At 39.1% G+C, this 103156-nt stretch overlaps 4 protein-coding genes across 5 annotated transcripts in view; 3 read left to right on the top strand and 1 right to left on the bottom strand.

Annotated features, from left to right (window-relative positions):
* SMURF2 (SMAD specific E3 ubiquitin protein ligase 2) overlaps positions 1-32317 on the top strand; it is a gene marked incomplete at its 5' end in the record, with an annotated part of 112589 nt that extends 80272 nt beyond the window's left edge. Inside the window, 13 exons of the mRNA XM_044921844.1 lie at positions 2238-2321; positions 4355-4557; positions 7256-7340; positions 11732-11890; positions 16349-16544; positions 17966-18069; positions 20706-20820; positions 22541-22719; positions 23459-23596; positions 27107-27227; positions 29962-30163; positions 31317-31392; positions 31714-32317. Of these exons, the coding sequence (XP_044777779.1) occupies positions 2238-2321; positions 4355-4557; positions 7256-7340; positions 11732-11890; positions 16349-16544; positions 17966-18069; positions 20706-20820; positions 22541-22719; positions 23459-23596; positions 27107-27227; positions 29962-30163; positions 31317-31392; positions 31714-31813 (1762 nt within the window). The remainder of the gene's footprint in view (positions 1-2237; positions 2322-4354; positions 4558-7255; positions 7341-11731; positions 11891-16348; positions 16545-17965; positions 18070-20705; positions 20821-22540; positions 22720-23458; positions 23597-27106; positions 27228-29961; positions 30164-31316; positions 31393-31713) is intronic.
* A 7362-nt stretch (positions 32318-39679) lies between these two features.
* On the bottom strand, positions 39680-76870 carry CEP95 (centrosomal protein 95). 2 transcript variants are annotated; one of them, XM_021678515.2, is made up of 20 exons: positions 76257-76870; positions 74685-74813; positions 73282-73389; positions 69437-69547; positions 66240-66345; positions 64708-64823; positions 59023-59142; positions 58284-58477; positions 55090-55202; positions 54799-54928; positions 54066-54219; positions 46978-47117; positions 46086-46175; positions 45108-45237; positions 44118-44287; positions 43928-44002; positions 42699-42851; positions 40637-40783; positions 40276-40347; positions 39680-40015 (listed from the first exon to the last, which is right to left on the bottom strand). In XM_021678515.2, the coding sequence occupies exons 1-20, from the start codon at positions 76273-76275 to the stop codon at positions 39839-39841; spliced, it is 2454 nt and encodes an 817-aa protein (XP_021534190.1). In that variant the 5' UTR covers positions 76276-76870; the 3' UTR covers positions 39680-39838. The 2 variants fall into 2 exon arrangements, with proteins under 2 accessions (XP_021534190.1, XP_044777421.1); XM_044921486.1 differs by lacking the exons at positions 64708-64823; positions 73282-73389; positions 74685-74813; positions 76257-76870 and having other exon boundaries at positions 69437-69514.
* Positions 76871-77099: 229 nt separating this feature from the next.
* Positions 77100-83730, top strand: DDX5 (DEAD-box helicase 5; the record flags this gene model as incomplete). The annotated part of the gene is made up of 13 exons (XM_044921843.1): positions 77100-77339; positions 78589-78678; positions 79027-79123; positions 79213-79346; positions 79469-79534; positions 79802-79943; positions 80025-80185; positions 80275-80447; positions 80815-80925; positions 81145-81206; positions 81281-81340; positions 82589-82813; positions 83024-83730. Coding segments are annotated over 13 exons (1965 nt in total), but the record flags the coding sequence as incomplete, so codon positions are not given.
* Positions 83731-86207: 2477 nt separating this feature from the next.
* On the top strand, positions 86208-102939 carry POLG2 (DNA polymerase gamma 2, accessory subunit). Its single transcript, XM_021678415.1, has 8 exons — positions 86208-86828; positions 90737-90857; positions 90977-91082; positions 92118-92291; positions 95515-95655; positions 97688-97768; positions 100452-100552; positions 102750-102939. The coding sequence occupies exons 1-8, from the start codon at positions 86267-86269 to the stop codon at positions 102913-102915; spliced, it is 1452 nt and encodes a 483-aa protein (XP_021534090.1). The 5' UTR covers positions 86208-86266; the 3' UTR covers positions 102916-102939.
* The last annotated feature ends 217 nt before the right edge of the window (positions 102940-103156 follow it).

Genomic DNA, 103156 nt, shown 5'->3' with positions numbered 1-103156 from the left:
ATGTTAAAAAAAAAAAAAAAAAGATAGCAGGAGGGGAAGAATGAAGGGGGGGAATTGGAGGGGGAGACGAACCATGAGAGACGATGGACTCTGAAAAACAAACTGAGGGTTCTAGAGGGGAAGGGGGTGGGGGTATGGGTTGGCCTGGTGGTGGGTATTAAGGAGGGCACGTTCTGCATGGAGCACTGGGTGTTATGCGCAAACAATGAATCATGGAACACTACATCAAAAACTAATGATGTAATGTATGGTGATCAACACAACATAATAATAAAAAAAAGAAAATAAATAAAAATAGTTGATCTCCAAAAAAAAAAAACCACCAACTTTTTTGTTTGATTAAGTTATTCAAAACCAGGCATATAAGTGCTGAATCTTGAGACATTACTCCATTTAGAGGGATGGGATAGAGATTTGTGGAGTAAAAATTTTAACAACATAGAAACATTTATTGAGCATGTGTGTGTCAGGTACTGTTATAAGCACTTTTTGTGATACATTAACTCATTTAATTCACGTGTGTGTGATTCTGGAATTACACCGTCTGGGTTCTAATCCTTACTCTTTATAAGCTTTATGAATTAGTTTAACTTCTGTAAGCATTGGTTTAATTTACTTACAGAAGAGGATTGTGATAATAGTATATATGCCATAAATTGTGAGAATTAAATGAAATCATTCATGTAAAGCACTTAGCACAATGTTTTGCACATACTAAGTGCTTAATAAATAATTAGCTACTATTATTACTCCTGCTGCTACTGTTGTCACCCTCATTCATTTCATAGATTAAAAACAGTGGGACTCAGAGGAGTTAAGTAAACTTGCCTTGAAGGCCGCATAGTGAATGGTAGAGCTGGAACGTAGACTTAAGCCTGGATTCCAAAGCTCATACTTTTGATCACTGCTCTGTCTTTGTTTGATACTAGCGCTGACACTTTTCTGACTTTATTTTTAACTTTCAAAATATGTTTAATTAACACCAGTGAGGTATAGTTTATATACAGTAAGTTATTTAAAGTGTATAATTGGTTGAGTTTTGACTTAAATTATTTTTGATACGAAATTTTACATCCAAGCCAGGGTATTTGCTCATTTTGTTTAAAGTCTTAAAAATCGCCATAATTTAAGTCTTCACTTTAGCTCCTTGATATATATGTTCACTTTTATGGATGTGAGGTAGATTACGGTAATTTTGAATGGGACATTTAGTATGAAATAACTAATCAGTATTAAGAGATTACAACAGTGTGAGGCTTATTCTAAGCTTGCTCTACTTTAGAGTACTTTTTCTTCCCCATTTGTTTTTATATCACATCATTTAAAAATTCCAATTTGGGGGGCGCCTGGGTGGCTCAGTTGGTTAAGCAACTGCCTTCGGCTCCGATCATGGTCCTGGAGTCCCGGGATTGAGTCCCGCATCAGTCCCGCATCATCGGGCTCCCTGCTCAGCAGGGAGTCTGCGTCTCTCTGTGACCCTCCCCCCTCTCATGTGCTCTCTCTGTCTCTCTTTCTCTCATTCTCTCTCTCAAATAAAGTCTTTTAAAAAAATAAATAAAAATTCCAATTTGGTCTACATTTTATAATACAGTTGTACATGCATATAATTTATAAATTAATTGATAAACACTACATTTTGTGCTTTAATTGTTATCACAGGGCAAAAGACCTCTTAAGCATCTCTTTATTTCCTATTTTTTATGGTTTCTAAATCTCTGCCAGGGTTTTGGTGGAAATATTAACATGACTACATTTCTGTGGTCATTTACCTATATTTTTTTGTTGTTATTACATTAAAAAGTTACTGAGGAGGAAGTACCATTCTTTTAAAAAAAATAATTTGGGTAGGCTAAATGCTTTAAAAATTCTTTTATATACTTTTATGTTAATTTTAAAAATTAGGTGTGATTTTTATTTTTAGTATGGCTTTTTTTCCCTACTAAATTCTGGAGAAGTTAGTATGATTTAATTGAGTGTTGATGTTATTGAAGAATTCAGAGTTTGGCTGATGGAAAATATTAGTCACACCTCAGTGTAAATATCTTAGAAGGTTCAAAATTCCAGAAGATACATTGTACAGTTTTAAAATAAGCTGACAAAAATTCTGGTATTCTATTGGTTTTTCAGTTGTCATTCCTGATTTATAATAGCAGATGTCTTCCTGGCTCATTTATTGTACTAAAAACATTCTGTATCCACCTTCCTATTGATGCCTTATCTCTTAATTTTTATTTAAGCTGGGAAGAAAGGCGAACTGCCTCTGGAAGAATTCAGTATCTAAACCATATAACAAGAACTACGCAGTGGGAACGCCCAACACGGTAAGAACACATAAATGTCTTCCCGTGGTCTGTGCTTTTTGCCTTCTTGAATTCGTTACTTTCTGTTTATCTGTCAGCTTTACCAGATTTCCTTTCTTGGTTTATACTGCTCAAGATCAGTAGATCTTACAGCAAGTGCCAATATTATTTCCAAAAGTAATTTTCAGAAAAGATTGTTTAGTAGGTCATCCTGTTATTGTAGCTCTAGGGCCTGTGATGGTACTTAATAAATATTTATTAAATGAGTTAACTGAATAAATTGAGAAGTCATCTTATTTCTGGGACTCTTAAAAAATTTTTTTTTTGAGTCTGTTATTGAATGGCCATAACAAAATATATATACTGGATCTTTATTTGTTCAGTCATGTTGGGGTATGATTATTATTATATTGCATCCAGTAAGGTCTGTGATCAAGATAAGTACCAGATGCTCTGAGACCATATGGAGGACACCTAACTTAGAGTGGGGGGTAAGGGGATGTTAGAATCTGCAAAGGAAAACCCTGAAGGAGGAGAATTTCTGAACTAAATCTTGAAGAATGTTAGAATTTAACCAGGTAAGGGGAAGGTGATGAAAAGTATTGAGTAGTGGTAACAGCTGTCATTCAGTTCACCAAATGGTTATATGCCAATTACTATGGTCAGCATTTACACTGTAACAGTGAACAAGGCAGAAGGGCCTTCATGGAGCTTAATGTATAAAGATATGGGGATGCAAGATAATTTTCGGAAACTCCAAGGAAGTACTTTTTATTTTTTAAGTATTTTATTTATTTGGGGCACCTGGGTGGCTAAGTCAATTAAGCGCCTGCCTTCAGCTCAGGTCTAGCACGAGGTCCGGCTCCCTGCTCAGTGGGGAGCTTCTCCCTCTCTCTCTGCAGCCTCCCTGCTTATGCTCTCTCTCTTTCAGTCTCTCTCTCTCTGTCAAATACATAAATCTTAAGAAAAAAGATTTTATTTATTTATATGAGAGAGAGCGTGCACGTGCCGGGGATGGGGCTGGAGGGGCAGAGGGAGAGACATTTTCATTTTACCTGAGCATAAATGAATGTGTACTTGTCAGTGCTTTAGTGAAGTCCCATTTCGTTCTAACTCATTTAACTGATGAAACTGACCTTAATTTCCACATGTATAAAGTTGATTGTGGTTGTAAATGTTAGTTTAAAAATGAACTCTTGATTATCCTCTTATATTTTGGACGACCTGTCAGTATACTGGGAGTTCTTTGAAGAGTCACACCATCTTCTTTATTCATTCAATAAATATTTATGAGCTATTCTTATATATATTATATAATATATATATATTATATATATATATGCCAAGCACCATTCTAGGTGCAGGGGATATATATATTGGGAAACAAACTAGGTGGACTTTCTACTCTCAGTAAATATTCTAGTAAGGGAAAACAAACAAGGATGCAGATAAAAATTGCTATGCTGAGAAAGTAAGGTGATGTACTTATCAAATGCCTGGGTGATTACCTTCGAATTGAAGGTCTGGAAGGACCTCTCAGACATTTAAGCTTAAACTATGATTTGAATGACAAAAAGGGGCCCGGCCTAGGGAGAGTAGGAGAAAAAAGCATTCTGGGTGGGAGGAAGAACTCCTTTCCAGCCCTAAAGGTAAAACAGTGTTGGCAAGTTCAAGGAGCAGGAGGAATGTCAGTGTGGCAGAAGTGGAGTGGGAGAAAGGTGGGAAGTCGGGTCCGAGAGGTAGGCTGAGGCTAAGTCAAGTCTTGCTTTGTTAACTAGCGCTCACATCTACAAATATATGTGGATTTCACATAAAATGTAATTCAAATCAGTATAAAATGATTTAAATACATAATTGACAATCTGCCTGTAACATGAGTTTGTTTGGTGTTTAGAGGCGTCAAGCTTGCTTTTATTCAGAGTTTTTGAAATCATTATATTTGTATTGATCATTCCATTTTCTTGTGATTGTTCCTGCAGTACATACATTGTCCAGAGAACTCTACCTTTGATATCTGAGTTGAGTAACTTTTCTTCCCCCTTACTTTTCAATAGACCAGCATCTGAATATTCAAGTCCCGGCAGACCTCTTAGCTGCTTTGTTGATGAGAACACTCCAATTAGTGGAACAAATGGTGCAACGTGTGGACAGTCTTCAGATCCCAGGCTGGCCGAGAGGAGAGTCAGGTCACAGCGACATAGAAATTACATGAGCAGGACACATTTACATACTCCTCCAGACCTACCGGAAGGCTATGGTATGACTAGCAGAGGAAGAATAACGTGTGGCTTACTCATTTCAGCTTGCTAAGAAAGCCAGAAAATCAGCTTTAAAGAAGTTATTAATCTGGGTTTAGGGATTCTACATGAAAATAAATGTGTAAAACCTCCCAATCTGAAGTGTCTTTGAAGTGGTAGAGGACTACCTAACCAGCGGTTTGACTTGGGCTAGTCATTTAACCTCAGCCCTTTTGCTTTTTTATAATGAAATGAGATGAATGATGCCTCTCCTTGTCTCAGAGGTACTGTGAAGAGCATAGGTAACAATGCGAGGGGACTTGCAAATAGGCACTCTATAAAGGTAAGATGGTATTGTTAGTGATAATAGTAATCTGAAGTCAGACCTGCGATGTATTTTCCAGACCTACATATTTAGAAATGCCATCAGAAATATGCTTGGAAGTTATTTATATCTTTGTATTATCTATAATTTTGGATTATCTGCATGATTTGGGTTATTGTTGTAAATGATTTAGTCACCTCTGTTTGTATAAAATTATTATAATCTTATATAATTTCCTAAATTGTAGAATTTCATGTGGAAGATGACTTGAATCTTCTGTTGGATACAGAACTTTCTAAATTAATCATGACCTGTGAATACTCTCGTAGATACTAGGAACTCAGCTGTCTTCTCCTTTCTTGCCAAAAGTTAACCAAAGTAATTATATCCTTGCCCTCAAACAGCCTGTAGATAAACCATATCTGGGCTGATGGTGACACCTAATGACCAACATTGGGAATCGCCTGATCTAACTTGAGTTTTATTTTTCCTCTACAGTATGTTTTAAACGGTTCTGCAAATGCATGATTCTAGCTTTATTTTTTAAATATATTTTAACTTTTTTTTAAAAAGATTTTATTTATTTATTTGAAAGAATGAGAGAGAGAGAGCGCACATGAGAGGGGGGAGGGTCAGAGGGAGAAGCAGACTCCCTAATGAGCAGGGAGCCCGATGCGGGACTCGATTCCGGGACTCCGGGATCATGACCTGAGCCGAAGGCAGTCGCTTAACCAACTGAGCCACCCAGGCGCCCTATTTTAACTCTTTAATTAAAAATTTGTCTGGGGCGCCTGGGTGGCTCAGTTGGTTAAGCGACTGCCTTCGGCTCAGGTCATGATCCTGGAGTCCCTGGATCGAGTCCCGCATCGGGCTCCCTGCTTGGCAGGGAACCTGCTTCTCCCTCTGACCCTCCCCCCTCTCATGTGCTCTCTCTCTCTCATTCTCTCTGTCTCAAATAAATAAATTAAAAAAAAAAAAAAATTTGTCTGTTAACTATGCTGTGCTGCACAGGTTAACCTAAGTAGCACAGTGATGAGAGCATGGCCTTGGGAGACAGACAGACCTGGGCTTATACCCTGGCTCATTATTTAATTTCTCTGAGCCTCAATTTTATCTTCCATAAAATGGGGAAATTGATGATGATTTCAGGTGTTGGTTTCATGTGAAGTGTCTGACACAGTTTCTAGCATAGAAAGCACTTAGTAAACTTTGCCTGTTATTATTAACATTCAGACCTTAGAATAAAGTATTTTTTGTCATTACTCTTTAATTGAGATTATAAGGCAAGCTATTTGGAGGTGGGGGTGGTTATATTTTTACAATATTTGTGTGATTTGGATTAAAAACAAATTTTGTACAATCAAAACCTGGGAGTAAAGTGAGTACCACGGCTGGAATTATTTCAGCTGTCATCTGTCACCAATTTTAAACATTTTTATGTTTATAATTTTAAGAAGCTTAAAGTTTAAATTGACTTTATTATAGGCTTATAAGCAAATTTATACTAATAAATATTAGCAATAGTTGTATTGTTTTATATGTTGGAATTTTTCATTAGATTTTGTTTAAGGACAAGTGGTTCTGTTGCTTAAAAACACAATTAGGACTAAAAACCACCGTTGAAGAAACTTTTCCATAGATTCCTTCCCTTTTGCCCCAGCTTCCTTATTCTCTTCCCAAGGGCTGAGAGTTAATTCTGCCTTTGACCTTTTTCTCCCCAGAATGCATGCTTGTTCTCTGGTCCTCCTCTTTCTAACTTTTTATTTTTGCATTTTGTCTATTTTTGGCTATAGAGTGTCTCCCCTTTTAAAATGGCAAAAAAATTCCATCTTTTTTGCCTTTGTTTGAGTTTAAATGGTAGTCTTGAGAAAACACCTCTCTCAAGAAAAAAAACTTAAGTTTTGATATAAAATTAGGCATAATAAACAAGCATTACCAGCCTGCAAACCCTTTAAAAGTTTTTACAAGTCCTTGCAGAATCTCCCCACAGTTGGTTAGCCTCTTCCTCTGAGCTTTCTTTTGTTTCCCCTCAGGCTCCACTTTAAGACAAATAAAAGATCATTTCTTCATGTTTGTTTTGTTGAAATGTTGGTGCTGTGACAATCTCGTTTTCTCTTTTCCATAGCAACATATTTAGTATTTGAGCCACATTATAAATGTAGTTGGCGTTCAGATAGCTGGCCTCTCTAACCCTCATCACCATTTATAAGATTGTTTCCAGGAGAAAATGTATTGAGTTGAAAAAGAATGATTTATAAAGCATTTTTTGGTAATGCAATAGATTGGTAATTTGGAGCATTTAACTATTGATATAATTATCATCCTAGTGTCTATAGCTGTCTCTGATTCGGACATTCTGAATATGTTTTTATTAGTGTTTCTTAATTTTACAGAACAGAGGACAACACAGCAAGGTCAGGTGTATTTCTTACATACTCAGACTGGTGTGAGCACATGGCATGATCCAAGAGTGCCTAGGTAAGAACATATCCAAATACTTTTCACACCGATGGATACCTTTTTACCTAGGATTTCTTTGATTATTTAATCTTCAGCTTACAATGGTTTATGTAAAAGTTAGGCTCTTTGTGACAGTCATTTCAGTTGACATTTAGTAGAAAGGCTTTCCTGTTTCTCTGCAGTCTCAGCCCAGTGCCCTGCCCCCAGCCAGCCCCCAGTCCTTCTACCCTCTCGCCCTTAAGAAAAAAAAAAAAATCAGGGTGAAAACATGGGTCTTTTAGGAATTTGAAAATTAACCCGGAGAAGAACACAAAAACCTTACAAAACATACATCCCCTCCCCCCCCTTTTTTAAGGGTAATAAATTAATATTTTAATTTTTAGGCCTTTTAAAAAAGAGGTTTATTTATTTTAACCTAATGTGAGAGTATTCAATGTTTTTATGTATTCCTTAATAAAGTTTCATTTTAATATAAAAAAGAAATAACCTAATTAAATCTTATTTATTTAGGACATTTGTCACTTTTTTTTGCTTCGGCTGGTACTATCATGTGATTTTTCTCTTTTATTCCATTAATATGACATTACATTGATCAATTTTCAAATACTGAACCAGTCTTGCACCCTTGGAATAAACCTCACTTCGTCGTGGTGTCTCATGAATTAAATTTCTTTTAAGTACCAGAACTTGTACATTTAAACTGTAGGCCTTGTTGAATGCATTTACTAACCCAAATGTCGCTTTCTTTTAACTTGAAGAAGATGGAATGACATACAAATCAACTTAGTAATTTAACATAATTTTTGATACATTTTAATATCAAATAAGTTTTTCAAACACTGTTTAGCTCTTTTGAGTTACTGAACAGATGCAAAGTGTCAAGTAGTTCAGTTGAAGCTACAAAAAAGGTTGAGTTCTAAATTCTAAATCAACTTGGTATGCTGCATATATACCTTTATGAGATGAAGATACTTTATATTCTAAGTGTACCATTCTTTTCCTCCAAAAAAAAAAAAAAGACCATGGAGCATGAAGAGATCATTTTCTGCCCTAAGCTTATACTCACAGCTCTACTTGTCAAGAGTCTTGCATTTGAATCAAAAACAGATGTGACTAGCTGATCTTGGATTGCTTTGATACTCTGTATTTACAGTGGACCCTTGAACAATGCAGGGTTAGGGGCACCGACCACCCGCACAGTTGAAAATCTGTGTAACTTTTGACTCCTCCAGAACTTTGCTAATAGCCCCCTGTTGACCGTAAGCCTTACCGATAACATAAACGGTTGATTAACACATATTTTGTATGTTATATGTATTACAAATGTATTCTTACAAAAAAGTAAGCTACAGAAAAAACATTAAGGAAATCTTAAGGAAAGGAAAACACATTTATAGTTAAGTACTGTTCTGTAAAAAATCTGTATGTAAGTGGACCCACACACTTTAAACTTGTATTATTCAAGGGCCAACTGATACTTATAAATGAAGCTATTATAATGTAAATGTTTTACTTTGTGATACAGCTTAATTAGAATCTTTTGAGGGTGGCAACCAAGGAATGTGCTATCATTTTCATTATTCTATCAAGGTTGCCATTTCTGTTTCTTGATAATACAAACTGTTTAAAAAGTAGTGGGGAAGAAATTTTGTTTTATTAATAAGCTCACTGAAAAAACCTAAGGGCCTTTTAGAAACATGAGTTTTGTTAATATAAATTAGGAAAAGAAGTGTTTTGGATTCTCTTTATCGAATTGTAGGTCAATAATGAGCTTTTTATAAAATAATTTAAAATTTATATAAAACAAAAATGATTTTTTTTAAACTAAATGATTTACAATAGTGAGAAAGTTGATCTTGAGTTATCCGTTGAAAGAATAGTATGTAAACTGGCACCAGAAGTTGAAATTGAGAGAGATTTTGGGACCACCTTTGATAATGTTTCTTATTCCTAAGGAAACATGTCAGTTTTTCATTTATGAATAAAGGGTTTCTATACAGGTTTAAGAATATTTTATGTTGAGTATTGAATAATGACTTTAAAATAGTGCTCTGGATTATTTTTCCTTAGTCTCTATGTTCCAAATTGTTAATGTAAAAATGTGTATCATATCTTTTGTTTTGGAGGATCCTGTAAGTAAAGATGCCTTTTTGTATGGAGGACCTTTTGTCAAAGCAGACCATGAATACTTAGATTATATTAAAATATCATCACTGTTCAAAGACATTTATAAAATAGTGTAGCTCAGACACTTTAATTTTATAAGACATCCAGTAAACTTAGATTTATCTGAGAAGTCCCATTTTTGCCATCTTTTGCATTTCTCTTTAAAACCGTGATTAATGCCTTGTTATTCATTACATTTCACCCTGACTATGTAGTCTTGTGGTACAGATCTGTATCTTTATGGCTGTATAACATTCCATTTTTCTTTAATCTTTTCCTAATTGGGCATAAAGATTGCTTCCAGTTTTTTGCTCTTTTAACCCATTCTTTAGAACTCTCCCACATATGACTATAGATTTATAAAATTCTAAATAAAATGATATAAAACCAAATTCTGCATTATATCAAAAGAATTATTCTTTGATTTCAGTAATCGCTTTTCAATTCTAAGTTACATTTAAAAAATCCATTTAAAAAGTTACATTTAAAAAGTTACAAATTAAAAAATCTGTTCATTCTTTTTTTTTTTTTCTTTAAAGATTTTATTTATTTATTCGACAGCAAGACACAGCGAGAGAGGGAACACAAGCAGGGGGAGTGGGAGAGGGAGAAGCAGGCTTCCCGCCAAGCAGGGAGCCTGATGCGGGGCTCCATCCCAGGACCCTGGGATCATGACCTGAGCCGAAGGCAGATGCTCAACGACTGAGCCACCCAGGCGCCTCTCCATCTGTTCATTCTTAATAATCTCTCATTGATAGTTTGTCTTTGTAATTATTCCCCTCCCCCCTTTTTTTAACTTGCAAATCATAGCCGTTCTGTTTGATCTCTGACAGTATTTAGGGATCTAATTCTGTGGTTTATTGTTTCCACTCACTCTCAGTCATCATGACTTTTCTTTCTGGAGTGTGTGGTGATCTTTGGGAGTTTGATCTTTAATTGGTTGGAGTTCTGTGGACCTAAAATGGGAATTTAGGAAGTTTTCCTGAATCATTTCATCTTCCCTTTGAGTTCTCGGCTTAGTGGGGAAGTTCCAGATTTCCTTTCCCAAACTTCCTGCTGGTCTGGGGCTGAGTTTCCCAGTTAACAACTACTATCTGGCAGTCCTACCCCTCTGCCCGCCCACCTGCCTGATGCCATCAGCTCCAGCTCCAGCCACCCGGTGTGTGTGTGTGTGGGGGGGGGTTGTTTTTGTTTTGTTTTTTGTTGTTTTTTTTTAATTTGAGGAGGATTCTTGGAACTTTTTCTCTCTCCTCTTTTGAGACTAGCAGTGTATTTTCTAAGCTTTAGTTCTGTAGCAGAGTCTCTTGGACCTATAAGCAGAAGTCAAATCATTGTTTCAACAAATCTATGGGTGCTTAGATGTGTCCATCATTATGCTTCACCATGACCAAGAAGAGGTTATTTCAGGAAAATCTTTTTCTAGTTTAACTTTTAAAACATGAGATTAATCATTACAATTATCTGTTATAGTTTAAGTTTACATTAGACATGTTTTTATTTTATTCTTTAAGGTTCTGTAAATCTTTGTCTATATATAATAGTATTTTAAGAATGTGTAATACAGTAACAGTGGTCTTTGATCCATTAAAAGTCTTTTTGCCTTTTTTTTTTTTTTTTTTTACTGTAGCAGTAAGCTTTAGAGCATTTTTCCTTAGGTGTCTTAAAAAGGTTCTTCATTCACTAGCTTTATAGCTTTCAAAATTCAAAGTGGAACATTTTTCCTTTAATATATATACTGTGATTATTTTCAGGGTCTCTAAATCAATAACCTTTCCAGTGTTGCTTTGTTGGAGAGTTTAAGATTAATATGAAGCGAACATTTAGTTACACAAATTTTATGTGTAATGAAAGTAATAATTGAAGGGAAATTTTAGAAAACATTTCATTCCTTATGTCACTGACATTTGTAAAACTTTTGTCAGACAAGTATTGAAGCACAGTTTATGTTGGCAAATTTGTGATTGCTTTTATATTAATTTTAAAATCTGTATTACATTAAAGCCCAGGAATGAACTTACTAAAAATGTAGGTTATGTGATAAGTTCCTGAGCCATTGATGAATTGGGTTTTGAATATGCAAGTTTGTTAAGCCATTGGGAATTAAATATTCTAGCTGAACATCTCAGGTTTCTGAAACAATACATTTTCTCAGACTTCATGGAATTGTTCTGTGTCATTTACACTTGCCTGGCCCAGCAGGCCCAGCAATGAGGTATTTTTTTATTTTATATTTGTTTTTGCAGGGATCTTAGCAACATCAATTGTGAAGAGCTTGGTCCACTGCCTCCTGGATGGGAGATCCGTAATACTGCAACAGGCAGAGTTTATTTCGTTGACCATAACAACAGAACAACACAGTTTACAGATCCTCGACTCTCTGCTAACTTGCATTTAGTTCTAAAGTAAGTTTTTGAAACAATACATGTTAAAATGCAAGCCAGAACAAGAAAAGCCTAAAGATGCTTTTTGTAATACAATAGAATGCTCTCTTCAATTATAAATTACTTTTGTTGGATGAAATTTTATGTAAGAATATGACATGTTTTGGGCGCCTAGGTGGCTCAGTTGGTCGAGCGACTGCCTTCAGCTCAGGTCTTGGTCCTGGAGTCCCGGGATCGAGTGTCTGCTAAGCGGGGAGTCTGCTTCTCCCTCTGACCCTCCCCCCCCCTCATGCTCTATCTCATTCTCTCAAATACATAAAAAAAAAAATCTTTGAAAAAAAAAAGAATATGACCTGTTTTATTTTCATACATGAGTATTTTAAACCCCTGTGCTTAATTAGGAACCTATCCTGGAGTGTTAAGGAAAGGGTATGTACCAAAGGTGCATCATAGCACACTTGAAGAGACAAGTTGCTTTACAGGGTAGATATTTTTTATTTTTTCCGTGAGTGCATCAGAAATAGCTCCAGGATAGCTGAACCCATCCCAGAGGATTTTTTTTTTTTTAATCATCTTTATTGAAGTGTACATGACATACAATAAACTGCATATTTAAAGTGTACAATTTAAATTTTGACATATTATGCATCTATGAAACCATCACCACAATGTAAATAGTGAACATATCCATCATCCCCCCAAATTGCCTTGTGCTTCTTTGTTAAGTCCTCCTCCTGGAGGGCTACCCCCTGTATTCGTTTCCTAGGGCTGCCGTAATAAAGTATCGCACACAGGGTGGTGTAAAACAAGGAATTCGTTCTTGCACAGTTCTGGAGGCTAGACGTTTAGAATCAAGTTGTCAGCAGAGTTGGTTCCCTCAGGAGGCTCTGATGGAGAATGTTCCCTGCCCCTCTCCTAGCTTCTGGTGGTGGCTGGCAAAACTGGCTCTTTCTTGGCTTATAGACACATCATCTCTTTGTCTTCATTTTCACATGGCCTTCTGTGATCTCTTTCTACACACAAATCTTCTTACCCCAAATGTGTGGGTTTTTCCCTCAAACCTTCCAGTTCTCCAGATCTCGGGATACCAACTGAGTGTGCAACGATTGAATTCAGGTCTGACACTACCTGCAGTCAGCATCAGATCCCACAGGTTAAGGGCTCTACTAGGGCTCAGTCTCACAAGAGCATCACCACTTCAGAAGCCAATCCCAAGTACCAAGTCATCTGTACTACTTTTTTTTTTTTTTTTAAGATTTTATTTATTTATTTGACAGAGAGAGACACAGAGAGAGAGGGAACACAAGCAGGGGGAGTGGGAGAGGGAGAAGCAGGCTTCCCGCGGAGCAGGGAGCCTGATGTGGGGCTCGATCCCAGGACCCTGAGATTATGACTTGAGCCGAAGGCAGACGCTTAACCGACTGAGCCACCCAGGCGCCCCAAGTCATCTGTACTTCTTATTGACTGGCTGTAAATTGGGGAGTTCCCATGACTCCCTCTTTGGGTTCAGTAGTTTGCTAGAATGGTTCACAGAACTCAAGGAAATACTTTATTTGCCATTACATTTATTATAAAGGATACAACTCAGGAACAGCCAAATGGAAGAGGTGCACAGGGCAAGGTGTGGGGATGGGGGAACTTAGAGCTCCCAGGCCCTCTCCAGGTGCTTCACCCTCCCAGTGCCTCAGTGTATTCTCCAGCCTGGAAGCTCTCTGCACACCGTCATCTGGAGGTTTTTATGGAGATGTCATACATAGGCATGATCAATTATTAACTCAAACTCCAATTCTCTCCCCTCCTCAGAGGTTGGGAGGATGGGGCTGGAAGTTCCAGGCTTCTAATCAGGCTTTGGTTTTTCTAGCAACCAGGTCCCATCCTGAAGATATCTAGGGCCCCACCAGTAGTCACCTCATTAAAACTAAAAATGCTCCTATACCCAGGAAATTCTAAGGGATTTAGGAGCTCCTGTCAAACCGGAGGCAAAGACCAAATATTAGAACAAAGGACACTCCTATCATATCTGTCACTCCAGAAACTGCAAGGATTTTAGGAATTCTGTGTCAGGAACTGGGACAAATGCCAAGGTTTATTTCTTATTCTACACCTTTTTGTATGTCTGGATCCGAATTTCCCTCTTTTTATAAGGATACCAGTTTATTGCATTTAGGGCAGTATGACCTCCTCTTAGTACATCTGCAAAGACTCTATTTCTAAATAAGGTCACATTCACAGGTACCAAGGGTTAGGACTTCAACACATCTCTTTGGACACAATTCAGTCCAAAACACACTCCATCTTCAGCTAACCACGGATCTGCTTTCTGTCACTATATATTAGTTGATATTTTCTAGAGTATATTAAATGCATTCCTGCAGTATGTGGTCTTTTTTTTTTTACCCAGCGTAATTATTTGAGATTCATCTCTCTTGTGTGTATAGTTCATTTATTTTCTTTGCTGTTGGTATTCCATTATATGGATATACTACAATTTATTTATCCGTTTACCTGTTGATGGACATTTGGATTATTCCCAGTTTTTGGTCATGACAGATAAAACTATTATGGATGTTTATGTATAAGCTTTTATATGGACATATGCTCTCACTCCTCTTAGATAAATGAGTGTCTAGGAGTAGAATGGCTACATCATATGATAGATTTATGTTTAACTTTAAAAAAAACTGGCAGGTTGTTTTTCAAAGTGATTTTATCATTTGACATTCCCCGTAGCAGTGTGTGAGAGTTGTAGTCGCTCCACACCCTTGCTAACATTGGGTATGGTTAATCTTACTAAATTTAGACCCTCCAGTAGGTGTATAGTGGTATCGTAGTTTTAAGTTGCATTTCTCTTCTGACTAATGACGTGCATCTTTTCATGTGCTTATTTACCATCTGTGTATCTTATTTGGTGAAATATTTTGCCTCCTTTTTAAAAAAATTGAGTTGTTCATTTATTTAATTTTTGAGTTTTTAGCATTCTTTAGATATTTTAGAGTCCTAAAATATCAAACATATGCTTTGGGAAAGATTTTCTCCTAATCCATGACTTGTCTTTTCATTTTCTTAACAGTATCTTTTGAAATTTTGATGAAGTTCAATTTTTCCATTTGTTCTTTTGTGGATTGTGCTTTTGGTGTCACCTCTAAGAAATCTTAGCCTAACACAGGTCGTGAAAATTTTCTTCTGTGTTTCAGAAGTTTTATGGCTTTCAGTTTTACATTGAGGTCTCTGATCGATTTTGAATTAAATTTTTGTGTGTGGTATGAGGTATACCCAAGTTCGTTTTTTTTTTTTTTGCATAGGATTAATTTAGCTGTTTAGGGAGTATCTTTAATATATATTCTGTTTCGATTCTGTTTATATGTGTGTATAAAAAACACTTTTAATGTTTATGAGAATAGTAAATAGTGATTTATGATTTTCATCAAAGCTGTATTTTCTCTGGGAAGTTACATGTTTCAGGAATAAAATTTGGCCTGGTACATAAGAATCACCGTATGTAAAATAAGTTTGGGGTGATTTGTTAGAGACCTTAAGGTTACTTTTGTTTATTTTATCATAGCTACCACTGCCCTTTGCCTTTAGGTTAGGAAATTGTGCTCCTGTCTGTTGTGTGTAAAAGTAAACTCCACAATGATTGAGTGCATGGGCATCAGTAGTGAATTATTGGATTTTTTATTTCCTGATGGTTTATTGGAATTAAGTAGTTCATTATAACATCAGGTTCTTTAAAAAAAAATTCTTAGGTGTAACTTACAATATTTTTGCCGGGAGAATAAAAATATCTGTAGGCAATGTGCCCTTTTAGAAGTATTTCTGCTGTCCTTCGTGTATTTGTGGTAAACCATATACGTGCACATTTGGAAATCACTTTAGCACAAGAATGTGTATGTGCTTAATGCCACTGACTATATATTAGAAAAAGGTTAAAATGGTAAATTTTATGTGTTGTATATTTTACCACAATAAAAAGAAAAGTAGTTATTTTATAAGGCATTTAGACATGTTTGTAATGTGTTCATTTCTCTGTGCCAGTAACTTGCATGTGACCTTCCACATTCTTGTGGTCTAGACTTAGCACGTATAGGAAAAAGGGCTCCTGCCAAACTACTGGCTCGAACTGTCTCTTCCAGAGAGACAGACTCTAGATAACGGGCACAGGGTTGGACATGTGCCTGAATTTTAAAATGGGTGGTGGTCAACTATGCAGAAAAAAATGGAGAATGGTATTTGAGAAATTTATTCTCAGCAGCTGTATAAAGCTGAATGGATACAACTCTGTTGTTTGATTCTATAAATTTGTGTGGGTTCTGAGAAATAAACTTTGGCAGTAGTTTATCATCATCAAAAATGTCAAGCCAAGAATATCACAAGGCCTGAAAGTTATACAGGTAGATTTGCTTTCTAGTATGATGCTTTTTTAAATGTATAATTGCAGTCTGTTTGATTTAAAATAATAGCATTTCTGTTTACTTTTAGTCGGCAGAACCAGTTGAAAGACCAACAGCAACAGCAAGTGGTATCGTTATGCCCCGAGGACGCAGAGTGTCTGACAGTCCCACGGTACAAGCGAGACCTGGTTCAGAAACTAAAAATTTTGCGGCAGGAACTTTCCCAACAACAGCCTCAAGCTGGTCATTGCCGCATTGAAGTTTCCAGGGAAGAGATTTTTGAGGTAAATTTATAAGTCTTAAAATAGAGAAAAATTAAATTTCAGTGTTTCACTGTTTTCTAAAAATACTTTCTGGAATTCCTCTCTCTCTAGAGTGGGAGAGTTTTCATTAAGTTCTTTTTTAATTGTGGGGAATAAAGGCAGTAATAGCAGAGATTTCATCTAGAAGGTAAACATTTAAATGGGATGAGTGTGAAGAGTGTGAAGGAAGAATGTGAAATATTCCAGTTGGTTCAGCTTGGTTCTCTGCATTGCAAATACTTGTTTGTTAATGAATTTTAATATATATATATTTTTAAAGTAAACTTTACACCCACCGTGGGGCTTGACCTCAAAACCCTGAGATCAAGAGTTGCATGCTCCATCACCAGCCAGGTGCCCCTGCCCTGTTAATGAGTTTTAAAAGACCACAAATATTATCCATCCCTTACTTTCTAATTCTTCAAAAGATGAGTGACTTTTAAGTCAAAAAATCATTTTGTTTAATTCTTTTTATTTATTTTTATTATTTTTTTAAGATGTTATTTATTTATTTGACAGAGAGAGATACAGTGAGAGAGGGAACACAAGCAGGGGGAGTGGGAGAGGGAGAAGCAGGCTTCCCGCTGAGCAGGGAGCCCGATGCGGGGCTCGATCCCAGGACCCTGGGATCATGACCTGAGCAGAAGGCAGACGCTTAACGACTGAGCCACCCAGGCGCCCCATTTTGTTTAATTCTTTTTGGACTACTTCCTTAATTTATTGAAAATCTTCCTTTCTCGTATATTCTTTGATCTTTGGTCTTTATAGCCCTACCATCACCTTCAAAGTTCTTCCATAGTAAGTGGCAGAGGTCCAAAGCAGGGGTTTCCCACTCATTAGAGGATTCATGGGTAAAAGATGTTTGGGGATTTGATAACCTTTTTCCTAAAGGATGAACTTTTTTCTCTCGGGACAATTCCGACCTTGTTTGTAAGTCAGTCGTTTGTATTTTAAAATAATATGAAGATGCCGGTTTAATGAAGATCACATAAATGATTAGTTACGTTCTTTTGAACTTTCTTTTTCTCATCTTTACTTTCTTTTGGTGCCTGTGACCTAGAATTAGGTCAACCAACTTTTAAAAATTTGGTACTTTTATCAAATTCTGTAATGTGAGTGTGTAGTCATTGCTGTGGTTCATAGAACTTAAGTATGGAGTTTTGTACTTAGGTTGTTAATATAATATTTATCAAGTGAATTAATTTCAGCAGTATTAAGCTATAGCCATCTTGTTTTTACAAGTTCCATGAAGTTTCAAACACTTGGAGTTTATCCATTGATTTGATTGTTGAACAAATTTCATCTTATTTCAATAAATGTATGTTTTATAGGTAGAATGCAAGGAGAGTTTAAATAACAAATTTAAAGCACCTAGTAACAATAGTATGTAATATTTTTTTCAGGAATCATATCGGCAGGTCATGAAAATGAGACCAAAAGATCTGTGGAAGCGATTAATGATAAAATTTCGTGGAGAAGAAGGCCTTGACTATGGAGGGGTTGCCAGGTAGAGACTTATTCATGAGTAAATGACATGTGGTTATATTTACAGGTTTAAGATACTTCCCGTGGTGAACTTTCTCACTGATACTTATTTTCTAGTGTAACATTCCCTAATTTTTGCAATACAGAGGATATCCTAATAGATACGTTCGTGATGAGGTTGGAGCAGTACTGCCACAGAGTAATTGAGAACTCCCTACTGGATTATCCAGCCCGGCGAGACTTCCTCCAAAAGTAGCTGCAACCCTGCATGGGCAGTGGTGGGCCACATGGGCCCTGCATGCTTGCCATCTCTCTCCTTCATTATGTGTTATTCCCTCTGCTTTACATTGTTAGGAACTGTCTGGAGATTTTAATTACGTTTTCCTTTGCTCCCATTGCCATGCTTTTTAACCTTGTTAAAGTGACGTCTGTGTGCGTGTAAGTATGGAAGCAGGTGTGTACATATGTATATACGTGGTCTTTAAAATATTTCAGTACAGAAGCTGTAATGTTTTTATGCTACATTCAAACATACATTTTTTTTTTACAGGTGTGAAAATTTACTTTATGTAGATGTAGCAGAAACATTATAGCTTCTGTACTGAAACGTCCTAAGGACCATCATGATAATTCTGCTATCCCGAATCTAAATCCAGCCTAAATTAAATTTGTGTTTCCACCAAGTCCCATTTCTGGTTTTCACCTGTAGGCTTATTTTTGTTCTGTGGCCTTTTTACCGATAAACGGATAGTTTCTTTAGTTTGGAATTTTAGAATTGATCACATGTACATCATACTTAGGGCTTGATAGTTTCTGTGGAATTCTTACAATTCGCTCATAACTAGATTTGAATGCTTCTTGGGAAAACTTGTTAATTATCTGCTGATGGAATCTAAATGCTGTAACTATATGTATAGTCAAGTAAGTAGTCAGTTTTTTGTTGTTTATTTCTTTTTTTTTTTTTTAAGATTTTTTATTTATTTATTAGAGAGAGAGAGTACAAGTAGGCAGAGAGGCAGGCAGAGGGAGAGGGAGAAGCAGGCTTCCCGCCGAGCAGGGAGCCCGATGCGGGGCTCAATCCCAGGACCCTGGGATCAGGACCTGAGCCGAAGGCAGCTGCTTAACCGACTGAGCCACCCAGGCGCCCCTGTTGTTTATTTCTTAACCTCACTATTGTCAGGGTTTGGGCAGACTAAGTGCGATGTGGCAGTGAAATGCTTTTTCTGCTCTTTATTGCATAGTAGAACCCCAGAGTAGCTGGGAACTGCTTACCATGTGTGTTCTAAATACTTGGTAAAACAAAACAAATATTTGGGTTTTCTTTAAAATAATGCATGAAAAAGCATGGAAGACATGTCAGGTGAGCTTGTTAAGTGTGTTGACTAGCTTGCTTATATGGAGACCTCCCTCACTTCCTTTTTTAATCTGTAGAGTTTTTCCAGTATTACATAAATGGTAGTGATTTGATTTAGACTCCATCACTTACAGAACTTTGAAACATTTTTCTTTAAGTACTTGTCAATAGTGTTTCACTGTGTTTCCTAAAAACATTATTCAGTCTGTTTGTTTGTTTTAGGTTTTATTTATTTGACAGAGAGAGCGAGAGCGCAGACATGAGCAGGGGGAGGGGCAGAAGGAGAAGCAGACTCCCCGCAGAGCAAAGAGCCCAATGCGATGCCAGGGACCAATCCCAGGACCCTGGGATCATGACCTGAGCCAAAGGCAGACGCTTAACCGACTGAGCCACCCAGGCGCTCCTCAGTCTGTTTAATCCATAATACCAGAACATATTTAAATACCTTTCCTAGTGGAAGAATGACAAGAATTGAGACTAGAACTACATCTCTTTAAGTCCTAGACTAGTGATTTTGTTTTACCAAGATGAATAACAAGTTAACCTTTCATACTTTGAGGAACATGAAGGATTTAATAAGTTTCAGGTGATAGTCCTATTTATTAAGTGGTTTTTAAAACACTGATGTACACTTGAAACCAATTACTATGGAACCTACCCCCCAAATGCAGGCTTGCTCTTGTGTTCCTACCTATACCAAATGCCTTGCAGTGTCTGATCACTTCACACTTTTCTTATGGTATATTTTAAGGTATACACAAAAAAAGATGATGAAATGGGATAATTTCCTTACTAAACAAAATCAACAACAAAATAGAGCCTTGTCCAAAAGTGAGAGTAAATCAATGCTATATGATTTATCAGTATAAACCAGTATAAATGGGCCATGGTGGCAATGGACCAGAATAGTATAGACCACATGGATGTTTTGAAACAAAGCCATATTCTTCCCTTCATTTTATATTTATCCTGGATTAGAAATTTATTTAGTAATTAAGTAGGTAACAGACCACTAGGCTGCAGCATCTAATGAGTAGTTGGCACTTCTGGATAATACCTTTATACTCTCTGATACTGAAATGTCATAAAATTGCCCTAAATAGAGTGAGAAGTAACTTCAGTATAACAAAACAAGAGTTCATTTGCTTTTTTGGGCCTGGTAGATTTTTCCAATGTCATTTTATAGAACTAGTTAGTGCTGCTTTATTTTCTTTTATTTAAAAAATTCCTTGCTAAAATAATAGCATATCTTAATGAAAATATTCATTGACAAAAAAATTCCTGTGTCCTGTCTTGCTTTCTAGGGAGTGGTTATATCTGTTGTCACATGAAATGTTGAATCCTTACTATGGCCTCTTCCAGTATTCAAGAGATGATATCTATACCTTGCAGATCAATCCTGATTCTGCGGTTAATCCGGTAAGATTGGTGGTTATGATGATGTGAATTAACTTGTGACCTATAATGCTTTTCATTTGAAATGTCAGTGTAGTTTATGATTTAGGATTACTGTCCTTGTCCTAGTCACAACCTACCTAGCAAGTCCTCTTTTAGAAAATTTTCTCAAGTAAACGATTATGGATATATGCAGTAATTTGTGCACAGGGATGTACACTGCATCATTTAAAGTAGCCCTAATTGGAAGCAACATCGTTGTCCATAGGAGAGGGATTGAATAAATTATGATATGAAGCAAAATTACATTAACGGTTAAGAGCATAGGGTCTGGAATTAGAAAAACATGAGATCATATATCCTGGTCCTGTTACTTACTAGCTTTATGATTAAGCCTCAATTTTATCATTGTTAATAATAATAAACATAGTTTGAACCTCAGAAGGGTTGTGACAATTAAGTGGGACCCTGCACAGTAGGTATTCAGCATAGTGATTCACATTGTTAACCCTATTATATATTATTTAAGCACTCAACAGAAGTTAGTAGCTGTTAATTAATCTGTTGTTTTTATATTATGTCTATTAGCTTTCCATACAAGGGCATACTGTATAGCCACGAAAATGACACTGTGGGACAGTAGTTAATGACAAAGTGTTCATGATATATTAAGTGAAAAGAAAGTTACAAAATAAGATGATACAATTTTGGTAAATACATATATGTGTAAATCAGTATAATACTGACGGGGGTTATCTCCAGGTATTAGATTAAGGGTGATTTTTTGTTTTTGCTTGTCTATTTTCTAAATATTTTCTTAAAAAAAAAAAACAACACCTATTTTCAAGATAAAAGGGAGGGTTAAAGATGAGCTTAAAGATTACTTATTAACTAGAGAAGTAAAAAAAAAATTTAAAATGCCAATAACTAACAGTTTATCATGAAAGACCAGATATATCCAAACATGGTAGAAATGTTAGGTTCATTGCAGAGAAATTTTATAAAGGGAAGATTTTTAGGTGAAGGCTCTGCTTGGGGAGCCCATTACTGTCACTGTATTAATAATAGCTTGTGTTTGTTGAATGTTTACCATATGCCCATCCAGTGCCATGAGCATCATCATCTCATTTTACTCCTTGCAGAGACCTATTTGAGATACTGTTATTACCCTCATTTTTCCAGATGTGGAAAATGAGTCCTATAGGAGTGAAGTAATTTACCCAAATATGCATGGCTAATAACTGGCAGAATTAGGGCTCTGGTCCAAGTTAGACATGAAATCTGTGCTCATAAATCTGTGGTGTTCTGAAGTTCAGATTCTGGTTAGGTCAAGGAAATAGGGAGGTTTAATATTGAAAGCTTTTTTTCCACAACAGAGTCAGGATTGTAAAGGGCTCAGCAGGTAACAAAAGGAGAGGAAGAGTAATCTGAGTGGTTTCATGAAGCTACAGTGGGGAATGTAATTTGGACTTAATTTCTAAAGATAATTTTTACAAAGTGACTGTACTCTCTGGGAGAAGCTTGTCCCTGGTGTAATATTTTAGCAATGGAGAGAACTTTGAACATGTCCTATAGAAACTCTCCCTATTGATAATTGACCTTTGATATGACAGCCTTTTCCACTTAAATAAATTGTAGAGTATAAATTGATACTTATAAAAAAGATGAATGCTGCTTAATTTTTATTAAAAATTCCCTGCATGTGTCTAACTTGAGTATTTATATAAACTTTTCTCGATTTCAGGAACATTTATCATATTTCCACTTTGTTGGACGAATAATGGGAATGGCTGTGTTTCATGGACATTATATTGATGGTGGTTTCACATTGCCTTTTTATAAACAGTTGCTTGGGAAGTCAATTACTTTGGATGACATGGAGTTAGTTGATCCAGATCTTCATAACAGTTTGGTGTGGATACTGTATGTATGGAGTCTTGTATCTGCTCATTATAGTTAGAATCTGAGCCTTAAAAAAATATACATGTTTCAAAATGGATGTACTTTTTAAAAAAAAAATGATGCACAGAGAATATTGAGATTATTTGAGTGTTAGGACTTCACTCTTTCTGCTGCTTTCCTGTGTAGTTCAGATTCCTAAAAGTTAGTGCTACTACTTTAAAAAGGAAAAAAACTAGTATATTCTGTTTTAAAAAGTAGCACATGCAATGATTTCCTCAGCATGATACAAGTGCTGTTCCAATCCTGCATGTGTGAGAATAGGGAATTCCTGTTGAAGTAGTGATTATAGAAACCATACTTTGGAAAGGGTATCTGTAAGATTCAGTTCTGTTTTGTCAGAGGTCATTTGTTTACGAATGTACATTGGCCATACTTACAAAAGTGGCTTTCTCACGGGACACTCAGGCGTTTGGTTGCATGGGGGTATGCAGATTCAAACAGAGCTTCTTACTTAAAAGCCAAACGTAATTGAAGTTTCCCCTATGTAAAGCCCAGCTTTGGCCAGGGGGCTTTGTCATTACTCAGGAAGTGAAATGTTTCTTGAGGTATGATAGCACAAGGACTAGCAAAAGGAATCTGATCTTGTATTTGTCATGTCCTAAAACTATCTTAGTTTTATCTGTCTTACCAGTTAAGACATCTATAGGATCCGTATTTTAGATTTTCCAGTTAAATATCTTTCTCTTTTTTTCCTTTCTAGTGAGAATGATATTACAGGTGTTTTGGACCATACTTTCTGTGTCGAACATAATGCATATGGTGAAATTATTCAGCATGAACTTAAACCAAATGGCAAGAGTATCCCTGTTACTGAAGAAAATAAAAAAGAATATGTCAGGTAAATACTTTTATGTTCACAAGACTGAGAATTGTTTTGATGCTCTAGAATGGCAGTACTGAAAAACACCGAAGTATTTAAGTCGTGTTACTTACTGCTACAAAATAGGCTTCTGTAGAATTTAGTGGCTTTAAAAACCACCACCATTTTATTTTTTTCTCACAATTCTGTGGGTCAGTAATTTGGATAGAGAATAGTAGGGAGAGCATACCGCTCCTCCATGTGGTGTCAGCTGGGACTGACACCAGGATGGCATCTCACTCAGCTGGGATGGCTCAAATGGCGGGGGGCTGGCTGGAATGGCCCCTGGGTCACCATCTGGGGTCCAGTTCTCATTGTTGCTTGGGCTCCGTGGTTATCCCCATGTGGTATCTGAGGCCTCTCGGAATTCTCCCCATGGCCTCTCTCTTCCCAGCAAGACAGCCGGACTTCCTGTGGGGCAGCACACAAGCAGGAGTTGTCAGACCTTTTTAGGTCTAAGCCTGGGACCGGCCAGATCACCCCTGCAGTGTTCTTTCTGTTAAAGCAAGTCCCAAGCCAGCCCAGGCTCAGTGTGGACGAGCGGCTGCACAAAGACACGGACACCGGGAGACGGTGCGTGGGGCTGGTCATAGCGTAGCTGCTGCAGCCAGCCGTTCGGGGTGCTGCCATATGCTGTGTGACCAGCACCCTCCCTGTCGTGGGTGTAAGGGGTACATACAAGAAAACGTTCTTCAGATTTTCTACAATCACCTGATGATTGAGAAATTTAGAAGTAGGGTTAGATCATTTGGCCTATGGTAACTAAAGTTCTTTTTTTTTTCTTTTTAAAGATTTTATTTATTTATTCATGAGAGACAGAGAGAGAGAGGCAGAGGGAGAAGCAGGCTCCCAAGGAGCAGGGAGCCCGATGTGGGACTCGATCCCAGGACCCTGAGATCATGACCTGAGCCGAAGGCAGACACTTAACCGTCTGAGCCACCCAGGCACCCGAAACCACCGCTTTTCTTTTTTTTTTTTTTTAAAGATTTTATTTATTTATTCATGAGAGAGAGAGAGAGGTAGAGCGAGAAGCAGGCTCCCAAGGAGCAGGGAGCCCGATGAGGGACTCGATCCCAGGACCCTGAGATCATGACCTGAGCCGAAGGCAGACGCTTAGCTGTCTGAGCCACCCAGGCGCCCCACTAAAATTCTTTTAAACATAAAACTGTGGCAGTCCAGTGTAGGTGTTTGAACTTGACCACATGAACACAGAAATGTGCACGCTGTACTTTTTGGAGTAGATTATATCCCTAAGTCTTACTGGCTTAATTGTCCTGGTTGACACGCGAGGCCCATCCGTCTCTCAGACTGTTCATGGGAGTGAGCACTGGAATAGCTTTTTTGGAAAGCAGTTTGATAACAGCTATCAAAATGAAAATGCATATGCCTTTCAACCAGCAGCCCTGTTTTTAGGAATCTGTTCTATAGAAACCCATGTAGTTAAAGAAATATAATATGGATGTTCACTTAAATACTACCTGTAAAAACAACTGAAAACTGATGAAATGTTTTTAGAGGAGAACGATTTACATATATACATTGAACAGAATGTTATATGGATGTTTAAAAGAAAGAGACTATATAAGTTGTCAGAGTTAAAAAAGTTTTAGGGGCACCAGGCTGGCTCAGTCGGAAGAACATGTGATTCTTTATCTTGGGATCATGAGTTCGAGACCCACATTGGGTGTAGAGATTACTAAAAAAAATTAGTAAACCTTTCTTTTTTAAAGGTAGGTTTTAGGGGCACCTGGGTGACTCACTTGGTTAAGTGTCTGCCTTCAGCTCAGGTCATGATCCCGCGGTCCTGGAATCGAGTCCCCATAGGACTCTGTTCAGCGGGGAGCCTGCTTCTCCCTCTCCCTCTGCCTGCCTCTGTGTGTGTGTGTGTGTGTGTGTGTGTCAAATAAATAAAAATCTTTCAAAAAAAAAAAAGGGCAAATGTTAGGAATTATATGGGAACAAAGTCTATGTTGTTGTTTTATAATTATTCGGAAGATGTCCAGGAGGACTATATACCAAATAAAGTGTATGGCTAGGATGAGGGAGTACTGGTGCTGGGCCTGAAAGTAGACAGGGAGAAGGGGGGTAATAGAATGGACTATCTAGCATGGACTACTCAGTTCCTAGACTCAGTCATGTTTTCAGCACACAGTCATGTCTCCTACCAGACACAGTTTTGATAGAAAAAAGTTACAGAGGGGTGCCTGATCAGCTGCCTTCAGCTCAGGTCATGATCCCAGGGTCCTGGGATCAAGCCCCATGTCAGGCTCCCTTCTCAGGGAGCCTGCTTCTCCCTCTCCCTCTGCTGCTCCCCCTGCTTGTGCTTGCTCTCTCTCTCTGGCTCTGTCCTTTCTCGAATAAATAAATAAAATCTTTAAAAAAAAAAAAGTTACAGAGAAAAACTTTTGTAAAGATGTGCAGTTTTGCTGTCCTCTTAAGCAAACAAAAATGAGGTCTGGCAAAGGATCTAATGTTAAGTAACTTCTTAGAGTAGAGATTGGTTTCCCCACGTTTGGAAGAGGAAGTGTTGACATATTTGGAAGGTGAATAGTTCTGAGATTTTTGAAGTGGAGAAGTTTTCCCAGGTAGATAGATTTTTTTAAAAGGCAATTCGGTTATAAGTCCAAGTCAAAAATATAAATAAAGCTCCACGTTAGATGTAGTTTGGTGTACTTTTTGTTGGTAACATTACATCTTCCAGGTTCTTTTTAAAGCCTCCAGGGAACAATGAGTATTTAATCAAAAAATGTTTACTATTGGCTTTTACTGTTCTCATTCTGGATATGAAGAGACTCTTTACCTCCTCCTTCCCTACATACCACCTCCAAAATATAAACGAAACACCCAACACATTCAGATTATACTTTGAAGTGAAACCAGAAAAATAGTTTGGTTGAATGGGCTCTTTTTTCTGATTGGTGGCATGCATGCTAGAAGTTCAGAAAGAAGTTTTCTCCAGATTTTAACTTCAGACCCATCTAATCTCTAGCTGCCTTCCAGTTTACTAGGAATTTCTCTGATTTGCAGAGTTGCTTTATTCGTGCTGCTTTTGTTAGTGGAAGGTCACCACTTTTTAATTTACAGTGAACCACCTCACAGCTCAGGGTCCAGCACCCTCAGGAATCTGAGGTTCTTTAGACTGTGGCCTAATTTTTTTTAGGATTTTATTTATTTATTTGAGAGAGAGAGCATAGGGGTGGTTGGAGATGGGCAGAGGAGGAGGGACAGGAAGAGGAAAGAATCCCAAGCAAACTCTGTGCTCAGTGCGGAGCCCGAGGTGGGGCTTAATCTCATAACCATGAGGTCATGACCTGAGCTGAAACCAGAGTCAGACCCTTAACCCACTGAGCCACCCAGGCATCCCAGACTGTAGACTAAATTCTTAATGCTAGGTGCTTATAAATTGTAATGTTGCTAAAGTAGAGATTCATAATAGTTACCAAATCTGAATATATTTGATCATATGAAACCCCTGCCCAATGTTTACAGGCTCTATGTGAACTGGAGATTTTTACGAGGCATTGAGGCGCAATTCCTGGCTCTGCAGAAAGGATTTAATGAAGTAATTCCACAGCATCTGCTGAAGACATTTGATGAGAAGGAGCTAGAGGTCGGTGTTACTAATGTCCTGACATCATTTAGTGTCACGAGGAAAGGTTGGGAATTTTCTGTTTTAGAGGAAAGTCATATTGCTGGTGCTTTTGAAGTTTTATGGTGCAATGCTATGAGAATTCCTATTCACAGGAAAAGTCTTTCCTGCTTTGGAAAAGCCTTTCATGCTTTGGAATTTCTACAAGTAAGCCATCTCTTTTATATTGTGAACACTCTTATTTTTCAATACTATCCTTTCTTGTTTTCATGTCTTATGTGTACATGTTGTTTTGTATTCCCTAATTAAGTGGTTTTTTTTTTTTAAAAGTCTTCATTATTTTTATTGCCCCGCTACCCAACAGAATATGATTTTGACCTTCCCCTTTTATTTTTTATTTATTTTATTTTATTATGTTTATGTTAGTCACCATACATTACATCATTAGTTTTTGATGTAGTGTTCCATGATTCATTGTTTGCGTATAACAAAGTGGTTATTGATTTAATTAAGTTTCATTACTTAGTCTCCACCACATTGAAATTTATTTGAATTAAAAGCCTAGGTTCAGTTGGATTTACACTAAGCTTTGCAAGAAAGCATTTAATGGACAAGATCATAGAGAAATAATTAAAACACTTAGGATAGGGGCGCCTGGGTGGCTCAGTCGTTAGGCGTCTGCCTTCGGCTCAGGTCATGATCCCAGGGTCCTGGGATTGAGCCCCGCATCGGGCTCCCTGCTCGGTGGGAGGCCTGCTTCTCCCTCTCCCACTCCCCCTGCTTGTGTTCCCTCTCTCGCTGTCTCTCTGTCAAATAAGTAAAATTAAAAAAAAAAATAAAATGGAACACTTAGGATACTAACTGTAAATATATTTCCTCTCTTTGGAAATATTTATTACTAACAGTAGCAGTAACAAACAACCATTTTTTTGGTGGTTGTTTTCTTTTAAAAGCTGGTCGTTAAAGCACCTTTAGTCTCGTTTTATAATTAAGACCTTTAAACAAATACATCTTAATTTCCACTGAGCTACTTTGAAAAACAATGAGGTTTTATAGAGGCCCCAAATTTAATTTATTCTACTGGAGGCCCCAAATTTAATTAGTGGCTAGGAATAGCATAAATATTTGAAATCTACAAATAAATGTAAAACACGATTTTATTCATTAACGTCAGTGTCCTTTCTTTTTTAAAAAAATATTTATTGGGGCACCTGCGTGGCTCAGCTGGTTAAGTGTCTGCCTTCTGCTCAGGTCATGATCTTGGGGTCCTGGGATGGAGTCCTGCAGCGGGCTCCCTGCTCAGCGGGGAGTCTGCTTCTCCCTCTCCCTCTGTCCCTTCCACTCCCCTGCTTGTGCTCACTCACTCTCTCAAATGAATAAATAAAATCTTTAAAAAAAAATTATTTAAGTAATCTCTACACCCAGCATGAGACTTGAACTCACAACCCCATGATCGAGAGTCACACGCTCTTCCAGCTGAGCCAGCCAGATGCCCCTTCAGTGCGTTTCTAACTAAATCTGTTAACAGACCTGTCAGTGAATCCAAACAGCTTGGTTTGACTCAGTACCATCCCCCATTCCTTTTGTGCTTGAACTATTCAGTAGTGAAATGGCCAGAGGAAGCGGTCAGGAGGAGGCAGAAAACACAGCAGGAATGGCAATAACGCTGAAATGCAGTGCATTTTCATCTGTTCATAAAACGAGTGAGGAATTTGGCCGTATAATTACCACTCCTCTGAAGAAAAGAAGAGATATCTTTTGTGTTAGTAATACTTCTGTAATCCTATTTGGATAACCACCTCCCTGTTTAGTGTGGCTATGATTTAGTACTCTTTCCAGAACCCTGTCGAAGCTTTGGTGGAGATTTTATTCAGTAGGGTTAGGGTTTATTTTACATAGTTTCTATTGGTAATGAAATTAAACTTTTTATTAAAAAAGGCATAATTTCTTTTAGTGTTATATGGGATTAATAGAACTAATTATAAAATGTGGGATTTGCAAGTTACATCATGCTTTACACTACACACGGTTATAATTCACGGTTATCGACACTTGCCTGAGATGAGTTAGTCTTGGAGGCTCAGGAGACGTATCAGTGGTCACAGTGATTTTGATGCGGCTCGTGTGTGCTGCCCGTGCAGAAGGATGTCCAGCAGAGCTCTCTGTCCTGTATTTCGTACTTTGCTATAACTTAAAGATCAGATTGTTCTCACTTGTTCAGTACCTGTTTCTTGCACAGGATGGAGTGAGGTAGGCGTTACTCCAGTATTACAGCAGGGGAAACTGCTGGCCGAGGGAGTGTACCGAATTGCCCACATCCCAAAGCTAGTAAGGGTTGAAACTCAATATGATGCAGGTATTAAGGAAGGCACATATGAACTGTATTTACTCTGAGTAATTTTCTGTCCATTAAACAGAAATTTAGAATTCTGTGAATATATGGGACTTTCATCCTGTCATGTTCACCACAGTGGTGGTTCTCAGACCCTGGGTAGGGAGCCTGCAGTATGTAAGTCCATGGAGCCTTTGAAATACAGATCCCTCCTGTCACCCTAGACTCACAGAATCAGGATCTCTGAACATGGGACCTGATGATGTGTCTGTTTTGAAAAAGCTTTCTAGATGATTCCGATGTGTACCTTTGATTAAGAACCGTCATATGAGAGCCAACACTACAAATCTAAAGTTCTGTTTGAGGGATTTGGGGCCTAACTTGGATTTCCATTGGCTCATTATTTGTGCAATATTTTAACAGCTCATTATCTGTGGACTCGGAAAGATAGATGTTAATGACTGGAAGGTAAACACCCGGTTAAAACACTGCACACCAGATAGCAATGTCGTCAAGTGGTTCTGGAAGGCTGTGGAGTTTTTTGATGAAGAGCGAAGAGCGCGGTTACTTCAGTTTGTGACAGGATCATCTAGAGTGCCTCTGCAGGGCTTCAAAGCTCTACAAGGTAGAACCCACACGGCCTCAGAGGCCTGGGGGGCAGGGCATCAACATTTGGTTAATACAGTTTACAAACCGTGGGCTTCATTCTGTTTCGTATCTGTGAGTCTCTCATCTTGATACCTTCATGTCCTTCCTTTGTACCCCTCCCAAGAGCCCTGTCTGCCGGGGTCCCCTGTGCTTGTAATGAGGGCCGCACGCTCCAGGCTGTTGGTCACGACGCTCTGCCTTTTCTGGTCACCTCGCTTTTAGCCTGGGCTGCACGTTCCCGCAAGGAAAGCCTGTCTGCTTCCACCTTCACACCTCGACCTGGCAAAACCCACACCCACTTGGGATGCCTCCTCCCTCTACCGTTTTATTCTTTCAATGGAGAGAGGCAGCGTGCATTTGTGGAAGCTGTTTGTGTGACCTGAGCGCTTTCCTTGCTGCATGGTGTCAGACCATTTGTTTTGTTCTGCGGCATAGCTGTTGACTTTGGGGGTGAGTTGGTAATATCGCCAGGGACTGTGGGGCCTCCCGGGTGGCCGCTGCTTCCTTCCCTCTGAAGCCGTGGCTGAGGCGCGTACAGCCCGACTAGCGACTAGCACAGGATCCGGCGCCTTGTCCGCAGCGCCCGTGGCAGGCGTCGTGGGGAGCGCGGCCCTTGAGCTGTGCTTACGTTCCGCATTTGGAGAACTCACTAGCGGACTACCCAGATGTGTAAAGTGACGCTGTACTTCTACGGACACTTTGATGGAGGGTCTTTGTGCCGTGGACTGCTAATCTTTTGCTGTCGGCCAAGCTTGAAGCGTGAAAGCTGAATTTGCATTTAGGTGGTTATCTTTTTGAATGTGTGTATATATATTTGACCTTGGATTTGTCCATTTGCTTTTCTTCTTGTGCTTTTGGCACATCAATTTTTTTATAGAAGATAGAACTTGGCAAAGGATTTCTAATCCTGGACTTTTTCTCAAATTGAAACGCTAGCATATTAAGGAATCCAGTGTTACCCAAGGTCAATTCCAGTTTTCAAAATCCAGATTCTTTTCCTCCTGCCTTTGGCAGCTGGTAGTGGAGTCACCAGGATCCCCATCTTTAGGCCCCGTGGTTTATGTACCAGTTTTTTTCTAAGATTTCGGAGACTAATACAGTGACATGACCCACACTGACTTCTTCGGCAGGTGCTGCAGGCCCACGACTCTTCACCATTCACCAGATTGATGCCTGCACCAACAACCTGCCCAAAGCCCACACTTGGTGAGTTCTTTTTGGAGCTTTCCCCCCTTCATTCCATGTCCATAGGTGTTAGTTTTAAACCAATTTGATGTTTCACTTGCTGTTCTTATTACTAAAAGGACCTCTAAAAGGAATAAGCCACTTTTAAGTGATTTAAGATTATTCAGAAATTGGTAGGAAAGCCTGAAAGTGGCACGTCTCTGCTTTAGAGAAATACAACTTCTAATTTTATGTGTGTCATGAAAAGTGATGTGCCTGAATTAATATAATATTACACTTGCTAGGCTAGGCCAGTTTGCTTATTCTCAGTGAACTCTGTCCATCTGATTTGCTTATTTACAGCTTCAATCGAATAGACATTCCGCCCTATGAAAGCTATGAAAAGTTATATGAAAAGCTGCTAACAGCCATTGAAGAAACATGTGGGTTTGCTGTGGAATGACAGACTTCAAGGATTTCCCCAGGACTCTATTTATACCCCGACCGCCAGCCTCCTTTCAGCAAAGTTTCGCGGAATGCGGAAATACAGGAAAATGCCCACCCCCCCCCTTAAAAATTTTTTTAGGACACTGTGAGGGGAAAGGACAATTTTGAAATTCCTTTTCAAGGAAAAAAAAAGAGGTCTTTATGCTTTGTCATGAGGCCATACTCAGCTGCTATTTAAAATTAATATCTTGAACCTAAAGAATGCTGACTTTTCCTACATTTCCAGAGTTAGGCAGTATTCTACACTTAAAGACTACTACTATTTTTATAAAAGGTAATCTATTCAAATCGCTCCACAGATTTCAAGTCTCTCAAACATCAAGACACCTTCAGCAGTCGGTACACATCACATTTCATTTTGATTGAATACATGATTTTGAACAGCTCCTGTACTTGCTCTTTGTAAAAAAAAAAAAAAAGAAAGAAATAAAATTATTTTGAATTATTCTACCTTTGTAAACAATTGGCTAAAGGAATCATTATCTTTAAAAAAATTAAGCCATTTACACATTTAATTACATTTTTCTCTAGCAAAACATTGTATTTTAAAAGCATTATATGTTTCAACCTAGACTAAGTGAGTCTTTTGTATATTTTTCAAGTATGAACTTCCTGGAATACAGCCACATGATTTTGGTTGTCAGATTCCTAATGCAACCATTTAGTCTAAACTTAGTAGCTTATTGATACAGTCAGATGCATTCAGGGGCTCCTTGTTTTTAAGAGACTTTTTAAAAAAAATCCTAATTTTTTATCTTGAATCAATATGATCAGGTATTTTGGATTTACTTCTCATCTTAAATGGAAATATACTGCATTTTTATAGCTCCTCAGATCGTGTGGTTGGGATGGGATTTTCATTCTTTTGCTGGGTCAGCTTATCTTTAATATATATAATACTATTTCTGTAAACCAAAGTCCCCTATGACAAGTGCACCTAATTTATATTTTAATTACGGTTTAACTTTCTATCAAGTAAACTACCCAGAATCTTTGTTTAGCTGCTCATGAGCTAAAATTATAACAAAGGAAAAATTTTATTCAGGCAGCTTAGAAAATCCTGTTTTTACCTAATAAAATGAAGGTGGGGTTGGGGGGTGGGGTAGGACAGGGGGTAGGATTACTGAAGAAATAGTGATTCTAAATCTCTGGTATAAATTACTTTATAACTGAAGAATTCATTTTGGAGGTAAGGGAATCCCAGTTCCCTTGGTGTTGATCAGCATCTGATTTTGAAATATCCAGATTTAGCTTTCAAGGTGTGTGGCATGTTGCATAATCCAGAAGGCAACCAAAATTCCGGAGTTAGAGATTGAAAAACTCTGAAATCATGGATGGATTTTTAAATTCAGCTGTCAGAAATCTGCACTATATATATATATATATATTTTTTTTTTCTTACACCGATGTGAATCAAGAGGGGCAAATTTTGATGATAGCTCTGTTGAAATTTTGCAGCTTTATTATCAAGTGAATAGGTCCTTTGTGTTCTTCCGTTTGATGGATTGGTTTTCAGTCTGTGCTCATGAGCCAAGGGGTTCCTCAGAGGTGCCTCAGAAGTAATGGTCTAAGAGAGGAGGGACAGAAAGGGAGAGGAAAGGCCTAGCTGGTATTTGAGCAGGAGCCTCTAACCCCCCCCCCCCCCCCCCCGCCTTTACCAGAGCAGCTCCCAACTTCTCTCTTGTGTGTTTTGGAATTCCAAGTAAGCTTCCATGGGGTGGGAGGTTGGGGGAGGGGATATAAAAGAAGTGGAAATTTTGCTGTTTAAAAAAGTTGAGAACTACTTGTGTAGTTTCTAAGTATTTGAATTTATTTCATTCAGCCAAATTGGACTGCTACATGCAAGCTAGTCATAGTCATACCGTGCAGTGGTAAATGTGCTTCTGCTGACCTTCTCCTTCCCAGACACTTTGTGTTTTCCTGCTGCATTCTTAGTAGTACCTAAGAACATCTTGAAACGTGCAGAAAAGGTTTCTGAACTATTTGATTATCAGCTTTCCGCTTTCACGCTAGTACCATATTGGTTGCAGGTCCGTCTCTTTTATATTATATTAAAGCACTAGTGCAGTGTAATCGTGCCTACTCGTAGAACCTTCCAAAAAGTAAGTACATGATGAACACTTGAGAGATGTCCTAACTGACGGATGCAGTAATGAATGCGACTATCATAATGTACAATAAAGCAGGCTAATACCATTGCTTTTGAGTGCCTTTTTAACTTTATAATACTGACTTAATAGAGCTTTAAAAGAAATCTACCCTAACAGTCTGTGGTATCACCAACATGATTTAGAAAGACATGATTAGATTTCATTTTCAAAATTATGTTCCCTGATGACTTCCAAACAGGTGCTAAGCAAACAAAACCCCCACCGTGTCATTGAATCTGGGACTTGCACCTCATGTGTAATGTGAATATTTATTTCCACATGTCCCTCTTAGCTGGGTTTTCTCTAATCCCTCCCTCCAGTCGTGTTATTTCAGATACGTGATGTCACGTTGCCATACACCGCCTCTCCACCATGAATGCTTAATCACGAACAGTGATTATTTGTAGAGCTCATACGCAGGAGAGAGGTGAGTTCTGTTTCAGAGGGTCTGATTTGTTGGTGTAAAGAGTTTTTAAACAGTGCTGTGTACATTTTGTTTTGCACATAGTTTGTTGCCCTGACGGGGTTTTATTTTTACTTTTTTTTTTTTTTCAATTGTTAGCATTTACGGTTCAGAGCACAAAATTCCTTCCTTTTAAGTACAATGTAATTCGCTTTATTTTACAACACTAAGTCCGCTTTGAACTTCCAGGGCGTTGAACTGGTTGCATTGTTGGGAGTTAGAGACGATTCTAGTCGTCTGTAGTTTGCTAGAGCGGCTCCCCTCCGCACTTCTGTGTTTAAGCGGCAGCGCGCGGTCCGTGGGCGCCGTGTGGGGCCGGACGTTCTTCGGTTCGGGTGATGATTGTACCAGATGCTGAGTTGTTTTCTTTCTAGATGTAATTAGTTCACTTGATGTAATATTCTTCTTTCCCTCAAACTGACTTTAAAAGCAAAGTTTTATCATTTTCATTGTATTTGTATTTATTACAGAGTGTTTTAGCTTTGATATTCTTTGTATTTTCACTCAGTTGTTACATGAGCTTTATCAATAACATCTGTATAAATGGTTTTTAAAAGTTAACCGTGTATGTGCCCGTGCCCACCTGAGCAATAAAATGAATGCTGTTTGCACCGTCACAGCATCACAGTTTTTAAGGAATATTGAGTTTATAATGAATTGTTTTGATAAAACTCCGTGATTGGCTTTGTGGAGAGTGACAGCCAGCGAGCCACCAAGTGAGAAGTTTACGAAGATTCACGTGCCTGCCTCAGTTGTTGCCTCAGGGAGGCCCCCCCCCACCCCATCCCGGGGCCGAGCAGATTGATTGGCTTGACTGGCTGGCGGCTGCTCGGGAGGGGGAGGCTGTGTGGGGATGGATTTCGGAGGCTGCTCCGGGCTCTGGAATGAATGACAGTGGATAGTGGATGAAAGTCCAGCAGAATATACGGGTCAAGAAAGGAGTGGCTCCGAGGTTTCTTCATCCAGAGCACAGCCTGTGTCAGTCCCCTGCGGCACAGGCCGCACGGAAAGGACTGTCGGGGAAGCGCAGGGAGGTGGGAGGGGGATAGTAAAGCCCAGAGAAGGGGCGTCCTTTTTGAAATTTTTTGCTTGTTTAAAGCATTGCCATGTTCACTGGTTATTATCTAAAATTTGTAGTGTTAGTATAGTAAGGATTTTAGTGTTTTTATACTCTATGAATTACCCAGAAGTTTGATTTGATATGTTTTTCTGCTGTGCGGCGACCTGGAAGGTTTGTCTCTTCGTTATAATGAGGGTTAACCTTGGTACCCACTGCATTTATTTGTCTTGTATATCCCAGATGCTTACAGTTAGGATACATACAACAGAACAAGAGCCTTGTAACAGGATAGAGGTAATTATATGGGAAAAAGGGTTACATTCCTACATTAACACTCTTAGCAAACCAGACAAGCCAGGTTTTAATTTTTTAAAGATTTAAAAATTTTTTTTAAAGATTTATTAGAGCGAGCATGGAGGGGAGTGGCAGAGGGAGAGGTATAAAGAATCCCGAGCAGACTCCATACTGAGTGTGGATCCCAGTGCGGGGCTTGATCTCATGATCCTGAGATCACAACCTAAGCCAAAACCAAGAGTTGGGTGCTTAACTGACTGTGCCACCCAGGCACCCCAAGATTTTTTATTTTTAAGTAATCTCTACACCCAACATGGAGCTCGAACTTAAAATTCCAAGATCGAGAGTCTCATGCTCTTCTGAGCCTGCCAGGCACCCCAAGGGTTAAATCTTTTTTTTTTTTTTTTAAGTATTTTTTTTTTTTTTTTAAAGTAATCTCTGTACCCAACGTGGGGCTCAAACTCACAACCTGGAAATCAAGTCACGTGTTCTACAGACTGAGCCAGTGCCCTGACGAGCCAGATTTTAAAGTTACATTTTATCAGGTCTTTGCCCTATGACTTGTTCATTCAACGAATAACCTGTGCTCCTACTGTGTGTCAGGCTCTGTACTAGTTGCCAGGGATATAGCTTCTTCCTTGTGTTTGTGTTCATTATACAGTTGGCTACATTGCCAAGGTGATACGCTCAACTCTTGCTGATCAGCATACTTTCGTGGATATTTGGGCTATGATTTATCTGGGTTAACAGTTAGTCTATGAGCTGTAAACCCCACTTCTGTCTCCCTTGAAGTGTTTTGTAAGTGGAGAAAGTGGAGAGGCAGCTGTAGCAGTCCATGGGGTGGGTGAGGGACCCTTCTAAGATATTTCTCCTGCCCACCCGGATGGTTCACAGTGTTCTGACTTTTAGCACAGGAACTGGGCCTGAAGATGGAGACACACATCAGATTCAACCTTTCAGACCACTCACTCCTCCTGGACGTGATGGCATGGCAAGAAGGTGGAGAACCATCGAGACCAGAAGGGAAAAGTTCTTTTTAAAAAATGAGGTATAACTGACATATTGTTTCAGTTGTACAACTTAATGATTTGGTATGTGTAGATGCTGCAGATTGATCACCACAATAAGGTCTAGTGTAACATACATCACCATATATATGTTACAACTTTTTTTCTTGTGATGAGAACTTTTAAGATCTACTGTATTAGCAACTCTATCAAATATGCAATACAGTATGAACTGTAGACACCAAGCTGTACCTTACATCCCTGTGACTTATTTTATAACTGGAAGTTTGTACCTTTTGATCCCTTTCACCCATTCCCCCAGCCCCTCACCTCTGGCAACTGTAAACCTTTTTTCTGTATCTGTGAGCTCCATTTTGTTTTTAGATTCCACATGTGAGGTAATGGTATTTGTCTTTCTCTGACATACTTCACTTAGCACAACACCCTTATGGGGTTTTTTTGTTTGTTTTTACTTCCCTTTTTTTTTTAATGGCTGAATAATACAGCATTGTATATAAACACCATGTTTTCTTATGGACACTTAAGTTTCCATATCTTGGCTATTGAAAATAATGCTGCAGTGAACATGGGGGTGCATATTATCTTTTCCAGTTAGTGTTTTCATTTTCTTCAGATAAACAGAAGTGGAATTGCTGAGACATAATAGTAATTCTTTAAAAAAATTTTTTTTGAAGATTTTTTTTTTTTAAGACTTATTTTAGCGAGCAAGCAGGGGAGGGACAGAGGAAGAGAGAGAAATCCTCAAGCAGATCCCCACTGAGCACAGAGCCCCACGTGGGTCTCACTTCCAGGACCCTGAGATCATACCTGAGCTGAAACCAAGTCAGACACTTCACTGAGCCACCCAGGTCCACCATCTACATTTAAATTTTTGAGGAACCTCCATATTGCTTTCCATTGTGATTGCCCCAACTTACATTCCCACAAACAATGCACAAGGGGTTCCCTTTTATCCACATCCTCCCAACACTTCTTTTTGATAATAGCCATTCTAACAGGTGTGAGGTGGTTCTGATTCACATTTCCCTGATGATTAGTGATGTTGAGCACCTTTTCATGTACCTGTTGGCCCTTTGTGTGTCATCTTTGGAAAAATGTCTATTCAGTTCCTCTGCCCATTTTTTAATTGGATAGGTTTCTTTTTGCTATTGAGTTGTAGGAATTTTTTTTTTTTTTTGAGATGGGAAGAGGGGGGGAGAGGGGCGGAGGGAGGGAGGGAGAGAATCTTAAGCAGGCTCCACGCCCAGCACAGAGCCTGACACGGAGCTCGATCTCACAACCCTGAGTTATGACCTGAGCTAAAATCAAGAGTTGGACGCTTAACCAACTGAGCCACCCAGGTGTCCCAAGGTATATGAATTCTTAATGTATTTTGGATATTGACCCCTTTATAGTATCTCATTTGCTAATATTTTATCCCCACTTGATAGGTTACCTTTTCATTTTGTTGATGGTTCCCTTTGTTATGCAGAAGCTTTTTAGTTTGATGTAGTCCCTCCCACTCGTTATTTTTACTTTTGGTATCAAATCCAAAAAATCATCACTAAGACCAATGTCAAGGAACTTACCACCTATGCTTTCTTCTAGCTTTATGGTCCCAGGTCTTATGTTCAAGTTTTTAATCCTTTGGAGTTAATTTTTGTGTATAAGATAATGGTTCAGTGTCATCTTTCACATGTGGATGTCCTGTTTTCCCAACACCATTTGTTGAAGAGCCTGTCCTTTTTCCTATTGTATATTCTTGGCTCATTTGTTGTAAATTGACCACATGTGTGTGGGTTTATTTCTGGGCTCTCTATTCTGTTCCACTGATCTGTGTTTCTATGCCAATACCATACTGTTTTGATTATTGTCATACAGTTTGAAATCAGGCAGCATGATGCTTATAGCTTTGTTCTTAAGAGGGCAAAGCTTTATTTTTAAATTTTCTTCTGTATTTTTATATCCTAGTTAACATATAGTGTGATACTGGTTTCAGTAGAATTTAGTGATTCCTCACACATAACACCCAGTGCTCATCATACAAGTGCCCTCCTTAATACCCTCCACCCATTTAGCCCATCCCCCCACCTGCCTCCCCTCCAGCAACCCTCAGTTTGTTCTCTATCTTTAAGAGTCTCTTATGGCTTGCCTCCCCCTCTCCTTCTCCGGAGGGCAAAGTTTTAAAGGCAGTTTAATGTTTTTTTAAGACAAGAAGAAATTGGTCATAGCAATCAAATGAGCTGAGCCACCTCCCTAACGGGAGCGTCTCTTCTCCCCTTCAGTTTGTCCCTGGTGCCCTGTGCCACTCTCTGGCTTTGATCAGCAAAGTCCCATAGCCTCAACTGTTCTTGGCCTTTACTAAAGCTGAAGCCTCCCTTCCCATGGAAGGTGCCACACCCTGCGCTGGGTTTTTGGTTCCCCCCACCCCCCCGCTGTTACTCCTCCATACCAGAAAGAGGGTCGGTGTACTTGTTTACTCCAAGTCCAATGTGCCGCCTTTCCATGCGCAAGCACAAGTGCTCCTTAAAGCCCACACCTTCCACCCTTTGCCTCTTCTCACGCTCTCCTCTGCCAACTAACAGAGGCCATATACACAAATTCTCATCTTCCAGCCACCAGATAAAACATCTACACAGTGTCTTAAAGATTTAACCCCAGCTCCCACCTCTGATGACAAGCCCACACTTCTAGCGCTTCTCTGAATTAGAGACTTCTATTGTTTTTACTGACCTACAGCAATAGGCTTCAGGAGCTGGCTGCTCAAGCAAGGCTTGTTAATTACTGCAACTATGACCAACTATGTGTGCCTTTATTCCCCTTTTGAAGTCATAAATTCAAAGTGGTATACTTCGAGAAAATGATTTTTATTTAAAAAATTAGGTCATAAAAAGTACTGGAATGCATTAGGCATTTAGAAACAAGTCTCCTGGTTTATATTGTTTACTGGCTCAGTTCTAGATCTGTCCTAGTCAAGTCCTCCAGAAACCACTTATAAAATCGGGCCTCAGAGGAAGGAATTTTTACTGTACTGAAAAGAAGCCAGATGAAGCCGAGCTCTGAAGCGCTCAGCTTCCAATTCCCGGAAGAAAGAGTCGTCGTCATTCTGGGTTATCATGTGCTGCAGTTGCTGAATTTCCTTCTCCATCTTTGATCTCAGCTCCCTCTTCACCTTATACAGTGTCTAAAAGATAAGGCGGGTCATCCTACTGGTCACAACACTGGTCTGAGCCCCTGTCAATTTTTATCCCCCCTCCTCAAGCTCCTGCCATTGTCATAATTGAGCAGTCGCTCTTACAGAGACTTAACAGGTAAAATTAACACAGGATAAATCCTATTTATAGGATTAACCGTAGGATAAATGTTTTGGGTCGTAGATGTAATATAATTGTTTTCTAGTTCTTAAAAATGTAAATCAATGATTTCTATCCTGTTAATTATTACCTGGGCCTGGGATTTCTCTCTGGCTTTGAGTTCCTGGCGTTCTTGTGATATGGCTTCTGCCAGCAATGAAAACTGTATAGAGAGGAAAAAAACCCAAATGTTTATCTGTAGCCCAAATGTAACAATTCTGATATATAATGTTCACAGACTTAAAATCTTTATTTTAATAGAAATAGGGCAATATAGAGAATCTATGTACTGTGGTCAAGTACTAGCTTATCGTGAATAATCAGTCTAACCAGCAGAGTGACAGGTTGAGTTAATATGTGGAGGTTTTTTATTAAACAGAGTAAGCTGTTTTTTGACACAAGGTGGCCGGGATTAAGCACATTAGAGTGTGAACCAGTAACAGTGAGCTCACCTGGTCTTTATAGTAGTTCTCCATTGAGTCCAGTTCATTCTGGTGCTGTATCTTTTGTTCGGCTCGCTTTTCTTTGGCATAGTTTCTTAGGTCTCGTAATCTTTGCTTTTGAATTTGTAAACCTTCTTCAAACAATTTCTTAAAAATCTGTTTGGTTAGAAAAATAAAGTTATGCTGAACTTTCATGGAGGAACAGAAACATTTTGTACTGATTGTATTTCACAGTTTTAAGTAACAGCTTTATTGAGATATAATCCACATACCACAAAATTCACCCTTTTAAGAGGTGAAATTCAGTAGATTTTTGTATATTCAGAGTTGTGCAACCATCACTTCAGAAAGAAGCCCTATACCCAGTAGCAGCCACTCCCCCACCCCCTGCAACCACTAATATAATTTCTATGTCTATAAATTTGCCTATTCTGGATTATTTCATATAATCACAAAATATGTGGCCTTTTGTATCTGGCTTCTTTCACTTAGCATGTTTTCACGGTTCATCTATGTTGTAGCAGATATCAATACTTCATTCCTTTTTACTGCCACATAATACTACGATACGGGAATGTCACATTTTGTTTATCCATCAGCTGATGGGCCTTTGGGTTTTTTCCTCTTTTTGCATATTATAAATAAAGCTGCTAAAGGTAATCGTACATAGGCTGTGTGGCTACATACCTAGGAGTGAAATTATGGAGTCACAGGGTAGGAAGCCATGTTAACCTTTTGACGAACTGCCAGACTGTGATCTCAAGTGGTTGCACCATTTTGCCAACCTTGCATGAGGGCTGTAAGTTCTCCATATCCTTGCCAACACCTGTCTTTTTATATTTTAGTGAATGGTTTCCCCTTGTGGTTTTGATTTGTACTTCCTTAATGACCAGTGGTGTTCAGCATCCTTTCCTATATCCCCCCATTTTTTTTTTTTTATTTTTTATTTGACAAAGAGGCACAGCAAGAGAGGGGACACAAGCAGGGGGAGTGGGAGAGGGAGAAGCAGGCTTCCCGCTGAACAGGGAGCCCGATGTGGGGCTCGATCCCAGGACCCCGGGATCATGACCTGAGCCGAAGGCAGACGCTTAACGACTGAGCCACCCAGGCGCCCCTCCCCAAAATTCTTTACTGCTTTCAGAAAACAGTTCTTAAGCAGCCACATATATAGGGGAAGAACCCCAGCCAGAGAAGAAACAAATGGCGCATTTACACATGTGCACAACTGAGGGGGAGGTGGTGATCATCGAACTGGGCCGGAGGAAAACAAATTTTTCAAAGGATTTAGATATGCCCATTTTCCTTATAGCCATGCATTCATTAGTCAAGTTACTTAACCTCTCAAAGCCTTAGTATCCTTTAGAAACGAGCATGATAGTAGTAGCCCAGTTAACTGTAATTACCTTAATGTTTTACTCTAGATATGTAATTTACTGCCAGTTTGGAATCCCAAAATATTAAGCATTTCAGCTTGATTAGGATGAGACAACAAATACCGTGGAGAAATACTTCACAACGCATCCGTCCTACACTCCTTTCCCGTTTTTATGTGGAATCCAGGTCATCTAGTCACACTTTAAATCCCTGCCCCTTCTAAACACACTCCCAAACCCCCTGAAACAATTGTACTGGAAAACACATGCAGGAGGTCAGAGGGAATGAGGGCACTGGAGGATGTACCACACAGGTAATAAAATGAGGCACGGACAAGTTGAAACTCAGAGCCGGCACTTTAGGACTTGCATTTGGGTTTTGGATTCAAATAGGGACAGGAGTCACAAAGAAGGTAGTCCTGAAAGCTAACAGATAAAATTCACCCGTTTGACAGGGTTGGATAGAAAGCTACACTTACGGGGCACCTGGATGGCTGTCGGTTGAGCGTCCAACTCCTGATTTCGGCTCAGGTCATGATCTCAGGGTCGTGAGATGGAGCCCCATGTCGGGCTCCGAGCTCAGTGAGGAGTCTGCTTGAGATTCTCCCTCTGCCCCTCCCCACCGCTCACTCCCTCACCCTCTCTAAAATAAATCAATCTTAAAAAAAACCAAAAACGAAACAAAAACCTGTATTTACCATTTCTTCCCGGGTCCTCATTCTCATCATTTTTGCACGCAACTGAACTCTGTAATCATCATAGTATTTTCGGGCACGGACAATCTGTTGCCGATTCTCTGTTATCTTTGACTGTGTCAACTTCTGCCTATGAATGCGGTCCTTGAAGTCTTGCTGGGAAAGGGAAAAAGAAGTAAGGACAAGAGGAAGACAGACTCTGGCATTCTTAGCTGCTCCACTCCCCATCAGGAGGTCTTCAAGGAGTAAGCCAGGCATGCAGGGCCAGTGGCCTACTACCTGGGCATAGACTCTGAAAAACTGTCAGCCCCCAGAAGCCTTCCAGCCTTTGGTAGGTTCATCACCAGTCTGAAAGGCTGCCCCAACGAGCCCCGACTGCTGCAGCTGGTCTTGGTGGAACTGAAGATCTCCTTTCCCCATGTCCCCTAGGGGGTTGCCCAAGCCACACCCAGATGCTTAAAAGGAGTAGAAAAAAGGCATTCTGACTTTCAAGCAAAGCTTGAGTTACACCAAGAGTATTTATGTCAAAACTAAGGAAATTAGACAGTATCTTACAAACCAGTGAGGATGAAATGAGGTCATGTACATAATGCCCTCAACAAGGTGTCCAGACTGATACTAGTTTTCTTTTCCCCCAAAGTACCACACGTAGATTTTCAGCTGGCTTCCCCTTCTTTCTCTTAAATTGTTTAGGAATATACTTCTCACTGCTTATCTCAACCAAGAGTTTTAAAATCCCTTCTTCCGACATACTGTCTTTGACCTCTGTCCTCTCCATTATACTCAACAGAAGTTGTGCTATGTACAATTCTCAACCCAAATTAGAAGGGAGGGAGGGTGGTAAACTAGCTCAGTTCTCTACTTAAGACCTTAGATCAGAGAGGACAAAAAGCAGTAGCTTACAACCACCTGGTACCTCGAAGTTGCTGTGGAGGTAGAAACAGACCTGAATTAAAATCTCAACCTTGCCCCTTGCTGAGTACAGTTGGGACCAAGCATAAATTAGCATCTCACAGAAAACATCTCCATTATGTTACTATAAAGACCAAATGAAACTATATATATGAAGTACTCAGCACCTTTGCCCCTCATCAGTTTTGGTTACAGCCTTAGACGCTTCCATAGACAAGTGTTAAAGGCAGAAGTCTGTGGGCCTATTACCCAGTTGTATAAATATAATTAATATAACTTACAAACTCATAATTATAAGACTCAATTTGCTCTTAACATACCAGTCTCTTGCTATGTTCATATTCTTTCTTGACAAGTGCAGTAAGGAGATCATGCCTTTTTAAGGCTTCTTCTATCTTTAAGAGGGACAGAAAGGAAGGAGGTTAATAATGCTATTCACTAAATTCTGAAGGATAAGCTCTTCCCTTTTCTGCTTTATATTTCTAAGCTTGCAATTGACAGTTAACTTACTTCATCCTGGAGTTTCTTCTTTGATTGATTTTCTCTATATGCATCTTTTTTGAGCTGTTCAACCTGTGTAATTTGCTGTTTCCACATTTTGCTTAGTGTTTGGCCAGAAACATAGAGAAATGGAAACTGCTCCAGCATGAGGGGCAGGAGACTGTGTTCATTTACTTTCACTGCAAGGTAAGACAAAACCACCATAAAATCCCTCAATCTGAGAGATTTGCTGATAGCTTTTAATAAGAACTCTCATTCTACCTTCCCTGGTGGAGCAAAGCTTATCTAAGTGATGCAGTTCTGATCCTGAAAAGAACAAATCTAAAAGTATGTCGATAACTTTCGTACTCCTTTGATCCTAGTACACCAACTACCAGGAAGGATAAGAATAAGCTCAACAGTTCTGACTGATGCAGAAGTCCATCCTAACCGCTCAGCTGACTCAGGGACTGAGGTGGACGCTGTGCATGTGGTCAAACACTTCTCAGCTCTACTGAGAGGTAAAGTCTCTGTCTGATGGGATGTCGTCAGAAGGCCAGCAGTGTTTGAAATGGAACCCAGGCATTTCACATGACCTTGCTTTCCTTGTAACAGGACTCTAACACTCACTGGCACCAACTGTCAATATAACAGGAGCTGGACAGGACATCTGCTTGCTTTGGAGCATCCCGCAGGTTCTATCAACTTCCCAGAAACAAAGAAAAGGCAACCGGTGTGCGTGAGCAGGGTGAGGCTATAGCTGGAGTAGCAGGCAGGACTGCCCATCGGTGCCGCCGCTACCAATATATAGGCCTCCCGAAGGTATTAAGAGATTTAAATAAATGCCTTATTTATGAGTTTTAGCTCTCTTTATAGAAATCTAGCATATGGCAGTGATAAAAGAGGAACTTTCTCCAGCTAACTGGTGGATGTTAAGTTTTCAGTGCTGTGTCCGTGGAATGTAGCACACACTTTCAAAGGATGCCAGTTTTCCATAAAGTACAATTTTGTGGTTCTTACTTGGAACTGCTTTATTTGGCTTTGGCAAGCCACCTCTTGGACTTGGAGTTGTGGTTTTTCTAGAGTAAGTCTTCCAGGGCTGACTACGTTTTGGAGTTCCTTTATGAACAGCTTCTCTGTATATTTTTTCCTTAGAAGCAGACATAAAACAGAATAGAAATAAAAGTCCAATAACGCTCTCATATATTATCTTAAATATTACACATTGACAAAAATAGCTAACTAATCTCCTACCAAACACCTTACTTCCAATTTCTAAAATCTGCTTAGTGTTTATCTAAGTTAAAAGCATCTTTTGGCTTCTGGCACCCCTTGGAATCTGAAAAAGCACTGAATCTTTTTTGAGTTTCAGAGTCACCATAGTCCCACACCCTAAACACAACCACTAATAATGTTTTGATGTACTGGCTTCTTTGACAACTTTTTCCATGTAGATTAAAAAAGTTCTTAAATAATGTTTATTGTAGCCATACTGTATTTTATATCCTGTTTTGTTCATGAACATTCCAGCACAAGCATTTTTCCTGTTTTCACTTAGTTTCTGTAACCATCCTTTTGAAAAGGCAATGGACATGTCTGCTTTGGGATTCTTCCACCCAGGCACAGAACAAGGGGGATCTCCTCACTCCCCTTTAACCTGTCAGCCTCAACTATCTTTTAAAACCCTGGTGAACAGAACCCCGTAACTGATGGAAGTTTTGGACAGGAAGGAAAAGTGCTGGTATCCTTTGTCACCAATCGTCTGCCTTCAACTTGGGTCATGATCCCAGGATCGAGTCCCACATGGGGCTCCTTGCTTGGTGGGGAGTCTGCTTCTCCCTCTCCCTCTGCCACTCTCCCCTGCTTGTGCTTGCTCTCTCTCTCTCTGACAAATAATCTTTAAAAAAGTTTTTTTTTTTTAAATAAAAAAAAGATCATCTCTGTATTTTCCACTGATCTGATCAAGTTGCATTTATTACAGTAGAGACTTTTACCCACTGTTTCCTCCTCCTCATTTATTCCTAGAGATCCAATATTCTCTTGAACTTTATTTCTTCTTAGCTCCCTTTCAAATGCTTCAGTTATTGCCTAGAGCAGAAAAAGCCATACGACATTACAGTTACTAAAAACATACAAAATGAAAACGTAGGGAAAAAAATTAACCTAAGATTCTGCCATTCCATTTTTTTTTTTTTAAGTTCCTTTCAGGCCCCCGCTATCCTAAATATACATTATTTAACAGACATGTAATTGGGACATAAAATTTTATGTCCCCCCAAAAATGCATTTTTTTGTTCTCCGGTTTTGTAATTATTTTGACAGTCCCTTGAGTAGAAGTTACATGTTATTATAAGACATCTGAATTAATTTCAGTTTTTCACAATCATAAAATATGCTATAGCAAACAATGTACATGTTCTAAATTTATGCTGCATTTCAAAATCCCTATTCCACAGCAGAAAGCCTTCCTTGGTAATCGTAATTCTCCATGTTGAATCTTAACCACTTCCTCTCATTCCTGTCTTGGGCACTTTAATCCTACCTGTAACTCAACTAGTCTATCACTTTTAATCCACCTCCAATTCTCATCCTTTCTGAAACACTCTCTGAAAACATCAACCCACACTGATCTACTCTTTTTGAATCCACTGGAGTACTGGGTTATATCTGACAAGGTTAGTTTTCTTAGAGTATCACAAGTATGAGTTTTATGTTCCATAAAGGTGGGGGGGGGGACAAAAAGCTGTGTCACATAATCTCCTACCATCCACTCAGTTCAAGAATATTAAATGCATTTTAAGCCTTTAATCAACAGTACGTTCACTGTAGTATTTGGTTGAGGGTAAACGGTATTGCCTGCTACCCAATCATAGTCAAAGATGGGATGTACCTTTGCTTGGAATTGCCGAATATCTGTTTCTTTTGGCTTTCGCTGCCTTTTTCTCTCCTTACGGAACTGTGTGTTTTTGTTAAGTGGAGATGGAGAGAGCGAGTGAGATCTGCAGGGCGGCCTTCTACGCGTGGAAAGTCCTACAATAGGACATGTACCATTAGTTCCTATACAGCCAGAAATGTTAAGTTGGAAATCAAATAGTTGATTTTCACCAAGTCCAAAAAGAATGTGAACGCGCTAAACGTACTCTCTCCTATAACTAATTTGTTTTTTTTTTTTTAATTTTATTTGAGAGAGAGAGAGCACACGCCCAAGTGGGGAGAGGGGCAGAGGAGCAGGGAGTCAGACGCGGAGCTCCAATCCCAGGACCCTGGGATCATGACCTGAGCTGAAGGCAGACAATCGACTGAGCCACCCAGCCGCCCGTAACTAATTTGTATTTATTTGTATGTTTAGTCAGACCAATACACAAATGTATACAGTCCCAAAAAAGTACTTAGGTTCTATATTCAACTTTGGATTGAAAATGGAGCAACATGTGGAATTAAGTGGAAGGAAGTGGTGGTGGAGAAAGAAAATGTTAAACTATCCAAGCTGTATGTCTGCTATCCTTTTATACCTACCTAGGTCCTGAGGAGGTAGGATATAAGTATGTATACATCTTACCCTTATAAAGCAGCATGCTTAGAAGAAAAAGTTAACGTAATTCAGCATTTTCTAAGTAGTCCCAATTTTTCCTTATGTAGTTAAGTTAGCCCTAATTCCACACTGCCTAAGAGATCTAACAAGTCACTTGATAAATGTTTTTATGTTCCACTGTTTTTAGTTGTACTTGGGCATCTGCTAGCTGTGTAGAGGTGGACTCCATGCCTTTTTCAGAAAAGTGAGTAGTTCTAAGGTTAAGGAAATTAGTCTGATATCTTTAAAACCTTCTCAGAGAATTCAAATTTCCCTAGGCTTTTATTTTTCTCACTCTCTTAATTCAAATCTTTCAAATGTAAGATATTAAGGGGGTGCCTGGCTGGCTCAGTCAGTGGAGCATGCAACTCTTGATCTCAGTGTCATGAGTTTGAGCCCCATGTTGGGCACCAAGATACTTAATTAAAAAAGAAAAAAGTAAGATTGGGGCGTCTGGGTGGTTCAGTCAGTTGGACATCCGACTCTTGGTTTTGGCTCAGGTCAGGATCTCAGGGTCCTAAGATCGGCTGGTGTCGTGCTCCATGCTCAGTGGGGAGTCTGCTTGAGATTCTCTCTCTCCCTCTCCCTCTGCCCCTCCCCTCGCTTGCTTGCTTGTTCTCCAAAATAAATATATAAATCTTAAAAAAAAAAAAAAGATATTAAGAAAAACTGACTTGCAGGGGCGCCTGGGTGGCTCAGTCATTAGGCGTCTGCCTTCAGCTCAGGTCATGATCCCAGGGTCCTGGGATCGAGCCCCGCATCGGGCTCCCTGCTCTGCGGGAAGCCTGCTTCTCCCTCTGCCTCTGCTTGTGTTCCCTCTCTCGCTGTGTCTCTATCAGATAAAATCTTTAAAAAAAAAAAAACAAAACAAAACTGACTTGCACAACTGATTTTAAATGATGTTTTTATGACATCTTATGTCCATAATGTATTCTTTTCATTAAAGATCCAATGAAAATAACATTTTAACTTACAGTGAGTTTTCAAAATGGGATATGATGTGTATGTGTATAGAAGGGAAACATGTAGGTTACTAGGTGAGGCTTACCTAGCAATTACTTGGGAAAGTTTAAGGGGAGAAAGATGAAACAAGAGAAAAAAAAGACTTTTGGAGTAAAAAGCTGTTCTACTAGATGTAGAGCCTACGGAAACTTTTTTTTTTTTTTAAAGTAAACTCTACTCCCTACATGGGGCTCAAACTCACAACCTACAACCCTGAGATGAAGAGTCCCATGGTCTATGCCTAAGCCAGCCAGGTGGCCGAAGATTCTAGAGAAATTTCTGCACATGTTACAGGTTGTACATTGTTTCTACTTTTCATAGCTACACTTTTGCAATCTGTATGTCCTGCAATAGAGGAAATGGTGATACATATATTCATACAAATGGAGTATTATTCTATGAACTTAATAAAAATGAATGCTGGATCTGTAATCAACAAAGATTTCCAAAACATCATTAACAGAAAAAAGTTGCAGAATAATACAGTATCTTAGTTTAAAAACATAAAATAATAGCATTTATAAGTAAATATGAGCTGTTACCAGTATAAAAACAGGAATGAGAAGGTTCCAGTTTAAGATGGCAATATAGAGGCTCCTGAATGCACCTCCTCCCATGGATGCACTGAATCTACGGCTACATATGGAATAATTCCCTCAGAAGGGAATCCAGAAACTAGCTGAATGACTCCTACACCTAGGTGAATGAGAAAAAACCCTACATTGAAATGGGCCTTGGCACACCCTCTATCTATTGGGAGCCATTAAGAACACAGAAGGCAGTTTGGACAATCACAAGGGTTTGAGACACCCAAGAGATAGGGACAGGCACTACTCCTTCAAGACTGGGAAAGGTGGCTGTTTTACTTAGTGCACAGAGACCAATAGAGACAGGAAAATGAAGAAAAAGGATATGTTCTTTTTTTTTTTTAAGATTTTTATTTACTTGACAGAGAGAGACACAGCAAGAGTGGGAACACAAGCAGGGGGAGTGGGAGAGAGAGAAGCATACTCCCCGCCGAGCAGGGAGCCCGATGCGGGGCTCAATCCCAGGACCCTGGGATCACGACCTGAGCCGAAGGCAGACGCTTAACGACTGAGCCACCCAGGCACCCCGAAAAAGAATATGTTCTTAACAAAAGAATGAGATAAACTCAAACAGACCTTAATGAAACAGAGATAAGGACTTTGAGGAAGACTTAAAAATGGTGGTCATAAAGATGCTCCCCAAGGTCAGGAGAACAATGCACAAAGTGAGAATCTCAACAAAAAGAAAATACAAGAAAGTACCAAACAGAAGTCACATAATTAAGAAATATAATAACTAAATTGAAAAATTCAATACAGGGGATCAACAGCAGACTAGATGAAGCAGAAAAAAGGATTAACAAACTCAAAGAACCGTGGAACTTACCCAAAGAGGAGCAAAAAGAAAAATGAATAAAAAAGAACGAAGATAGCTTAAGGGATTTGTGGGACACCAGCAAGTGGACCAATATTCACACTATAGGGGTCCCAATAGGAGAAGAGAGAGAAAAAGGCCAGAAAACCAATTCAAAGAAATAATGGCTGGAAACTCCCCTAACCTGCTGGGTAAAGGAAACAGACATCCAGATCCAGGAAGCCCAGAAACTTTCCAATAAGATGAATCCAAAGACCCCACGCTAACATACATTATACATAAATTGTCAAATTTGAGAGAATCTTTAAAGCAACAAGAGAAAAACAACTTGTTATGTACAAGGGAAGCCCCATACCACTATCCTTCGATTTTTCAGGCCCGAAGGGAATAGCACAATATATTCAAAGTGCTGAAAAACTGCCAAGAAAAACTATTTTACTCAGCAAAACTGTCCTTTGGAACTGGAGAAATAGTTTTCCACACAAGCAAAAGCAGTTCATTAACACTAGAACAGCTTTACAAGAAATTTTTAAGATGCTTCTTTAAATAAAACGTTGCAGTTTAGTAATAGGAAAGCATATGAAAGTACAAATCTCACTGGTAAAGGTAAATATATAGTTAAATTCAGAAAAGTCTAATGTTGTAACTGGTGTGTATGTGCATGAGCAGAGGGAAGGGCAGAGGGAGAGAAGCAGACTCTCTGCTGAGTGTGAAGCCCAATCAATGCCAGGCTTGATCTCACGACTTGAGCCAAAACCAAGAGTTGGACACTTAACTGAGCCACCAAAGCTCCCCCTGAATTCAACTGTATAGTGAAAGGATCACACACCATAATGAAGTGGAATTTATTCCAATGCAAAGATGGCTCAACATCCACAAATCATTATGACTCGCCACATTAACAAAATGAAAGATAAAAATATCATCTCAACAGATGCAGAGAAAACATTTAACAAAATTCAACATCTATTCAGGATAAAAACTCTCAACAAACAGGGTATAAAGGGAATGTACCTTAACATAATAAAGGCCATATTTGATAAGCCCACAGTTAACATTATGCTTAATGGTGAAAAGCTGAAGGGGTTTCTTCTAATTTCAGGAACATGACAAGGATGCCTACTCTTACTACTTTTATCCAACATAGTAGTGGACGTCCTAGCCAGAGCAATTAGATAAAAAAAAGAAATGAAAGGCATGCAGGGGTGCCTGGCAGGCTCAGTTGTGCAGCATGTGACTCTTGATCTCAGGGTTGTGAGTTTGAGCCCCATGTTGGGTGTAGAGATTACTTAAAAATAAAATCTCAAAAAAAAAAAAGGCATTGAAATTGAAAAGGAAAAAATAAAACTTTGTATTGGCAGATAACATCATAGTAGTTATAGAAAACTGTAGAGACCCCACCAAAAAACTGTTAGAATAAACGAATTCAGTAAAGTTGCAGGATATAAAATCAATATACAAAAATCAGTTGCTTTTTATACGCTAAGAACTATATGTTAAGAGAAATTAAGAAAATAATCCCATTTACAATTGCTTTAAAAAGATACTCAGCCATAAAAAAGAATGAAATCTTGTGATTTGCAACAACATGGATTACACAGAGTAGAATGCTAAGTTAAATAAATCAGAGAAAGATAAATACCATATGATTTCACCCATCTGTGGAATTTATAAACAAAGAAAAAAGACAGACAAAAACACAGACTCTTAAATACAGAGACCTGGTGGTTGCCAGAGGGGAGGTGGGTGGAGGATCGGTCAAACAGATAAAGGAGATTAAGAGTACGCTTATCTTGATAAGCACTGAGAAATGTATAGCATTACTAATTACTGAATCATTATATTGTACACCTTAAAGTAATTAACACTATATGTTAACTCTACTTGAATGATAATTTAAAAAAGAATAAAATACCTACAAATAAATTTAACCAAGGAAATAAAAGACCTATATACTGAAAGCTGTAAGACACTGATGAAAGAAGACACAAATAAATGAGAAGATACACCATGCTCAAGAATTTAAAGAATACTGTTAAAATGCCCATACTACTCAAATTCATCTAGACTCAATGTAATCCCTATCAAAATTCCAATGGTATTTTCACAGAAATAATCACAAAATTTGTATGGGACCACAAAACACCCCAAATAGCCAAAGCGATCCTGAAAAAGAACAAAGCTGCAGGCATCACACTTTCCGATTTCAATCCATATTACAAAGCTATAGTGTCAAAACAATATGGTACTGGCATAAAAGACACACAGATCAACGGAACAGAATACAGAGCCCAGAAATAAACCCACACATACATGGTCAGTTAATTTACAACAAGTGAGCCAAGAATATACAACGGGGCAAAGAGAGTCTAATAAATGGTGCTGGGAAAACTGGACAGCCACATGCAAAAGAATGAAACTATAACTTACACCATATGCAAAAATCAAAACGAATTAAAGATTTGAATGTAAGACCTGAAACCACAAACTTCTAGAAGAAAACAGTGGGTAAGCTCCTTGACATTGGTCTTGGCAATGACTTTTTTGGATTTGATACCAAAAGCAAAGACAACAAAAGTAAAAATCAACAAATGGGACTCTATCAAGCTTCTGCACTGCAAAGGAAACTATCAACAAAATGAAAAGGCAACCCACCAAACAGGAGAAGATATCTGCAAATCAGGTATCTGATACAGAGTTAATATCCAAAATATATAAAGAACTCATACAACTCAATACCAAAAAAACCCCCCAAAAACTATCCAATTAAAAAATGGGCAGAGAAACTGATAGTTTTCCGAAGATGACCTACAAAGCGGCCAAAAGGTATACGAAAAGGGGCTCAACATCACTAAATGTCATGGAAATGCAAATCAAAATCACAATGAGATGTCGTCTTACAGGTTTAGAATAATGGCAATTATCAAAAAGACAAAAGATATCAAGTGTTGGAGAGAATGGAGAGAAAAGGGAACCCTTGTGCACTGTTAGGTGCAGCCACTATGTAATACAGTATAGAGATTACTCAAAATATTAAAAATACCAAATGACCCAGTGGTACTACTTCTGGGTACCCAGCAGTGAAAAGAAATCACTACCTCAAAAAGATACATGCACCCCCATGTTCACTGCAGCATTATTTACAATAGCCAATATACAGAAACAACCTAAGTGCCCACTTACAGATAAATGGATAAAGAAAAAAAATACATAAAAGAATCATTATTCAGCCATAGAAAAAAAGGAAATCCTGCCATCTGTGACAACATGGATGGGCCTTGAAGGCATTATGATAAGTGAAATAAGTCAGAGAAAGATAAATAATGTATGACCTCATATATATGTGGAATCTAAAAAAACCAAAGTCATAGATACAGAGAATAGATTGGTGGTTGCCAGAAGTGTGAAGGTGGTCAAAAGGTACAAACTTCCAATTATAAGATAAATAAGTTCTGGGGATATAATGTCCAGCATGGTGGCTATAGTTAACAATACTATATTGCATATTTGAAAGGTGCAAAAAATCCCATCTTAAAAGTTTTAAGAAAAAATTTGTAACTATGTGAAGTGATAAATGTTAACTAAACTTACTGTGGTAATCATTTATATCAGTATCAATATATAAATAAATCATACTGTACACCTTCAGTGAATACAATGTTATATGTCAATTGAATCTCAATAAAATAAAAAATATCAATAAAAAATAAAAACAGGGTTAAGAAGATACAAACTTTGAGAGCGTTGTTTCTTTGAAGGAAGGGGAAAATGGACTGTGGGGAGTACAGAGGGGATTTCAACTCTTATTTTTAATTGCAAAAGGTATAAAGCATATATAATTATTAGCACACCTGCTTTTAGATGGTGAAGATGTAAGTATTATTATTTTTGCTCCTTTTATATATTTCTGAAATATTTAAAATGAGAAAGCCAGTCATACACAAATGGAAGTCCCTAAATGGATCCCTGGGACATCCTTATCCTGGCTTCTCTGGGATAAGTACCTGGCCTTCGATTCTTCGGCCCATACTCCATGATGCTGTCACTGTGCTGAGATAGTGTTTCATCCTTCCTACTCTCCATCTCTTCGTTTCCAATATTGTCTTCTTCATAGTCAGTCTTTTCTTTAATTCGATCACCCAGGGCACTTTTTAACATCTACTGAGAAAATACTTTTCAACACTTTTATTGATTTCAGCAGAATGCAAGTTGGAAAAAGTAGACAGAATCCTTAAAAAGCTTCTTCTCATAATTAGGCATGAATAATTTTCAGATGCTTATGCATATTTAGTTTCTGAAGGGTGTATATCAGTGCTATGGACTATTCAGTTTCAATAAACTTTAGAGTAAATCACATAAGGATTTAATACCTGTATTCAATGATACCCCCAAACTGTAATACTGGATTTTATGAGAATCAAGAGATCTAATTTTATACCAAATCTGTCTTAGGTGTATCTAAAAGATTTTAATGTAATCACTTAAAATGATTAGTTTTCATCAGAATTCAATAAAAATCAGGATAAATCCATACCAAATTTGGTTATATCATGAAAGGCTACGTAAGAGATGACTTCTCATCCTGTGTCCTACCTGCCTGATTTATGGAACATTTTCATAATAACTAAGACACAACTAATTTTAGTACCTTAGCTTAGCTTTCATCTTCAATTAGAAGATCACTTAAATACTCACCAACTATGGCAATCTCAATATAGATAAAAAAACAAGACTTACCCAATCTAGTTCAGAGAGCCGTTGAGAGAGTTTCTTGGAAACTGAATGTAATTCTTGTTCTGTTAACCTCTTTCTTGGCCTCTGGGAGACGGCTGAATCCCAGGATGAGACTGCAGGTCTGCTTTCATATCTGTAATAAAATGACCATGTGACATTTAAGTAGCCAAGTGTGTGGTAATGCATGCTTTAACAAGTATTTCATACTGGTCTTCACAGCTAAATCTGGAGAGTATACCCCTTCCTTCAAATCCCTTTGCAAAAAGACTGAAAACAGACTGCAATAAATGTTACCTTTTTCCTTTGGGAAACTTCCTTGTCCTAGGGCCTTGGATCTGAGCTGAACACATTTCCTGTTTGCTATCTTTAGGCAACTCAGAAGTTAAGGGAACTTTATTATCTGATTCCTGTTAAAAACAAGAGAGTTGATTTGAAAAAGCTACAAAAGATGGCACATTTTGGGTGGGAGGATAAGGGAGGACCTGTGGCACAAAGCTCAGTCCCTTTATTCTCCATGTTTTACCTTTTTTTTTTTTAAGTTTTTTCATTTATTTAAGCAATCTCTACACCCAACATTTGAGCCTGATGCAGGGCTCAAACTTACGACCCTGAGATCAAGAGTTGCATGCTCTTCCAACTGAGCCAGCCAGGCACCGCTGTTTTACTTTTTAAAAAACACATTTGTCAGGGCGCCTGGGTGGCTCAGTTGGGTAAGCGTCGGACTGTTGATTTCAGCTCAGATCATAATCTCAGGGTCATGAGATTGAGCCCCGCTTCAGGCTCCACGCTGGGAGTGGAGCCTGCTTAAGATGCTCTCTCTTCCTCTTCCTTTGCCTCTCCCCCTCCACACCCTGCTCATGCTCGCTCTCTCTCTCAAAAAAATAAAATTGTCAAAATACTCTCTTGATCCTCAATACCAAAGCAATGGAAGAGCAATGTCTATAAACTAGTACTCAGATAAAAACTGTGGGTCAGGATGCCATTCAAATATAAAGGCAGGTGAGATGTTCTCAAATATGAAAATTTAGGGGTTATGGCTACACCTGGACAATGAAAAGATGATCAAATCACAAGTGGTATTAAAATCATTCTCTTTAGTATTAAAGAAGTCAACAGAAACTGTCCAAAACCGTAATAAAGATAAAATCTTCTAAAATACGAATATAAACTCAACGTTTTTAACTATTTTTTAAAGATTTATTTTAGAGAGAGAGAGAGAGAGAGAGAGAGCAGGCGCAAGTGCGTGGGGGGGGGTGGGACACAAGGAGAGGAAGAGAAATCCCCAGACTCCCTGCTGAGTGCCGAGCCCAATGTGGGGCTTGATCCCAGGACCCCAAGATGATGACCTGAACTGAAGGCAGACTGAGCCAAGACACCTCATTTAATAATTTATTTCTTAATCTCAGAGGAAATCTTATGAAAAAACAAAAATATTTGATGTTTAAGAATCTCTTCAATTTCACCTTTTTCTTCTACCAAAGTAAAACTAAACACTTCTTAGTAAATAACAACTATAATACAAATTTTTAAAAACTTTTTATTGAAGTTTAAGTGTCCTCAAGAATTATTTCAAAATGAGTATTCTCACTTACATGCCACTCAGGTTAGGAAATAGAGTATTACCAGCAACTCAGAAGCTCTTCTACCATCCTCCCCTAAAACTCCCCCATATGTAACCAGTATCCTATGATCCCTTTTATATATCTATCCACCCTCCTATGTGAACAGATGCACAGAATGTTTAGAAGAATGATGGCCACCTAATGCTAATGATGCTTATTTCATCTTTGCACTTTTTGTGCACTGTTTGAATTTTTATTTATTTTTATTTTTTTATTTTTTTTAAAGATTTTATTTATTTATTTGAGAGAGAATGAGAGAGAGCACATGAGAGGGGGCAGGGTCAGAGGGAGAAGCAGACTCCCTGCCGAGCAGGGAGCCTGATGCGGGACTCGATCCAGGGACTCCAGGATCATGACCTGAGCCGAAGGCAGTCGCTTAACCAACTGAGCCACCCAGGCGCCCTGTTTGAATTTTTAATAATGAGAATGTATCATTGTTTACAAATTCACCTTTTGCATATCCCTAGCTGTTCATTTCTAGGAGGATAGGGACAGGATAACTTTATAAAAACGGAATTTTCAAAGAGTGGAAGCAAACAGACCATGGTATTAATAGCAGTTCACACTGTATAATAGGAATATGAATGAAAGACTATTCCTCATATTTTTTTTTTTTTAAAGATTTTATTTGTTTGACAGAGAGAGACACAGCGAGAGAGGGAACACAAGCAGGGGGAGTGGGAGAGGGAAAAGCAGGCTTCCTGCCGAGCAGGGAGCCTGATGTGGGGCTCGATCCCAGGACCCTGGGATCATGACTTGAGCCGAAGGCAGACGCTTAACGACTGAGCCACCCAGGCGCCCCCTACTTTTTTTTTAAAGATTTTATTTATTTGTCAGAGTGAGAGTCAGAGTGCGTGCATGTGCACAAGCAGGGGGAGCGGTAGGCAGAGGGAGAAGCAGACTCCCCACTGAGCAAGGAGCCTGACACAGGACTCGATCCCCGGACCCTGGGAACATGACCTGAGCCAAAGGCAGACACTTAACTGACCCAAGCATCACCCCCCCTTTTTTTTAAAGATTTTATTTATTTGGGGCGCCTGGGTGGCTCAGTTGGTTGGGCGACTGCCTTCGGCTCAGGTCATGATCCTGGAGTCCCGGGATCGAGTCCCGCATCGGGCTCCCTGCTCGGCAGGGAGTCTGCTTCTCCCTCTGACCCTCCCCCCTCTCATGTGCTTTCTCTAATTCTCTCTCTCTCAAATAAATAAATAAAATCTTTAAAAAAAAAAAAAATAAATAAATAAATAAAGATTTTATTTATTTGAGAGAGAAAGAGAGAGTGCTTGCACAAGCAGGGGGAGAGGCAGAGGGAGAGAGAAAGGGAGCAGCAGACTCTCCATTGAGCAGGGAGCCAACGTGGGGCTCGATCCCAGGACACTGAGATCATGACTTGAGCCAAAGGCAGACACTTAACCAACTGAGTCACCCAGGTGCCCCTAATAAAGTAACTAATTTAACTAGGGACATAGAATATGGGCTCTGAAACTAGAATACTGAGTTCAAATCCTGACTCTACAGTTGCTCTGTGACCTGAGACTAGATATTTAATCTCTTTATATCAGCTTCCCCATGGGAAATAAAAATCATACCTACCCCACAGCTGTTATGAGGAGTAAATTATTCAATACCTGTAAAATACCTATAACTGTGCATGACACAAAATAAACACAATGCATGTTAGCTCTTAATATTTTCCTTTTTATACATTCATCCCTACTGTCTTAGAGTAAGAACATGTAGGTATATGCAGAGGTAAAATTTCAGAAGTACAGTGCTCTAATTAGTGGAGTATCCTTTACTACTAGTCTAGCAGAGACCTCTTTAAATCTATAGACTTCTACCTAATTGTAAGCAAGCTTTTTCACTTACCACAGAAAATGCTGTGCCCTCTCCAGTAGAATTCATGGCAGGGGAGATGTGACTTGAACGCAAGTATTCTTTTCCTATGGGACAGGGTGCTCGAGGCTCTGAAGGGTGGTAGGGTGGATGTAAAGGAATAGCTGATTGAATAGGCTCCCCTAGCTTCCTAGCACTTGGAATCACATCCACAGAAGGAATTTCCACTAGATGGCAAAAATAATGTGGACATATTAACATGAAACTCTAAGAAATACATCATTTAATATATACACATACCTATAAATACTAAAAACCTAAATGACTTGAAGAATAGCTACATAAATTACAGTTCATCCATGAGTTATAAAACTCGTTAGCCATTAACAATGATTTTATGTAATACTAAATAAAATCCCAGAGAAAACAGTAAGAAATGAGAATACTGTATTTTTAATTACTGTATTTTATTATTCCCTAATAATCTGAAGACCACCAACTGATATACTAATGTATTAGAGACTCATATTGTCCTAAGTCTTTAAGAGAAAAAGTTAAATAATAAAACAGTGGATGTAAAACATGCGACCAAAAACCATTTTAAGAAATCAGAGCTCATAATTAATAGCAAACATTTAAAATATGATCATGTAAAAACCAAAGAGAATCATATAAAGTATAGAGCAACAAAAGCAAAAAGGCTAACAGCAACAGAAATTGTCCCAGGAACTAACTATTACCTCTAAATCACTAATAACACCTTACTACTCACTGTCTTCAACAAAAGATGTCCTGTTCTTGGACAAAAAACTAGATAAGGTAGGGTGCGGCACTTCTTCATATAATATGGTTGAGGCTTTTTTGGACTGCATTTCATTAGGGCCTTCGGCACCTAGAAAAGAAAATATTAAAGGTAGAATTTTTTTGTTGCTGAATATTATACTAAAAACCAGGAGTTTCGTACCCAGAGGATAAAAATCTCATGAATGACATAATCATTGAACTGTGTTGGTCTGATTGCTCAAACTATGCATTACTTTTTTTTTTTTTTACCACGCATTACTTTTAATAACTACCAGAGAAGAAGATCTGGAACCACTAATACAAATTAAAAGTAAAGATTTACATCATATTACTTTTCTTTAGAAAAACAAGTGCCATAAAAATAGACACAAAGATCAAAAGAACAGAATAGAGAGCCCAGAAATAAACCCATGTTTATATGGTCAATTAATCTACAACAAAGGAGGTAAGAATATACGATGGGAAAATAGTCTCTTCAATAAATGATGTAGGAAAGTGGACAGCTACATGCAGAAGAATGAAGATGGAGTACTTCAACACACCATACACAAAAATTACCTCAAAATGGATTAATAAACAACTAAATGTGAGACAAGAAACCATAAAACTTCTAGAAGAAAACACAGGCAAGTAATCTCTTTGACATCAGCTTTAGTAATGTTTTTGTGGTATGTCTTCTCAGGCAAGGGAAACAAAAGCAAAAATAAACTATTGGGACTACACCAAAATAAAAAGCTTCTGCACAGTGAAGGGAACCATCAACAAAGTGAAAAGGCAAACTACTGAACACGAGAAGACATTTGCAAATGATATGTCTGATAGAGGATTAATACCCAAAATATATAAAAAACTGATATAACTCAACACCAGAAAAACCCAGATTAAAAAATGGGCACAGGGGCGCCTGGGTGGCTCAGTTGGTTAAGCGACTGCCTTCGGCTCAGGTCATGATCCTGGAGTCCCGGGATCGAGTCCCGCATCGGGCTCCCTGCTCGGCAGGGAGTCTGCTTCTCCCTCTGACCCTCCTCCCTCTCGTGCTGTCTCTCATTCTCTCTGTCTCAAATAAATAAATAAAATCTTTAAAAAAAAAATAAAATAAATAAAAAATGGGCACAGGACCTGAATAGACGTTTTTCCCAAAGAAAACATACAGATGGCCAACAGACACAAGGTGCTCAACATCACTAATCATCAAGGGAAATGCAAATCAAAATCACAATGAGATATGGCTAGACTCAAAAAGACAAGAAATAACAAGCGTTGACAAAGATTTCACGTGAAGAGAAAGGAATTCTTGTGCACTGTTGGTGGAAATGGAAATTGGTATAGCCACTATGGAAAACAGTATGAAGGTTCCTCAAAAAAGTAAAAATAAAAAGACCACATGATCCAGTAATTCCACTACTGTGTATTTACCCAAAGAAAAAAACACTAACTTGAAAAGATATATGCATCCCTGTTTATTGCAGTACTTACAACAGCCAAGATACGGAAATAACCCAAGTGTCACTGATAAATGAAGGGATAAAAGAGATGTGGTGTACGTGTACACACACACACACACACACACACACACACACACACACACACACAATTACTTAGTCATAAAAAAGAATGAGACCTTGCCATTTACAACATGGATAGACTTAGTATTATGCTAAGTGAAATAAGTCAGAGAAAGACAAATACAATTTCACTTACATATAGAATCTAAAAAACAAAACATATGAACAACAACAAAAAAAAGAAACAGATCCACAAATACAGAGAACTGATGGTTTCCATACAGGAAGAAGTAGGGAGAATGCGTAAAATGGGTAAAGTGGAGTGAGGTACATAGGCTTCCAGTTATGGAATGAATAAGTCACAGGGATGAAAGGTACAGTAAAAGAATATAGTCAATGGTATTATAATAACGTATGACAGATGGTAGCTATACTTGTGGTGAGACTAGCAAATATATGGAGTTGCCAAATCACTATGTTGTACACCTGAAACTAATGTAATATTGTGTCAACTATACTTCAATTAAAAAAATTACTAATATGTATTATATGGTTACGTTTTAAAAAATCATATGAGATACACATTTGCGTATCTGTAAGGAAAGAAATCAAAATGTTAACAGTGGTTTTCTCTAGGTCAGAGGTTGGCAAACCATAGCCCAAGGTCCAAATCTGACTCATCAACTGTTTTTGTAAATAAAAGTTGTTTTAAGATATTAAGTAATCTCTACATCCAACGTGAGGCTTGAACTCACAAACCGGAGATCAAGAGTCACACACTCTACTGACTAAGCCAGTCAGGCACCACTGTAAATAGCTTTATTGGAACACACTCATATACAAAGAGGTGCCAGAACTGTAGGAACGCTGTTATGGGGGTATATCCCTGAGCTAGGAATCTTGGCTGATACAATAAACAAATTTATTTGTTTTGTCTAATTTTCGAATGCTTATTTTTTAAAAAGATTTTATTTATTTGACAGAGAGAGACACAGCGAGAGAGGGAACACAAGCAGGGGGAGTGGGAGTGGGAGAGGGAGAAGAGAAGCAGGCTTCCTGCCAAGCAGGGAACCTGATGCGGGGCTCGATCCCAGAACCCTGGGATCATGACCTGAACCAAAGGCAGATGCCTAACAACTGAGCCACCCAGGCGCCCCTGAATGCTTAATATTTTTAATCGGCTTTATAATATTACATATAGAGCTATATTAAAATATTCCTGAATATCCACTTTGTTCCCTTAGAAATCTACAGTACACAAACTCTCCACAAACAAAATGGATTTATGACTCCCCCTCTCCAGATGACTATTTATGCCTTCTTCAATTTAATGAAAGACTTCACCATAAACTTATTCCTCACTTTGAAGGCATGAGAATGCACCCTGTGCATTCTCCAAACTCATTGTTACCAAATAGTCAAATGACATAATCACTACAAACAGAAAAATTCACCTTGCGCAGATCCCAAACTCCATGCAATTTATTCCAAGACGCTGTACATTTAAAAATTTTTGACACTCATTTTATGTCTTTTAAAAACCAGCACACACATCGTTTTGTGCTTTCCTTTTCCACAATCCAATTCAATATGGCCATTTTCACATCAAAATGTTAAAATATCTGAATCTCCCTCCATAACTTCCTATTACACATGAAGAGTATCTGAGATCTAATGTTCAAAATTCTTTAACATGGTCCACAATTTTCTCTACTATCCAAACTGAATTTGTCATCAGCTTGACCTCAGGCTAATTCACTTTTACCCGGGTCCATTTTTTCTTTAGTTTCTTGGATGACCAAGAAACTCATATGCTCTTTATTTTTGATGAAATTTCTCCTAAAATCTCATGCTTAGTTACCACCTGGAACTTCTGTCAGGCTGAAAGTGACACACTCAAATCTCTCCCCATAAATTTTAGATTGTTTTAAAGATATACTGTTTAATTACTGGAATGATTCTGAACTTGTCTACTGTAAGCAAGCATTAATAAAATTCAATTATATATCTATATGATAAATGTATATAACAGTTCATAAAAAAAAGGAGGGGGCAGCCCTGGGTAGAAAAAAAAATGGGTGAATATGGTCAAAAGGTACAAACTTCCAGTTAGGGGAATACAATATACAAAGAGGATAGAACTTAAAAGTTGTCATCACAAGAAAAAAAAATTTCAACTACCTGTACTGACTGACAAATGTTAACTAGACCTTTGTGATGATTATTTCACGATATATGTAAACAAAAAATCATTAGGTTGTATATCTGAAACTAACGATATTACATGTCAGTTACATCTCAATTAAAAAAAAAGATTCGGGCGCCTGGGTGGTTCAGTCGTTAAACGTCTGCCTTCGGCTCAGGTCATGATCCCAGGGTCCTGGGATTGAGTCCCGCTTGGGCTACCTGCTCAGCGGGAAGCCTGCTTCTCCCTCTCCGACTCCCCCGCTTGTGTTCCTTCTCTCACTGTGTCTCTCTCTGTCAAATAAATAAATAAAATCTTAAAAAAAAAAAAAAAGATTCATAGCCCAGGAACTTAAGCCTGAATTAGACACCCATGAATGTATATGATGACAGTTATAAGTTAAATCCAAATATAAGAGGAAGATACCATAGTCCTTTATGACACCAAACACCTTACCCTAGCTTTTCTTTCAACCTTTTCTCTTTTGTCTTAATTGCATTATAATCTGAATAGTTAAAATCTGAAAACAATTCACTTTTTATAGATGCAACCTTTCTATGTGGCAGTTGCTACCACAGCACACCATTTTTAAAATCACCATCCCTTCCACCTTCTGTCAATCCACCTGACTCTCTTCCTTCTAGAAACATTACCTACACTTGACTCTGGTCATTCCCTTACTTTGCTCCTCCTAGTAGCAAGTACATGTCTTTGGTCTACTGTCTAACCTTCCAGACTTAGGTTCTTTGAACATTAATTCCTTGGAATTCAATGTCTATTCTTTAGAATAAAAGTATTAATGCTGAAAGGGATTTCAGAGATGGTTTGTTCAATTCTCTGATTTAACGCATTAAGAAACTGAGGCTCAGGAAAGATAAGGACCTTGTCCAAAGTCACATAGCCAGTAGCAGAGTCTGGATAAGAGTTTGGCCACTTGATTCCCAATTTAATATACTTAGTTCCTCTCTAGCATTCCTGTTCTTCCATTAAAAAAAACTCCGCAACTTATTGTGGGCCTGGTGTTTTGCAAAGTTTTGGAATACTAAGATGAATATGAATGATTTTACTATATATTTCACTTGTCTTATTTATTGGCTGCCTCCACAAGTAGAATGTAAGCTCCACAAGGGAAGGGATTTGTGTCTATTTTGTTTACACTGTAACATGACTGCCTGGCACATGGAAGGCACTAAATATTTGCTGAATGAATATGATGTGGCTACTGTCCCTGAAACTCCGTTTACCTAATAGACACACTCAAAATTAACTATGTGATGTGAAGAATGCTATTACCAAAATAAGGAGACAGAGCCACACTGCAGAAATATAGAACCTTAGAACCTGAGGCACACGGGAGAGACTGGGCTTTGTAGGGTAAATTTGCCAGGAATAGAAAGGAAGGAAGAGCACCCCAGCAGAAGAAACAGTATGATGCCAGAAAAGAGCATGTCAATGAAGGTAGGCAGGACAGGGAGTGGGATGTTGGAGGACTGCAAGGTGGGAGGCTCAGAAGGGGTTTGAGAGAGATTCAGGCTTACTGTGTATAAACAGCAGACTGTGAGAAATGTGGCCTGACACCTGGCAGAAAAATTGCCACTGGATATACAGACTCATTGGTTGAAACCATGAAAAGAGCACCGTTTAGGAAACTACACTTAGGGGGTAATCTGAATGTGAGTAGACTATTAAGTTGCATCCAGAAGTCTCTTCCCAGAGTATCAAGTCCCACATATTACATGACAAACTTGCATCCACCTGTTTGCCCATGTGCCTGCCTGTGGCTCCTACTTGACTGATTTCATGTTAACCGTTCATATTTAGGATAATGGTGGTATGCTCCTGGAAATTCAATTCTAATATTGACTTACAGCTCTCTCTATTCTTCTCAACTATAAACATTCCTAAGTATAACTATTTATATTTTCAGTTATATGACAACAATAACTGATATCTAACAACTTACCATTACTTCTTAGAGAAAAGGTGTGTGCCGTGTCTCCCAGTCTAATTATTTCACCGGTGGATTCTGTTTCATCTCCATCCCAAGAGGGGCCCAAAGCCTCAGATGACAAGGAGCACCTGAAAGAGTTCCCTTACTTACTTGGGGGCCCAGCCTAACCATAGAGGGCCCCTCCCAAGGACCCCGAGAGTTCCTCCTAACAGCCTGTCTACGGGTATTCAGACTGCTCGTTGTTATGTGCAGAAAAAGAGCAACATACTCCCTTCTGCTGCTTATCACTTCTTGCTGCTTGTCTGTTTTGACTCATATATGTATGGGGGAACTAACTGTGTTCAAAATGTCAAGGATTAAATGCATAGGAGAATCCACACAGAAAACAATAAACATTGGATATTCTAGGGGTGTGGAGTGGAGTATGGGTAGGGTATTAATTTTGCACTAAATAGTCTTGTGTTGTTTCACTTTTGTACTTTTTAAAAAAATCTAATAATAAGAAAGTCAGGAAATTCATCTTATGGTGGTCTCCTTTAAGACATGTTTTCCACAATGTACTATACCTAAATAGGAAAGCGCAGCCTGTGATTTTCAAATCATGACAAACTCCATAAAAACATGGAGAATCAGATATTTAAAACAAAGTCATAGCATCATATTCAACCTCTAGTTATAACTACCATCAAATCTGTAATGACATATTTTTTCCATAAAAGTCACAGAAATTTTAAAACTCTGTTATTTGTTAACAATATTGATTCATGAGAGTGTAGTAACCCAGCAATTTTATACTGCCGGTGAGTGTATAAACCGCCACCACCTTTTTGGAAAGCGACTGCTTTTAAAAGCTTTATAACATTCATTCTCTTTGAATGAGTTTAAAGAATAGCTTAAAGAAAAAGGATAGCTTAAAGAATAAGTAAAAGTATGTATCACATTTTTAAAACCATAAAAAACACAGGAACAGCCACCTCCACTTCAGAGGAGTGGTTTAGCCAATTATGAAGCACACATATGAATGGTCTGTTATATGGTGATTAAAAATTATTACAAAGATTTTAACAACTTAAAGACTATTGATGTGTAAAGCTTTAAAATGCAAAAAACAAAATTATATAAACAATATAACTAAACCCAAAAAACCCTTGAAACAGTAAAAAAGACTAAAGTATAACAAAACATCAACAGTACTTATTCAGTTTTGAATGGTAGAGTTCATCTTTTTTTGTTTTTTTGTTCTTTTTCCTAATTTCTCTGTATTTTACAAGTTTTCTATAAGGAACATAAACTATTCTGATGACTTAGGGAAAAATTTAAAAATAAGTAGGTGCTTAATACTGAGAATTAAGTACTACATATAGCTCATGGTTCTTAAAACTCCCTCAAGAAGGTTTAAAATATGAGAAGGTAGTAAAATTTTCACACTCGTTTTTTTTGTTTGTTTTTTACTGCCATTCTGGTATATTGTGTGCCATTTCAATTCTTAGTAGAAGGAAAAAGCATAACTTGCTATGATTAAATTCATAGACATTGAGTGCTACCTCTCAAAAGAAACCCTTTTCCATGATGACCTGGATCCCTTAGTACTTTCTGGCTCTTCCAAAAGTTCTCCTTGATGGGATTCTTTAAAACTCTGTCCAGTTTCACCTGTTTAAAATAGACAAAAACAATACCAAAACCCCCCAAATTAATAACACTATTTTTATACAGGGATAGGTAGAGGTAAGAACAGTAAGGCACCCTCATCCTCTCCTGGTAAACTGGGCTCTTGTGAACATGAAATTAGAAAGAACAAAATCACCACCTGTGATGAGCATATTACTTGGGTAACAAACAACAAAAGTGTTGTTTTAAAAGCAGGGTCTGCAGTTGTATTAGCAACGTTTTATTTTTTAAGCTAGGTGGTAGGTTCATTTTCTATGTTTATAAACACCGTCCTGTCTATAAGGGATGTCTAAGGTAAGAGGACTAGGCTGTGGCTTCAGAACATGACTGTGTCAGCTTGCTTCAGGCTCCAAGACTATCACTCCCCTAACCTAAGAGTCAGACTACATTAAGGCTTGGATGGAATTTTCCTTAAGACGATCACTCTTTTCTTCTATCCCAACATATCTGCGGATTACACGTTCACCAGTGGCAGCAACTCACTAGCAATGTGATTTTAGGAGGTATGTGGGTGAACCTCCTATGATCCAGATTTATGGATATTCCCATCTCCATTACTAGAGATTCCCTGTTTGAACATCCACCATCATTTTTTTCTATTTCTGTACTCAACAAGCAACATTTTAATAACGTTAACATTCACTGTGCATCTACTCTAAGCTTGGCTCAGTGCTAAACTATTCATGCATTATCTACTTATTTGACCTTCACTACAGCCATGAAAGAATTTCAGATGAGAAAACTGAGGCTTCGAGAGCTTCAAACAATGAGGGGCATAATGCAGCACTGACTCAAGGTCTCCTTTCAAATCCTTTGGCCTTCAGTTTAAGTAAATGATAATGCTGCTCTGTATACCTGATGCAACTCATGATAATAAAGATTTACTTCCCATTATTAACTGGCATTTTGAAGAATCTGCTCAGCTCTAATATTGCCATATCAACTTGGACCTGCAAAGGTGAGAATCAGACTTTAGAAAACACTGTCCAACTCAGGTACTACTGCACAGGGAGGCCCCATCTGTGCAACTCCCTCCTAGCAGCCCTAAGTTCACCACATTCTACTGACCTCCCCTTGAAAGATCCCTTCTCAGCCCTGCCTCAGCATTTCACTATGACCAGACTCCCATGTAAATCTCTCTCAGTTCTGTGCTCCTCTCTCCATCCCCACTGCCCTATCCGTGGCCAAGTCACCATCGCCCCTCCCCTACTTACAATCAAGCACCGCATTGTAAAAACTGCTGCTGTCAGTGTAAAATTTCAAATTAATCTCCATCTAAAGGTAGTTTTCTACCTCTTAATCTTGCTGCTAAAATGACTAAATAGTCACAGAGCATCAAAATACCTACTGGTAACCTTGAATTAGGTGAGTTTCACATGTCTTTCACTCTCCCCCAATTCTCCTATAATGTTTTTATTGTACAACAGTCCCCCCTTATCCATGGGGGATATGTCCCAAGATCCCCAGAGAATGCCTGAAACCACGGATAGTATTGAACACTATATATACCCTTTTTCCTGTACGTACATACCTATGATAAAGTTCAGCTTCTAAATTAGGCACATTAAGATAAACAACAGCTAATAAAAAAATAGAGCGATTACAACAATATACTACAACAAGTTATAGAAATGTGTTCTCTGTCAAAATATCTTATTCTATTGTATTCACTCTTCTTGTGATGATGTGGGATGATAAAATACCTACGTGATGGGATGAAGTGAGTGAATGACACAGGCACTGCAATACAGCATTAGGTTATTATGGCCTTCTGACAATATGGCAGGAGGATCATCTGCTTCTGGACAGAGGCTGACTGCAAGTAAACTGCGGAAAGTAAAACTGCACATGTGGGGGGACTATTCTATGTATTTACGGCTGTCTTCCTGACTTGAGTATAGGTTTCTTTGAGAGCAATAAACATGGCATGCAATTCTGAATCCTCCCAGAGTACTTGGGCTGGTACATACTTAACATACCTTAAACACTTAAAATACTCCACACTCAGAACTCTCGAAGTTTTTGAAATAAGAAATATCTTCTGTGGCAATCTTTCCTTCCTACATGTGATTTTAAATCTTTTCAACAATGATGATAAAAGGTAGAAAACTATCACTAAAGAGTTTAATTTCAAATGTTATAATCACAGCACAGGTCTCACCATCAACAGTGTGAGAAGAATGATAAGCCTACCCAAATTTTTGTCTTCATTCATATTAGAATTTATGTTGATCGCTACTACTGCTAAAAACTTGTTGGGTAACTTTAAAATAGTAAACCCATTCTTACATGGGTCATATATTACTCCAATCATGACACAGCATTATTTACTCAACCAATCTCAAACTGTTAAGACACATAGGTTTTTTTTTCTTTCTTTTCAATTACATTGCAATGAAGACCTTCAAGCACCTTTCTTTTATATTACTTCCTTAGGATAAATTCTTAGAAATGAGATAAATTGAGCCAAAGATTATAAATTGCTCTTATATACTGCTGATGTATTTTAAATAATCATAAGCCTTTTAGAAGATAATATGGCAATATTAATCTTTATAATTATCATTAAAAGCCATAAAATAAAAATTTCACACAATAAATTGTTACAATTTGGCAAACTGGGCTACTGAAGACTAAAATAAAATGTTCAGGCTGTCACAAACCTAAATGTAGGTTGAAGACAAAAAAACACACCAATTCTTCCTGCTAATGCTTTAGCAATATCCAAATGTGTAACAAAAATAGCACTTCTGACAGAGGAAATTATAGAGTCAGTAATTTCATGCAATAATAGGACAACGGGCAATTTTAGCCAGAATTTAGCTATTATAGATTAGCCTTAAAGTAATTTATAAGCAATATCCAAGTTGACAAAGGACATGGTGACAGTCTAGGGTAGTTTTTCTCAACCACTTAGAACAGTAAGAATTGAGATTTAATTTATGATTAACTTTACCAGGTATATGCATTAGTGATTCCAATTCCTGTGAAGAAAAACAGGCAAAAAGAAAAAAGGCAAAAAGGGACAGGATGTAGAATATAAACCAAATCAAATTTCTATTTTTAAACTTACTTTTCTCATGAGATGTCTCACTGATGTGTTCTGTAAGATACTCCAGCAACCCATCAAATATTTCTAGCAGATTCTTAATAGATTCTTTATCTCCTTTCACTATATTTTCTCCTAAACACAGGATAGAGCTAATTAAAAATATTAACCAAGAAATTGAAAGCCTCATAATTTTGAAATGAATATACCACCATGTACTGTTCTAGATAAAAAAACTGTAAACTAACTCAGGAAAAACAGTAATATAAATATTAAAAATATGGATTTTCTTTTCTTTTTTTTAAAGATTTTATTTATTTACTTGAGAGCGTGAGAGCGAGCACAAAAGCAGGGTGAGGGGCAGAGGGAGGAGCAGACTCCCTGCTGAGCAGGGAGCCCAATGCAGGGCTCAATCCCAGGACCCTGAGATCATGACCTGAGCTGATGGCAGCCGCTTAACCAACTGAGCCACCCAGGCACCCCAAAACATGAATTTTCTGATGCCTAATTATATTTGAAGAAACAAAAGAAGCAGCCTTGAATATAATGTTTGATAATTAACTGGCATATTCCTTCCTGTATCAAGAAACAAAGTAAGTGGACTTAAGAAAACATCCCTTAGTAATATTTATACCAAAATATAAAGCATCTAAGCAGAACTTTATTAGGCTGGTGAAAAAAAATGGCATGAGAGAACACAGTTTCAGATTGTGAGATCCTACTTCTAGATGGTGGTTTGTTCTGAAGATAACAGCAGCAGAGTAATATAAAAACAAAAGTTTGTTGGGATACTTTCGTCAGGAATCTCTCATTTTTTCTATTTGTTAACTTCTGTTCATTTTGTATGCATCATGTCATTTTCTTAATTAAAAATTGCCTATGCATACAAACTTCCAATTTGTATAACTTTGTATACAGTTTGTATAACTTCCAGTTATAAAACAAGTCACAGAGATAAAAAGTAAGGCATAGGGAATAACGTCAATAATACTGTAATTAGAACTGTATGGTGACCAATGGTAACTAATCACAGTGAGTACTGTGTAATATACAGAACTATTGGATCACTATGTGGTACACCTGAAACCAATATAACTTTGTGTCAACTATACTTCAATAATAAATTTTCTTAAAACTGTCCATTCATATAAAACCCTTTTTAATTTCACCTCACCCCAACTTCTCTAGTCCAATCTCCCACCACGTCCAATCTCCCACCACATCCACTTTACACCCAGAAGTTAATCTTTAAACAATCCCTAGCACAATACCTGGCCCATAATAAATCTTTAATAAATGCTAAATTGAAATATTGACAAGAAATGGGTTGGTAAAAGCATGGAAACTTGGCATGCTTAGTGTTACCTAAAATGGACTCTAATCAACATCAGGTATGGATGGAATTTAACTCAAGACACTTGGGTTGTCCTTCAGGAGATCATGCCTGCAATTCTCATAAGTTCAAACCAGTAAGGGAGAGGCAAAATGGAAATTTGATATTTGAGAGAATCTAGCCATTCAAAACTTCATTCATGATGCAAAACAAACCTAAACCAGAACTGTGATGTTCAACACTACTACTAGTACAGATGGACATTTGACAGTTTTTTTGTTTAAAACAAACAGAAATATTATTCTTAAGCCTTATGTTTTTCTGACTTAACAAGATACACAAGTATACCCCCAGGGCATACTCAGAAATTCTGAGTTGCCAGGATGGGGAGCATCTTCTGCCAACCCAGCAACTAAGATGGCATGCCAGAGTGAAGTGCTTTGTGGTATAGGAGATATTGCTTTAAACAGAACACAAGGGGGCGCCTGGGTGGCTCAGTCGGTTGAGCGACTGCCTTCGGCTCGGGTCACGATCCTGGAGTCCCGGGATCGAGTCCCGCATCGGGCTCCCTGCTCGGCGGGGAGTCTGCTTCTCCCTCTGCCCCTCCCCCCTCTCATGTGCTCTCCCTCTAATAAATAAATAAAATCTTTAAAAATAAACAGAACACAAGGAGTAAAAAGATGCTGTGCAGTATACCACAAGAGGTGAGCAGTGTTGCAACTTTTCATGGGGTGGGTGTGTGTTGTCAGGAGCAGCTCTGCGTTAAAAAGTTATATATGCAGATACAACCTTGCTATAGTAGGTTTTAAAAGCACAAATACCAGAAATTGCCCTGTTCAAGTGATAAAGCAATTCAAAATTACAAAGGAATAGGAAAATCCTTGGATTACCCTTCAAAATGAATTATCTCCAAATTTACCACATTTACTCACCTAGAACTGCACTCAAAAATTATTTTTCTAAAAGTCTGTCAATATTAAATTGAGAGATGTAAATGACCTATCCTGATTAACATTTCTCTCTCTTAACTGTCAAAGAACAAACCAATAGTGTAAGCCTTCTCTTAGTGATTCAAATATAGTTTCAAACCCACAGATTCCCTCTCTTCCTTAGCTTGAAATAATTTACTGCAATAATCCTCATTTTCTTACTATGTAAAATATAGGGATTTATAAATATATTTGGTAAGTCTGGCTTCAGAATACAAGCATGATGTACTTTATTTTGGAAAAAGGTTCACAATTTAGTTTTATTTATTTTGAACAGACAATATATTAATGGGGTTTAAAATTCAAACAGTGCAGGATGCCTGGGTGGCTCAGTCAGTTAAGCATCCGACTCTTGATTTTGGCTCAGGTCATGATCTCAGGTTTTGAGATCAAGCCCCACGTCAGGCTCCACACTGGGCGTGGAGCGTGCTTAAGATTCTCTCTCCCTCTGCCCCTCCCTCGCATTTGCACATACACATTCTTTGTCTCTCTCAAAAATGAAACAAAATAAAAAGTAAAATTCAAAAGTGCAAAAGATATATAATGAAATCTCAGCCCACCCTCATCCTGTAGCCCTGAAGTTCCTCTTATTGGAAGCAATCAGTATTATAGGTTTCTTGCACATGCTTTGAAAGAGTCCTTCTGCAAGCAATCAACTGCATATTTACTCTCCTCACCTTTATTTTCTACAAGTAGCACCATACTCTGCACACTATTATCAAATGCACATTTTTCTGACGCTATATACGTTGGAGACTGCTGCACTAATATGGAACATTTTACATAATGAGCATCATCAAAAATCTTTTACATTGGCAGAGTAATTCCGTGTATGGAGCAATCATAACTTATTTAACCTGTCCTTATTTAGTGGACATTTAGATGTTGCTAATTTTTACCTACTACAAACAAGCAGCATGTTAGCTTTAAAATAACTAAACAACAGGGCACCTGGGTGGCTCAGTTGGTTGAGCGTCCAACTCTCGATCTCAGCTCAGGTCTTGATCTCAAGGTCATGAATTCAAGCCCCACATTGGGCTCCACACTGGGTGTGGAGCCTACTTAAAAAAATAACAAAACAGGGTGCCTGGGTGGCTCAGTCGGTAAGCATTTGCCTTCGGCTCAGGTCATGATCCCAGGGTCCTGGGATCAAGCCCCGCATCAGGCTCCCTGCTCAGCGGAGAACCTGCTTCTCCCTCTCCCACTCCCCCTGCTTGTGTTCCCTCTCTCGCTGTGTCTCTGTCAAATAAATAAAATCTTAAAAAAAATAACAAAAAAAATAAAAGAATGAAAAACATACTGCAAACGACCAGCTAGGATACTTACATCTCAGATCCAGGTCCATCACAAACTCAGTGTTTGACCCTCCTAAAAAACCTCTCAAGGATGGGTGCCTTAATTCTACCAGTCAATTGTCTTGGCTCAGTGTTGTCGTTTGGTCTACTTCATAAGCTTACTCATTTGGTTAACTAAACATGTATAGGGTTCTACCTAATAAATTATTTTAGTAAAATGCAAAATTATTTGATGGTTAAGTATATACCAACCTGTTATGTGAGACAAGCTGACTTGCAGGTAATCCAAGGCCAGTGAATCAATTACTGCTTGTACATTGTGAGCTTCATCCTCTTGACTCCTGGGAATAGCTATGAGGTCTGTGGAAAAAAAGCTACATAATTTTTCATCTGAGGGTCCAGGTTGTCATGGTCTCTGACCAGGCTTCTAAGTGAAGTTAACTGCTACAAAAGCAAGCTCCACCCAAAGAGAACAGGCTTTTATAAAGTACAGATAAAGCTAACAGAGCCTGATTTCTACATAGCACCTTTATTAGTTGAATACTTAGTTAATTAACATATATATGAACATGCTCTACAATAAGCACCATACTACAAAAAGATAAAGATAAATTCAAGGAGATGCTAATACTCTAATAAGGGAAACAATACATGAAGTGAGACTTTAACCCATAATCGTGGGCTTCTTTCCATAAGAGAAAAAAACCCCACAACAGGTATGAAAGTAAGTCTTGTTAAAGCACCCTGGTAGGAATTATTGGCATAATGATTTATTTATTTTTTAAGATTTTGTTTATTTATTTGAGAGAGAGAGAGACGCAGAGAGGGAACACAAGCAGGGGGAGTGGGAGAGGGAGAAGCAGGCCTCCTGCCGAGCAGGGAGCCCGATGTGGGGCTCTGGGATCAGGACCTGAGCGGAAGGCAGACGCTTAACGACTGAGCCACCCAGGTGCCCCCGGCATAATGATTTAAAAGGTCAGTATAGACCAGACTGAGGAGAGATATTAACATCAACTTATATCTGGAATTTCTCCGCTGGTATTGAGGAAGATGAATGTTTTGGAGAAGGATGAAAAAAGTATTTTAAAAGACTGATCGGATAACTATATGCCTCTGCACTCAAAAGGTTAAGACTAGCATCAAAGATAACCAGCTAGAGGCCATCTCCATTATTCCAAGTGATGAAGGCACTAAGTCATGGTAAAAATGGGAAAGGAACACAGACTACACACAGTTTTAGTACTTAATGGTTGTAAGCTACACAGAGACAGCAGAGGAATCTATGGATAAGGACTCTGAGATACTTAACCAGGGATGCAGGACAAACATCAACTCGTATCTGTAATACTGGTTAAGTAACCAGACCCAACAAGTTTCCAAGTTCCACTCAATTTTAGAACCTTTGAAGATACATTTACAGAAAAGGTGTAACTTTCATGAGATATTAGGCATAATTAAACAGAAATGACCAAGGCTGTTACTATGTGTGGGTCTCACTAAAGTACTTATTAAGGTAATGAATGCAATAGTTAGAAATAAGATACAAACAAATAAAAAGTCAAAATTTTACAAATCTCATAGGATCTAACTGAAGGCTCTCAAAACTACTGGCCTAAAATATAGTCACTATTACTCCCACTTTTTAGTACCCTTACCTGGTACCTTTTCTCCCAAAATGGATTGGTAAAGAGCAATAAAAACATTAGCATCACAATCTTCTAGTTCTCGTATCCTCAGGTGTATGTGGCATTTCAAAAGAAGGTTATTGGCAACGGTTATCCACTCTGTCAGGAAAGGAAAAAGATCAGCCTTAAATAGCACTAGAAAAAGTCAACCCCCATGAAGATAGACATTGAATGATGTAGAAGATAAAATATTTGATTATTGTAGAAGTTCAAAGACCCTCTGAGGCACGAATTTTGAAAATATTTAATTTCTTGGGATGACTTCCAGAGTGCTAGAATTTTAATGTAGTCAAAACTATGATGCAAATCTAACTTTTACTATTGCAACCTAAAATCTTAAGTTATTTTACCCCTTTTCTTATTTTACCAGCCATACCTAGTGTTTTTATTTAAAACATACAAGTAAATGGGAATATATGTCATAAACGAGACCGTTTGTTAATGATAGTCTGAGATTACCAGAAACTAATTAATAGAAGCTGCTTCAAATTCCCAATAGTATTAGTCATGTTTTTACCCAATTATCTTGTGCAAGTCAGAATTTCTCTGGTGCCCAAATAGGTTAACTTAGTCTAAGTTAATAGATTAACTCAGTCTGTTAAAAACTGAAATAATGACACCAACACTACAACATTTGTTAGTTTTTTTAAAATTACACTTAATGAATAAGAAATAAAACATAGAAAATACATAAAAACGTCCCTAAATTCAGAACTAGCACGTTACCAATACTGTTGAAGTTTCCTGTGTACCACCGCACCCCACCCACAGATACGGCAGGAATTAGCAAGGTTATTTCAAGACTTTCTCAAAGGTAATTTAGAAAGCCTGACCTATTTGATCCCTGATATAATTGGCGATTAAGGAGAAAGTCCTTTTACTTTGTGTTCGACATATTCAGCATGTTCTAGGAATAACGATGTCTCTGTGTTCAAGGCACGTTATCTCCCTCTCCCCATGCCCACTCCTCACAGCTGACCAAAACACGACAAGCAGTTTGAACGCTGTCCTGAGGAAAGGGATGAAAGCGTCCCAGACAACCCAACCCACTCGCTTTGCAAAAGCGGTTGCTAGACAAAGCCGGTAACTCCAGAGGGCACTGAGGAGAAAAATCCAGGAGCATCAGCAGATCTTAAGTGTGTCGTTCCCCCAAAAGTTCAATGCACATGCAGGTACGGCCTCAGTCCCCACAGTTCAAGAACCAGAGAACACGCTGACAGGGGCTGCATTCCCCAGAGAAATACAAGTCCCGGGAAGACGCTTTCTGACTGCCCTTTTTGCAGCCAAGTTGCAGGCGTGCTGAGGGCCTCGCCACGGGGTCCTTCTCTCCACACCCCAAAATCGCGCTCGATGGCCTCTAAGCCGACCGAGATGGGGGCTAAGAAACCCGCAGAAACCGCCCACTACGACGGGGTGTCTGTCACCAGCCCCGCGGACAGCCCAGACCTAAGGAGTGCAGCCAGAGGACTCAAGAGAAAAGGGGCGTTCGGGGACTTAAACGGCTTCAGTCCACACACACCGGGGCTCCGAGCCGAGACTCACCAGCCTCTGAGCCGGCCATGTCACGGAGGCAGGTCGCCGCCTGGCTTCCAACTGGGCGCGCGGTGGACGGCGTCCTGGAAGGGCCCCACAGCGCAGACGCACCGCCAAAGTGGGGGGAACGAAACTAAAGGGCAGGGGGTAAAAGAGGGAGGGACGTTAAAACGGCTTCTCGCTGCTGATTGGCCATCACAGGAACACTTCCTTTCGCTGCACGCGCCGAGGCGGCGGTTTGTGGGCTCTGGATACCATTCTTCGCGGGCAAGATCCCGCTAAGGGATTCTCAGGTGGGTGGGTTTGACAGGCCGAATCACCCAGCCGCCCAGGCCAGTCTCCCGGGGCATTAGTACGGCACTTCCGGTGAGCTATTTCGTTTCGTATTCCTCCGCCGACTCCAAGTGGAGAAGTAGTGCGGTCCGCTTACCGGAGGGGCGGGAGCAGCCACGTGACAATATCAGGCTCCGCCTTCCCGTCTCCCTTGGTTAGGGGCGTGAAGGCTCTTTGGAGACGTAAACATCTCCAAGTGGTCTGAGTGGGTTGGCCCGTGCTGGCCATTTTGTCGGCTGGGCTGGAACTGGAAAAGGGCGGGGTGGCTTTCTGGAGGTGTGGAAAGACGAGAAAAAGGTGAAGGAGTGTAGGCTGAGGCATCTCAGTGTAGGTGGGCCCAGCCATGAAAGGGCCCCCAAACCGGCGACTCTGAGGGAGGGGGAGGGTGGGGGTGGGGCGAGAACATGGCGGATCCCGGAACGCCGGCGGGCGTTGCGGCCTCTGCGCAGGGGCGGGGTGATTAGGTCATAGAGCGGCTCCCAGCAGTCTCTGCGGCGGAGGAGGCGGTCCAGGCTATAAAACCGGCTGCCGGGACGCGGCCGGCACCTCATTCATTTCCACCGGTCTGTTGTTGAGCAGCTTCGGCTCCTGTCATCGCCGCCCCTCCGCCGCTGCCGCCCCCGCAAGGCTTTGCCATCGCCAAAGCCACCTGCAGCGACTCGTCGCACCCGATTCTCTCCACTTCGTTCCCCGCCAACCGCAACCATTGACGCCATGTCGGGTTATTCGAGTGACCGAGACCGCGGCCGGGATCGAGGGTGAGTGTGGGAACGGACTTGTCAGGCCCGGCAGTGGGGGATGGGAGGCCGATGAAGGTGGCGGCGGGCGGGGGCGGCGGGAACTTGGGTTTTTTAACCTATTCTTAGGCTTTATCAATCGAAGTTTTGCGCCATTTTGGTATCTGTCCAAAAGTGACTGAGGGATGTTGTCCTGTTAACGGTCCTCAACCTCGCCTTTTGTTGGCGGGGGTGGGGGAGGGGGCGTCGAAGCCCCCCACCCCCGACGATAGAACAGCTGTTGGGAGAACTCGGGAGAGCGTATTTCGATGGGAGAAAAGCGCGACGCTTCCAGGAAAACGAAGTCAGCGCTGTTAGGTGCATCTTCTCGGGAGGTGTTTTAGGGGCCCCGGGAGTTCTATGATAGCCGAGGGGGTCGCCTCCGAAGCCATTGGTGCGGCGGGGGCAGGGGGGTGGCTGGCACCGCGGGAATCGGCCATGTGGCTGAGTCGCGGGTACAAAATGCCGGCGTCGGACATGGCGGCGGCGCCTTTGTTACCCCGCCCGGCGGAGGAGCTCAAAATGGCAGCGTCGAGAAAATGTGGCGCAGAGAGAAATGCGAGACAAAGGGGGAAGCGCCGCCCCAGCGGGAACGCCGCCCGGTCCGGGACTCCTCCCCCGGTAGTTGCCAGCTCCTCCTTCTCTTTTTCTTTGCGTTATATAATTTTGCTATCCTGATCGGGCGTCCTTCCGCGGGATCCCCCCCCATTCGATAGGCTTGCATAAGTGTCTCTGAGACCAGCGTCCTTGTTCTGTTCTCATTGCTGTTGCTGTCCCATTCTTCCTTAGAACCAAAGCTGCTTTGGTTGAAAACAGCTGATAAATAACATTGTTGTTAAGCACCTCCCTTGTATTGTCTCCTTCCCAGACATTTAATTTCTAAGCTCACGGGAAAGACTAGGAGCTACAAGCTGTTGTCTATCCTTGTAATCTGAACTTCAGGCGTTTGGGCAGCCAGTTTCCGACCTGGTAAATCCCGGGCTGTTGACTTGGCTTCAGTAGTGTGTATTTGGGACAACGGGAAGTGAGAGAGGTGGTGCTAATTGTGGCTTTTGAGAGCATGACGGGTGCTAAGTGCTAAGCCTTAAACCTCGAAAAGTCTCTCATTTACGTGCCGTGTATGCCAAGAGAGAATAAGTCTTTATATAAATTTCTCTGTAGACGTTTGAAAATGTGAGTAACTTCTTTTTGACTAGTTTCTCCCCAGGGTTTCCAAACTTCTTTCCAGATAGGGGCCCTGCCCTACTTCCCCCAAATCGAGGTGCCCCAAATTTGAGAAGAATTTTTATCAAGAACATCCTGATTTGGCTAGGCGCACAGCAGTGAGTAATTTCACATAGCTTCATTGGGTTGTAACTCAATAATGGCTTCTATCTAGTAAGTAAAAATATGAACAGAGACGTCGTGGAAATTGACGAAATTTAGGGAAATTCACGCTTACAGATGAGGTGGTACTTCGGAAACAGGTGTCCTCAAATTTTTCTACATAGAATGGTTAAATATAACTGCACTCGGTGGATTTTTTACTGTGTAGGTTTTCCATATGTAGATATAGGTTTTAAATGGCCCCATTAAAGTTTAATAATAGTTTATAAATTTAGGGGCTTGCTGGCTGCATATTAGTGAAGATTGTCATGGTACTTAGTAGATTATTACAATTTGTTTTATAGCAAGAGGTGGAGACATACAGAAGGAGTAAGGAAATTACGGTTAGAGGTCACAACTGCCCAAAGCCAGTTCTGAATTTTTATGAAGCAAACTTCCCTGGTAAGTGCTAGTTTTGACCCCCCCCCCCCTTTTTTTATTTCCTCCTTTCTCGGCTTCACTAAATTTTACTGAATTGTTGCTAATTACAGCAAATGTCATGGATGTGATTGCAAGACAGAATTTTACTGAACCCACTGCTATTCAAGCTCAGGGATGGCCCGTTGCTCTAAGTGGATTGGATATGGTTGGAGTAGCACAGACTGGATCCGGGAAAACATTGTCTGTAAGTGTGGGAGACATTTTGAGCTTTAATCTGTGGTCATGTGCTAGAGAAAATGGATTAGGAATATAAAGAAACCAGAAGCTTTTTAATTTAACTCTTGTTTGTTTCCCCACCACAAATAGTATTTGCTGCCTGCTATCGTCCACATCAATCATCAGCCATTCCTAGAGAGAGGTGATGGGCCTATTGTAAGTATATATCTGTATTTTTTGTTAATTTTTGCTTAGGAGTACAATGCAATGTTTTGTAGAATATGTAGCAAAAAATAATTCTTGTGGTCTAATGTAGAGACATTAGTTGTATCACGTTAATTTAGCTGCTGACAGAGCTGCCTTGATTATACCTGAGTACTGGACAGCAAAATCAGTGACCTGCCTATTTAATGCCAATCAGTTAGTTTAAAACTAGGATCCAGGAGTTTGCTAAAACCTGTTTCACTTTTTGTTTCTCTTTAGTGCTTGGTGCTGGCACCAACTCGGGAACTGGCCCAACAGGTACAGCAGGTAGCTGCTGAATACTGTAGAGCATGTCGACTGAAGTCCACTTGCATCTATGGTGGTGCTCCTAAGGGACCACAGATTCGTGATTTGGAGAGAGGCATGTAACAAAAATTCTATCTGTCACTGTTGGTGCTGGAAGTTCTAGATCTCGTAGTTACATCTATGTGTTTAATTGAAGGTGTGGAAATCTGTATTGCAACACCTGGCAGACTGATTGACTTTTTAGAGTGTGGGAAAACCAATCTGAGAAGAACTACTTACCTTGTCCTTGATGAGGCAGATAGAATGCTTGATATGGGCTTCGAACCCCAAATAAGGAAGATTGTGGATCAGATAAGAGTAAGTGCCTTTAAAAATGTTTTATTTTCAAACTTAGCTCTCAATTTATTCTTAGAATACAATGCTTTTTTTAATCCAAAATATTTTAGCCTGATAGGCAAACCCTAATGTGGAGTGCAACTTGGCCAAAAGAAGTAAGACAGCTTGCTGAAGATTTCCTGAAAGACTACATTCATATAAACATTGGTGCACTAGAACTGAGTGCAAACCATAACATTCTTCAGATTGTGGATGTATGTCATGATGTAGAAAAGGATGAAAAGTAAGTTTTCTATAGAAGTTATAATTCTCAAAGTTTCGCCAAACAAAACTTTGCAGTTACTCTTTCATAGGTTATCTTAAAAGTGGCTTTCAGTTGGGTGGAACGTGAATGTGTTCATTTAAAATTAGTCTGTCAGTCTTCCTGAAAAATGTTTTCTTCATTCACATAATTGGTTATCACTATATTTATAGCATTTCTTTAGGTGAAAGAACATGCTTTGTGTCTTAAGGACCAAGGGCAGTTGCTTAAGTGTTCATGCAGGTGTTTTTACTTGTAGCCGTGTAACTGAAGGTAGTGCTTCAGTGACTTTAAATGCGTGGCCATAACCATGGACTACTTTTAAAATTCACAATTTTTTTCTCCCAAGACTGATTCGTCTAATGGAAGAGATAATGAGTGAGAAGGAGAATAAAACCATTGTTTTTGTCGAAACCAAAAGAAGATGTGATGAGCTTACTAGAAAAATGAGGAGAGACGGGTACGTGGGCTTCTTCCATTGAAGCAGGTGTATGCGAGCTGAGGTTGGGGGGGCGCAAACCGATCAAGAGTAACGATATAAATGTCATGGATGACCATTACCTGGTGTAAATAAAACTGCTTAGGTGAAATTAAAGGAATCGGTGACTAGATAGGTAGTAGACTAAAACCTTTCAGGTGTCAAATGTGAGCCTACTGATACGGTTTTTCTTTAATGTAGGTGGCCCGCCATGGGTATCCATGGTGACAAGAGTCAACAGGAGCGTGACTGGGTTCTAAATGGTTAGTCAAATGAAAACTTTTTTTTCTCAAAACCTGGAATTCTCAGATTATTGATGATTCTTTCTTTTTCACAGAGTTCAAACATGGAAAAGCTCCTATTCTGATTGCTACAGATGTGGCCTCCAGAGGGCTAGGTTAGTAAAAACTCGAATTCATGGCTTGGTTTCCCAGAAGATCTCCATATAATTCTTTTTAAAGAAAGTTTATTGCTTTCTTTAACCTCTGCATTTTTTTCTAAGTTTTTTTCATATAAAGGTGCAGTCTTTGTGGCAAGGCCTAGGCATGACAATCGGAGGACTCGAGGGGGATGGAGGACTAGTGATCGGCTGGCTGCTTCCAGTCGATTAGAGAGGTGAAAAGCTGAAAGTGTGCCAGTAATCTTCAAAAGGCAGAACATACCACCTCTGCCCCGTAAACTGTTCTCTCCGGGGGAAAAAAATGGAAGTTATCCTCACAGTTCACTGCCGTGGTATTTCTTCTGTCCCATGCTTTGCATGACTGCCATGGTACAGCATTGTTTCAAACTGTTCACTGTGATCTGTGGGTCTTTGAGTTTCAGTGAGTTTGCTGAAATGTTGAAGAAATATTTCCAAACTTCAATGTTCAATGAAATTTTTGTTCAAGTTTGAAATGGAGAGAGCAGCTTTAAAAGGTACTAAGCCTTTTACAAATTGGTGAGTACTGGCACATGAGATCTAGATCAGGAACAACTTCTCACATTTAGTCAGTGGGAAAAGAAAGCAGTGCTTTGAAAGTTCCTCCCTCACCTACACAGTAGTCGTCATGTCGAGACCTGCCAGAGAGAGACACATTCTCAAGTGAATCCTGGCTTCTTGGAAGCGCTTGCCTAGACGAGACACAGTGCATAAAAACAACTTTTGGGGGACAGGTATGTTTTTCTTGCAGCTGCGGTTGTAAGGTCTTGGCAAGACAAGCAGTGTGGCCAGAATTTTGAACTTCTGATGAGTGTGTAATGCAAAGGACCATGTACATTTTTGTTCAAAGGTCCTCAAAATGAGCACATGAAGAGGTTGCTGTGAACCTTTAAGTGGCCCTACTGCGCAGAAGCATTCAGATGTCACTTGATGATCTGTAAGGGGACTTGGCTGGTTTGGGAATATGTTAGAGAATACATGTCCTTTTGATAGGCTCTCTATCATTGGGTGGGTAATGAGACAGGTAGATGGTGTGTGCTTTTTTTTTTTCTCCCCCTTCCAACCTCAATGGTATTCCTACAGAGAATGGATAACCATTTTAACTGTATTTTTTGCAGCCCATACCTTCTTGGGAATACAATTGTCTAACTTTTTATTTTTGGTCTGGCTGTTGTGGTGTGCAAAACTCCGTACATTGCTATTTTGCCACACTGCAACACCTTACAGATGTGGAAGATGTGAAATTTGTCATCAATTATGACTACCCTAACTCCTCAGAGGATTATATTCATCGAATTGGAAGAACTGCTCGCAGTACCAAAACAGGCACAGCATACACTTTCTTTACACCTAATAACATAAAGCAAGTGAGCGACCTTATCTCTGTGCTTCGTGAAGCTAATCAAGCAATTAATCCCAAGTTGCTTCAGTTGGTCGAAGACAGAGGTTCAGGTAAGACCAACCTTCATTAAGAAATGTTGGTGATTTGGGGTCACATGATTGTCTACAAATCCTTTAAATGGGATTGGCGGGTGAGTAAAATCTTCAATATGAAACTGAGAAAACACTTCACACAGTGCATAGAGCTTCCTAATTCCTTCTGTGTTCATAATGATTTGTGCCATGGAAATAATACGCTTGCAATTTTTTTTTTCTTGACAGGTCGTTCCAGGGGTAGAGGAGGCATGAAGGATGACCGTCGGGACAGATACTCTGCGGGCAAAAGGGGTGGATTTAATACCTTTAGAGACAGGGAAAATTATGACAGAGGTTACTCTAGTCTGCTTAAGAGAGATTTTGGGGCAAAAACTCAGAATGGTGTTTACAGTGCTGCAAATTACACCAATGGGAGCTTTGGAAGTAATTTTGTGTCTGCTGGTATACAGACCAGTTTTAGGACTGGTAATCCAACAGGGACTTACCAGAATGGTTATGATAGCACTCAGCAATATGGAAGTAACGTTCCAAATATGCACAATGGTATGAACCAACAGGCATATGCATATCCTGCTACTGCAGCTGCGCCTATGATTGGTTATCCGATGCCAACAGGATATTCTCAATAAGACTTTAGAAGTATATGTAAATGTCTGTTTTTCATAATTGCTCTTTATATTGTGTGTTACCAGACAAGATAGTTATTTAAGAAACATGGGAAATGCAGAAATGACTGCAGTGCAGCAGTAATTATGGTGCACTTTTTCGCTATTTAAGTTGGATATTTCTCTACATTCCTGAAACAATTTTTAGGTTTTTTTTGTACTAGAAAATGCAGGCAGTGTTTTCACAAAAGTAAATGTACAGTGATTTGAAATACAATAAATGAAGGCAATGCATGGCCTTCCAATAAAAAATATTTGAAGACTGAATTAAGTGGAAATTGTACTTTATTTTACATATATAATGTCATGTAAAACTTTGCTTAGATGGTCTGTTTTTTTTTAACCATAAAAACTTGACTGCTCCTTTCTCTGGTTTGGGAAGTGGGGAGATCAGAAGGCCCTTCTTAGAATGATCTATTTATAGTGCAAGAATTAAAATGAGATTAAGTAAATTTACAGTTGTAGGCTAAATTGCATTAAGGCTCTCTGTACCTCATCAGGTGAGTCATTTAATAGCCTAATGGTTAGAATGGTGAAGTGAGATTAAAATAGGAAATAATCAACTGTATAGCCCCACCCTCAAACTGCTTAGTGTGAGAGCAACATGGATGACTTTATTCCTCCAAATAACTTGCTTTTCCAGAATAACTCTTGGCTCTATTGTAAATTACCAAAACGGTGAGCAAAGCTAAAAGACTTTACACCTTTTAAGATCTTTGGCCAAGAGCTAAGTTTGAATTTAATATAGATTGTAGTATTCAGGCCCTTGGGGCACTTAACTGGTTACACTGGGAATCATGAATGTCTTTATGATAATTCAGGGAACTCTAGAGGACTTCAAACTGGACGGTCTATTCATATTCAGAGAAAATCCTATCGAAGTTAACGATTAACCAAGAGGAAGCAACATAACCAAAAGCACAGTGACTATTGTACAAGTCATCTTGTTAGGTCAACATGTTTTTTTATTGCTAGAAAGGTCAGGGGAGGAGGGGGTTTGTTTTAGATTTAACTGGCTCACCAACCTTTCTAATACTTCATTTCAGTAATGACTAGAAATAGGTCTGGATGTCTTCCCAGAGTCTGGTATATATGTTCTTTTTTGTCAGGAGAGGAGAGGTCTTCTTCATGAGACTTCACTTAAATTCTGGTTATTAAACTGAGGCTTTAATTGGTGTCAATGCCTTATCTCTAAAATGTAAAACTAGAATTTGCTTGGGGTAGGGAATGGGGAAGTGGTATTTTTAGGACTAATACATTGAAAACTGATTCAGCCTCTCATGACTTGAACAGTTTTCAATAGCATGGTTAGTCAAATTCATTATGACTCTTAACTTATAAGAAGCTTTTGGGGTAGGTTGGAGTATTTATTACATATTTTACTGTTTAATGTCTAACGGCCTTTTAATTTGTAAACATTTATTGAAATGATTGTGGGGCTGTGGAAAACATTTACCTATTTACCTTTGAAGTAAGTTTTAAGACAGTCCACTTTTTAGCATGTGTGTTGTGTCCAGCCTGTGGTTGTCTGAACTAATAAATGTGATTTTTCTCCCCATTCTCGCTTTTATTTATTTGTGTATAGGCCTCTTCCCTGGTGTGTGTTTCCTGATCGGAAAACACGATAATAGAGCCCAGATTTTAGTGGAATTTAAGTAGATTTTTTTTAAACAAAATTGTTCTACAGCAAAACGATCTTAAAGTTTTTTTTACACAAACTCCTGCACACGTGCTTGTATAGAATGTTTTTGAGCCTGTCCTGCAACATGTTATACATAATGGTGAATTAACAGTTAAAAATTAACTGCTAAGCTGTCCCCCTCCTTTCATAAACTGCCCCTTGGTAGTTTAATAGAATCTAGTAGTTCTTTCATCTGCATTGATCTTTCAAGGTTACCCTAACCACTTCAAGGCAAGCTAGAAGTAGGAATCATGGGCTTTGGAAAGCAACCATTTTCCTCTGGGCTGTGCCACTTTCCACTATTTGGGCAGTTTTGAGGGCTGAGTGTGTAAATGAACATTTGTGAGGTCACAAGTGCCTTCTAGGTTAAAAAACAGGCTATCACATTTTATTGCATGTTTTGATGAGTCTGTAGAAGGGTTCTCTGATAGAAGAACTTGCCTTTATATTAGATTATCAGTGTGCCTCCACGTTCACCTGGGCGGCTTGTTTAAAAAAGCTGGGCGGCTCTTTTCAAAAATGTTCCCGGGGGCGTGCAAGCACTGCTGGCTGAGAGCTCCACCATGTAAAGCTCATCCCGGTTCGCCGTCCCAGCCCCATCCCCACTCCTGTAGGTAGGCTGCATGGCGGCAGCGTTTACAAGGAATAACAGCTAAGGCCTGGGTCTCTAAACCACCATAAAGGGCTAAGATTTTGAAAGTGGGAACTGGTTTATTTTCGCCACCGCTTAAATTTGAAAAGGTGTATTTAAATGGTGATTGGGGGAACGCCTAAGTATTTTGATGGGATTTGCAAAAAATTGAGAAGCAAAGCTGACTCTTAGTACCGCATGATAGTGAAAAAGTAGACGGGAACGACATTTGTGGGTGCTAAAGACCTAACAATTAGGCAGGGCTTAATGGAGGCGAAAAACGGCAGGAGGTCTGCATCGGCCTTAGCAACAGGGCCAGGCCCGCGGCGGCAGCAGCCCGTACATGGTGACGCGCTTCCGTGGGTGTGGCCGGCCGCGCGCCTGATTACTTCCGTCGCGCCTGCGCAGTTGGCTCCCGGGCTCCTGTTTGTGGCGGTTTCCCGGGATCGACCAGTTAATGGGAGACTGGGCTGTTTTAACTGCCGGCGGCGATGCGTTCTGGTGCAGCGGTCAGGGCCTGCCAGAAAGTCTGCAGGTGCCTGTTGTCTGGGTTTGGAGGTCGAGTGGTTGGGGGGCAGCCTGAGCCGTTACTGGAAGGGAGTTTTTCCTTCGGAGTGCCCGTGAGGTCGCACGCGGAGCTGCCCCGGGGGAGCGAGCCGACCGAAGCCCCCGAGTCCGGTGAGGGGAGCGAGGAGCTGGTAGAGATCTGTCAGAGAAGGCATTTCTTCAGTGGCAGCAAGCGGCAGCTTAGCCGACATTCTCTTCTGAGCGGGTGCCACCCCGGCCTTGGCCCCTTGGGCATAGAGTTGCGCAAGAACCTGGCAGCAGAATGGTGGTCCTCAGTGGTGGTGTTCAGGGAGCAGGTCTTCCCGGTAGATGCCCTCCATCATAAGTCTGGCCCTACGCTGCCTGGGGACAGTGCCTTCAGGTTAGTTTCCGCAGAAACTCTACGCGAAATCTTGCAAGACAAAGAGCTGAGTAAGGAACAGCTAATAGCATTTCTTGAAAACTTATTAAAAACTTCTGGGAAACTACGGGAGAACCTTCTTCACGGTATGCATCACGATTTCATGCTTCAAAATAGATGGGGTGGAAAGGCAGACTTGCTAGATTTCGCGGATTGCAACTGATCCTTTATTCACGTGGAAAGGAAATTATCTGGTTCTCATCTTTTTGAAGTAATTGGGTATATTGATAATGTTTCTACCAAGGAGAAAACTCGTCTATGGAATAGTTACTGTTCCTTAAAGAATCTGGCTTGAAGGACCAGGTGACGCTCTCAATTTCATGCGGCAACCCTACAGTTCAATTGAGCAGCCCTATAATTAGGAGTAAATTAAATCATATGAATCATTTGTTCGTCGTTACCAAGATGTTGGTAAATATTTCCACAGTTACTCCTTAATTTTACACATAATAGGCTAATCAAGAACTCGGTCTTCTAGAGCAAAAAGAAAATCCCCCTCTCCCAATTTTTCCTACTGAAAACCTATCTACGACTCTGTTGTTTGAAGAGCCCTTTAAGTGATTTTTGAGTCGACTAAAAAATAATAGAACTAATCAAGCTTTATAACATTCTTGAGTGAATACACAGAAATTTGTGGGGCACCATTTGCCTCTAAAGTTTATTTATTTTTGTAATCTCTGCACTCAAGGTGGGTCTTGAACTCACAACCCTGAGATCAAGAGTCCCCTGCTCCTCTGAGCCAGCCAGTTGCCTCCATCATTTGCCTTTAAAGTCAAATAGAACACAGTCGCAGAGATTCTGAAGAAAAAAAAAAAATTCAAGTTCTTTACAGGACAGACTTGCCACAGCATCTCATCTTTGCAAAATGCTATCCTTACTATTTTAATTAAGTGGCACTACAGAGTAATTTAACCAATGTCCATGGTTCTCTGAAAATTAGTACCCACATTATAGCTTTTTAAAAATTCCCTTAATAATTAAAGCAAACTAAAGCAAACTGGTGAATATTTGTGACAGTTTTGATTTGTACTACTTTAATTATTCCGTGATGTCTTTATTTGGGGCAAGTTAAATCACTACTTATTATCATGTCCAAAACAAATCAATCTTTTCATCCCTATTAGAGAATGAAACTTAAGGGCACCTGGGTGGCTCAGTCAGTTAAGCATCTGCCTTCGGCTCAGGTCATGATCCCAGGGTCCTGGGATGGAGCGCCGTGTTGGGCTCCGTATTCAGTGAAGAGTCTGCTTCTCCTGCCTCTAAACAGCCCCCCCCCCCGCCCCCCGCCCCGGCTCGTGCATGCTCTCTCTCTCTCTCTCTGAAATAAATAAATAAATAAATCTAAAAAAAAAAAAACTTAGCTCACTTAGATGTCCATTCATCAAAACCTCCATTGATATACCAGACATTTTCTTTCCTTTATTTGCAGAATCCTTTAGTTGACTAGTATTTTTAGCTTAGAATTACCCAGTTTACCACTTCTTTCTATTCCTAAGGTCCTTGCTCTCTTTATTTCATGTCTGAACTACTTTGGTAGCCTCTACTTATGAATAGTTTTAAAAAATTCTCAGCCATTATATTTCCCGATATTGTTATTGTCCCATTCTCCTCTGTCCTGTGACAAATTACATATGTTAGACCTTACCCCCATCTTGTCATCAACTTTCTTGAACACACATTTTGTAAAGTCCACATCCAATGACTCAGATATATCTGTTTTTCTCTAGGCCTTTGGTCATTTGGACTTGTCTCCTGATATTCTGTGTAGTTTGTATATAAACTCTAGACATAATTTGAGCTTCTGGGTGGTGTTTTCTTGGGAGGATTTACTTTTGCTTTTGGCAGGCAGCTAGAGTGGGAGCGTATCTTTTTTTTTTTTTTAAGATTTTATTTATTTGAGAGAGCGAGAGAGCACAAGCAGGGGGGAGGAGCAGAGGGAGAGAGAGAGCAGGGAGCCCATTCAGGGCTTGATCCCAGGACCCAGAGATCATGACCTGAGCCGAAGTCAGACACTGAACTGACCGAGCCGCCCAGACGCCTCAGAGAGTGGGAGCATATCTTCTTAATACAATCTGGGATTAAGTTTATTGGAGGCTGGTCTTCAGGGTTTTCATCTCCACTCCTACAGTGTAGCCCTTTGAGTGTCCCTAGTGAAAGGCTGGGTGTTTACCAGGGCTCCTCCTCCTTGAGGAGACAGGAACTACAGTGTTTGTACTCCCCAGTCCCTTAAGATGTTAGGAAGCTTCTCAGCTCTGCTACTTGAGATTTAGAAAAGCAACCCTAAATGTTGGGTTCACCTCTCTGCTCCTCCCTTCTCTCCATATTTTGGACCCTCAAGTCCTTACTGCCTTGATAGCTCAGTCTTTAAGCAGATTTTTTTTTAAAGTTTCTTGACCAGCTTTTCTTATCTTGCTGATCTACTATTTATTACCAGAAGTGGAAATCTCAAGTAGCTTAAACACAGTGCTGTCATTTAGTGGGACATAATCTAAGTGCATAAAGAACTACAACGAAATCTTGAGCTTAGATTTATTCCAAATAGAAATGTTGGAATTATAATTCTGAAGCTATTTCGTATGTTATAAAGCAAATAGATGGATAAATGTTATTAGGAACCAAAATTTTCACTGTGAGAAAAAAGAGATACAAATATAAAAGAACACAAGGATAAACTTTGCAATGTTAAATTTGAATCAGCAATATCAGTATGACCTTATAATTTTAAAAAACATTATTCTTAACTTTCTTCATTGAAAGGGCCTAGAAATAATGACAATAGCAGTGAACACACCTAGTACCCATATTTTGATTTCTAAAATGAACCAGTGCTTGAAGAAATGGCTTATCCCAGGTCTGGGGCAGGGAAAGTACAAGGTGAGTTTGGGACGTTTTATGGTGCTAGGAAACAAAGAATTACTTGAAGACTGGTGAGGTCATGTGAAAAGGACAGATGGTGGCTTGAACTAGACTCCCACTGGCTAAATTTGAGACAAACAGTATTAAGTATTGATGGTAATAGATCATAACACATTAAAATTAAAAATTTATAGTGTTAATCAGAAAAGTAAATAGTTGAGGCTGCTGGTAGGGGAAGGAGGTGGAGAAAGTTTACTTTTTTACAGAAGCTATGTAATAAATGTAGAAGGAAAGACAGAAAAATCACCATTTTGTGATTTTTGTAATCCCCATTATAATAATTGATTGAGGCAGGATCATCAATGGATTCTAAAATGTTGGGTGGAAGATTGTTGAGCAGGATATTGTTGGGGAATGGATATTCACTACCTAACCAGGTAATCAAATTTAGTTTCATTAATACGGGATAATTTGATACTATTTTCTTCCTGTTAGAATGCAAGAAGACATATACATCAACTGTGTAGTATTTATTTCTGCTAAAAATGATTTACCCAAGTTGATGAAACAATCAGCCAAATCTCGAGTATGACTGGTCTGGGCTCAAACCAAAAGTCAATGTCATTAAAAGTTAGAAAAGGAGGGAGGAATCAGGGGAAATGTTCCAGATTAAAGAGACCTAATCAAAATGCAGAGCAGGAGTCTTAATTAGGGAAAAAGAGAACAACAATAAATGACATTTTGAGTGACAATTGGAGAAAATAGAATATCGACCATATTTTATATAAAATTACGGTATTATGATTAATCTTAAGGTGTAATAATGGTATAGAGAGTAATTTTAGGAGACACATGCTGAAATGTTTTGGGGTGAACAAGGAGAAAAGGTGGCAGAATGTTGACAATTGGTGAATCTAGCTGAAGAGTGTACAGGTATTTATTGTACTATCAACTTTCTTGTAGATTTGAAAATCAAGTTAAAAAGTTGTGGGGAAACTAAGTAGTAATTAAGATCTGCCTGAATAGTTCTGTGGTACTTGCACTGCTGTGTTAGCATTATTATATTAATTTGTTTATAAATTGACCCTTATGACTTGGGTTTATAGATTTATACAGTGACAGATTTATCTTTTGACAGGTGCTTTGGAGCACTATGTTAATTCCCTGGATCTGGTAAACAAGAGACTACCTTATGGCCTTGCTCAGATTGGAGTGTGTTTTCATCCTGATACTAAGCAGACATCTGATGGTGTTAAAAGGTACCAAAAAATGGCAAATAACTTGGCCTTGTATTTAATCAAGAACCAGTCACTTTCACTTTAGGATAGATTATATAATCTTCAAGTAAGTAACTATCTGATATTTCTGCTATCCAAAGAATCGGTGAGAAGACTGAGGCTTCACTGGTTTGGTTTACTTCAGCAAGAACTGCAGGCCAGTGGCTTGATTTCTGGTTACGTCATCGACTCCTGTGGTGGAGAAAGGTATACCCTTAATTTACGAATTAATAGGTGAAGTGTCTTAGTGTGTCAGAGATAATACTTCTCTACAATAAATGAAATTTTATTGATGTGGGGCTGTTATGTTTGTAAGAGACAGCTCTAATAAATCAGTAAGTACAAATAAAAGCCTCTTTGTAATGATTTTCATTGTTCCATATAAAAAGTTACTTTGTTAAAAAATATCTGTTGATGTCTCTCTTGCTCAGAAGCTTTTGTTGATAAGCCTTTGCATTTGAGGTAGAGTTCAGATGCCTCACCTGGCATTCCTGGCTGGTATAGAGTTTGACCTTTGCACACCCTTAAAGCTTCAACCTTTGCTCACTGCCTCCGTCCATGAACTCTCCATATTTGTCAAGATGGTTCTGTGATTTATCATCAAGTTTTAGTACATGCTGAAGAGGAAAGAGTAGGTATTTGTGGCTCACCATTGTCTTGCTTTTCTCCAATTCTTAAAATCCCCAAACACCCACTCAATTAAGTGGAATAATTACAAATAATCACACTCTTCACAGAGGATAAGAATGGTGAGTATACACTTTCTTCTCTATCCCTCTTACTTTATGGTCACCTTCCCTTCTTATTAACTGGCCAAAAAAAAGCTAGATCACTCCAGCAGTTTTTCTCTGTAGTTCTTTCAGGCTAAAAACAGTATTTTTAGCAATACATTGGCTCATATTTAACTGAACTTTATAGTTTTTATATGGGACCTGACCAGTTTCATTCAGTGGCCACATAAAAGTCTCAGGTAACTTTGCGTTTTAACATTTAGTTTCATAAATTAATGAAACAAACTTTCTTGGGGTGCCTGGGTGGCTCAGTCGTTAAGCGTCTGCCTTTGGCTCAGGTCATGGCCCCAAGGTCCTGGGATCGAGCCCCTCATCGGGCTCCCTGCTCAGCGGGAAGCCTGCTTCTCCCTCTCCCACTCCCCCTACTTGTGTTCCTGCTCTCGCTGTGTCTCTCTCTGTCAAATAAATAAATAAAATCTTTAAAAACAAACAAACAAACTCTCTTTTCCAGTTTGCTGTGAGTCCATCTAACTTCAGCAGCAGTGATTGTCAGGATGAAGAGGGACGAAAAGGAAACCACCTTTATTACAATTTCCCATGGGGAAAGGAGCTAATAGAGACCCTGTGGAATCTAGGAGACCGTGAACTTTTACACATGTGTCCTGGAAATGAGTCTCAATTACACGTATGTTTTACCTTAAGCTCCTATCCATCCTTTACCCATATTCTCTAACTGATCATTTCTGAAACCATTTGAGAACGGGTTGCAGACATGAGGCCCCATGACCTCTTAATACTGCAGTATGTATTTCTGAAGTGCAAGGACAGTCACTCAGGGTGCCCCGTGGGTGCAAAGTTTTAGAAGCCATGTGGATGGATAGAATTGTGGCTGAGCCCTATGCTGACCCATTCTTGAGCGGTTCCAGGTTTGAATGTTTAGATTTTCTGACTGGCCACAGCTCGAGTTTTATGTGCTATTTGGTGACTAATACAGTCTTCTCAGTGAAGAAAGGTATTTGGAACTTGAAAATAATTAAAACGTAGTAGTTCTCATCTTATTAGAGAAAGTAGATTAATTTTAAATACAAGTAAGATTAATAAAAAATTAAAAAGGTTATTTATGAATATTTTCCCATAACCCCAACACCATCACATTTTATTTTGCGATATTCAGCTCTCATATGAAACTTAACTTGGTTATCATAGTCATTATAGTTAAATAGTCATTATCATAGTTAAAAACCAATCAATCTTGTGACTAGGAATTTAATTTTCTTTCAAGTTCATTAATTTTTTTAGTAGTCTACACCCAACTCACAACGCCAAGATCAAGAGTCGCATGGTCTTCTGACTGAGCCAACCAGGCACCCCAATCTTATAACTAGGAATTTAAAGACAATCTCTTTGTCATGGCTGTTAGTCTCTTATTTTGTTCATTATTGTGGTAACTTTCACTGTCTCAATGAAAAACTTTATTTTGCAGAGTTTCACTCTCTGTTAAATTGTTGCTCTTCCATTTCCACAGTTCTCAAAATTGTTCATCATTAGTTGACATAATAAAGTGTTATAAAATAATAAATAGAATTCCTGCCATTTTTTTTTTTTTAAAGATTTTATTTATTTATTTGACAGAGAGAGACACAGCGAGAGAGGGAACACAAGCAGGGGGAGTGGGAGAGGGAGAAGCAGGCTTCCTGCGGAGCAGGGAGCCGGATGTGAGGCTTGATCCCAGGATCCTGGGATCATGACCTGAGCCCAAGGCAGACACTTAACAACTGAGCCACCCAGGCGCCCTGAATTCCTGCCATTTAATATGCTTTTTTGAAAGGCTTCTTAGGCTATTTTGTATTTGTTTTTAGTGAATTTTACAGTTAACATCTAAATATATTCTTGGAGGGATTTTTAGAGAGTGGTAAAGCAGATCAGTAAAGCCTGAAGAACAGAGTTAGGATAGAAATTCATTCTGGATGGTATGAGAAATCAGATATTTTAGCTAATAAGAGTTGCCATCGGATATCTCTGCATCCTTGGATATGAAATTTTCAAAGAATTAGAAAACAATAGGTGCACCAGGCTGGCTCAGTCTGTAGAGCATGTGTGCGACTCGATTGATCTCTGGGTTGTGAGTTCAAAGCCCCATACTGGGCGCAGAGATTACTTAAAAATAAAATCTTAAAAAAAAAAAAAAGAAAGAAAACATTAAAGTCTTCTTAATATTTAAATATGATTTAGTCTTTTTTTATATTCAAATGGCACCACAGTAGCTTGCAGCGCCTCAGAGTTATATTAAGTATCAGTTCTATAAATGTGTAAAAGACCAACTAATAAAGTTAGAATAGAATCCCAGATTTCAGGAAGTGTACTGCCTTTTTTTAAAATTTAAAATCAATTAATTAACATACAGTGTATTATTAGTTTCAAAGGTAGAATTCAGTGATTCATCAGTTGCATATAACACCAGTGCTCATTACATCAAGTGCCCTCCTTAATGCCCATCACCCAGTTACCCCATCCCCCCACCCACCTCCCCTCCAGCAACCCTGTTTGTTTCCTAGAGTTAAGAGTTTCTCATGGTTTGTCTCCCTGTCTGATTTCATCTTATTTTAAGAGTATTGCCTTTTGAGGACAAATTTACATTAATCTTTACAGTACCATATGCCATTAAAATGGGTTTAAAATGCCAATACAGGGGCGCCTGGGTGGCTCAGTTGTTCAGCGTCTGCCTTCGGCTCAGGTCATGATCTCAGGGTCCTGGGATCAAGCCCCACGTCAGGCTCTCTGCTTAGTGGGGAGTCTGCTTCTCCCTCACCCTCTGCCCCCCACACATGCTCACATACTTTCTTTCTCTCTTTCTCAAATAAATAAATATTTTTTTTAAAAGGGGCGCCTGCATGGCTCAGTCGTTAAGCATCTGCCTTCGGCTCAGGTTATGAACCCGGGATCCTGGGATCAAGCCCTGCATCGGGCTCCCTGCTCAGCGGGAAGCCTGCTTCTCCCTCTCTCACTCCCCCTGCTTGTGTTCCCTCTCTCGCTGTCTCTCTCTGTCAAATAAATAAGTAAAATCTTTAATAAAAAAAGCCAATACACATGTGTTAATGAAGACTGTGCTTGATCATGGATAATTAATAGAAGTTGAGGATTGACAAATTGTTTTTTTAAGTATTAGAGAATTACATGAATGTTCAGATGACTGTGATGATAGTAAAAAAAAAAAGAATGAAGGTAGAACTGTTTATATGCAAAACCTTTTAGATTTTTATGATTGACATTGAAAAAAATTTGAGGTGATTACCAGTTTAAAAGAAAGGCAATAATAAGTCTGTTTATCCATCCCTGATTTATATCATGCATTATAGTATATTTTATATTCTTAATTATAAAGTAAAGTAAATACCCTTAAAGTAAATACCCCAAACCAGGTTTTTAAAAGAGGTTTGCTTATTATAAAAACTTTACATTTCCAGAGATTATACTCCAAACCCCTATCCCTAACCATACCAGTTTTTTTCTCTAAGGGCCCTGCTGAACTTTTATTATAATATTATCCTCTTCATTATAATGCTCACCTAGGGACCATTGGAAAAATAGTGATGCTGAGGTCCCACTCCCATCCAGGTAGTTCAGAATCTCTGGGAGTGGGGCCCAAGCATAAAACCTTTACGTTTTAAAATTCAAGGCAGTTCTAATACATAGCCAGTTGAGACTCACTGATCTAAACCCTGATCTCCCTGAGAGCAGGAAATAGGTCATAACCATTTTTGTGGGCCCAGTGCCTAGCACAGGGTTTGCCCGGAGTGGATGCTTTGTAGAATGAATTTGTAAGTTTGTGTTCTGATTCTATAAGTCTATAGTTTTAAGAGAGAGCTCTGCTAACAGATTCTGTATTTTTGTTCTACTTTTCTGTGAAGGGCCGAGATGGACGAAAAAATGTGGTTCCATATGTTTTATCTGTTAATGGAAATCTGGACCGAGGTGTGCTGGCTTACCTCTATGATTCTTTCCAGCTCACAGAGAACTCCTTTACAAGGAAGAAGAATCTTCATAGAAAGGTGCTTTTGATATTTCAGAGATAAACTTGGGAAACTAAAAATACATGTTTTTCCATCATATGTTAGTGGGCTTGGATTTTTAACACAAACTGTGAATAGCAAATTTCTTTCCATGCAGGTTATTTTACATTTTTCATTTTTTAGAATCTGGCCACAGGAGTAATAAGCAGGTTCTCACAGAATAGAACAAGGCATTCCTATTGGGTAATCTCAGAGGCATTTCTCTTTGGTCCTGGCAGACAGGTAGAGAGCAATCTCTGATTCTTAGCCCCTGAGCCTTTCCCTCAGTGGCTTCCATTTATTTGTATCAGAGTGTTAAGCAGGACTATGTCAGACTAGCAAGACTTGTGAGATTGACCTCTCTGCTTCTAGTCTGACCGCAAGTGGCTATTCACTAGATCACAGGAGCTATCTTTGGGCCTGGGTCAAGGACATGTTTATGGGCCCACAATCAAGAGAGAAGAGGGACTGAAGCTATAGGAAAGAAAATAAATGCCTAAAGAAGCGAGATTTTGGAAGAAACATGAAGGGTCAAAACAGAATCAAGAACACCAGTGGAGGGATTGGTCTTGAAAAGGAGTTATTTGAAAAAGCACAGAGGAGAGAAATGATGGTATAGATATAAATAGGCTACCAGGGCTGGTTAGCCTTTGAAGGAAGTTTTCCTCATATCCTCTATTTTCTTAGGGAATTAGAAAGCAGGATTATTAGCTTAAAATGTGGAGGAGTAGAGGTTTAAGTGGCAAGAATTTAGAGTATTCATATTCCCCTTGAATGTGAAAGGGAGCTGCCCCAAATCAAAAGTTGCAACATGTTGAGTCCTCAACTGGGTTTGGAAACCATGAATTTGTAGTACCACTTTGCATAGCTGAGTGATTTATTATGCAGTGTTCATTTAGCCTGATATGCCCATAAAGAAAGTCGCATTATAGAATTGTTCTAGGGCTTGGAATTTATAGGATATATAGCAAACGAGGGATCCTTTCTTTCTCTCATAGCCCACATCCAAATCATCAGCAAAAACCATTTGACTCTGTCTTCAAAATATATCCTGAATCTGACCATTTCTTACCACTTGCCCTCCTTCCACTCTGATCTAAGCCACCACCATCTCCTCCCACTAGCACTGAGTGGCCCTTTTAAAAGGTACATGTTACTTGGCCCCGCTGCTCAGAACACTCCACTAAGCTCCTTGTTTCCTTCAGAGGAAAAGGCAAAGCCCCTAAAGTGTTTTACAAAACCCTTCCCTTTTGACCTCCTCCTCCACCCCCCACCTTACTCACTCTGTTCCAATAGCACAGACCCCTTTGCTGTTTCTAGAAAATGTCAGTCATGCTTCCAGCTCAGAACTTTGTCATTTGTTCTCCCCTTTGCCTGAAATGCTTTCCCTCCAGGATCCAGAACCACCTTTTAAGTCTTTGGTCAAATGTCACCTCAGAGAGACCTCTTACCACCTTATTTAAAATTGCAAACAGTCCTCTCCAACCCACCCCTCTCCAGCACTTCCTATCTCCTCCCCCGCTTTTTTAAAGCACTTAACCACCTTCAAATATATTATTTACTTGTTTATTATCTCTGTCCCCACCATGAGGGGCAAGGAGTTTTGTCCCTAGTATCTGGAGCTGTTCCTGGCACCAAGGAGCCATTCAGATGTTGGTTGAGTGGATGGATGAATAAGAAGAGTGGTAGGTTTTGGCAAGAGAAAGTTCAATTGAGGAGTCCCATGGCTGGGGCTGGGTAGGGAGGGCAGTGATACCCGGAAGGGGCATCTGGATTGAGGGAAAGTGGAGTTGTCAGAAAACGGGAGAGTATCAAGTGAACTTACTTCTGCAGAACATCTAGTGGAGAAATCAATGAGCAGCTAGATGATAGCCAGCTGAGTACATCATTACATGATTGATGACCTCAGCTAGCTTCCATTTTCACACAAAATTTTTATGGTTTAAGAAGTTCCATGTTTGATAGTGCTTGTGTTGTATTTAAACAAGATGTGCTATCCTTTCCACCCCCCCCCCTCTTTAAATTGCTTTAGGTACTTAAACTTCACCCTTGTTTAGCCCCTGTTAAGGTTGCTTTGGATGTGGGAAGAGGCCCAACGGTGGAATTAAGACAGGTGGGTTAAATGAGTTTTAGTATCATGATTTTAATTATAACCATTACTTCAAATAAATGAGTAACTACCATTTAAAATTTTTATTCATATGCTTTTTTAAAAATTTAATTAAATAGCTGTGGATAAATACTATGGTTTATTATAGATAATTTGAAGCATAGTATATAAAAGAAGCTGCATACAGCTCAGTGATTTTGCTGTTAAAGTCATGCTTACTCATAGTTGCCTTTTTCAAATGAGTATGCATAGTTTTGGTAATCAAATATTCGTACAGATGTCTAGTGAATTATTTCTTGCCCACTTACATTTTTAACCTAACACTTTTGATACTTATTGGCATAAGCACAGGTTCTAGATCTATACCTTATTTTGGTTCTTCTAATCTATCTGGTCTAATTAAACACTCTTGAGAAGCCAGGAGGGTGGTTTTAGTTTCTTTCCAGACACCCGTTCAGCAGTCATGCTGGGTCCTGGGTGACTCAGACCCACCCAGCACCTGAGTGAGGACACTAGCAAGATTCACCCAGCTTTCTAAGGCTCCTGTGGAGAGGTCTGGGAAGGTGCGGATAGTGCACTCAGGGGAAGGGAAGGTAGTGGTTTAATTTCCACTTTTCCCCCTGGGGTTGTGGCAGCCTCCCCAAGACCCTTGTAGTAGAAGGTCCTTGGGTTTTTGTTTTGTTTTGTTTTGCTTGAAGGACAAAAAAGAACTCTGCTCCCTAAATTTTTGCCATTGCAATTGCAGGTCTTGTTTTGTTTTGGTTTTGTTTACGTATAAGAACATAGTAGTATTTTGTCCCTTGGGTGTTTTTAATTTACCGAAAGAGAGTATGTTGTAAATCTCATTCTGTTAACTTTTTTTTCCCTCAGTGGTAGCATAGAACATTCTGGGTTATGCAAGGGGTTTTGCTGGTTATATACATGGAGATGGAATTTCTGGATAAAATGGACACATATCCTTAATTTCACTATTGTCAGTGAGATTGTCTCCAGATTGTCTGCACCTGTTTGTATTCTCATGGTGTGGGGGTTCTCATTTCCTTACTCAGGCCAGAGCTACTTCTCTTCTACCTCCCAATAGGAAGAGCAGATGTTTTTGTTGTCAACCACTAACTTTTTAAAATAAAATCCACAATGATGTTTATTTTTCTCTGTTAACTTCTTAGACTTATTAATATTTATATTCTCACCTATCCCCAGAATATCAAGTACCTTCACACTCATTGGTCTTTCCCTGGGAACTTGTTAGAAATGCACATTGTTGGTCCTCACCCCAGAGCTGCTGAATCAGAGACTCTGGTAATGAGGCAGAGCAACCTGTGTTTGACAAGCCCTCCAGGGGATTCCAATATCTGCTGAAGTTTGAGAAACAGTGCTGTAGCTCAAGCATGCCCTGCCCCACCCACCACGGCCACCCTCCCCCGCTGGGCCATTTGGTGTTGTCTGGCGACATTTTTGGTTGTCACAAGTGGGAACGGGAGTGCTATAGGCATCTCAGGGAGGCCACGGATGCTGCTAAATATCCTAACGTCAGCAGTGTGTAAGGGGAGAAATCCTGCTCTAGAGTTTTAGTTCTGGTTTGTTAAGGGTATTTAAAATTTTTCCTTTGGGAGGGGCGCCTGGGTGGCTCAGTTGGTTAAGCGACTGCCTTCGGCTCAGGTCATGATCCTGGAGTCCCCGCATCGGGCTCCCTGCTCGGCAGGGAGTCTGCTTCTCTGTCTGCCCCTCCCCCCTCTCATGTGCTCTCTCTCATTCTCTCTCTGAAATAAATAAATAAAATCTTTAAAATTTTTCCTTTGGGAGCGCCTGGGTGGCTCAGTCATTAAGCGTCTGCCTTCGGCTCAGGTCATGGTCCCAGGGTCCTGGGATCGAGCCCCACATTGGGCTCCCTGCTCCTCGGGAAGCCTGCTTCTCCCTCTCCCACTCACCCCTGCTTCTGTTCCCTCTCTCTCTGTGTCTCTGTCAAATAAATAAAATCTTTAAAAAAATAAAAATAAAATTTTTGCTTTGTTTTGCCTCACCATTGCTTGTGAAGAAAACAGTAAAGTTTATTATGTATTGTAAAATATGTATATTATGTAAAATATTATGTAATATTACTCATTATTCTGTATTTCCAGTCAGGCTTTGTGTCCAGCATTCCCACTAAAACCAGTCATTCTCTTCTTGAAACGTTTTCTTTAGTTGGCTTCAGAACACCACTCTCCTCGTTTTCCTCATACTTGTCTGGCTACTCCTCCTTTGTTTCCTTTACTGGCTCTTTCTTCTCTTTCTGACGTGGTGGTGTAACCCTGGGGCTCAGTTGCCAGCTCTCAGATGAGCTCACAGTTAGCACGGCCCTTTGCACTTACTGCTTTTCTCTGACAGAATCTGTTTTGGTTTTGTTCCTGTTTTGAAGGATAATGATGATGATAAAAATGCTTATATCTGTTATAAAATTTTCTCTTAGGGAAGATTTGCATTTCGTATTTAGCTTTGCAGTGCTTAATTTCTTCATTTTCAGAGGAACTATGCAATTTATAAGTATACAGTTACGAATTGTAAACAATATGATCACATAACTATAAGAATTTATGCCTCGTGTTAAGGACTGAAAAAAGTGATTTGTGGTTTCACAAAAACAGGGTAGTCATTCTAGCTACTTTTATTTCGTTCATATTTGAACTGTTTGTATTTTTTTCCTCAGGTCTGTCAAGGGTTATTTAATGAATTACTAGAAAATGGAATTTCTGTGTGGCCTGGTTATATGGAAACTGTGCAGTCCTCATTTGAACAACTTTATTCAAAGTAAGATTGTCTTGTCACTAAAATATGTATGTTCAGAGTTTTTGATCATATGTTTCTTTACGAGTAATAGAAATCTCTTCTAAATATCCTTCTAAATAAATGTAAATATATATATATAAAATACAATTTAAAATTATTCCTAACTTTCCCATTTATACCCCATACCCCTAGTTAATTGCTACAGCAGGGAACAATATTCATTGGTATATTTGAGCACATATTATGTGCAAGTTCAAGACTTAATGTCATGTAGTATGTGCACCTGAGTTTATCATTTTATCAGGGATGCAATTATGTATATATGCATTTATTGAATCAGGATTGAGGGAACACGAATGGAGTGCCTTTTCCTTGTTGGTGCTGTGGTTCATTCTGAGGCTGAGTGGAAGATAATTCCATCCCAGACAAGGGACAGAGAACTAGTTTCAGTGATCACCTCTATTCACCCAGTTGCTCCAGACTGATACCTGGATTTATTGTCCTTAACTCCTTCCTCTTCCTTTCTCTCCATCCCAGTTCATCACTAAATGTTGTCAGCCTGCCTCCTAAATAGTATCAGATCCATCTCTTTCCATCCTCACTGCACTACCCACATTAAAGTCACCAGTGTCTTTTGGCTGGATTCTTTTTTTTTTTTTAAGATTATTTATTGATTTATTTGAGAGATAGAGCATGAGTGGCGGAGGGCAGGGCAGAGGGAGAGAGAGAAGCAGGCTTCCCGCTGAGCAGGGAGCCTGATGTGGGGCTCGATCCCAGGACCCCGAGATCATGACCTGAGCCGAATGCAGAGACGCTTAACCAACTGAGCCACCCAGGTGCTCCTTCTGGCTGGATTCTTGTAGTAATCTCCTGATTGATCTTCTGTCTCCAGTCTTAGCCCCTGCTATTTCATTAACTTCCATTTTTGAAGTAATCCATTCTTCCCTCCTTTGCGTTTATTTTGTTACCTTCGTAGCTTTTTGTGTTGAATATCTATCTTTTGGGTGAAAAGTTGGGAAACTTTGTTTTTCTCTTCAGTTCTCTAGTAACTTGTTAAAATCACCTTTCAGATGATGTCAGAGGAAAAATAAGTTTCTATAGATAAAGCAATTAATGGTTTCATTATATATAAAACAAAGTGGTGGTGCTTGAACTCTCCAGTCCCTGAGTTCTAAAATCTTATCCTTTGAGTCATTTAAGGATAATTGAGTAAACATTATCAAGTTAGAGTTGTCTTTTGAATGGTAAAGGCTTTATTATCCCAGGATATTTTTAATGAAATATTTATTAAGCGTACCTACTATGGTTTTTTTAAAAGGATTTTTTAAAAAGATTTTATTTATTTATTTGGGGAGGGGGTTGCATGCGTGTGCACACGCAAATAGGGGAAGGGAGAGGGAGACAATCTCAAGCAGACTTCACACTGAGTGTGGAGTCCACTGCAGGTTCGATCACACGACCCTGAGATCATGACCCAAGCCAAAACCAAGAATCTGTTGCTCAACTGACTGAGCCACCTAGGTGCCCCCACACTTAACTGTGTTTTATGCACTTTGATAACAGCAGTAAACAAGACAGAAAAATTTCCTGTTCTTACGAAGCTTATATTCTAGTAGGACAAAGTAGACAGTAAACAAGTAAACAGATAAATAATTTCTGACGGAGTCCTACAAAGAAAACAGACAATGAGATCATGTATCTTGGGTAAACAGAAAGAAGGCCAGTGTGGATATATTCAGTTATTGCTGAACTAGAAATGATAAGTTAGCATTCTAAGTTATATATTAAGTAAGCATGATTTTGGTATAATTTGTTGTATACAAGATCTTTATCAGAGTAGTATTGTAAGAGACTTTAGTCTAAAGTAATGTTTCTTGGATTATATACAAGTACCAAAAGTCTGATATTATTCTGAGGTTCATCTATAATTTCACTCCAAATGATGTGTTGAGGTACCAGTGTTTATTTCTTAGATTTTATTTTCTTTTATGATTTTTCATCTATTACAATAAGTCAGAGAAACTTTCTGAGAAATTTACTTTGAATATGGTTCAGAAACTTTAAAAAAAGTGTTTTTTGGTCCAACTCTCAAGCCCTGCTTTTGAGTTTTATGACTCTGGAAAGTGGCCGGATTCTAAAGTAATTAAACCTGGTAACATGGTGAATTTACAATTTATATTTGTGCTCATGTATTTTGTTTAACTACTTTTTTCCTTAGATATGATGAAATGAGTATCCTGTTCACAGTTTTGGTTACTGAAGCTACTTTGGAGAATGGGTTAATACATCTGAGAAGTAGAGACACCACAATGAAGGAAATGATGCATATATCCAAAGTAAAAGACTTTTTAATCAAGTATATATCATCAGCTAAGAATGTATAGATTTTAATATTTGTGTAATAAATATTCTCCTTTCCTAATTTGATTGTCTTATATTAACTTAGATTTGTTTTTAGCCCCTTTACTCTTATGAAGTGGACATTTTTGGTACTTTTTTAATTCAGTTTTTATGACTTATATTTCTTAATGGATTACATTCTATCAGAAATATGTTCAGCTACAAGAAACAAAAATCCCACTATATTGGATTAAGCAAATTGTAGTTTGTTTTTCATAACAAGAA

The sequence above is a fragment of the Neomonachus schauinslandi genome, chromosome 15 (genome assembly GCF_002201575.2).
Source record: "Neomonachus schauinslandi chromosome 15, ASM220157v2, whole genome shotgun sequence".
NCBI lineage: Eukaryota > Metazoa > Chordata > Mammalia > Carnivora > Phocidae > Neomonachus > Neomonachus schauinslandi.
This window is presented reverse-complemented; position numbering and strand designations above follow the sequence as displayed.

Excerpts from the sequence above, each read along its gene's own strand:
- CEP95 (XM_021678515.2), bottom strand. Across the intron at positions 55,203-58,283 it reads AGGGCACAGCATTTTCTGTG|GAATCAGATAATAAAGTTCC; the intron begins GTAAGTGAAAAA and ends TGTTTTTAACAG. Across the intron at positions 42,852-43,927 it reads ATGAACATAGCAAGAGACTG|CAAGACTTCAAGGACCGCAT; the intron begins GTATGTTAAGAG and ends TCCCTTTCCCAG.
- POLG2 (XM_021678415.1), top strand. The coding sequence starts at position 86,267 with ATGCGTTCTGGTGCAGCGGTCAGGGCCTGCCAGAAAGTCTGCAGGTGC. Across the intron at positions 90,858-90,976 it reads ACATCTGATGGTGTTAAAAG|AATCGGTGAGAAGACTGAGG; the intron begins GTACCAAAAAAT and ends TGCTATCCAAAG. Across the intron at positions 91,083-92,117 it reads GACTCCTGTGGTGGAGAAAG|TTTGCTGTGAGTCCATCTAA; the intron begins GTATACCCTTAA and ends TCTCTTTTCCAG.